The sequence below is a fragment of the Natator depressus genome, chromosome 5 (genome assembly GCF_965152275.1).
Source record: "Natator depressus isolate rNatDep1 chromosome 5, rNatDep2.hap1, whole genome shotgun sequence".
NCBI lineage: Eukaryota > Metazoa > Chordata > Testudines > Cheloniidae > Natator > Natator depressus.
The window spans coordinates 21,264,032-21,408,210 of NC_134238.1; the positions used below are offsets into that span (position 1 = coordinate 21,264,032).

A 144,179-nucleotide genomic window follows, 5' to 3' on the forward strand; every position below is an offset into this window, starting at 1 on the left:
CAATCTAAAGTTGTTCCTATCCATGTCACACAGCATGTCAGGCAACTGGGAGTCTTCTTCAGTTAGGAACTTTGTGATTAACTGCACTGCCATCCACAATGTCTTCATGACAGTTTTTTTTCATAGATATTTAGGTCAGAAAGGACCATTATGATCATCTAGTCTGACCTCCTGCACAATGCAGGCCACAGAATTTCACCCACCACTCCTGCAAAAAACCTCTCACCTATGTCTGTGCTATTGAAGTCCTCAAATCGTGATTTAAAGACTTCAAGGAGCAGAGAATCCTCCAGCAAGTGACCCAAGCCCCATGCTACAGAGGAAGGCGAAAAACCTCCAGGGCCTCTTCCAATCTGCCCTGGAGGAAAATTCCTTCCCGACCCCAAATATGGCGATCAACTAAACCCTGAGCATATGGGCAAGATTTATCAGCCAGATACTACAGAAAATTCTTTCCTGGGTAACTCAGATCCCACCCCATCTAATATCCCATAACAAGCCGTTGGGCCAATTTACCATGAATATTTAATTACCAAAACCATGTTATCCCATCATACCATCTCCTCCATAAACTAATCAAGTTTAATCTTAAAGCCAGATAGATCTTTTGCCCCCACAGCTTCCCTTGGAAGACTGTTCCAAAACTTCACTCCTCTGATGGTTAGAAACCTTCGTCTAATTTCTAGTCTAAATTTCCTGGTGGCCAGTTTATATCCATTTGTTCTTGTGTCCACATTGGTACTGAGCTTAAATAATTCCTCTCCCTCTCCAGTATTTATCCCTCTGATATATTTATAGAGAGCAATTATATCTCCCCTCAACCTTCTTTTAGTTAGGCTAAACAAGCCAAGCTCCTTGAGTCTCCTTTCATAAGACAAGTTTTCCATTCCTTGGATCATCCTAGTAGCCCTTCTCTGTACCTGTTCCAGTTTGAATTCATCCTTCTTAAACATGGGAGACCAGAACTGCACACAGTATTCCAGGTGAGGTCTCACCAGTGCCTTGTATAACGGTACTAAAACCTCCTTATCCCTACTGGAAATACCTCTCCTAATGCATCCCAAGACCGCATTAGCTTTTTTCACGGCCATATCACGTTGGCAGCTCATAGTCATCCTATGATCAACCAATACTCCAAGGTCCTTCTCCTCCTCCATTACTTCTAATTGATGCGGCCCCAGTTTATAACTAAAATTCTTGTTATTAATCCCTAAATGCATGACCTTACACTTCTCACTATTAAATTTCATCCTATTACTATTACTCCGTTTTACAAGGTCATCCAGATCCTCCTGTAGGATATCTCGGTCTCTCTCTAAATTGGCAATACCTCCCAGCTTTGTATCATCCGCAAACTTTATTAGCACACTCCCACTTTTTGTGCCGAGATCAGTAATAAAAAGATTAAATAAGATTGGTCCCAAAACCGATCCTTGAAGAACTCCACTGGTAACCTCCCTCCAGCCTGACAGTTCACCTTTCAGTAGGACCCATTGTAGTCTCCCCTTTAACCAATTCCTTATCCACCTTTCAATTTTCCTATTGATCCCCATCTTACCCAATTTAACTAATAATTCCCCATGTGGCACGGTATCAAACGCCTTACAGAAATCTAGGTAAATTAGATCCACTGCGTTTCCTTTGTCTAAAAAATCTGTTACTTTCTCAAAGAAGGAGATCAGGTTGGTTTGGCACGATCTATCATTTGTAAAACCATGTTGTATTTTGTCCCATTTACCATTGACTTCAATGTCGTTAACTACCTTCTCCTTCAAAATTTTTTCCAAGACCTTGCATACTACAGATGTCAAACTAACAGGCCTGTAGTTACCCAGATCACTTTTTTTGCCTTTCTTAAAAATAGGAACTATGTTAGCAATTCTCCAGTCATACGGTACAACCCCTGAGTTTACAGATTCATTAAAAATTCTTGCTAATGGGCTTGCAATTTCATGTGCCAATTCCTTTAATATTCTTGGATGAAGATTATCTGGGCCCCCCGATTTAGTCCCATTAAGCTGTTTGAGTTTCTCTTCTACCTCAGATATGGTAATATCTACCTCCATATCCTCATTCCCATTTGTGATGCTACCATTATCCCTAAGATCCTCTTTAGTCTTATTAAAGACTGAGGCAAAGTATTTGTTTAGATATTGGGCCATGCCTAGATTATCCTTGACCTCCACTCTATCCTCAGTGTTTAGCAGTCCCACTTCCTCTTTCTTTGTTTTCTTCTTATTTATATGGCTATAGAACCTTTTACTATTGGTTTTAATTCCCTTTGCAAGGTCCAACTCTACTTGACTTTTAGCCTGTTTCACTTTATCCCTACATGTTCTCACCTCAATAAGGTAGCTTTCCTTGCTGATCCCTCCCTTCTTCCACTCCCTGTATGCTTTCTGCTTTTTCTTAATCACCTCTCTGAGATGCTTGCTTATCCAGCTTGGTCTACAACTCCTGCCTATGAATTTTTTCCCCTTTCTTGGGATGCAGGCTTCCGATAGCTTCTGCAGCTCTGATTTAAAATAATCCGAGGCCTCCTCTTCCTTTAGATCCATAAATTCTTGAGTCCAATCCACTTCCCTAACTAATTTCCTTAATTTTTGAAAGTCAGCCCTTTTGAAGTCAAAAACCCTAGTTGCAGATTTATTTTTGTTAATCCTTCCGTTCAGTTTGAACTGAATTAGCTCATGATCACTTGAGCCAAGATTATCCCCTACAACCATTTCTTCTATGAGGTCCTCACTACTCACCAAAAGCAAATCTAAAATGGCATCCCCTCTAGTCGGTTCAGCAACGACTTGATGCAGGAATCCATCAGCTATCGCATCTAGGAAAATCTGAGCCCTATTATTATTACTAGCACTCGTCCTCCAGTCTATATCTGGGAAGTTAAAGTCTCCCATGATCACACAGTTTCCATTAGTATTTACTTTATTAAAAACATTAAAAAGGACTCTATCAATATCCAAATTAGATCCCGGCAGTCTATAGCACATCCCAAGCACTATCCCAGGGGAGGCTCTAATAGTTTTCTTCCCCAATGTAATTTTTGCCCAGACGGACCCCGTCTTATCCATTTCATCGCTTCTTATTTCTTTACATTCTACCTCATCATTGATATACAATGCTACTCCACCACCTTTACCTTTATTTCTGTCTTTCCTAAACAGCACATACCCTTCAATACCCATACTCCAGTCATGACTACTATTCCACCATGTTTCTGTTATCCCTATAATATCTGGTTTCGCTTCCTGCACCAGTAGCTCTAGTTCCTCCATTTTGTTACCTAGGCTCCTCACATTGGTGTACAAACATCTTAATTTTTGCTGTTTGGCCTCGCTCACATTCTGTACCCTATTAGGCACGGTCATTCTACAGCCAATATAACCTATTAGACTGGTATCCACACTGCCCTTCCTCCTACCCACGGCTGTATCCTCTACTTTGTTTTCTTTCCTCTCAATGCTAAAATCCGGCGTGGAGATTACCTGGACATCTCCCAACCATCTCCCCCAAATTCCTAGTTTAAAGCTCTCTTAATCAGTTGTGCCAGCCTCCATCCTAGAAGTCTATTTCCTTCCCTACTCAGATGAAGTCCATCCCAAGAGAACTGTCCTCTGTCCATGAATGCCTCCCAGTGGCCATACATCCCAAAGCCCTCCTTATAGCACCACTGCCTAAGCCATCTGTTGATACTCATAATCTTGTCACACCTTTGTTGCCCTTCTCTAGTTATCAGCGCATAGGAGAGCAGTGCAGAATCCATCCCTTCTCACAAAGATGCTGGGGTGCACAGCAAACAAGGACCATTGAAAAATGTCATGCAAGAAAGCCAGAAGCCCATGGAATGCTGGGACAGAAAGCAATGCATCATAGTACATTGAGCCCAGTCCAAAGATGCGCAGCGATCCGCTCTGCCTTCCTACAACACCTAGACGCAGAAGGCGTTGAGTTGGACTGTGGGATAGGTACCCACAGTGCATTGCTCACACGGTCAGTAATAGTGCTCCAACTGTGGACGCACTCTGCTGACAGAGGGAGTGAGTGTGAACATGACATGCCAATTATTATTATAGCAATTTTTGAGTGTCAACATCTGTAGTGTAAACAAGGCCTAAATCAGGCAGTTAGGTAGCTAAGTATATAGCTAGTCCTGTCTCAGGATGCCTAGGCTTTGTGTAAAACCTAGGCTGGAGTCTCTGATAACAATCTTTTTCTTGGTTGTTCCATAAGCATGGTCTAAAGGAAATGTTCACTGGAACTTACAACTACCATCAAGGGTGTCAATTAGTATCAACTGGAGCAGTTGTTTTTGTGATCAGGTCAATCATTGCTCAGTAGAAACTGGACTGAGACATATCAAACTCACTTCAAGGCCACGAAGGAGCTGTCAGGTAGTAAAGACTTACATACGCTGCCCCTCATTAACTATATTTTACAGCATGGTGTCTGAAGATTGACAATTTAGAAAAAATAACTTTTAGATGAAGTGCCTACTGTAGGGGTAACACAATAAACAACTTTGAAAGCAACTTACTACAAATATTAATCATACGGAATGTAAATAACCACAATGTATAATGAAGTCCTCCTCCTCCTAAGCAGATATTTGCATATGAATGTACCTTAATATCCTGGATGAAATCCAGGCTACATTAACTTTAATAGGGTCAAGATTTCATCCCATGGTGCCTTTACTAGAAGAGGGAAAAAAGGCTCTAAAAACTGGAGGTTCTGCTTAAGCTTCTTTTGCGGGGGAAGAATGCTGGGGGAACAGAGGGCACAGCTGGAAGCGATAAAACACTGAAACCAACAAAAACCTAACGTGCTAGCATTATATATCCTAGAACAGCCAGCCACAGGCATGAGCACACTGCCCCTGTTCATGAAAGGTGCTCTATTATAATGCTAACCCTTTCTCAGAGTGGTCATTGCTGCACATGCTACTGCCAAAGAGAACAGAAACACCGTCAAGTAGAAGAGGAATGCCAATATTCAGTAAAACAACATACAGGAAAAATTCCCACAATCTGACATAAATCTGGAGGTTAACAAAGGGGGTTTTAAAGGGTCAGTTTTAATTATTGATTAAGTGTCTGCAGTGATCTTGGCACTGTACAAGACACACAAATGGAGGCATTTGGATATCCAGATGATAGGGTTAGCTTGAAAATTAAAAAGAAAAATTTTAACTGAGGATACCTTATGCCAAAAATTCCCAGGGTTGGTGCCTGAAGTTTGAAAATCTCCCCTTAGAATGTCTAAGGAACAAATGGCAATTAGGGCCCGCTCTCCCATTGACAGTAATTGGGAGTTAGCTACTTAGTTGCCATTTGTGCCTTCGAAAATCTCTGTAAACATATATTTAGGCATCTAAGTAAAAGTTGCTTGGTTTTCAGGGGAGTAAAGGTGCTGGGTATACTCAGCTGTCTCTCTTGGTTACAGCACATCACTGGGAAGGCTCCTGTGCTCTATTCCTGGCTTTACCAGTAGATCATTACATGTCACCAGCAAGTCAAGCCACTTGTCATGTCTTTGCCTCAGTTTAACATGTCACATTGGTTTAAAAAGAGGTGCAATGAGGTTTATAAACCACATTGCGCTCCTGAGATAGAAAGTAATATTGAAGAACAAAGTATTGTTATTTAACAATTCAATTATCTTGCTTTCAGATTAGTAGTGTTTCAAGGAAAACAAAATGTGAACAAATGAGAATCAGAGTACATGGCGTTGGCTAAAATCATCCAATTTGAGTGCCTACAGTTAGCGACCTAACTACATATTTAGGCACCTCAATAGGTGGCCTAATTTTCATAGGTGCTGAATACCCATTGAAGTCAATGGGAGCTGCAGGTGCTGCCAGGGATCTTTGAAAATCAAGCCACTTATTTAGGTGACTAACTTTAGGCACCCAAGTTTGAAAACTTGGCGATTGATTAAAATAGATGGTAAAATACAGAGAATTTATTTTTAAGTGATTGAAACAAATCACTGGCAATCTATATAGATACGCATCCTCTGGGTAGCCTCTGACAGTGGGTCTCCCCTGGCATCCAGAATTCAACTTGAAGTGTGGCTAAACTCATGTTTAATTGTTAGTCGCCAGTCATAAAAGTGAGGCCCCAGGAGTGTAAATGGTTTATTTTCTGAAATATAAAGCTAATTTTGCCTATTTTAAAGACCAGGTTGACTCCCCCCTTTCTGTTTTTTTTTTCATAAGAAAGCTTTTCCCCATATCTAGGTACCTTCAACTTCATCATGACAAAGGGCAGAGCCAGTAGCTGCTTCTATTTGCAGCAGGCCTAAGCAGAGCAGGAATGGGGACACAGATGCATCTGAGCCTCCCACCCTCAAACTTTGCTTCTAGGCTTTTGTTGTTTCCTAATGAGCATAACAAAAACCTTGATGGTTTCATTATTTCCTTTTCACTTGTTAGAACAGTTTTCATTCACAGACTGAAATTACAGCTTAATATTTCTAGAAAAAAAAAACTTCCAAATTATAGAATCATAGAATATTAGGGTTGGAAGAGACCTCAGGAGGTCATCTAGTTCAATCCCCTGCTCAAAGCAGGACCAACACCAACTAAATCATCCCAGCCAGGGCTTTGTCAAGCTGGGCCTTAAAAACCTCTACGGATGGAGATTCCACCACCTCACTAGGTAACCCATTCCAGTGGTCCACCACCCTCCTAGTGAAATAGTGTTTCCTAAAATCCAACCTAGACCTCCCCCACTGCAACTTAAGACCATTGCTTCTTGTTCTGCCATCTGCCACCACTGAGAACAGCCAAGCTTCATCCTCTTTGGAACTCCCCTTCAGGTTCCAAAGAGGAACATATTTATGTATGTTTCACCCAGACATAGGCACTGTTGTTCCCTGTTGGTAGTGTATGGGCATTTCAAAGCTCTCCCTGGAGCTTAGCCTGAGGGGATGCCCGTCCTTCCAAACTATTAGCCTAATGATCCATACTCCATGCGGGGAGGGGGGAGGATAAGAGGAGGGTGTCTCTGACTACTAATTAGCTACTACAACAATTTAGCAACTTGGTGGCCTGGGTAGTACTGAGAGGAGTTGGGACATGGGGCGGTGAGCAGGCCCCATGGCAGGATCAGGCTGAGGTGAACTGGACTGGTACAGGGAGTGGGGAGCCATTCCAGGGTCTGGCTGAACTGAGGTGAGTGGTTGTGGGTGACCCATAGCAGAGTGATGCTTTAGCAAGGGACAGGCCAGGACAAATTGAAAGAGTGGGGCAGTCATGGCATGGTTAGACTGAGGGAAGGGCTGTGGGGAGCTGGGAGAGGATCTCCATAAGGGGCTCTGGGGGGCAGGCACAGAGACTAGGTAGTCATGCAGGGAAAGGGAGATGAGGGCTGGCATAGTGAGTGGAGAGAATAGCAGGGTCAAGCTGAGGTGAGATGAAGCGGGGGGAGGCACGGGGGGGAAAGCCCGGTAGGATCAGACTCTTGGAAGGGCTGGCACAGGCATGTCTGGGGGAACCAGAGGCTGGGGCACAGAGCCGAAGGGGCTGACAGAGTAAAGAGGAGCCTCAGCCCGGGCAGGTTGAAGTGAGGAGAGGGGCTGGCCCAGGAAACGGGGCGTCGCGGCGGTCGGGCGGGGCTGGCACCGCAGGGCGAGGGAGGGGGCGAGGACAGACGAGACCCAGCAGCTCCCTGCTCGCCCAGCGGGTGGTTGCTGGGGCGGGAATCCCCGGCTCGCTCCTTCCGGGTGCAGGCGCCGCCTCCGCCCCGTTCCCGGAGCCTGAGGCGCGGGGGAGGTTCAAAGCGCTCGCGGGGCCGCTCGCAGGGGTGTCTGCTCCCCGCGATGTCGGTCTCGCCCTTGGCCCCGCTGGGGTCGCTGCCCATTAACCTGCTCAGGGAGCCGCTGCTCCGGCGGCTCAGTGGCGTGCTGGACCGCGCAGCTCCGGGCAGGGGCTGGAGAGACTTGGCGCAGAGAGCCGGGAGCCACGGCAGGGTGAAGCTCAGGTGAGCGCAGCCCCCGGGGGGCGCCGAGGCAACGGCAGGCGGGGGGCAGGAGCGGTGGGGTGCCTGGCGCGCAGGAGCCCGGGCGAGTCGGGACAGAGGGTCTGGCGCCGGGCGGGGGAGAGGCACTGGGGCAGGCTCAGGTGAAACGAGCAGCCGGCGGGAGCCTGGCACAGGGCGCAAGTGAGGGTGGCTGGGGGTCCTGGCACAGGGAGGGGAGAGCCCTGGGAGGCAGGTGAGGGTGCGGCTGGGGGTCTGGCACAGGGAGGGGAGAGCCCTGGGGGGGCAGGTGAGGGTGCGGCTGGGGGTCCTGGCACAGGGAGGGGAGAGCCCTGGGGAAGGGGCAGGTGAGGGTGCGGCTGGGGGTCCTGGCACAGGGAGAGGAGAGCCCTGGGGAAGGGGCTGGTGAGGGTGCGGCTGGGGGTCCTGGCACAGGGAGAGGAGAGCCCTGGGGGGGGCAGGTGAGGGTGTGGCTGGGGGTCCTGGCAAAGGGAGGGGAGAGCCCTGGGGAAGGGGCAGGTGAGGGTGCGGCTGGGGAGCCTGGCACAGGGAGGGGAGAGCCCTGGGGAAGGGGCAGGTGAGGGTGCGGCTGGGGAGCCTGGCACAGGGAGGGGAGAGCCCTGGGGAAGGGGCAGGTGAGGGTGCGGCTGGGGAGCCTGGCACAGGGAGGGGAGAGCCCTGGGGAAGGGACAGGTGAGGGTGCGGCTGGGGAGCCTGGCACAGGGAGAGGAGAGCCCTGGGGAAGGGGCAGGTGAGGGTGCGGCTGGGGAGCCTGGCACAGGGAGAGGAGAGCCCTGGGGAAGGGGCAGGTGAGGGTGCGGCTGGGGAGCCTGGCACAGGGAGAGGAGAGCCCTGGCGGGGCAGGTGAGGGTGCGGCTGGGGAGCCTGGCACAGGGAGAGGAGAGCCCTGGGGGGGCAGGTGAGGGTGCGGCTGGGGAGCCTGGCACAGGGAGGGGAGAGCCCTGGGGTGGCAGGTGAGGGTGTGGCTGGGGGTCCTGGCACAGGGAGGGGAGAGCCCTGGGGGAGGGGCAAGTGAGGGTGCGGCTGAGGAGCCTGGCACAGGGAGGGGAGAGCCCTGGGGAAGGGGCAGGTGAGGGTGCGGCTGGGGGTCCTGGCACAGGGAGAGGAGAGCCCTGGGGGAGGGGCAGGTGAGGGTGCGGCTGGGGAGCCTGGCACAGGGAGAGGAGAGCCCTGGGGGAGGGGCAGGTGAGGGTGCGGCTGGGGAGCCTGGCACAGGGAGAGGAGAGCCCTGGGGGGGCAGGTGAGGGTGCGAGTGGGGAGCCTGGCACAGGGAGAAGAGAGCCCTGGGGGGGCAGGTGAGGGTGTGGCTGGGGGTCCTGGCACAGGGAATAGAGAACCCTGGGGGTTCAGGTGAGGGTGTGGTTGGGGGTCCTGACACAGGCAGTGGGAGAGCCCTGCAGGGGCAGGTGAGGGTGTGGATGGGGGCCCTAGCACAAACAGTGGGAGAGTTGCTGCTGGGGCAATGTCACCTCAGGGAAGAGACTTTGGAACATGTAGCGAGGAAGCCACAGCATGCTCTGGTGAATGCTTGGGCAAGGAGTGCCTGGCATGCACACTTGGGGTGCTTCAGCAGTGACAGGTGCAGATTCTCAGTAGGTTCCTAGCTGAGTGCAGGGGTGGGTAGCTACTACAGGGAACAACTTAAGGATCCATGCAAGGCTTGACACAGAGACATAAGCCACTTGGGGCAAGCGGACCACGTGAGTGACAGATTTGGTGTATGCAACGTGTGGTGATGATCTGTTGTGATGAGATGCACTGTCTTATTGGTTTCATTCTTGTGGCTAAAATGCCCACTGTTCTTATTCTGTAAGGTAGGTGAATTATTCTTTTGGCTGGCACCCTTTGTAGTTTGGTGAAGAAGTTTAGTGATGTAACTGCTGTGCAGACTAAGTAATCCTACAGTTTTAAGAGGCATATCCCATGTTCTTACAGAGCAAACAGGAAGACAAACATGAAAATTGTTGCAAGGGAGAAAATATACTGGTACAAATTGGTCTGCTTTGTAGTCTTCCTGCCAGGATGTCTTCACACTTGTCTGCTGCTGAAGTTTATTGGATCTTGGGTTATGTTAGTGTCCCTTTTTCTCAAGAGTCTAAAAACCCTTTCCCATCACCACCTTATCAATTAATCTGTAGCAAGTACATGGTAATTAAATAAAGGGGTTCTAAACAAATGTTTCTTGTGGTGACATATGACTTCATATATTTCCATAACTTTGATCCTCTCCTAATTCTTCACATTTTGAGACTATCCAGAAAAGGTTATTAGAAGTGGCTGTGAACGCTTAAGACTGAAGTTTTAATGCATGGATCTCTACGTCTGCAATTACAGATTGACAATGAAGTGTAAATACATTCATAGACTTTAAGGTCAGAAGGGACCATCTAGTCTGACCTCCTGCACATTGCAGGCCACAGAAGGCCCCTAACCTCTGGTTGAGTTACCGAAGTCCTCAAATCATGGTTTAAAGACTTAAAGTTACAGAGAATTCACCATTTGCACTAGTTTAAACTTGTAAGTAACCCATGCTGCAGAGGAAGGTGAAATCACAGAATATCAGGGTTGGAAGGGACCTCAGGAGATCATCTAGTCCAACCCCCTGCTCAAAGCAGGACCAATCCCCATTTTTTGCTCCAGATCAACTAAACGGCACCCTCAAGGATTGAACTCACAACCCTGGGTTTAGCAGGCCAATGCTCAAACCACAACTATCCCACCCCAGGGTCTCAGCCAATCTGACCCAAATGTAGTGATCAGTTAGACCTTGAGCATGTGGGCAAGACCCACTAGGCAAATGTCTAATATTTAATCTTTCTTAAACTATAGCAGTACATCAGTGATGAAAGCATCATATCTGAAATAGTGTCTTCCTGGAACCACAGTTTAAATCCTGCCATTGGTGACTCATTGTTTATTGCTTCTGAAGTCGGCACACCGTAAATGGAAAGGTTTTTGCACAGGTATTTGGTTTTTCAGAGGAGATCATGAAAAGTGAAGTCCTGCCTACAAGTGGAGGAGTCTGCCCACTGTATTGGCTAGAATTGTTCCACACACAAATACTCTTTGTGTGGCATGCAGTTCACCTTCATTCCAGGCAGCTTAATTAAAGTGGCTGTGTATGATTTGTATACAGTTGTCATGTATTTTGAAATCCTCTTGAGTTGAGATGCTGCATATGTGTAAGATACTTTAAATACTTCCAGGAAACAATAAAATATAGAACTGGGAACATACCTCACATTAGTGGAATAATCTCTGCTAGATTCATATATGAAAATCCACTGCTTAATGGGAGTCAGAAGTGTACAACAGGAAGATCTTGTATTTGTAGTAATGAACCAGATTCCTGTCAGTAATTTCCCCTGCAAAAATGAATATTTACTTTCACATATTCAGTTTTATCAATATTTCCGTACAAGGCAATCTCATCGGGGCAAAATTAGGTATGAGTATTGCACAGAGATCAGGTTTCTCTTTCTCGATTTTTAAATTGATCAGCTGGCATACACACAAATGCACTTAACATATTTCTTTTATTTTAATTTTTGCAGTTCTCTGGAGTTGGAACAATGTTCTCTCAAAGTACTGGAGCCAGACGGAAGCCCCAGTTGGAGTCTCCTGAGACTAATGGGTGAAAGGGGTTGCACTGTGGTGGAACTGATGGAATTCTTACAGGCCCTGGAACACACAGAGGCTCTTCAGTGTCTCAGTCCTCCAGGTTAATTTTCGTTCTTAAATTCACCATTTATATGCATTATGCTGGAAACTCACTGGGGGAAGGGTCCTGTAGTGGGTAGAAGAATTTATAGGTAAAAGCTAGCAATACTACACTTCCAATTTGGAAACTGAAAAAACTTCCATAATCAATGTCGTTTTTTTTTATTTATACAGAAGTATTGAGGTGTGTGGTGTGTTGTTTTTTTATTTATTTTATTTTATTTTTTTAAGAATCCAGAATAGATGAACTGTTAGGAACAGATGGGCAGAACAGAAGAGTCTGTTATGAAGACAATAGGTATATTTGGGAGGGAAGGTAGATGGTTTGCTTGCTTAATTATTTAAAAAGTAAGGTTTTTGTTTGTTTTGTTTTTCCTACTGTAAGCCCTGCAGCCAGGACCACACAGGAGTCTGGAAAAGTGGATTCTTTTCTGTCTTATGAATCAACAGAACTGTCATTGGTCTACGCTTAAAATTTGGATTGACCTAACTGGATTGCTCAGTAGTGTGAAAAATTCACACTCCTGAGTGCCTTAGTTAAGCCGACGTAACCCCACCATTGTGGACCTGGCTAGGTCAATGGAAAAATTCTTCAGTCAACCAAACTGCTGCTTGGGAAGGTGGATTACCCATATCAATGGAAAAACTTTTTTGTCGATGTAGGAAACGTCTATGCTATAGTGGCATAGTGCCCATACAGGCCTGCTGACAGTGGGGGAGCAAAGGGGGCAATTCCCCACAGACCCAGGCAATTTAAAAAGGCCCAGGGGCCCCCAGCTGCTGCTGCGGTAGCGGCAGCTGGGAGCCCTGGGCCCTTTTAAATTGCCAGAGTGGGCCTCAGGCAGAGGTGAAAGTAAGCCGGAAGGCCCGGTACGGTGTATCAGCAAGAGCCGGTGCGCCATACCGGGACCGGCTTTCCCAGATGGCAATTTAAAGCCCTGGGGTAGCAGTGGCGGGGCTCTGGCAAGGATTTAAAGAGTCCCAGGGCTCCAGCCCACGCTACCGCCTTGGGGCCCTTTAAATCCCTGCCTGAGCCCTGCTGCCCGAGCCCTGGGGTAGTGATGGCGGGACTCTGGCGGGGATTTAAAGGGCCGAGGCAATAGCGGCGGCTGGAGCCCCGAGCCCTTTAAATCCCTGACGGAGCCCAGCCGCCGCTACCCCAGGCTCGGGCAGCAGAGCTCAGGCAGGGATTTAAAGGGCTCGGGGCTCCGGCAGCCACTACCACAGCGGAGACCCAGGCCCTTTAAAGCTCTGCCAGAGTCCAGAGCCCCGGGAAAGCAGTGACAGCCAGGAGTCCCCAGAGCTCCTCGGTGACTTAAAGGGCCCGGGGCTCCATTGCCATAGCAGCAGCTGGAGCCCTGGGCCCTTTAAATCGCCCCCGACCCCCAGGGCTCCCAGCTGCCTCTGCAGCTGGTAGCTTGGGGGTGATTTAAAGGGCCTAGGGATTCAAAGCCGTGCCTCTTCCGGTTGAGAGCACGCCCCCTGCTCAGGACTCCGGCATACCGTTATGTCCTTTAACTTACTTTCACCCCTGGCCAGAGGGCTCCTAGGCGCTCCTGACCACACTGGGCCCTGCGCTTTGGGGGGTCCTGTGGGCTGGCATGATTGGCCAGCTCAGTCAGTCCCGGAAGTGACAGGCGGTCCCAGAAGTGATGGATTCCTCACTTCTGCCCTGGCCCTGGGGCCCAGAATTGCTATCGGCGGGCCTGTGCCCATAGTGTAGGCATGGCCTAAGACTCCTCTCAACCTAGCTATTGCCTTTCGGAGAGGTGGATTAACTGCACTGATGGAAAAACCCCTTCCGTTGATGTAGGAAGCATCTAAACTACGGCACTACAGCAGCATGGCTGCCATGCGGTAGCTGTGCTGCTGAAGTGTAGACATAACCTGAGCAAACTTATTACTGAGGTCGGAGCACTCATTGTTTGCAGCTGTCCTTTATTACATGAAACAAGGCTAACAAAATGGGGTGCTGATCCTTAATTTGGATTTCTAGATGCTATGCAAATTATACATTTCAACAGAATTCCTGTGTGTTAAAATAGTAAATCTATGAGAGAGACCACAACTGAGCAGTCATCTTGCTGAATCTAGTCCTACTGCGTTTTGATGCTATCTGGTTTTGAATTCTAGATAGTAATTAATGAGATTTCACAAACAGAAAAAGTTAATGTTATGTACAAGAGCAACAGTCAGAATCATAGGTGAGTTTTGTACTCCTTGTCCCTAATTTTTGAGAATAAATGTGTTTTCATTACTACCTATAATGTATTCCAAAAACACCAGGCCAAATTCTGTTTTGTTATATAAATTGGCCCCCTAACATTAGTTTTTATAGTTTGAGGCCTTAAATCTGGGAAGAATTCATATAGGAATTGTTGTTTTAGGAGAAATTAATCTAGATAATTAGTTATCCTGTTCTGTTTCTTAAATCAGCTATGTGGGAATAGCTGTGTGGTGTTTTAGACTCACTGTGCCTACTTTTTACAGTTGAATTATTGCTTTCGCCAAGATCGGTATTAGAACTGCAATGTGTTGCTTTGTGTAAAAGGAGGGTAATGTGAAGAATTCAAAGGTATAATGAACTTTTGTGACCGTCTAAATGAAAGTGTATCTGCGTGAACATATTAAGGCCAGGTCTACACTCAAGACTTTTGCAAGTATAGCAGTGTCAGGTATGGAAGTGATTTGGGGAGATGGGGCAACATTTCTATACTGAGAAAATCCCTAGTGTAAGTGGAGAAATGTGGGCTCGACAGAAATACCATTAAGTGAGTACATAATTGGTTAAACAACCACAGACAAAGAATAACTATTAATGGAATGATGTCAGATTGGAGGGAGGTCTCAAGTGGGGTTCCACAGGGATCTATTTTGGGCCCAGTGTTGTTTAACACCTTTATTAATTACCTGGATGGAGGTATAGAGAGCATACTGATCAAGTTTGCAGATGACACAAAGCTGGGGGGCGATTTGCCAATACTTTGGACAATAGAGCTAAAATTCAGAGGGATCTTAATAAATTGCAGAACTGGGCTATAGATGACAAAATGAAATCCAACAAAGACAAATGTAAGGTGCTATACTTAGGGAAGAAAAACCAAATGCACAAATACAGAATGGGGGAAAACTTGGGAGCAGAACTGTTGAGAAGGATCTGGGAGTTGTGGTGGATCACAACCTCAACATCAGTCAGCAACATAATGCTATTGCAAAAAAAGCAAATGCAATTTTAGGTTGCATTAACAGACGCATAGCATGGGAGGTGATAGTACAGCCCTACTCTGCACTGATTAGGCCTCAGCTGGAGTACGGTGTCCAATGTTGGTCACCAGTGTATAGAAAGGATTTAGAGAAACTGGAAAGGATCCAGGGGCCGGCGACAAAGATGATTAAAGGGATGAAATGCAAGCCATATAAGCAAAGGAGGAGATTAAGGGGGATATGATAGTGGTCTTCAGATACTTGAAAGGCTGCCATAAAAAAGATGGAGAAAAGTTGTTCTCTTTTGCCACAGAGAGCAGGACAAGAAGTAATGGGTTCAAACTACAGCATAGCAGATTTAGATAAAATCTCAGGAAAAACTTCCTAAGTGTAAGAACAGTAGGACAATGGAACAGACTGCCTCGGGAGGTTGTGGAAGCTTCTTCACTGGAGGTTTTCAAAAAGATGTCTTGGATGGTGTAGGTGCAATAAATCCTGCATCTTGGCAAGGGGCTGACTAGATGACTCTTGCAGCCCCTTCTAACCCTATGATTCTAAAGTGTAGTTATAGCAACATAAAGTGCTTTTGCCACTATAGCTATAGCAGCAAATGTAGACCTGGTCTTAGTGAAGTGTAAAGTAATGAAAAGGTGAAAACATGGGGGGTTTTGCTTTTGTTTTGGGTGCACAAGGAAGGAAGGAGTAGAAATCTCATCCCCTTGGTTATGATTGTGGGAACATAAACAATCTGGTCATGCTCAGCAATAACAGTACCTGGAGAAGTTGCAGAGTACCAGCCGTGTTAGTCTGTATCCACAAAAAGAAAAGGAGTACTTGTGGCACCTTAGAGACTAACCAATTTATTTGAGCATAAGCTTTCGTGAGCTACAGCTCACTTCATGCATCCGATAAAGTGAGCTGTAGCTCACGAAAGCTTATGCTCAAATAAATTGGTTAGTCTCTAAGGTGCCACAAGTACTCCTTTTTCTTTTTGCAGTACCTAGAGAAACAGTTCATTGTGTGTGTAAGGAATGAGAGTGCCTGCCTGAGGAGGAGGATGATAAAGAAAATAAGATGGTCCATACATTCCTTTCTCTAGATTACTTGCTGTAGGTCATAAAATGTGCAGTCATGTGCAGACAAGAATTGAAATCTTAATGTGCTCTATCTTGTTAGGGATATGCACTTAAGATAACAATCAGGCAATTTAGTAAGCTATTTGCTTGTTGGAATTAGACCTTCCTATGGTCTAGGACCAGTACTTCCTTTGATATTGTGCCTCCTTTGAGCAGGACGCAAAGAAGCTGGGTCTGTTTGTAATGTCCAGGAGATCTCTTTGGGATCTAATTAGACTTGAGGTACATTTGCAGTGCAATAAAAGACCCACAGCATGGCTGTGGCTGGCCTTGGTCAGCTGTCTCAGGCTGCAGGGCTAAAAATTGCAGTGTTGTAAATGTTTAGGCTTGGGTTGGAGCCTGGGCTCTGAAACCCCATGAAGGGGGGCAGGTCTCAGAGCCTGGGTTCCAGCTTGAGCCCAAACATCTGCATTGTATATTTTAGCCCCACAGCCTGGCCTCTGAGCCTTAGTGCCACAGGTTTTTTATTGCTGCGTAGATATTCTAAAAGCGTTCCTGGGAAGATAACTTCATTGATAGAAGAGCTTTATAATGGAACAGAAAGCTGCATTTGAATCAGTTGGGTTTCCTATCCCCATGGGAGCGTGGCAAGGCTTTGTTTTGTCATCATCACTGTTCAATATTAGTGTTGATCAATTGATGGATAAGTTTTGAGGAGGCAGTTTGCTTTGAGATCTTGAATACACCAATGACCTTGTCTTGTTGACTAAGTTTGGTAAATTGCCGCAGTTTACGGCCAGTCTGGTCAGGCAAGAAGCAGCATGCATTGGTTTGGTTATTAATCCAGATAAAACTAAGTACCTGGCCATTATCAGGCAGTCTCCTCCATATTACAACCAGCTCAATATTAACCTTTCTGGACAGAACATCGCGCAGGTGGCAGCTGTCAGATATTTGGGCGCAGTGTCATAGATAGTGCTGGAGGATGCTTGAAAGATATAGATGCTTGTATAGCAGCAGCTGCTGCTGTGTTTCAGGCCCTTCAGTGGCCTCTGAGACGTTGTGACGTCAAGCTTGCTGCAAAGCTTTGGGTCTGTAGAACCACAGTTACACCAACTCTGTTTTATGGCAGTGAAATATGGGTGATGAGGAAAGCTGGAAGAACATCTGATAGATGTTTTTGATTTATGTCTTTGTCCACTGCTTTATATTGAGTGGCAGGACAAGATTAGAAATGGGGATGTTCCAAGCCAAAGCTAGCAACCACGTCTGTCAGCACTGATTTGGTTTCAGTGGCTTTCTTGGTAGGGACATGTTATTTAAATGGAAGATCAACAAATTCCAAAGTGTGTGTGTTCCAAGGAATGCTGCTACGCAGGTGATGATCGTAGGTGTCAAAAGCTTAGTTGGCATGACAAGATTGCCAGTGGTGGACATGAACTGAATATACAACCACACCACTTTAAATGCTTTGCCAGAGATTAATTTGGGTGCTGCTCAGTTTGCAAGGGTACCATGTCCCTTTGGGATTTCCCCTGATGATGACTGAGATCCTTTTTTGTAGTGGACAAGATCAAGAGGCTATTCCTAGTATTGGGACTAATAAGCAATAAAGAAAAGTTGTCTTATCCTGTCCCAAAAGATGTCAGATATGGACAACTTGATAAATGACTAAGGGGGACTCTTTGGATAGGGTGACAACTGTTCATCAGCTTCCTTTATCACATAAAACCTTAATACAATTTATTTTAACAAAGCCATCATTAGTCTTTTGCAGCCATGTCATCTAGGTGATTCTGATATACTGTTCTCAGCCAGTCCTGCATTCGTCTCAGACAGGGTATGTCTTCACTAAAGTGAGAACTCAAGTTACGTACGTTAGAGTTACAGCTCTCGAGTTAACCTAGCTCAAGTGAGAGTGGCTGCTCTGCAAAATAACACTTGAGTTGCTGTGTCCTCAATAGCACTGCACTTACTTGTGGGTGGCACTAAGACTTCTGGGGACATATCCAATGGGTCTCAGCGCTGCAGTAATCTGAGCTGCACTATGAATTGTTCTGCAGTGTAATGTGTGAGAACATGTCTGTTCTTTCTGGGCCCGCAGGGGGAATCGTGGGAAGTCACAGGAGGACTAATGGCACTCAAGTGCTGCTAGCAAGTATCCACTCTTCAGAGTGGTCATGTGAGCAGCTCAGGAGCTGTGCTCACTTGAGCTTTCACCTGTCTCTCTTCTTGGGCCAGCCAAATCAGGTTAAACTCACCACCACATTCAGACCATTGGTTCTCAACTAGGGGTACACAGAGGCCTTCCAGGGGGTACATCAACTCATTTAGATATTTGCCTAGCTTTACAAAAGGCTACATAAAAAGTACTAGCAAAGTCAATACAAACTAAAATTTCATAGAGACCAAATGAGAAAGTAAGCAATTTTTCAGTAATAGTGTGCTGGCACACTTTATATGTCTGATTTTGTAAGCAAGTAGTTTTTAAGTGAGGTGAAACTTGGGGTATGAAAGACAAATCAGACTCCTGAAAGGGGTACAGTAGTCTGGAAAGGTTGAGAATCACTGGTTCACACTACAGATCCCTTGCTGGTATGACTATGCCAGCACAGCAGTTCCGGCAGACCCCGCTAGTGGAGATGTGGCATAAGCTGGAAGGACTTCATCTGCTGACATAGCTACACCTTCGCCCCAATGACATTAGCTGTGTTGTCAGAAGCACTGTTCTGTCAGCATAGTTGCATCTACACTGGGGTTTTGCTAGTGCAGCTGGCTGAAGTGTGTGGGTTGTTGTGTTCCCCCCGTTCCTAGCCCACATCTGTGCTGGCAAAACTGTGTAGACCAGGCCTTAAAGCAGGGATGTTGGGTGTGTACACAAGTCAAAATGGGGCAACACTGGAGCTAAGTATGCAGTGAAGACAAGCTCTCAGAGGCTGGGAAGAGCAGTTACAGCTTTAGCAACCTGATCCCTATTGCATCTCATGGCTGTAAATCACATCCTATCAGTGGTGGCGTTGGACCTGAGTCAGACAGGGGACATGAAGCCAGAGTGAATGCATCCCTATGTTGGTAACTCAGTAGGACACCCAAATTGGTATGACCTTCCAGGACCCACTCAGAGCTCTGCTGATAGGCCAGCCTACGACAATATGTAGGTTGTTCTAGAGTGAGGACACTACAATCCATCAAAAAGGTGTAACCTCATCTATCTTGTTTAACTATGGGTTATTTGGCTGGCTTAGAGTGACCCTGATAATTCAGACCCCAAGGTTTTGATAAAGACCAAGCATGTGTTAAGACTGAATCTAACTAACAGCTTTTATAAATGGTAGAATTTTCCTGGGTTGGGTTATTTTGTTGTGTTTTTAAAGAAAAATAACTCCTGATAATTATCCAGGTTTTTACTCTTAGAAACTCAGATTGGCCCTGAACTTTAGGTCAAAATGTACTGGTAATACCCTCAGTTTGATCTGATGATCCAAGCAAGATTGATTGCACAAATTTACTTGAATGTTGTGTATGCTTCTTTCTTTAAAATTGGTGGCTGGGTCATTTAATGTCACAATTGAGTAGCTGTCTTTATGTTAATTATTATGGGTATTGCTAGAGACTTTTCTTTCTAAGCTTAGTTTCATCCTAAGCAAATTTTTCCTGAACGTACACGTCGTCTGAATAACGTGTTCACTATTAATGCTATAGGGTAGTATCTTTGAGAGCGATGCAGCTGTGCAATGAAGGCAATGGAGTTACACAGGTATAACTGAAGGCAGACTTTTGCTGGCAGAATGTTCTTACTGGTGGTGATGCCCAAGAAGATAGACAGGTTTATCCATCATCTTCACATGTATAGAATATTGCTGCATGTACCTCCAACAATGGCTTACCTTCCTGCTGCCTCAGTTTCCCCCCAGCTAAACTAAACAAATATGAACCTTCCCCTTTTGGGATAACAAAAATCCAAACAATACCTTCCTTCCCTGTGTCATTCATTTGTCCATTCTGTCTCCTGGAGTTGTGTGGTAAAATCAACAGACCAAATCCAAAGAAGAAATTTCTTTCCCAATCTCCCCTTGGTTTACCGGCTCCCTATCCAGGAAGGACAAGGGCTCAACTGGCAGACTGCATGCAGTCATACTGCCCAGCCTTCCGTAACCTCAGTGAGTCACACTGGTCGAAACTCAGGCAGAGGAATTTGCTGCCTCGAGTTCTTTTCCCATGGCAACTTAGGCAAGTCCGTCTGAATTTGTACAATGTTGAGGTTGAGTTTATACAGAACTGGCGCTTAGGGTCAAATCGTCTTTTTACGTGTAAACTATGTAGAAATCAGTGAAGGATGACAAACAGAAATCATGACACAGCCGTTTTAGCCACTTTTCAGGGTAAAACCACACTTTGACTTCTGCATTTCATCTTTCAGAGGAAGTTCAAGAAGCAGTAAAACCCATTTGTAATCTCTTACAAAGTAGCGTGAAAATTTTACATGGTAAAAATGTTCATTATAAGAAGAGGGTAATTGTATTATGCTAAAATATTTACTTCAAGGTGAAATTGTAAACGTTTACAGGAAAACAAACTAAATTCTGAAGAATGTTTAAACCAGTTTTCTCAGAATTTGCTAGTGTTACTGTAATATCTCCACAGAATGGGAGATGCTATCTTTCAGAGAATTTGGTTTTCTTACATATTAAAATGTTAGTGATAACTGGAGCTGATTTAAAAGAAATATTTGAAAATTTAGAACACTTCTTTTCTTTTTTTTAATGCTTGAGTTTGTTCCAGTTTTTCTGTAGAAGTATTGACTTTTTAAAAAAAATTCTTTTTCAAAATTTACATTTGAAAATTAAATGATTTACTTAAGAAATTATAAGGTTCCCATCACTGCTGTATCTTAGTGTCTCACAAACCTTTAATGTGTCTACCTTGTAATCACCTAGAGCAGAGGTCGGCAACCTTTCAGAAGTGGTGTGCTGAATCTTCATTTATTCACTTTAAGGTTTCAGGTGCCAGTAATATATTTTAACCTTTTTTAGAAGGTTCCTCTCTATAAGTCTATATATTATATAACTAAATGATTGTCATATGTAAAGTAAACAAGGTTTTCAAAATGTTTAAGAATCTTCATTTAAAATTAAATTAAAATGCTGATCTTATGCCGCCAGCCCACTCAGCCCGCTGCTGGCCTGGGGTTCTGTTCACCTAGGCTGGCACCAGGCTAAGCGGGGCCTGCAGCCAAGACCCAGGCTGGCAAGGGGCCAGCAGCCAGAACCCCAGACCGGCAGCGGGCTGAGCAGGGCTGGTGGCCGGGACCCCAGACCGGCAGTGGGCTGAGCGGCTCAGCCCGCTGCCGGTCTGGGGTTCCGTCCGCCGGGTCCTGCCAGCCAGGGTCCCGGCTGCCGGCCCCGCTCAGCCCGCTGCCGGTCTGAGATCCCGGCCCTGCCCATATAGAGTGGGTACCCACCTTCTCCCTGGTTCTAGCCCATTCTCTTCCCCTCTCTTTGCACTGAGCTGAGGGTGGGAGTGCACTGAGCACAGGGCTGGGGGTGAAGGAGCAGGCTGGGGTTTGGGGTGTAGGGTTTGGCCAGGAGCTAGAATGAGGGAGGGGGCAAAGGGTTGGGGCAGGAGGTTTGGGGGTGGAGTGCTTACCTGGGCAGCTCCCATTTGGTGCGAAGGGTGCAGGTGGGAATGTGGGGGGTAGGTGCAGGACCTCCTGTTTGGTGCGAGGGGTGGGGGTGGGAATGTGGGGGGTGCAAGAGTCAGGACATGGGGTGTGGGGGGGTATGTGTGGGGGGTGCAGGAGTCAGGGCTGGGGGCATGTGAGGGGGTGCAGGAGTCAGGGCTGGGGGCTGGGGATGTGTGAGGAGGGTGCAGGGGTCAGGGCAGAGGGCTTGGGGTGTGGGCTGGGATGTGATTCCACCCCCCTTCCCCAAGGCCCCGTCCCCACCTCTTCTCCGCCTCCTCCACGGAGGGGTGAGCTTGCTGCAGCTCCGCTTCTCCCCCTCCCTCGCAAGAACCATCAGCTGATCGGCAGCAGGGAGGGAGAGGAGGAGGGGCAGGAACCCAGCACGCTGGGGGAAGAGGCTCGGGAGGGGGGAGCTTGCCTGCCCTGCAGCAGGAGCCAGCAGGACCAAGCTTCTTCATCCTGCCCCGATTGGGGTGGGGGCAGCGGAGAAGACGAGCGAGCCGGGGCAGGCAGGATTTTTAATGGCACGCTGCTGCCTGCCGGGGTCCTGGCCTGGGTTTGGCAGCGGGCTGAGCGGGGCCGGCGGACCCGGCAGGCAGCAGCATGCCATTAAAAATCGGCTCGCATGCCGTCTTTGGCACGCGTGCCATAGGTTGCTGACCCTAGAGGATAATAGAGTTATAAGGAATAGCCAGCATAGATTTGTCAAAAACAAATCATACCAAACAAATCCAAGTTCCTTTTTTGACAAGGTTACTGGTTTACTGAATGGGAGGAAGCAGTAAATGTGATTATATCTTGATTTTTAGTAAGGCTTTTGATACAGTCCCACATAACAGTCTCATAAGGGAACTAGGAAAATGTGGTCTAGATGAAATTACTATAAAGTGGATGTGCCACTGGTTGAAAGACCATGCTTAAAGAGTAGTTATTAAGTGTTTCCTGTCAAACTAAGATCCTGCAGGGGTCCATCTGGGGTCCGGTACTATTCAGCATTTTCATTAATGGCTTGGATAATGGAGTGAAGAGTGTGCTCAGAAAATTTGCTGATGACACCAAGTTGAGAGAGGTCACAAGCTCTTTAGAGGAAAGGATTAGAATTCAAAATGACCTTGACAAATTGGAGAATTGGTCTGAAATCAACAAGATTAAATTCAATAAAGACAAGTGCAAAGTATTTAACTTAGGAAGGACAAATCAAGTGCACAGCTACAAAACGGAGAATAACTGCTAGGTGGTAGTACTGCTGAAAAGGATCTGGGGTTATAGTGGATCACAGTGTGATGCAGTTGTGAAAAGGGTAACATAGTGCTGGGGTGTATTAACAAAAGTGGTGTAAGTAAAACATTGCAGTTAATAGTCCTGCTCTACTCAGCACTGGTGAGGCCTCATCTGGAGTCCTGTGACCAATTCTGGATGCCACACTTTAGGAAAGATGTGGACAAACTGGCGAGAGTCCAGAGGAGAGCAACCAAAATGATAAAAGGGTTAGAAAACCTAACCTATGAGGAAAAGATTAAAATAATGGATATACTTAGTCTTTAGAAAACACTGAGTGGGAACCTGATACGTTTTCAAATATGTTAAGGGCTGTTACAAAGAACAGAGGGCTCAATTGTTTTTTAGATCCACTGAAGCTAGATCAAGAAGTAATCTGCAGAAGGGAGATTTAGGTTAGATATTAGGAAAAAAACTTTCTAACTATAAGGTTAGTTAAGCTCTGGAGTAGGTTTCCAAGGGAAGTTGTGCAATACCCATCATTAGAGGTTTCTTAAAAACAGGTTAGACAACACTTGTCAAGGGTGATCTAGGTTTACTTGGTCCTGCCTCAATGCTGGGGCTGGAGTTGGTGACTTATGGAGATCCCTTCCAGCCTTACATTTCTGTGATTCACAAATACTCCTGTAAGGTAGGAAAGTGCTATTATCCCTATTTTTACAGATGGGAAACTGAGGGACAGAGACTGAGGGCTTGTTTACATGGGGAAGTTATTTTAGGATAAGTTAGTGTGAATTTAAAGTGTCATAGCTTTTCCACAATAACTCCCCACTGGACACTTATGTTGGAGTAAGAGTATCCAGATGGGAAGCTATTGCAGATTAGCTTATTCCATACTAACTGTTCTGGTCAATTTTCCCATACAGACAACCCCTGAGTGACTTGCCCAAGATCACAGTAAGTCTGTGGTAGAGCAGGAAACTGAACGCTGGTCTCCCAAATCTTAGGCTAGTGCCCTAAGCACTGGACCTTCCTTCAGGTCTACTTTCCTCATCTTGAAAAAATTCCCACTGTGTGACTAGACCGATCAATCAAAATAGGGGGAAAAGGCCCACACACACTGAAAAGCCAACAGGTGAATGAATATATGTACACTTAAAATTTTTGTCAAAAATGCAAAAACCATTTGGGGAGAAAAGGTCTTCATGAAAATTCAGTTTAGAAATGTCCCTTTTTGACTAAAATAATTTTTGTTGGATAAATTCAACCATCGATAAAATAAATGAGAGATCAGACAGTAACATATTAAGAACAGAACAAAACATTTAAAGGGCCTGATTCTCATTCATACTGAGTCCCCTGTACTGCACTGAGGCAGTGTATTGGGGCCTTAAAGTGGGTGTAAGTGTAATTTGTGAATTCCTTTGTATTTAATACACATTTTAAAAGAACTTGCCTAATGTACAAAAAGTTAAATCCTTTCTCTGGCAACAGACTCCCAACCACAAGTTTGTTAAAATTGTGGCAGTAAAAATGTTAAATAAGGTAACAATTTTTAATATTAAATAAATCTTATTTAATCATCAACGTGCCACTTACAACTAATCTTCATCACTTCAGACAATTGTAAAGTACATGCAGTAGGTAAACTGCAAAAATTCAGCAGCGCAGTACTAATCGTATAACAATATTTAACTTACAAAAGACAAATGGAAGCAAGTTCAATCTTGTTGCAATGTCTTAACTTCTCCTTTTTTTTTTTTTTTTTTAAGGTATAAAGATTGTTGTACAGCCAGACCCTAAGTCAGTATTATCTGGACAAACGGTCAAACTATGTTGTTGGGCAACTGGATATCCATTTCTGCATTATCAGTGGTTCAAACAGAAAAAAGAGGTAATAACCAAATATAGGAAATCTCAAGGACTCGATGGAAGTATTGGGTAAAGTCAGTCTACAGAATATAAATCCTTACAAAAAACTGGAGTTCATCTTCCCTATTCCCCAACTGGCTCACAGATATTTTTAAGAACATTTATGGTGAAACTTTCCAGATTGGCAACCCGAAAGAGCAGAACCCTCAGTACTCTTGTCACAGAAGTAGTACAGCACAGGTTATGTTCATTAAAGTTTTCCCACATCACCCTTCAGATGTCATGTGGTTCAACTGTCTGCGACAGTGTCTAGAGAATAGTCCAGTCTACAGGTCCAGCTTGACCAATGGATTCTGTGATCCTGCAAGAATGGCACCAACTGGAAATGTGAGAGGACATCTGCCCATTGAGAACTGGACTGAGACCACCAACTCATTTACCTCAGTCCATTCAATCTCTGTTGGAATGTAACAACTTCCAGTTGCTATAGCACTAGAGCATGTTGGAACTGGTCACCTAGAACTGAAGGGCTGAAGGCTTAAAGTGAGCATGTCACAAATAGGACCAATAAAATAGATTGTTGAAGTGGGTCTGAGTTGATATTCCCAAGCAGGGCCATCCTTACCTATATGCAAAGTACACAGCTGTGTAGGGCACCAGGAAACTTGGGGCACCAAATTTCCTGATGCCCTGCGCAGCTGCATGCTGGTCCAGCCCCAGCCCCGCCTCTTTCCCAGGCCCCCTGCCCCAGCCCTGCCCTGACTCCACCCCTTCCCCAAAGTCCCCGCCCTGCTCTGCCCCAGCCCCGCCTCTTCCCACCGCTGAGGAGTGTAGCAGGGCTGGGCCTGCACTCACCGGCAGCGGGAAGTGCAGGGACCCAGCCCCAGTCGTGCCACCAGTGACTGCTGGGGAGTGGTTCCCTCTGTGCCCCAAGACAGCCCCTCCCACCCCCGCAGAGGCCTGTCCCCCCCTGCAGGGGGGCTGCGTAGGGCCCCAGAATAGCTAGGGATGGCCCTATTCCCAGGGGCGTGCAAAATGGGGGAAAACAGGGGCACAGGCCCCTCCAATAATCAGCAGGGTCACAGAGTGAGTTCTTCTGGCCCCAGGACCACCGCGGCTGAAGGAGGTATTAGCTCCTGCTGGAAGAGCTCTGCTGTCCCTGCTGTGTCCGTCCTCTCTTTTGCTATAATGAACCTCTGGCTATAATGGTCAAATGGCTTGGATCCCCAGGGGTTTGTTATGGCGAGGGTGTGCTGTCTTTCCTCATAACATCATGTGCTTAACATGTCCCTCCAAAAGCGGTCAAATTTAAATTCCTGCACCCGCCCCATATTCCTATAGCCTGAGTAGCATTCCGCAGTTAAAAAGGAACACAACTTTTCTCCAATGCCCCCCACCCCACCCCTTATCCAGGTGTATCTTCCTGTAAGAGGAATGCCTATTGATGAACTCTTACACTAGCAATGATATTAAAGTCCATTTTTAAGATCTAGTGTTAGATCACTTTTAGGCCTTAAGCAACATGTTAAATTAGTTTGATCCAGATAGAGATTGTCTCCAAGTTACTGAAATGTGTATAATATTGCACTATTTACTATACAGTTTTGATTCTTATCTGCTAAAGGTAAATTTATTTTCATGTATAGTCTTTTGCTGCACTAGTAGTCAGGAGTACTGTCCTTGCTAGAAACAAATATTCTAATGTTTACTCCAAACCAGCACCAGTCAGTCTAAGTTAAGTTTTCTGTGGCTCATATGTAACACAGGTTCCACATGGGACTTCCCCAGAGTTGATTTTTAACCCAGTGAGTGTAAATGATTCTGGGTTTTACATCTGTCGAGTGAACAGCGATTCTTCCTTTGTGTTCAGTCAGTGGGCACAACTGGACGTTTGTGATCTCCAGGGAGTGTCTTATGGTGAGTTGCAAATGCCTTTCACAATGGGGCCCCTCTGTTTGGATCTGGGGGTGGGGAAGATGAACCAGATCATAATTCAGTAGGCTTAAAGTAAATACGCATCTGACAAATTCAGTCTGCTGTGAAAGTGTCTTTGACTTGCTGTAACGACTTAATTAGCTAAAGCCCAGATTATGGCCCTGCACTCATGATTACACAAGTTAGTGAAGTGGGTGTTTTATGCCTCACTGCCTTGTGCTGGCTACCCATATCATGGCATATAGAGACGGAGGGAAAATGGGTTCTGCAGAGCTTGCTATGTATTGTGTCCCCCCCCGCCCCCCCAAAGTAGGTGGGAATGGTAGAATAGGTGTAGCCTTGACTCCATCCCTCCCAATGTGCCTGCCAGGCTTCAGCATAGTGTGCTGGCACATCAGCAGACATGTGTTGCACCAAATATAGACCTAGAACAGTCTCTACACCCTCTCCAGAGCAGTAGAGAAATTGAGAGGGAGATTAACTTGTGAACTAGTCCTAACGCACAGCACTTAGGAGAATATAAACCGATGTGTGGAGTGGTAAGTTTAAAAAAAAAAAAAAGTGACAATGTAGACAAGTATTTTTTTGCATCCAGTGTTTGTCTATTTTATAAACTGAGTAAAATAAAGAGTTAGTGTTTTCTGTGTGACTAGAATTCTTGTAAGTTTACAACTAAACAGTTAGTTATACTAATGATAGATATTCAGGTAAGTCACAGATATGGTTCACATTTACCTGTGGTAGGAAAATCATGTATAAAGTATGTAATGTTAATGTGGAAAACAAGAATACAGGAAGAAAGGAATAAATAAAGGGGAAGAGAAAACTAAGATGCAAAGATTAAAATCTGCACACTTGTATCCATTTAGTTGCTACCAAAGTTGAGGAGAGTGTGCGGGCTTTCTTTTATTTGCAGTCCACTTCATAGGCCTTATTGTGCTAACACCATTCATTGCTTCCAGTTTCAGAGGCTGTGTGGTTTTGGTGGTTATTTTGGTAGGGTAATCCGTAGAACTTTTGTAATGAAAGTTGTTCATCTGTAACAAATAGCAACATTTTTACTGTTTGTTAACGACTTTGCTTGGAAGTTTTGGCATTTCACTGAGCCTACTGATGAGGTGAAATGTGCAAAGTTAAAAAAGCAAGCAAATCGTCTTCAATCTGTAAAGAGAGAATTTATTTTACTTTATTATGCAACTCATAGGCAGTACTTTGCTGTAGGCTTTTTGAACTACAGGAGTGTTCTGCTTATAATGTTACTCCAGACAGGAGAAGAGTGTAGGGAACACTGATCAAACTTTTACTAATGTTGCAAGGACTAATGCTAAAACAGAGACCTTTTTAACATCTGAAATTAAAGAATTACTCAATTTGATATTATCTGAACAATTGTCTTCTCCCACTTCACCAAAAGTGCAGCTATTTTTTAACAGTCTTAAATCATCCTGATTGTAACATTGGCTCCCATAAACCGTGGACTGGGTCATGGCTATTTAGTAAAACTGCAGAGAGAAACTAACTGCCCCCCATGCAAAAAAACCCAGAAAAAAACAACACAAGTGTTTCACCTAAGTAACACAAGTTCTGACGATTAAAGGGCAATGGATATATATATATATATATATATATATATATATATATATATATAGTCAAGGTTCCTTCCCCACTCTGAACTCTAGGGTACAGATGTGGGGACCTACCTGAAAAACCCCCTAAGCTTATTTTTACCAGCTTAGGTTAAAACTTCCCCAAGGTACAAACTATTTTACCTTTTGCCCCTGGACTTTATTGCTGCCGCCACCAAGAGCCTAACAAATATATAATAGGGAAAGAGCCCGCTTGGAAACGTCTTTCCCCCCCAAAATCCTCCCAAACCCTACACCCCCTTTCCTGGGAAAGGCTTGATAAAAATCCTCACCAATTTGCATAGGTGAACACAGACCCAAACCCTTGGATCTTAAGAACAATGCAAAAGCAATCAGGTTTTTAAAAGAAGAATTTTAATTGGAGAAAAAGTAAAAGAATCACCTCTGTAAAATCAGGATGGTAAATACCGTACAGGGTAATCAGATTCAAAACACAGAGAATCCCTCTAGGCAAAATCTTAAGTTACAAAAAGACACAAAAACAGGAATATACATTCCATTCAGCACAACTTATTTTATCAGCCATTTAAACAAAACAGAATCTAATGCATCTCTAACTAAATTGCTTATTAACTCTTTACAGGAGTTCTGACCTGCATTCCTGCTCTGGTCCTGACAAAAGCAACACACAGACAGAGAGAACACTTTGTTTCCTCCCCCGCAGCTTTGAAAGTCTCTTGTCTCCTCATTGGTCATTTTGGTCAGGTGCCAGCGAGGTTATCTTTAGCTTCTTAACCCTTTACAGGTGAAAGGGTTTTTTCCTCTGGCCAGGAGGGATTTAAAGGTGATTAGCCTTCCCTTTATATTTATGACATATATAATACAAGAGAGAGGCATGGAGAGATTAGATTATCGGTAAATGTCTGTAAGCATTGATTTCATTGTACACAAAAAAGTTAACAAATTTATAGAGGCAAAGTAAGAAGAATCCTACTTGAGAACTTAGAATTTGATTTAAGGATATTTACTTTGTATATTTTGACATGTGATGTTGAGAAATTGATGTTGACAAATTGGTTTTTAGTGGTTATAAAGCTTAAACTTTTTGAATCTCAATGTCTACTGTAATTAAATAATTATCTGACCTCCCCCAATTTCCTGGAACTATGGACATTTAAATTGATGAAAAAATGCTTAAAACCCCATAACTTTTGCAGAACTGTGAAAACTAAGATAGATAAAAATAAAAAAGCTTACAAATAAACATTGATATAGTCATTGAAATTATTAAAAGCCTGGATAGATACAAATAGAAAGCAATACACTGTATCGCATTGGCAAAAAAAATTAACATTCTCTTCTCCTCTTTCCCCCTCTCCGATGAAATTAAAGTCACAATGAAGTTTTATTTAACAGACGTATATGTGTCTAAAGCAAGAAGCCTGTGAGAGGAGGGGGATGGCTAGCTTTTAGCGCCTTTAGTGTTTTCCAGACATTGTAAGATATAATGAGGCAACAAACTGAGCCTACAGGGCTGGGAAGAAGTCTAGGCGCTGTGGTGCTGGAATCCAGTAGGATCTTTATTCAGCTTTCCTTATATAATACCATGTGCTTATATAGTGACTACTCAGTATGTATGTGGCCCTTATACTTGCCAGCTGGCATTTTCAAAGGCTAATAGGAGTTAGGGATGTAAAATGTTAACCAATTAACTGTCTTATTGGTAAGGTATTCTGGTTAAAATTTAAACTCCGGCTGCCCCCCATCCCCTGTGCCGTGGGTTCTGGCTGCCGCCTCCCCCCGTGCCACAGGTCCTGCCCGCCACCAGCCCCATGCCCGCCGCCAGCCCCAGGGTGGGAGCTGGGACTTTGGGCACGTGGGACGGCAGCCAGGACTTCAAGCATGGGCCCAGCAGTGAGTGGAGTCTCTAGGCACTGGGGTAGCAGCCAAGATCCCTGGCACCTGGGGAGGCAGCAGAGCCTAACAGTTAAATATTTAAATGGTACAATTTTAATACTTTAAATGTTTGCTTTTTTTAAATGTTATTTACATCCCTAATGGGAGTTGGACACCTGATTTCCTTAGGCCTTTTTGAAAACCTCCGCTTGCAACTTTACCTAAGAAATGTTTTCCATCCATCCCTCTAAACCTGCTCCACCGGAGGGTAGAAAGGTCAAACCTTGCACCATTTCTGTATCTTAAGTTAAGCAACTGAGGTGCCATCCATTGGGCTCTGATTAAATTTAAATAAGAAATAATGAACCCAAAGAAGGAGGCAGCAACTCTCAGTGGCCCTGGGTTGGCATGTTTGCTGCACTCCTACTACTTTTATTTGTTGAGCAGTCAGGACATAAACACCCAGGAAGGAGGCTTTGAACCCCTCTGTTTACAACTGATGCTAACCCTTACTAATTCTTTGACTAGTTAGAGAAGCAGTTTGACTTGGATTTTGTGGGACATTGGATAAATGATAATTTCTGAAGCTGCAGAATTGCAGCAAATGAATGCTGGTTATGACTCTAGAATTTGAAGCATGTGTGGTACAACTGTTTTGCCTCCCATCATCCACACACGGGGAGACATAGTTTAAATCTGTACCAAGCCAAAGAACTTGGAAACGTACAGATGTCTGTTAGGTCAAGAGGTGACAGAACTCTGCAATCAAAGTGTCTGAAACAACAAACCACTGCAAGCTGATATAAAGTACTAAATTTTCAGTGTGACTTCCTCACATAGGTGTATGTTTCTGCAGTTCAATAACACTAGTAATAGTGTGTTTCTGCAGTTCAATAACACTAGCAATAGGCTTAGCAAATTTTAAGTTGACCAGTGTTGAAAGTTGGATGTTAAGCCTGCCAGCCTTTACAGTAGCTCATTTCCTTCCCCAACAGTGAGCTTTGCATGGGGAGATCATAAAAAGTAATAGAATGTGCAGACTAAGGGGAAACCAGTCCTCCTCCACAGCCATTGAGAGTCCCTTGACAATGGTCCTGAATGTTATGGATGGTTTTGGGTTTTTTTTTTCCCCTATGCAAAGGGGAGACTGGCTGTGAGGGTCCATGTCGGGGTTGCTCACAACCTGTGTAATGGAGAACCCTCAGTGATAGTCGCTCTGGTCTTCAAAGGTAATCTGAAAAAGAGAAACCCTACTTTGTGTTTTATTTCCTTTTGGCATATATAAAGAAAGCCTGAAGGTCTATATGGCTTTTACAGGGGTAAAATGCTTTTTTGTTTTTTGTTTAATCGTGTTTCAAGAATAGCCAGTCCTACCTTCTCTTTTTACTGGAGTTCTAAGAGCACAAGGGGGAGCTTTCTAAACTGATTGTTTGTCAGGCATCTGAGGAGTTAATAAAAACAATTTGCCTAAAAATTCCTTCCCATCACAATTGTTCGAGTTTCACCTCCTTTCAGAGTTTCTGTCCTGCAGGAAATTCTGAGATTTTTAAACTTTGGTTTTGTCCCGAATCAGGACAAAGTCAATATTTGAAATTATTATGGAATTAAATATTACAAAAATATTTCATTTGCACTTTATGAAAAGGAAACCTGTTGATCTTTTGTTTATATTATCTCAGAAGAGTAAGTCAAAAGAAAATGTTTTGATAATTTCATCAAAATTTTCACAGGAAGTTAATACATTTCTGTGGAGGTTGGGGATTCCCTGAGTCCAGACCAGATCCCAACCCAAGTTATTTATGATGCTCTCCCCCTGTTTGTACCACATGAGGCGTTCTCCAAACAAAAGAAAGGTCCATTTCTCTCTCTTTCCCTTGCGTAAGAAAGAAAAATCACAGGAAAAGAAAGGCAAAGCTTGCCTGTCTCTAGTCAGGTAGTCTTTCTGGGGTCAGCCCTTTGGGGCTTGGCTTATCAGCTGGTCTACCTCCAGTACCTCCTCTTGGGGCATCTGGTTTATCAGCTGGTCCACACAGTTTCGGGGTGGCTAAGGCCTGCAAGTATCTCTCTTGGCTGATTTCTGTCTGTGGTCAGCAATCTCTGAGGTATAGCAGCCTTCTTGCAGCAGGTTTTCCCTTTTTAAGCTCTTCCCCCCACACCCACCCAATCCATGCAGGGGAAGCCTTACAGGATGCCTTGTTAAGGCTGAACTAGGCTCGTTAGACTCCTCTCCACCAAAGTGAGACTTCACAGTTCCCAGAAATGTTTCAATTTTGTCAAATTGATACTTTCTGATGGAAAACAGTTCTGTCAGTAAATTTTCAGCCAGCGCTACCTCCTTTGCACCCAGGAAGCCATAATTTTGTTTGCACTCTAGTTATTAATCAGCTTTCTGGAAAATCAGAGTAGATGAGATCTGACTTTCTAATGCAGAATACTAGGACTTGGGCCTTTCTTTCAATCTTTTTTCTGGGATGCCCATAAGAGATTTCAATGGAGTACTCAACTGCTATTCAAAGAGGGCAATTTTTGTTTTCCTTTGCAGATCACGTTAAGGAAGGAAATTGGAGGTTCTGACTTAATTCCTCCAAAAATGTGAAAATTAGTTGAAGCTTCTAGTTAGTCTTTAACTCTCTTATCTCTCACTTGAGCATATATGTTGTAGGATCTCTGAAATACAGCTTGCTATACACGCTGTGTTGCTCGGACATTGTAGAAGGGGACAAAGGGAGTCAATGCATACAATACATATTGTTATGAGCTCTTAATCCACAAGTGATTGTCAGGTTAGATGCCAACATGTGTCTGCATATTTTGGACCTTTAATCTAAACACATTGACATGACAGGTTTCAGAGTAGCAGCTGTGTTAGTCTGTATTCCGGGAGTACTTGTGGCACCTTAGAGACTAACAAATTTATTAGAGCATAAGCTTTCGTGGGCTACATCCCACTTCATTGGATGCATTGAAAGGAACATGTAGTAAGAAAATATATACACATACAGAGAAGGTGGAATCTGCCATACAAACTGTAAGAGGCTAATTAATTTAGATGAGCTATTATCAGCATGACATGAGTGACCACACAAGCTTCATGATGTATTCTTTCTGGGAAAGTCTGCACTTGCTACCGTGGGTTTTTTTGTTGTTGTTTTTTTTTAATTTTACCAGACATCCCATGCATATTTAAATTCCTCACAGTGAAGTTGCTTCTGTATATACAGTAGAAATGTATTTAATCTCAATATTTTATCAACTTCTATATTAATATATTTGTGAACACAGTTTTGTTTAGGAAGAAACTTTATCTAGGAGTTAGAACAAAGAGGTGAGTGGTGTTTATAAAGCACTTCTAGTACTTTAGAAGAGCCCATTAATTCTGTTGTTGTTAATAGATTCACTGTCAAACTTGACTATTTGAATTAAACAAATATTGACACGCTAAACTTGGTGACAATATTGCAGTTTCACTGTAACCCCCTAAAATGTTCACTTCCAGCCATCTGCAGCAACATAAACTGGTGGTAAGAGGAATTTAGTTCATGCATGCACATCCCTGCAGGCAGGTCAGGGGCTGCCATGGAACTCTTCACAATCACCATTCTTAGTAGCTACTGCTGTGTATTGGGTCCCTCTGCAGGAGTTGTGGACCACTTTGAATTTTGTTATCTGGTGTAAAGGAAGTGGGCTCCCTCTGTAATTCCAGTGTGGATACATGACTGATACACAGAGGGCCTTGAGTGTGCTCTCTTCCGGTTAACTTTGGTGTGTATATGCTTGTACACCTTAATTAAACAACTAGAAAAGGGTTGCTGCACATTTTTATGAGACACTAAGGCATTTAGTTTTCATTAAAAGCTGATGTTAGTGTAATCTGGCAATTCTGGTGAAGTGGTAAAATGATTACCTTGTAGCGTACCAACTGTTGGGTTGATTTTTGTTGCATGTGTGCAGAGCTCCCTGTAACTTGAATGGCAAGCCTACATTGAGAGAGTGAAGGGGGTATAAGTAAATAGTCCAAAAGTGTAACTTCCATTGCTTTATATTTAAACCACTAATCCTGAAATCTACAGAATGCATTTCTCGGATAGCCACACTGTTAACCATTTAATTTTTAAATCCCTCTCTCCAGTTTTAAATGTCTTTCAGATAATAGCTTTGTGCTAAGAAGCATCTAATATATAAATATATCAAATAAGTATTGAAGATGAAACAGGAAGACTCGGTTTTGGTTTTACAAAACCATGTCAGCTAGGTTTTGGGGTCTTGTAAAAATAAACCCAGAGTTGTTTGAATCTGGATTTAATTTTATCTGAACCACAACAATGTAGGCAAGCAGGCAAGTTGTGTCCTGGATTGGGGTTTTTTGTTTTTAACCGGCAAAAACAAAATCCTATGTTTGGTTTACCTGTAATCAAAATATTTTATGTTGGTAATGCTTACTCTTGTTTCATTGAAAGTCAAAACCAGCAAATAAAGCCAACAGTAGCATATCCTTAAAGCATAATATACTCCACTGCACTGAAAATATACTTTGGGGGCACCAAAAAGGGTCAGAATCTGAACTGCAGCTGGTTTCTGTGGCAAACAGTTGTAGTTCTGCTTCAGTAACAGCAGCTGCCAAATTTTCAGAGTTAAGATGCTGATCCCTGCATGCTGTGGTGGCAGTACATCATGATCATTCAATTCGTAACACTGGAGGAGCTTCCTACAGAAGAGCATTCAGCCTTGACTATTCCGTAGTTGAATTAATGTCCTATAAGAGATCACAAAGTGGTACTGGGGCTTATAACATTGTTGGGAGTTGTCAACTAATGCTATTAAATATAGTGTTATGTGTTCAGGTAAACAGAACTTATGGGAGACATTTCAGTGGTGGTACACTTCTTTTTAGATGCTGAGCATGTCCTCAGTGAAATCTTCTACCTAAATCTCACTCTAAGAATCCTTTAACAGGTATAGCTGCAGTTGATAAAATATATACATAAACGCATACAGAAAGTTATATGTTGGTAACATATACTACTGATCCCAATTGTGGGAGATGCAGAGCTGCATCTACAGTGTACTAAGTCCCTTAAACCTCCTAATGACTTCAACAGGAGCTAAGGGTGCTGAGAAGCTTGCAGAAAGTACTCAAAATCAGGTCCTTAACAGTATTATTTCCAATATGAATTGCAAAGAAAAATCTGGATAAAAGGAGGATTGGTTTTCCAATCCTCCAGCAGTGCATGCTGGTCCCTAGAGGAAAGAGTGATTATCTATTGTTTGCAATGTTAACTTTTCTGTCTATTCGCTGTATGTATTAACACAGAAAGAGAGAGTTCAGTTTGGACTGCTATGAATAATGGACCAGATCCTCAGCTGGTGTAAAGTGGTGCAGCTTTATTGACTTCGGTGGTGATACACCAAGTGAGAATCTGGCCCATAAATTGAATGAATCAATTTTGTTACATATGGAGCCAAAATAATACTTTCCTGCCTCACTTATGTAGGAATTGATAACTGACAAATATATATCAACCATTTTCCAGTATGAAGATCATGATCACAGTTGTATTAAATTAACTCTGTTATGTTACCCCTCTTTTCCCATCTGGATTGTGAGATAATGATTTTATTGCTTTTTGCTTATGTCAGTCTTAATCTTTGCTGGCAAAGGCGATTGGTCTTATGGTGTTGAGGATTGTTCCAACACGTTCATTTTTCTGGCAATGTCGCTAACCAGTTTGTGTAGTGATATTGTAATTTTGCCTACTGTTGTTTAGATGAGGGGTACATCAAAAAGTGAGTGAGACGGGAAATACAGTGAAGCTGGAAAATGTGTAATCACTAAGGGCCAAGATTTTAAAAACTGACTAGTAATTTTTGGGTGCCTCAATTTTTGGATGCTTACAACTTTAAATCCTTAAAGAGGCCTGGTTTTCAGAGGGTGGGGGCTTGGCACTTTGTGGAAATCAGACCCTGTCAACCAAATATAAAGGGACCCAAAATCACAAGTCATTTTTTAAAACATTGGTTTAAATTGGATAGTGTATAGACTGGTAACAGTCTTCATTGGTGCTATGTAGACAGAATAGCGGTAAACATACTGTAGTGTAATGGCTCAGTCTTTCGAGTCCTTTGTGCAAAACTCTCACTAAAATCAGTGGAATTTTATTCATGAAAGGCTTGTTGCATTTGACCCTGTGTGTGATGAACAGCGAGGTATTAAAACTGGCTTTACTATCTTATTGGTGACTAAATTTAGGAATGTAAAACATGAATGGGAAGAGGAATTAATTTTTTGAACCATGTCTTTTCAAAGAGGGAATGTTTTCAAATATGCCTTCCATGTTTACTCATTGTTGAAAATGAGGGGATCTCATTTCAGCTGAGGATGAAGTAATATATGTGGGATATAATATAGTTGGCCAGAAAGATTTTCAAGTTGCCTGAAGGATTGAAAGGTTAAGTCTCATTAAACCCCTATCTACTGTTACACAATCTTACCGGAGTAGTGTCCAGGATGGCTTTTCATCTTGGTCTGATCTAGAAATGGTGTCCCCTTCAGTAGGGTGCAGCTTTTATTATTGTTATCCCCACCCCGTCACTTAGATTAGATTACTGCAGCGTACGTGTATTACACTTTAAATCTATTTGGAAACAGAAGATGAAACAGAATACAGTGGTTCAGTGCTTTATCTTGCTGTGAGCACATGATATTGGTGTTCTGGAACCCGCACTGACTGCCTTTGAGTTTTGGGTGGATGTCCAAGTTTTGGTTTTGACTTGCCAAGCCCTAAATATCTTGAGTCCTCCATACCTGAAAGAGGCACTCTTCCCATGCCATACTACTGTAGTTGTGATCCACAGAGATATTAGAGTCCTTGGTTTTATTAGAGAGGCAGCTGCTCTCAGTTGTGAGGGTCCCTAATTTGCTCTTCCTCCTTTCTCCATTCCAAAATCGTCTGAATTTGCTGCTGTTTAGGGCATGCTGCAGAGCCCTTCTGTTTGAGCAGAAGTCTGGAACAGGCTGAGGTTCGGGGTCTGTGTGTGCAGTATTTTTGTTGTAGGTGGTTAGGATGATGTGGGAGCGGAGCTGGGGCAAGTCTGGTTGTTGATGATCTGATTTGTATGGAAAAGGCTAATGGTTTGTTTTTACTGTTTTTTTTAAGGTTCTTAGGCACTACTGTAATAAACATTATTAATAATAATAGTTTGTCACAGTCTAGAGACTAGGAGAGGTACCTCCTTATACGGTGAAATTGAAGAAAATAAAAGGCAAACTAATCATTCTCTACCTCTCTTTGTCTCAGACTCTCCCCTATTTAAGACAGAGCAGTAAAAAAGCTTGGGCTTGCTTCTCAGTGAATTCTTTTTGTATGTGTGTTTTCTTTCTTTCTTGTTTTTTTTAAATTTAAGGAAGCTTGGTTGGTTTGCCTGAAAACAAGATACATATCTGCATTCAGCCCCAATCACAAAACCTGATGGTAGGGGACACATTGGTTCTAGAGTGTGGTGCTGTTGGAAACCCAGTTCCTCATTACCAGTGGTTCAGAAATGGACTTCTGTTGACAAATGGGAACAGAAAGGTATATAAGGTAAGTTATTGAGGGGTTAAACTAATTTAACCACTTTTATCTTAGTTATTTGCCTCAGAGACTTTAAATTATAAGAATCATTTAGCCATGAGATAGCATAAAGAACACTTTCAGTTTTCTGGTGTCCCATTGCTGGTATTTCCATAGTAGTTTTGAGTCCCTTTGGAGAGCAGAGTTCTAAAATAAGTTTAATTAGGGGAACCGTGTCTCTGGTGGTATTAATTGGTTGGAGGCCATGGAAGATACTTTTGTATCCCAGGCTAGAGTGGCTTTAATTTAACAGAAGGCTACAAAGAGATGTAGGATGCATTTATTGATTATATTTTGGACTAAATGTTTGCAGCACCTTTTCTCTATGCCATACCTGAGAATGTTGTATGTGGCAAATATTTTTCTCAACTCACCTGAGCTGTAATAGTCCATGCTTAATTAATCTCAAATCAGCAAGATAAATTTGTAGTAGGGTTGTCAAGCGATTAAACAAATTAATCATGTGATTAAACAATAATAGAATACCATTTATTTAAATATTTGTGGATGTTTTCTAGATTTTCAAATATATTGATTTCAATTACAACACAGAATACAAAGTGTACAGTGCTCACTTTGTTTATTTTTTATTACAAATATTTGCACTGTAAAAACAAAAGAAACAGCATTTTTCAATTTACCTAATACAAGTACTGTAGTGCAATCTCTTTATCATGAAAGTTGAATTTACGAATGTATAATTGTGTACAAAAAATAACTGCATTCAAAAAGAAAACAGTGTAACATTTTAGACCCTGCAAGTCCACTCAGTCCTACTTCTTGTTCACTTAGATGTTCCTGTTAACTGCTGGCAATGGCCCACCTTGATTATCACTACAAAAGGTTCCCCCCCCACCCCGCTCTCCTGCTGGTAACACCCATTTTTTCATGTTCTGTGTTTATATAAATCTCCTCACTGTATTTTCCACTGAATGCATCCGATGAAGTGAGCTGTAGCTCACGAAAGCTTATGCTCAAATAAATTGGTTAGTCTCTAAGGTGCCACTAGTACTCCTTTTCTTTTTGTTTGTCTTAGCGATTGACTGAACAAGAATTAGGACTGAGTGGACTTTGTAGGCTTTGAAGTTTTACATTGTTTTGTTTTTGAGTGCAGTTATGTAACCAAAAAAAAAAATCTACATTTGTAAATTGCACTTTCACGACAGAGCATGCACTACAGTAGTTGTATGAGGTGAATTGAAAAATACTATTTCTTTTGTTTATCATTTTACAGTGCAAATATTTGTAATAAAAAATAATATACACTTTGATTTCAATTACAACACAGAATACAATATATATGAAAACGTAGAAAAACATCCAAAATATTTAATAAATTTCAATTGGTATTCTATTGTTTAACAATGCGATTAAAATGGTGATTAATCGCAATTAAGTTTTTTAATCACGATTAATTTTTTTGAGTTAATTGCGTGAGTTAACTGCGGTTAATCAACAGCCCTGATTTGTGGTACAGCTCTTTGTCTCCAATCCTGCAACAAGCTTCATGCAGACAGATCCCTATGCTGCAGGATCAGGGCTTTTGTATTTGAAATCTTGTGAAGAATGCTTAGTCTTAATTTTTATGAATTTTTCCTTTTTATTGGTTTAACTGAAAATGCATTCTATATATTTTGAGATGTGTGGTTCTGATGCTTTATATAGGTGTCTTATGTGGACATGGAACATCAGGGGACCTATTGGTGTCATGTGTTTAATGACCAAGACAATCAAGAAAGCAAGAAGATAGAAGTCATGATAGGTAATGGTTCTGTTCATTTGACACATAATAAAAGCTGGTAAATAAACCCTGATGACTTGGCATTAGAATTCCTATTTGAAGCTCCCATTGCATGGCCATGGACAAGTCACTTAATCTTTCTGTAACTCCAGTTTGTCCAGCACACAGGGATTTTTAGAAACTTAACATTTTTAAAGTGCTTAAAGATCCTCTACTAGTATCTCTGTGCAATTTATCAAGTTTCTGAACATGCTAGTATATAGTGAAAAGTCATTCAGTTCATCTGGTTTGTGAACAAAAGATAGGGCCAGTGCTTTGACAAGAGAATGACCGTTCTGACTATTGAGATTTCACCTGTAGAATTTTGGTGGTGGTGGTGACTGAGTTACAGTTGCTCACTTCCTTCATAAGCACAAATAGCACCAAGTGAAATTACCCACAGTGAGGGCAAATAAATGTATAATCCAGTTTGTGTGTGTGTGTGTGTATGTGTACATCTACAAAAGGAACCTAGAGAGGGGGAAAAATATATTCTAATAATTTATAGACTAGTCTTTATAGGCACTGGAATTGTAAATATGAATTTAGACTTATGATAACTATTCATTTTGTATTTTCACTCTAATATTGTATACACCTCAACTGTGGCAACCAAATTTTTTCAGTGCTAATACCAAGAGATGGAGCTGTTTAAAATATGAATATTTATCCATATTTAGCAGTACAGTTTGGCAGTAACTGCTGTCATCTTCTGGTAGTATACTAATTGAGAGCATGAATTATACTCAGATTTTTCTCTTAAAATACAAGGAAGAAAAGCTATGGAAGTGGAATGCACGGAAGGTAAAGTAAATCTTTGGTTGTGGGTGGCTTTAAAAATAATCCTGAATGCTAGGAATTATGGAGATTGCTGGATCTATCACTACAATAGCGTGTGAAGTTGAAGGCTTTAATGTGCTCTAGCATATTGATTTGCAACATAATTTGATACTTATGTATGTGCTTCCCATTTCTCCTTTGCATCTGGTTCTATCATTTTAAACAAAATTATGAGCTACTTTCTTCATCTGTGCATCAAAAATATTTTGGTTCTGCACTATCGCCATGTGCAAAGCTTGAAAAATTTACCAGATTCTTATGAAACATGAGGGTGCTGGATGTCTTCAGCTAGGCACAGGGGTAACATCCTTGGGAAAAGCGCAGCTCCCTAGGCACCAGTGGCTGCTGATTCAGACCTAGTGTAAGTTAGAGCAGCGGCAGTACTCTCATAACTTATGTTGGCTGGCAATGGCCTGTGCAAGCAGAGACTGCTGGAGTGTGTCCTCTGTGTTGGGGGTGGCATTGGGATGGTTCTGCCAGTTCTACACCAGCTTTATGCCTACACAAGGGGTTTCTCCAGCTGTTCTATTAGGGCAGCTTTACTTCCTCTTTGCATTGCTTCATGGTACAGAGGGGATGTACTGAGAGCCAAGGATCAGGCCCTTAATGTCCATATCATACCTTGACTACTTAAACTATACATTATTTACGGTATGCTTCTGTACAAAAGGAAATTTACTTAGAGATTTTAGGGAGACTTTATTTAACCTTTTCCAATCAAACCAGGCATAGCATAATTTTTAAAATATGCATATGTAGTAAGTAAGGCTGTCAGTTAATCACAGTTAACTCAAGCAATTACTGCTCAACAAATTAATTAGATTTAAAAAAAAGTCACAATCACAGTTATAATCACACTGTTAATAACAGAATACCAATTTAAATGTATTATAAATATTTTTGGATGTTTTCTTACATTTTCAAGTATATTGATTTCAATTACAACAAAGAATACCAAGTGTATAGTGCTCACTTTATATTATTTTTTATTACAAATATTTGCTCTGTAAAAAAAAGATAAACAAATGAAATAGTATTTTTAAATCCACCTCATACAAATAGTGTAGTGCAGTCTCTTTATTGTGAACATGCAACTTACAATTGTAGATTTTTTTTTTTTTACATAACTGCACTCAAAAACAAAAAATGTAAAACTTTAGAGGCTCCAAGTCCACTCAGTCCTACTTCTTGTTCAGCCAATTGCTAAGACAAACAAGTTTGTTTACATTTATGGGAGATAATGCTGCCCGTTTCTTCTTTACAATGTCACCTGAAAGTGAGAACAGCCATTCACACGGCACTTTTGTAGCTGGTGTTGCAAGGTATTTACGTGCTAGGTATGTGAAACATTTTTATGCCCCTTAATGCTTTGACCGCCATTCCAGAGGACATACTTCCATGCTGAATTTAAATTAGTATGCTATTATTGTTTAACTGCAATTAATTGTGACTATTTTTTTTTAAATCGTTTGACAGCCCTAATATTAACAGGTACATTGGAAGAAACAGGGAAGAGTGCAATGTTAAGCTATTATGAAGCATTTTTTCACCAATATACAGAGTTTGGATGAGGCCCTATGAACTAGTTCTGCCTATGTGAGGGGCCAAGTGCCAAAAGTAAATGGAACATGTAGGTGCTAAGTACCTTGCAGTATTGAGCCCTTTACGCAGAATACCTTCAACGTCAGATTGGTCTTGTGGGGGCCCTCTGCTTTGGTGTGAGTCTAGAAGACTGTCTAGATTTCTCTGTCTCCGGGCACTTGAAATAAATTTTCCCTTAGCTCCCACTGAAATCCCTGAAATGAAAAATCAGAGAGTCCTGTGAATGTTTGACATTTCTGAAAATCATCCCAGAAATGTTTTAATTTATCTTTTTTAAATAAATACATTCTTGTTTAGTATGTTGCCATTTTAGAATGTTCATAAAAACAAATATCTTCAAATGTGTGATTCCGTCTGTTTTCTCACTTGTCATTAAAGCTGCTTGAATGTCAGATTTTTTTTTAAATAATTTGTCCAGGTTTTAGAGCTTGATTTTCTAGCCTTCAGCTTCTGTTAAATACAGAATACAATAGTTGATCATTTTTATGACCAATGTTTATTTTCCTTCTTGTTTGTCAAAACTGTAATTTCATTATTTTTATGTATTTCTCTACAGAAGAGTTTAGTAGTCTTGGAAAGCCTGGTAAGTAGCACATGCTTTGAAATAAATAGCTTTAATTTCAGATTTGAAATGTATATTAAAAACTGAATAGATCAGCACTGCAAAATTTTAGTTATATTTGCATAGTCCAGGTGTATTAGACTGGGGTTTTGATTCAGTCACACTGTCAAGCTGTCCTGCAGTCACTCAAGAGCATGAGTACCAATCTCTGGGCAGACTGATAAGAAGCAGGGCACAAACCCCAAATTGGTTGTGAGTTCTATACTTAAATTTTGGCAATCCATTATCAAATATAAACTCCTCAAGCATGATAACAGACTTAACATGGCGTCACAGACAGTCCTCTTGTGGACTCTGATCTATCTTGCCACCTAGGTAAGCTTATCTTTGTGATAGATGATCCCTTACATCAAATATCACAATAATATTTAGATTTCAGAGTAGCAGCCATGTTAGTCTGTATTCGCAAAAAGAAAAGGAGTACTTGTGGCACCTTAGAGACTAACACATTTATTTGAGCATAAGCTTTCGTGAGCTACAGCATCCGATGAAGCGAGCTGTAGCTCATGAAAGCTTATGCTCAAATAAATTTGTTAGTCTCTAAGGTGCCACTAGTACTCCTTTTTCTTTTTAATAATATTTAGGTTACTCCCAGTCCCAAAGGACAAATCACTTATCCAGGTCATTTGCACTTTAGATATAACACCAAAGATAACACTTGTAGCCAATCCTATAATAAACTATCTAAAGATTTATTAACTGGGAAAAGGAAATGAGCATTATTTCCAAGTTTAAAGCAGGTAGATGTAGATACCCAAATGAGTTCCTATCTTAAGTTTCAAAAGGTAATAGAAGCTTTTATAATAAACATTATGTCCCTTAGGGCTAACCCGGGCTAAGCAGCTGGGGATGTCATGCTTATGTTTAGAAATCCTGCACCCCTAGAGTCCAAGCAGCAAAGAGATACAGTATCTCCTTGTTAGGGCTTTTTTTATTCTCCTCCCCCGGCCCCCTTCTTATTCGAGTTGCAAATTTAGCTGGTGAAAGGAATTCACTTGCACCTCTCCTTTTCATGGGGAAAGGGCCGGGAGCTGGGGAAGCAATCAACGAAGTATTTTGTCCTCTAATGTTCCACAATAGTTCGTATGCTGTTGATGGACCTTCTTTGTCAGGTGGGAAATAACATGTCCTATTGGAGACTAGTTTTTCACTCTAGTTAATATTTCTCTACTGTCTGATGACTTACATAGTTACAGAGGCTTACCATGCAAATGCTCAAATATTACCTTACAATATGGGATACAGATGATATTATAAGTAAGATTATTGCATGCAGCAATTTACAATTCAATGAAGCCTAAACACTATTCATATTTTTATAACTCTAATACCTATTTCATGAATACTAACACACAGGTGAACCAGACTGATTCCGGCTATATGTTTGTTAGTATCCAAGTGAGACATGGGGACCTTGGCATAAACTGGCACCTGATTTGCCAGCGTTACACATATATCTATTAAAAATGTTAACTGTCATGTTGAGGGCACTAAAATAAATTAGGATAATTTGAAGATAACCCAGCAAATCAGTTTATATAGTTGCAAAACTACAGCAAGCCACTTAATATTAAAAAATAAATCCGGTTTGTTTGTTTTTTTGGCTTCCTGTATGTGATCTTTGTATTTGAGATGTTTCAGTGTGATGCTGTTTTTAGCAGATTATCTGCTGCTAGAATGACAGGTTTCAGAGTAGCAGCCGTGTTAGTCTGTATTCGCAAAAAGAAAAGGAGTACTTGTGGCACCTTAGAGACTAACCAGTTTATTTGAGCATAAGCTTTCATGAGCTACAGCTCACTTCATTGGATGCATAAAGTGGAAAATGCAGTGAGGATGTTTTATACACACAGACCATGAAAAAATGGGTGTTTATCACTTCAAAAGGTTTTCTCTCCCCCCACCCCACTCTCCTGCTGGTAATAGCTTATCTAAAGTGATCACTCTCCTTACAATGTGTATGATAATCAAGGTGGGCCATTTCCTGCACAAATCCAGGGTTTAACAAGAACGTCTGAGGAACAGTGCGGGGAGAGGTTTTAGTTGGGGGCTGAAGGTGATGGCTAGTGGCGTTGTGGTCACTTCAGCCCCCAACTATAACCTCTCCAACGCATTATCAAGGATCTACAACCTATCCTGAAGGACGACCCATCACTCTCACAAATCTTGGCAGACAGGCCAGTCCTTGCCTACAGACGGCCCCCCAACCTGAAGCAAATACTCACCAGCAACTACATACCACACAACAGAACCACTAACCCAGGAACCTATCCTTGTAACAAAGCCCGTTGCCAACTGTGCCCACATATCTATTCAGGGGACACCATCACAGGGCCTAATAACATCAGCCACACTATCAGAGGCTCGTTCACCTGCACATCCACCAATGTGATATATGCCATCATGTGCAAGCAATGCCCCTCTGCCATGTACGTTGGTCAAACTGGACAGTCTCTACGTAAAAGAATAAATGGACACAAATCAGATGTCAAGAATTATAACATTCATAAACCAGTCGGAGAACACTTCAATCTCTCTGGTCATGCGATTACAGACATGAAAGTTGCGATTAATTAACAACAGAAAAACTTCAAAACCAGACTCCAGCGAGAGACTGTTGAATTGGAATTCATTTGCAAATTGGATACAATTAACTTAGGCTTGAATAGAGACTGGGAGTGGTTAAGTCATTATGCAAGGTAACCTATTTCCCCTTGTTTTTTCCTATACTCTCTCCCCCCCCCCCCCACTGTTCCTCAGGTGTTCTTGTTAAACCCTGGATTTGTGCTGGAAGTGGCCCAACTTGATTATCATACACATTGTAAGGAGAGTAATCACTTTAGATAAGCTATTACCAGCAGGAGAGTGGGGTGAGGGGAGAAAAAACCTTTTGAAATGATAAACACCCATTTTTTCATGGTCTGTGTGTATAAAACAGCCTCACTGCATTTTCCACTTTATGCATCCAATGAAGTGAGCTGTAGCTCACGAAAGCTTATGCTCAAATAAATTGGTTAGTCTCTAAGGTGCCACAAGTACTCCTTTTCTTTTTGCTGCTAGAATGAAGTCTTATTGAGTTAAGGTGACTGGCTGCCAAACATAAGCATGGTTTTGATGATATAGTGTCAATCAAAGTAGAGATCAAATAATGTAATTTGATACACATTTGTTTGTGTTGGTGATTCAAATATTACTCCATTAGGAATTATCCCAGACACTGGGTTCCCAAAAATGTCACATCATAAAGGCCATATAATTCCTGTGCTGGACACAGAAGACAGGTTTACTTTTGCCAAGAGTTAATTTACATTCCAAGAGAATCTATTGATGGGTTGTCATGATATATGCATGTTAACAAAAGGGGTAGGCATTTCACCCACCTGTTGTTCAGCACTGAATATCATTGTTAGCTCTTCCATACCACTGCAAGTGGTGAAATAAAAATTAAAGAACTTCTAGCAAAGCAAATTTCTAGCAAAGCAAAATTCTCAACCTTGCTAAATATAGAACATAACCCAACTCATGATCTGTTTGATTCCCTGCAATACATCTGATCAGAGAGGCTATACTGTACAGTATTTCAGATTTTATTGAAAATACTAACATGTAGTTTGTAAGATCAAAATCCACATTTCCTTGCCATCTCAGGTTCAGGGTATAAAATCCCCCCACCATACATATCCTACTAGAGCAAATATGCTGGAGGATGGGAAATTAGGATAACAGCAAATAACTCATATTGCCAGGCATTAAGAGTGAAAACTTGTGCTGCAAAGTTAGAAAGGAAATAAAGACCACACCAAGCTATAGAAAAGAACTAGCTGAGATAGGGAGCTGTCTTAAATTAAACAAATGCACAACTTGTTTCTCTAATGTACACAACTACATTTGAAACTACTGATCCATGTTTTTCCTCTCTTTTAAATAGACCTTCAAGAGCAATCAGCTGACAGGCCTTCTGGTGAGTAGTTTTATTTGTCATGGATATGATGTATATTCTGAACAAGAAATTGCTAGGGCAATATGTCTGCAGTATACTTAATGGCTATATTAAGAGGTATAAAAATCTCTGCAGCTTATTGGTTCTTTGGTTAGCAGACTTTAAGTATTTTAAATTAATTGGTATAGAATTGCCTTTCGGTTCTCATAATTTCTAGCTCCTTCTGTCTGTGGTCTCAACATGTATGTTGGTGCAGTATTTGAATGGTTTGACAATCTAAGATGGTAGAATTAGAATTGTTTCACACACAAGGTGGTTGTAATTTGTCCGATAAGTGAAAACCTTTGTTTCTTCCGCTATTTTTTCTTAGTATAGGACACCTGAGTTATAAATCTGTTTATGAGCACCAAATAGGTCACTGTATGAATCTCTCTGGTATTCCCTCATGCCTGCCTCTGTGTTACATGATCACCTATGCCTTCAGATTAAGGTGGAAAGAAAGGAGGTTTTTTTAATTAAATAAAAATAAACAACACAGTAATAATAGGTGTTCCTCAGTCAGTACACGAATACCTTGGCTGCAACAAATGCTTTCTGGTGGAAATGTGTGCACTGACTGCACACACACAAGGTTTGAGTGTCATGGTAAGTGTTTCAATACACTTATTAGATGAGTTTTGCCATACTTTACTAAAGATTAGGGTTGCCAACTTTCTAATTGCACAAAACCAAACATCCCTACCCCACTCCTACTCCTTCTCCAAGGCCCCACCCCTGCTCGCTCCATCCCCCTCCCTCCGTCAGTCGCTCTTCCCGGACCCTCACTCACTTTCACTGAGCTGGGGTAGGGGGTTGGGGTGTGGGAGGGGGGTGAGGGCTCCGGCTGGTGGTGCGGGCTCTGGGGTGGGCCCCCAGGTATGAGGGGTTTGGGGTGTGGGAGAGGGGGTGGGGCTGGGGCATGGGGTTGGAATGCAGCGGGGGTAAGGGCTCTGGATTGGCGGTGTGGGCTCCAGGCCCCTGCAGCCCTTAGGCACAGTGGACGGCCAGGGAGGTTCAGGGTGTGGGCTCCAGGCCTCTTGCGCCCATAGGCACCACCCCTGTAGCTCCCATTGGTCGTGGTTCCTGGCCAATGGGAGCTGCGGAGCCAGCACTGGAGCAGGGGCAGTCTGCAGAGCCTCCCTCCCTGCCTGCCCATGCGCCTAGGGGCTGTAAGGACCTTGCAGCCTCTTCTGGGAGCTGTGAGGAGCTAGGGCAGACATGGAGCCTGCCTTAGCCCGGGGCCCACGCTACACCATCGACTGGATGCCTGGCAACCCTACTAAAGGTATAATATGTTTCCTAACTTTATTGTGCGATTTTAATCTTGTAAGTAGAGATTGTTCTTCAAAGAAAAAAATAAGTGTGATGGGGAGAGAGAAGGTGAAAGGGGGTCTCTACACATTACAAGGGGCCTATCTAACTGGGACATGTCTTTTATTTATTTTATTTATTTATTATTAACTTGAAACCACCCTGTTAGCACATCTGAACTTCCATCTTCTTGTAAAATCTTTCTTGCTTGACCTTCTTGTGAAATATAACCATACCACTTGGCCTTATTCAGTACTCTATTTTGTGCGTGGGTTCGTTGCATTTGGGCTAGAAATCTCTGATCAGCCCCCCTCCCTGTCCCCCCCCCCCCCCAAAAAAGGCCAAATTACCTCTTCATTGCAAACATTCTAAGTTATGTATTTTTGACAGTCTGATTGCCTTAGTAGTCTATCTTTGATTGATTATTAGGTGTCCGGAATGGCAGATAGGCATATATTTTGTATGTTCAACCTGATTTGAGCATTTGATTTTCAGAAATCATAGTCTATAAATAGGCAATTAAAAGAACCTCATAGCTTACAGGCATAGACACATCATAGCACCTTTGGTGCCGTGTGTGTTATAGTCAAAGAATTCCTAATGTCTAAGTTAAGCAACAACTTTGATGCTCAGTTTCTTTTAGACAAGGGGAATTTCTTACTCCATTGTCCATTTTTTGGGATTTGGCCTTGAGGTAGCTTGAAAACGTCCACTGGAATTTGATTCTTTGGCTAAGAACCTTCCTTGTGAAAGGGAATAAACATAGACTGTAACAATAAAAGGTCAAAGCATTTTGTTGAAACAGCTAGATACAAGCTGTGTGCATAATGACAGGCGTCCATGCCATAATAAGTCACTACAGAGAGAAATTGATTGCTGTTTTTGCCTGAGCCAATTCAGTTGTGTTATACAGAAGAATCCACACAGTAGAAATAAAATGGATCTCGTACATCTTGACACCCAGTACAAGTTGAAACTCCGTACCTCATTACAAATTTTGTGGTTTTCCCTGTTACAAGTATCACAGTCAGATACTGGGCAGAAGTTATGTGTTGAATCATGCAATTCAATCTCTCTTATTAACAGTTTTGAATGATCGCTGGCTAGAGTTAATAAGCTTGCTACCAAAGTTTAGCGTGGTGTGATTTCAGATATTAAATTGTGTATAATAGGATCTAATTCTGGTAGCCAGTTTACTAGCAACTAATACACAAATTCCAGGTACAACCTCCTCTTCCCTTAAAATCATAGTTGAGAGTTAGTGCTTCCATGACCTTAACTAGAAGCTCTTTACATGGATTTATTTAAACATCCTTGCACTAAACCCTTTCTAGAAAAAGCATTGAGTTCATATCCAAGATATTCATAAACTCTACTGGCATAATAGACCAGTACCTTTCAATCTCTTACCATGAGAATAGCACATGGAAATTCAATTTGTGTATGTTTAAGCAATTTAATTAGACTTGATGGCATGTAAATTGTTTTGTTAATTTACGGCTCCTAATTTGTAGTGTTAAGTAAGAATAGTCCAAAAATGTAGTGTGGTCAGCATAAATAGGCAAGTGTTAATAACACAACATTGTACAAAACATCTAAATAGGTAGTTATTGAAGCCTTGAAAGTGTGTAATTTTTTAAGTGTCTCTCTAAAATGGCTTTCATTATACTGTAGCTTAGCTAGTTATAGCACTTCCTATAAATGACCTGTTTCTCTCTTTCACTCGAAAACTATGAACAGCCCAAACAGTAAATAGACTTGGAAGCAAATGGCGTAATTTTTTCTGCCATTTGAACAGGTATCCACGGAGCCTTGGTTGTTTCTTTTATTCACAAAAAGAAAAGGAGTACTTGTGGCACCTTAGAGACTAACCAATTTATTTGAGCATAAGCTTTCGTGAGCTACAGCTCACTTCATCGGATGCATACTGTGGAAAATACAGAAGATGTTCTTATACATACAAACCATGAAAAAATGGGTGTTTACCACTACAAAAGGTTTTCTCTCCCCCCACCCCACTCTCCTGCTGGTAATAGCTTATCTAAAGTGATCACTCTCCTTACAATGTGTATGATAATCAAGGTGGGCCATTTCCAGCACATTTCCAGGAGTTAACAAGAACGTCTGAGGAACAGTGGGGGCGGGGGGAATAAACAAGGGGAAATAGTTTCACTTAGTATAATGACTCAACCACTCCCAGTCTCTATTCAAGCCTAAGTTAATTGTACCCAGTTTGCAAATTAATTCCAATTCAGCAGTCTCTCGTTGGAGTCTGTTTTCGAAGTTTTTTTTGTTGAAGGATACTCACTTTGAGATCAGAAATCGAGTGACCAGAGAGATTGAAGTATTCGCCGACTGGTTTATGAATGTTATAATTCTTGACATCTGATTTGTGTCCATTTATTCTTTTACATAGAGACTGTCCAGTTTGACCAATGTACATGGCAGAGGGGCATTACTGGCACATGATGGTATATATCACATTGGTAGATGTGCAGGTGAATGAGCCTCTGATAGTGTGGCTGATGTTATTAGCCCCTGTTCCTCATCTGGACCCCGTTCCTCAGACATTGGAGCCTTGGAGGCTTTTCAGCTGCAAAAAAAGTTTTAAAGATAAAGATGCTGTGAATATTTTTTTGGGGAGGTGAAAAGGTATAATTTAATAGTCAAAAAAACCAGACAGTTGCTTCCGAAGCAGTTTTGAAGGTGTGCGCTTTCCCTCTTTCCCCTCCCCCAAATACACACATCGAAGTCAACTGGACTCCCCCTGCATGCATGAAAAGTCACTTGCGGGATCAGAGTCTAACTTCCTAACTTAAAGGCCAGTGATTCAGTGTGCATGCTTGTGCAGCTTAGGAATCTGTCATGCACTTCTCAGTGCAGGATCTGGGTTTTAATGAGAGAATCTGCTGTTCATGGTCAGCACAAAAATGCTTAAACTTTTGAAAATACATTAGTTTTGATATTAAATCAGATAAAGGCATCAGTCTTCAATAAGTACTGTCCACTTTTACACAAAACTCTCAAACCTCAGCTATTTTTAATGTCGTTCTGGTCTAAACAATATAGCAAGTTATTAATGGGGAGGAAGGGGTTCTCTTCTCACTTAGTCTCTCCAATGCTCTAAAAATGCTGTAGCAATTCTTGCTCAGACCTCCAAATTTCACATTTTGGGAGAGATCTATCATGGAAGATTTATGGTGGGAATGTTTTGGAAAGTTACCTGCCTATGAATATATGGTTGCATCAGAAACTTGGGTATAGTATTTGCATACTGGCACAAGCACTATAGTACTGATTCGTATACATTTCAGTACTGTTATGGAGGGTGAAATACTTTGTTGCACTTCAAGGGAGATGCTAACTCATTGGGGGAGGAAGGCAGAGAATCATAGGTATAGTAGTGACTGATGTATTGACAGAACAGCCAGTTAAGAAGCTTTGGATGCATCAGAACCTAGCTTTGTTCACCCTCAGGACACACTGCAAGACCTATTTGTTTTCCCATGCTTTTTCAGAGCAAGTGATTGGAAATGAATGAAATTTTAAACCAGGCACCAAGGGGAGTCATTTGTTGGCACAGAGCCAATTTTTGATATATATTTTTTAATATACTAAATATTGCACATGCACTTAGATTTGAGAATAGCTCTTCTTTTTTTAAAAAGAAAACACCTTATATTTGATTCAAAAATGTATAAAAATGTGTTCGTTTCTTTACAGCAATTGACAAGGTAGCTCTGTTAATAGGAAACATGAGCTATTGGAATCACCCTCAGCTGAAAGCTCCAATGGTGGATGTCTATGAATTGACCAACTTGCTGAGACAGCTGGATTTCAAAGTTGTTTCTCTGCTGGATCTTACTGAATCTGAGATGCGGAATGCAGTGGATGAATTTTTACTTCTTTTGGACAAAGGAGTGTATGGTAAGAAAGTCATGATCTGTCCAACTAATTTAGTAAAACATTTTTTGAGTCAAGAACACTCAGACATTAACTTTCACCTCTGCCAGATCACTAAGTCCTATTTGACAGTAAAGCAGACTTCACTGTAAGTAGCATGTATATGCGGGGAAGGAGGAAGTGAGTTAAACACCCACCAACACATCCTGTGGCTTTGAGTAAAAGGTATTGTTGCTTTTATTAGTGAACAGATAAAATCTTTGAGCCTCTTTTAACCACACCTAAATGTATAGTATTTTGCTAAATACTGCTATGTACTTTCATATTAAAAAGGTGTATTATTTGCTAAAGATTGCTGCATTTCATAGAATATCAGGGTTGGAAGGGACCTCAGGAGGTCATCTAGTCCATTTGTGTCGCTTGTTTTGGTAGTGGGACATGCATAATTGTGATCTAGGGAAAAAAACACTTAAGCAAGAGTCAGCGCTGTGTAGTGTTTCCCAGAATGCACCAATACAGTAAGGCAGTGTAGCAGATGTAAATGCACAAACCTACTTGCTGTGAGGAAACAATATTACTTGTAACCAGCTAGTTATCTGCCACTAACTGGTTACAAAATCATGAATGAGCCCTTTGAGTCATTGTGCTACATGCATTTGCAACTTTACACTCACTATATTTTGTTAACTTTCTACTCCTACAACTTAAAGATGATGTACAAATGAGGAAAAAGTTGTTTTGCTTCTTCAAGACATATAAATAAATTCCTTTTCTGCTTGCTTGTTTACCTTGGGACTGTCAGGTCCTGTCTTTCCTTTTTTTGCTGAAGGTCTCACTGGAAAACCAGGAAACTGGAGGGGGGAGCTTTCTCAGCCTTAAATTACATGGGTAGTAATAATAGTTTATTTGTATTACAGTAATGTCTAGAAGCCTAAACCCAACTTGAAACCCTATTAAGCCCGGCGCTGTATGTACGTAGACTAAGAAACAATCCCTGTCCTGAAGACCTTGCAATATAAATAAACAAGACTAAGACTGGGAGAAAATAAATGTTATCCATGTTTTTATAAATGGAGCAGGGTATTGAACATTTAACACAGATCTTTCCTCCCAACTTTTTGTCAAGCTTTTAGATTAAATAGATGCTAATAAAAATTTCCTCTCCCTCCCAAGTTGTGGTGGTTTTCACTTCCTTGGTACTTGTGATGTTGTCCTGCTAGTTCTGCAGTAGTTCTCTGTGAGGGGAAGGGTAGACAAACCTGAATTTCTAATGTTGAAAAACAAGCTGAGAAAGCTTTTAAAAAAAGCTAACACCACAATATTAGGCCTTCTTTATACATAATGAAGAAACAAAAAGGACTCGAACTAAATTTGTCTTTATAAGTCACCGTTAGATTGTAGAGAAGGAAGCTGGGAACTCTAGTGAAAGATATGCCATGAACTTCTGATGCAGTTGCTTGTCTGCAACTTCAAGTGGCCAAGGGTTCATCAAATAGTGTTAAATCCTAAGGTCCCTGTGACGTTGCACTCCATATGTTTTATGGAAACATGCTTAAGAGTGTGAATATGATGTAACTGGAATATCTTTATGCAAAAGGTCTCTTGTAAGATATCATAACAAAGATTATAACCTACTGAATATATTCCTCCTGTTTGTATGTATGAATCATTCTTGTATCTGAAGCTAGAAATATAAAGTATAACTCTGAGGTCCTATTTTAATTATGCAAAGTGTGGGCCATTAATGGTGGTTTAGAATCTTGATGGCTCCCATTGACTAGGACAATTGGTTGTGGATGGTTTATTTAGCTGCAAGCCTTCCTGTGTATGTGTGGGCCAGCCCATGGGTAATGAAGAACGAGGCTTGCCCAAGGGGCAATTTAAAGGGCCTGGGGCTCCCAGCAGTGGCTGGAGCCTCAGGCCCTTTAAATTGCTTCCAGAGCCCCGCTGCTGGAGCCCTGGGGTAGTGGCTGCGGGGCTCCAGCGGCTATTTAAAGGGCCCAGGGCTCCTCTGCTTCTACTGCCCCGGCCCTTTAAATAGCCACCAGAGCCCCACCGCCACTGCTGCGGGGGCTATTTAGAGGACCAGGGTGGTAGAAGCAGGGGAGCCGCAGGCCCTTCAAATAGCCCCCAGAGCCCTGGAGTAGCAGGGGCTCCAGGGGCTATTTAAGAGGCCAGGGCTCCAGCTGCCTCTGCTGCCCCAGTCCTTTAAATAGCCGCTGGAGCCCCGCCACTTCCCCAGGGCTCCGGCGGCTAATTAAAGGACCGGGGCACTAGAAGCAGGGGAACCCCAGGCCCTTTAAATAGCCCCTGGAGCCCCAGGCTGCTGCTGCTACCCTGGTGGGGGGGGGGGAGGAGGAGGAAAAGGAGAAGGAGGGGGGGCACTTACTTTATAGGGTGGGCTGGGGCTGGCTCTGACCCCCTCAGCCCTACCCCTTCCACCCTAGGCCCCGCCCCTTCCGGGGGCCAGAGCTGGCCCTGGCGTACTAGTAAATCACTCAACTTACTTTCACCCCTGTCTTACAGTGACATGTGACCATGTCACCTGGTAATGAAATCCATCTTAAATCTGGTACTTTTCCATTTAGAAGGAGGGGTGGGGACCCAGAGAGACAAAAGAACCTTGCCTTGTGCCAAAGCTATAAAATGGGCGGGGGGGAACAGAACAAAGGGGGCTGCCAGTCATGAGAACACCCCTGCTTTCCACCTAAGATGTCTGCTGGAACTAACAAGGACTGTACCGGGGAAAGGATTGGGCCCAGACTAGGAAGGAGTCTAGTCTGTGAAAGAAGCTTATTGGAAATCTCTGGGGGTGAGATTTTAAGTGTAATCAGTTTCTTAATGTATTAGCCTTAGACTTGCGTGTGTTTGCTTTATTTTGCTTGGTGACTTTCTTTGTTCTGTCTATTATTACTTGAAACCACTTAAATCCTACTTTTTATACTTAATAAAATCACTTCTGTTTATTAATGAACCCAGAGTAAGTGATTAATACCAGGGGGAGCAAACAGCTGTGCATATCTCTCTATCAGTGTTATAGAGGGCGGACAATTTATGAGTTTACCCTGTATAAGCTTTATACAGCGTAAAACGGATTTATTTGGGGTTTAGATCCCATTGGGAACTGGGCATCTGGGTGCAGGAGGCAAGTAACCTGTTGAGCAGTTTTTGGTTAAAGTCTGTAGCTTTGGGGGTGTGGACCAGACCTGGGTCTGTGATGCAGCAGCCTAGTGTGTCTGGCTTGACAAGGCAGAGTTCTGGAGTCCCAAGTTGGCAGGGAAAACGGGCTCAGAGTTAATTTCAGCACATCCAGTGACAGTCCCAAGAGAGTCTCTTTGACCGAACTCGTCACAGTCCCAATTCAGGCAGAACTCAAACAGAACTGTTAGTGAACACCTCTGGTGAATAAATACTGCAGGATTTGCCCCTTCATATATCTTCATGTATTGTGTAGGGAGCACAATATGTGGACAATGACAGGGAGAAATAAGTTAGAAAATGGCAACTATAAGCTATTTCAGGATTGAGATAAGTGTACTTTGCAACATAGGGCTAACTTTAATAAGTTTAAATTTAGAATGATATCCCCTAGATATTGACAAATTATGGATGTGCAAAGTAGTTTACAGGATGAATATTGCACATCTGGTGTCACATTGAGCTTAAATTTCCCCTTTCCTCCTGGACAGGTTTGTGATTTAAGTCACAAATTAACTGTATGCTAGTTTCTGGTGGAGGTTTTTTGTCATTAAAAACTTGCCTTACAAGCGAGTCATTGCCCCGTACTGTGATAATGGACAAGAGATGAAGATTGAGCTATACTGGTGAAATGTATCAACAATTTTCTCACGAGCATGTGGCATGGAAAATTGATCTGTCTTTCCTAAGTCTCATCTTGAAGGGGGAAGCTGAGTTACTGTCTCTGTTACCTTGAAAGTGGAATAGATCAATTCAGCCAAAACTTTACTTCTTTATTAGGGAGCAGGCCACCCTGAATTATCTGATGCAGCATGTGATGAGAGGTCTGCTGTTGACTAGCTAGATTTGATTTTTTTTTAAAGCTGTTTTTGTGTAAATTACTTTTAAAATAAGGATTTAGGACAGAGGCTAGAATGCTAAACTTAGGTGTCCTATACAAATGGCTCTAGAATTCCCTCCCCTACCTAAATTCAGCCAAGAAACTGCTTAATCTGGTATTTTACTGAAACGGGTCCAGGCCCACATGAAGTTATTTCTTTGCGTGGCTTTCACACTAGTGTGATACCTGATGCTTGATAGGGCTGGCCGACCTGACATTCAAAATATCTTTCACCATTTATATATCAGAGCAAAGACTCACAATCATATGGACGTTTATTATAGCTGTAAAGTTCACTCAGCTTTCTGATGGTATGACTTCCATTTGCCTTTCATGTAAAATACTTACGTTGTTTCTTGTGTGTTTGGGTGAGCTATGGACTCCTATTCTGTTTAAGGCTCTCTGTTTAAGTTAGCTGTTAACATGAATTAAAAAAATTAAGTGACCAGAGGCTTTGACGTAGTTCATACTGGCTCCATGTCAGAGCATTTGCAAAGTACATTTATACAGTTTAACCTTCTTTTTTCCATCTAGCTGATATCTGTGAAAGCCAAGCATGGCATCTCCCAGTGAAGTTTATCATTAAACCTTTATAAAACTACTTTATCATTTAAATGATCATTCTGGATAGTAACTATGAGTGTCTCAGAAGCAATACAAAATATGCTGTCAGGGTATAAATTGCTAGTGATTTATTGCGTTTTAGTGGGCACAGCTCCAAACATAAGAGGCACAGCTGCTACCCCCATTTAGACCTTGTTTCAGATATTCATGATATTTACCATGACACTGTGTAATTACTACTTGCTGCCAGGAATGTGGCATTTCAAACACTGTTCCCTAAAAGTAGAACTGATAAACAAATTGGTGATGGTGGTCTTGGTACTTTAGTTCCTCAATATATTTGTTATTAAATGCAATGCAGAATTATTGTGCTCATCATATATAAATGAGATGAGAGATGTAACAGCATACGTTTTAAAGATTGAAAGTAATCTGGCTATTTTCTTAGTAAAAACTCTGGAGATAACTGAAAATGTTGATTTCTGTGATCCTGATGTTAGTACAATAACTGTTTGTGACCATTGCATCTTAAATACTTTTGTTGGCTGCTCGTCAGATATCCTTAACCCAGTTACTTGCTCAATGACAGGAAAGAAATCCAGTTACCATTTTAAAATAAACCTGTCTGGGGCAGAAATGCTCTGATAAAAGGTGTTCCTGCCCACTTTATTTCATAACCCTATGAAAAACATAGTATGTGATCATGTAATTAAAGGCTACTATATGCATACATACAGGAGGCTGGATTAAAGTTGCATAGGCATTTCCTAGCTTCTGAGTGCTTTTACAGCAAATCCTTCCAACAAGTCGAAGTATCTGAGGCAATAAGTCAGCAGTTCCCAAACTGGGTCACTACCCAAATGGAGTAGCACCATCAGCAGGTGGTGGTGGTGGTTGTGGGGTTGTGGCAATCCCAAGTGTGTGGTGGAAGCACTCTTGCTCTACATAGCATGACCTCACATGTATCAGACGTCGGAGGTCACAGTGTGCAGAGGACGCCATTTTGCTCTTCAAATGGTGACCCCCATGAGGCATGACCTCTCACATGCCATGTGTGGAGAACACCATTTTGCTCTTCAAAATGGCATCCTCCATGCTGTCTTGGGTCCTGGAAGGAAGTATTTCATCAAAATGGAGTCATGATGGCAAAAAGTTTGGGAACCTCTGCAATAAGCCATGTTTCCAGATTACTGAAATATAAATGAGATGGATGTGATGTATTGTAAGTATGTTTTATGGAGTGTGAGGCTCATATTGGCTCACAGGTCCCACTTTGCTGCCTGGCAACTTTGGTAACATCTGCAATCATATAGATGGTGGTTTATAGCTCATAATAAGGAGATTAGAGCCAGGCTTCCCTGACAAGTACCCTAATTTACTGTTTCTGTATACTTACCCTGGGGAAAAAAGGCTCCATAAACTCCCATAGCTTAGCTGTCATGTTTCTAGCTATTAATGTACAGCAGACTGACTTTTTTTCTCCATCTTATTTATTTGTCCAGGGTTGTTGTAACATTTTTGTTTTTTGAAACCTAGCATGCTTAATAAAGGCACAATGAGAATGGAACCATTGTCAGTTCTTGAATGGTTTGTGGCACTCTACAACAAGAGGAAGGTTTGGATATTTATTATCAATAATATTCAGAGCTGTCATCATTAGTGACAAGTTTTGAAAGGGATATTAAACCTTCTCCTTCAGAGTTTAAGCCAATCTAACATTAGAAACAAGGATGAGACCTATTTGGGGGACAGATTATCCCACATCTGCCTATGGCAGTGTTCTTACACCTTCCTGGTATCTGGTGCTGGCCAGTGTCGGAGAAAGTATATTGAACTAGATGGACCTATGGTCTGATCTAGAGTGGCTATTTCTATGTTCTGAAGGGGAGAGAAGGAGGAATTATGACAAAAAGTGGACAACCTAATGAGGATAAAATATGCCACCCATCTTTACTCTGTTTTTTAAAAAAAGCATTGGGGGAGAGAGGAATCTTCTTCCCCCAGCTCATCCCTGCAGCTCATCTCAACTCATATAAAGAACATTCTTCCTGAGAGAATGGCTGGCTGGCCTTGCTCTTGTTTAAGGAACTTGTTTTCATTTGTGAGGATTGTGTGACATGATAAAATAATGACATCCAGTCCTCACAGGTGTAAACATACAAGTCCAAGGCCAGCCGGCTTTCCTCTGAGGAAGGAAGTCCTTTAGATGAATCAAGATGAGATGCTGTTCTGGCAGATTGGGGGATGAGCAGGCGGAAGAAGATTCCTTCCCAATCACCCTCCACCCTCCAAAAAAGTATTAGAAACAAAAGTAGCAGAAGTGGGAGGCACATTTTATCCTCATCATTTTGTCCACCAATTAGGCCTAATATCCAACACTCCAATTTTGTTTCATTACATTCTGGCTCCATATCATCTATTTTTAAACAAGCATAATTTCAACAGTCCTTGGATTATGTCAATGTGGCCTTTTTGGTTTAGACTAATCCAGTTTCTCTGTCTAGTTCTCTTGCACCAGTTTATAACATTCAGTGTCATAAACAACTTGACCTATTTTCATGGTTATTGTAACATCGTGAACTTTTACTTACTTTTTACAATTGATTTTAGGGTAATTTTGTCCAATAATCACAACAAGGCCTGGCGTGAGTAGACATCATATTTTAGTGCAGATGCTGCTTGATCCTGTCACCCTTCCTTTGGTACTGATCGATCCAGTTCTTGGCAGGATTAATCTACATAAAAAGCTCTGTCTGGTTCTGTGTCAGGGTTAGAATACAAGCCTATGCTAATGATGATTTGTACAATATTAATAAATGGCTGACTGCCTTTAAACAGAATAGGACCTAAATTTGGTCCAGAACTACCAAGGACCAAGATGTTAATACTGTCTTATCAGTGGCTGTTGTAAGCACTGACTTCACTGGGATTATTTACGTGCTGAAAATTTGGGTAAACATATTTTAATACCATACGGCATCCAGGCCATGGCTAAGTAGTACAAATTAAATTGCTAACTCTTCAGTTATTCAAATCTTTCTACCATGACTGGTAGTGGATACCAGCTCTCAACGTGAAGAAACTTCATAAATCTGGGGACTCATTCTGATCTCACTCACTCACTTCATTGACATCAGTGAAGATACTCTTTATGTACTCTGATGCAAATAAGAGCAGAATTTGTCCCCTAATCTTTTTACATTGACCCTGTGATCCTGAAAGCAGGAATATAATTGGACACACAGATGCTGCAACAAGTATCCAGGTGTTCACCTTCATTGTAAAAGCAATGTCAAGCATTCAATTTCCAACATTTCAACTAGCGTATCCGTAATAGTGATTTGTTAAAATAGGACCATCCAAAATAAACTGGCAAAGTCTATTGAGCAAACGAACACAATCAAGTTTAAATTCTGCCTTAGAAGCCAGTTTGTAGATAATGCCTATGATTGGTGATCAGTTACTAAACTAGATAGTTTAGCCATAGGGTACCAGCCATATACAGGGAGAGCATTTGCAGAATGATATAACTAGCTAAAACAAGGAAGGCATTAATTTAGACACAAGTTTATTCATATGCCACTCTTACCTGAGTAAAATGCATCTGTATATTTAAAATAAACACAAAGAGAATTAATTTTATTTAAAAATACACCTATGCAACAGTTGCTTTCATGTGGTTTCGATATGTATGCATGCACAGCCACAACTGAATTATTCACTCTAGTATGTTAATTTGCATAGTTTAAAAAAATCTTTTAAATACATAAGTTAGTGTGTTGCAGCAGAGATCATTTCACAGTACTGCTCTGTTAGTTCAAGTGGAAGATCAAAGGTTGAATGCCAGATGTGGTCTTATACTCTCTAAGACTGATGTGGTCCATTACTCTTCAAGCTAATGAAGGCTGAGACCTCCTGTGTCTTCTATTCCCACCTTCCATATCAGGCTCTGAATTTCTTGTGGGTGTGGTGGGGGAGGTGGTACATTTTCAGTTCAGAGAATGTGAAGTAGGCAAGTGCTCACATCTGTAGGGATTGATGCTTGTAATCTAGCTGGTGTCCAGAAAGATCTATTAAAGAATTTTTTCTGTTGAATTGAACCTGGATGAGTAGGTGACAAGAATTGTGTTTTATATTGTGCAATAGCTACTTCCATGAGTTGTTCTACAAGGAAATTTTTTCAGCTTTCCATTTGGTCTAGGGTAGGAATGGGTTTAGTGTGAAAGGGTGCTTATAAACCGCTGGTAACATTGGCTAGACAAAGGAGTATAATCATCAGTTCAGGTGGTTAAACAATGTAAGGCCATGATTCAGGAAAACGTCCCGATTCAGGAAAACGTCCCAATTCAGGAAAGCATCTTAGCATGTGCTTCAGTCCCAGTGAAGTCAATAGGCTAATGAATGGGGGTAAGTAAAATTTGAAGGCATCCTGAATTTGTATCTGATTAGGAAGTTGATAGGTTCAGGAGCATGTCTGTATGACATTAGTACTATTTTCAATATTGAAGTAAAATATGTGTTGACCCCTGGAGGCTATTTAGAGTTGAGGAATGAAATGCTGTGTTGTTTCCCTAGTTACATATGATATGCTCTTAGTGTTGTTGGGTGACTACCAAAGGTCATTACTAAAGCTGTTTTCTCCTGCTTACAGGCATGGGTTGTGTAAGCTGTGGAATGGTTTGGATGATGCCACTATAACAGTGGTACTAGGCTGACACAATAGGGCAGAAAAATCTGGGGCAACATTCTTTTTAAAGGGTTTGACTCTGTTCATTAGACACATGGGCTGTTTTAACTAATACTTCAGTGGTGGTTATTTCCTGGTCTGTAGTGAGTGGTTATCTAGGTACATTATTGCATATTTAGACCTGTATAAAAAAAAAAGTTTTACTAATTTAGGGTTAGATCCAAAGCATTTTAAAGGATCCCTTTGAATACAGTAAGCTTTGAATGAAGTCCTTTAGGATCATGCGCAAAGTGCCTATTAAGCAGATGCTTGGCACTCAAGTTGTTTTCTAACTTCTCAAAACTCACCAGTCAGCTATAACCACAGGAATCTTATAATTGTCTTACTGTTAGTTTAGTTTATACTGCAGATTGTTTTAACTAGATGTTATGTCAACTGTAAACCCTTTAGAATTGTACCTTTTTAATCAAGTGATGCTATTATAAGTCTCTGAGCTTCTGCCAGGTTTGAATGGCATCAAAATTCAAGTGGCGTTTAAACAATTTTTAGGCTCTCACTTGCCTTGTATTTGCTTTCTGTGCACTTATCCTTACTCTGAATCTAGGTTTACAGTTTTCCATTGGGTTGTGAGCTGTGCTCATTGCATGTAGCAACTTTAAAGGTCTCTATGTGACTTGGAAGCGTATAAATAATTGAAATTGTTGGTTTAGCTTAGAAGTGCCATGTCAGTCTCATGGTATTTCTGAAACACAAACGACTGTAATTGAGTTGAAGTTGCTTTTCTTTTATTGCAATAACTAAAATGTAAATCTAGCTTTCTAAATATAAAAGCTGACTTTGATATAGGTGATTTCAGTGTTTTAAATGCACCTACTCTATTTTGAGCACTCAGAACGTGAAATTTTATGATGATGGGTGGTTCATAATTCCATTCATTTATTTTATTTGTATAGAGCCCCAGTCATACAGCCTATGAGGAAGATCCATAGCTGGCATATATTGTCATAACTCCACTGACCTCAATTGACTTATAATAACTTTCACCAACTCAGGATCTGGCTTGGCAACTAGAGTGTACTGCTGACTAAAGTTTCTTTTAAAACCAGATCCTGCAATAGATAAGTTAAGGAAATACCAGGAAGAGGCAGTGGGAAAATATATAAGCCTGTGACCAAGAGTTTATATAAAGAACAACTAATATACCATAAAAATTTACAAGAGGCAGAAATCATATTCACTGTCATAATTTTTGTTTTTGTTACTGAGATTAAATAGTTTTATTTGATTTAACTGGTTTTCTTATCAAGGCAAGATATCAAGTATTTCTATTCATAATAGGCTAAATCTAAGGTTTAGACTAACGTTAACCTTTTGCAGTAAGAAAATACTTAACTGTAGTAAAATTTTCTCTGTAAAATGTTTATAGAATGTTTTGAAGACTTAAAGTACTATAAGTGAATATTTATTACAGATTTGATTCAAAAATTATTTTAAAGTGTTATCCTAATCAGTCTAGTAAGAATTTAACTTGAAAAAACATTTTTTTTAATTATCCAGCAGACACACACACACATCACAGTCATGAATTCTGAACTTGTAAACAGACTTAGAGACCAGACCTATTTTAAAAAGAGTTAAAGTAGTTTAATAACAGATACCTGGTCCTGTGTCCTCCCAGTTTTTATGATGTAACAATTGCATTTTTCTAAATTTCAAAACATTTCTCTCTCCTATTGCTGTAAAAAAGCCTCACAAATACAAATGGAGAAGCTGGCTATATGGGGGAAACAATGAAACTGACGATACACAAAGTAATGCCAAATATAAAGAGTAAGCAAGCTGGAAAAATAGGAATATATTTTCTCTAATCGTTTAGTTATAGTAATTTTGGTTACTCATGATAGTAGTGGGGGAGTTTTCAGACAAGTGTGTCTTTTTAAGTTGACAGTATCCCTTTAACGTTAAATATGTTTGTAACTTTTAGCTATGTAATTCAGTATTATTCTTTTCAGTCTAATATGAAATCTGAACTTACAGATATGCAGGTGTGCATGTGCAGGAGCTGATTATACAAGTTAGTACGGCTGCTAACTCATCTATGCACAATTTAACTCTTTGTATAGATCAGTGGTTCTCAAACTGTGGTTCGGGACCCCAAAGTGGGTCACGACCCTGTTTTAATGGGGTTGTCAGGGCTGGTGTTAGACTTGCTGGGGTCTGGGGCTGAAGCCTGAGCCCCACCACCTGGGGCCTAAGCTGAAGGCTGAGGGCTCCAGCCCTGGGTGGCGGGGCTCAGGTTAAAGGGCCCCTGCCAGGGGCTGCAGCCCTTGAGCTTCAGCTTACACGCACGCATGCACGCGCACACACACACACATCCCGCCGCCGCCAGCTCCAGTGGGTTCAGGCTTTGGTCCCTTGAGGTAATTTTTTTTGTCAGCAGGGGGTTGTGGTGCAATGAAGTTTGAGAACCCCTGGTATAGATTATGCGCTATACTCCCATAACTGGCCATAATTCTAGTTGCTAAATGGATTTTTACAAATATTTATATTCAGACTTCAAGGTCATCTTGTTTATACGACAGAATCATAGAAATATAGGGCTGGAAGGGACCTTTAGAGGTCATCAAGTCCAGCCTTCTGCGCTGAGGCAGGACCAAGTAAACCTAGATCATCCCTGAGAGGTATTTGTCCAACCTGTTCTCAAAATCCTTGAATAAAGGTCCTTCCGCAGCCTCCTTTGGAAGCCTATTCCAGACCTTATAGTTAGAAAGCTTTTCCTGATATATAACCTAAATTTCTCTTGCTGCATATTAAGCCAAGTGCTTCTCCTCCAATCTTTCAAGGACATGGAGAACGATAGATCACAGTCCTCTTTAAACAAGCCCTTGAAATATTTGAAGGCTATCAGATCCCCACTTAGTTGTCTTTTCTCAAGACTTAACATGCTCTGTTTTTAATCTTTTCTCATAGATCGGGTTTTCTAAACCTTTTACCATTTCTGTTGCTCTCCTCTAGACTCAATTCAGTTTGTCCACGTCTTTCCTAAAGTGTGGCACACACAATTGGATGCTGTACTCCAGCTGAGGCACCAGTGCCGAGTGGAGCGGGACACTTACCTCCCAGATCTTATATACAACACATCTGTTAATATTCACACCAGAATGATATGAAGCTTTTTCACAGCTGAATCATATATTGTTCATGCATATTCAATTTGTGAACCATGACAACCCCTAGATCTTTTTCACCAGTACTGTGAACTAGCCAGTTATTCCCCATTTTGTAGTTGTGTATTTGATTTTTTTTTCCTTTCTACTTGTAGTAATTTACACTTGTCTTTACTGAATTTCATTTTGTTGATTTCAGAGCAGTTCTCTAATTTGTCAAGGTCATTTTGAATTCTAATCCTGTCCTCCAAAATGCTTATGACCCCTCCCAGTTTGGTGTCTGCATATTTTCTAAATATATTCTCCACTCCGTTGCCCAAATAATTAATGAAAATATTGAATAGTATCTGACACAGGACTGACCCCCTTGGTACCTCACTAGATATACCTTCCCAGGTGGACAGTGAATCATTGAGAACCATAGTAGAACCTCAGTTACAAACTGACCAATCAACCACAAGCCTCATTTGGAACTGGAAGTACATGATCAGGCAGCAGAGACTTTATTTGCTGCTTTTTTTTTTTTAAATACTGTATGGTACAGTGCTGTGTTAAACATAAACTATTAAAAAATGGGAAAGTTTAAAAAAAAAAAGACTTGATAAGGTAAGGAAACTGTTTCTGTTCTTGTTTCATTTAAATTAAGATGATTAAAAGCAGCATTTTTCTTCCGCAGTGAAGTTTCAAAGCTGTATTAAGCCAATGTTCTGTTGTAAACTTTTGAAAGAACAACCATAATGTTTTGTTCAGAGTTACAAACATTTCAGAGTTAAGAACAACCTTCGTTCCCTAGGTGTTTGTACCTCTGAGGTTCTACTGTACTCTTAGAGTATTGTTTTTAAACCAAACGTACATCCACCTTATAATAATTTCATCTAGACCATATTTCCCTAGTACATTGTTAATCTAAAGCGATGTTATTTCATAAGTACCTACTGTCTTGTGTTAAAGCAATTTTACTTACCCAAACTCTTCATGTTATGTTTGCACATAGTAGGGTCAATAATTGCCTATTTTTATTTTGACTTTCTGCCCAGTCATTGATGATATTAATTGAAAACTCTACCTGAATTAGCAAAAAAGTTTAATTTCTCCCAAACAACGTAGATGTAATGGGTAAAATGCTGGCCCCAGTGCAGTCAGTGGTGGCTTTCCAGTGTGTGCGTATACCATATAATCATTTCTGCTTTTTCCTTTCAGGTTTATTATATTATGCTGGCCATGGCTATGAAAACTATGGGAACAGTTTCATGGTTCCGATTGATGCCCCAAATCCCTATCGGTCTGCAAACTGTTTGTGCGTGCAGAATATACTCAAACTGATGCAGGAAAAAGAGACTGGGCTCAATGTGTTTTTACTGGATATGTGTAGAAAAAGGTAGGATTTCTAGTCATGAAATGCTTACTGTAAATTGTAACTGTGGATTAATCAGTTTCCTTTTCATGGGAGGGTGAGGAAGGCTAGGGTGACCACATATCTCATTACTTTCCGACACAAAGTGTGAAACTCTTATTTTCTTTAGCTTTCACACAGCAACAGCAAATTACAACTGGAGAAGGGGGAGCATACTTTAAAAAACAAACAAAAACCAGCTAATCAAAAAAACAACAAACCAAATAATCAGCTGCTTCCAGGGAATAGGGAGGAAGCTAGAACCACATGTGGAACTTCATGCTATAAATGTTTTTGTAAGTACTTAGGTGGATGGAGGTTGGAGAGAATTTCTAGCTCCAGTGGGTTCTGAGAGATCTTAGAGACTGCTCCAAAAATGTGAAAACATGAAGATGGTAATTCAGCTTATTATGTATTTTTGCATACAAATACAACCTATCCGCTCAACAGGTTAAAGAGAAATGTACTAAAGCATCAAACTAGCTAGATAAAACTGATAAGAGTTTTAAGTCAGCAGAGATTGCTGCTGTCTACTGCGTCATAAGACTGCTGTGGCTGGAAGATTTTGTGTTAAGAGCCACTTCAATTAATATGTAGAAACCTTTGATGATATGGAACTGTTGCAAAGTCCTTCATTTGTGACATTTTTGAAGACAAATAGATTTTTGTTGACTTCTTGAATACCAGTGATTCTGGATGATGCTTTCTCCTGCCTCCTGAAAAACAGTTTATATATACAAGTTTAAAAAATTGAAAGGTTTAGCAGATTTATTTTAATTTAAAAAAACTTAGTTGACTTTCTCCACATTTAAAATAATAATAAACCCTGTACCTAATTCAGCTTCCATTTGAAGTCCTCTCTTCAGTCAGCCACCAGAGAACTCTTATTAAGGACATAAGAATGGCTGTACAGGGTTAGGCCAGTGGTCCATATAGCCCAGTATCCTGTCTTCCAACAGTGGCCAGTGCCAGATGCTTCAGAAAGAATGAACAGAATAGGGCAAATTTTCAATGACGCATTGCCTGTTGTCCAGTCCCAGCTTCTGGCAGTCAAAGGTTTAGGGACACCCAGAGCACGGGATTGTATCCGTGACCATCTTGGCTAGTAGCTAGAATAGCTAGAACCTATCCTCCATGAACTTATCTAATATTTTTTTCAACCCAGTTATACTTTTGTCCTTCACAACATCCCCTGGCAATGACTAGGATGGCTGCCTCTGCATTGCATGAAGGAGTACTTCATTATGTTGGATTTAAACCTGTTGCCTATTAGTGTCATTGAGTAACCGCTGGTTCTTGTGTTACATGAAGGGGTAAATAACACTTCCTTATTCAGTTTCTCCATATCATTCATGATTTTATAGACCTCTAACATATTCCATCCCTTAGTCATCTCTTTTCTACTCTGAACAGTCCAATTCTTTTTAATATCTCCTCATATGGAAGCTGTTTCATACCCCGATAATTTTTGTTGCCTTACTCTGTACCTCTTTCAATTCTACTATGTCTTTGTTGAGATGGGATGACCAGAAGCGCACACGGTATTCAAGGTGTGGGTGTACCATGTATTTACACAGTGGCAAGATATTTTCTGTCTCATCGATCCCTTTCCTAATTGTTCCTAACATTCTGTTAGCTTTTTTTTTTTTTTTGGATTGACAATGCACATTGAGCTGACATTTTCAGAGACCTATCCATGATGACTTGGCGATCTTTTTTGAGTGGTAACAGTTCATTTAAATCGCATCATTTCATATGTATAGTTGGGATTATGTTTTCCAATATGCATTACTATTTATCAACATTGAATTTCATCTGCCTCTTTGCTGCCCAGTCACCCAGTTTTGTGAAACAGTGAGGTGGCAAAGTTTGCTTTGGACTTAACTGTCTTGAGTAATTTTGTATCATCTGCAAACTTTTCCACCTCACTATTTACCCCCGTTTCCAGTTCATTTATGAATATGGTGAACAGCAATAGTCCCAGTATGTATCCTGGGGGGACCTGGCCATTTACCTTTCTCCATGGTGAAAAGTGACTCTTTATTTTCACCGTGGGTTAAAAGATAGGAAACAGGTTACCTTTTATCCCATGACTGCACAGTTTGCTTAAGAGCCTTTGATGAGGAACCTTGTCAAAGGCTTTGAGAAAAAGTCGTACACCACAGCCACTGGATCACCCTCGTCCACACTTTTGATGACACCCTCAAAGAATTCTAATAGATTGGTAAGGCATGATTTCTCTTTACAAAGGCTGTGTTGATTCTTCCCCAACATATTGGATTTATCTGTGTGTTTGATGATTCTGTTCTTTACTATAGTTTCAACCAATTTGTCGGGTACTAAAGTTAGGTTTACTGGCCTGTAACTGCCAGGATCACCTCCAGCCTTTTTCAAAAATTGGTGTTACCTTAGCTGTCCTCTAGTCACCTGGTTACATACCATGGTTAGTAGATCTGCAATTTCACATTTGAATGCCTTCAGAACTCTTGAGTGAACAATATCATCTAGTCCTGGTGACTTATTACCAGAGAGATTATTCCTCATGACCACTACAGTGTTTCCAGAGCCTGTGAACTTCATTGCTAATGCAACATTAATAACCCAATTAAACGTCACATGCTACTGGCCGAAACAAAAATGTCTAAGAAATATGGCAGATTTTCACATTTCAGCCTTGCTCATGTTGCATTTTGAAAGGAAAACCCATCAAGTTTCCATTAGCCTAAAATGACTGGCAGATTTCAGTGGTTTCAAAGACTTCTGGCTAGGACCGTGGCCAAATTCAACAGCAGTTAATATGAGGTGCCCTCATCTAGTCAATGCATAATATTTGGCTGTCTGTCTATTGTTTTCATGAAAATGTTGATGCAGCTAATTCTGTTTACCATCAGTGGATTCATTCTTGATTTAAGAAAGAAAGAAAAATTATCTGTTTTCTATGACATACACTGTAACACTTGCATGATTGGGTTGTCAGATTCACATTCTAAACTTTTGTTTCCGTTTATTATAGAAATGAGTATGATGATACCATTCTGATCTTGGATGCCCTGAAGGTTACAGCTAATATCGTTTTTGGATATGCAACGTAAGGAAACTTCCTCCAACCCCATCAGATTTCAAGGCCAGAAGGGACCACTGTGGTCATTTAGTTGACTTTTTAAAAAAATAGTCCATTCAGTAGTGTAAGAGCACCAGTAACTCATCTCTAATGTATGTTCCTACGCTATCCCTGGGCTATTTACATGAATGATTAAAATTGCCCTTAATTCTGTCTTGATATTTTAGAGATGTACTGGCTATGGTCAGGTCTACACTAAAAAGTTAGATTGACCCAAGTGCATCGCTCAGGGGTGTGAAAAATCCACACCCCTCGAGTGACTGTTGTTAAGCCAACCTAACCCACGGTTGGACGTTGATAGGTCAAAGGACAAATTCTTCTGTCAACCTAGCTATTGTCTCTTTGGGAGGTGGAATAACTACAGAAATGGGAGAACCCCTCCTGTTGCTATAGTGTGTATCTACATTGAAGTGCTATAGCAGCTCAGGTGCAGCTATAGCATTTTAAGTGTAGACATATCAGATGTACATTTTAATAGGTTTATTTGCTGTTCCCCATTCAAATGTGAGCTACTGCCCTCAAAAGCAGTAGATGCTACAGCTTATCTCCCTAACCTGCTGAATGACTCACCTGCAATTATTTTAATAGTCAACTTCAGGGATGCTCCAGCTCATTTCGAATAAACATTAGTTTGGTATTAAAAACTATGGAGAAATAGAAAATTTTACTCCATATGCCCATAATGATTGAAATATGTTTTTGTGACAGATAGCAGTTTCCTACAGTATCCTGAATATGAATTTTATTTAATTAGGTTTAATGCCTGTGGAGTCATTGTATTAAAAATGCAGTTGTTTGAGTTGTAGGATTTTATATAATTTTTCTAGGGACATGACCCATGTAAATGCTAGGAACTTCAAAGAACTGTTTGGGACAACACATGAGAAGTGGGTTTTTTAGGAAGTACAGGGTGACCTTTTGGAACCACGCCCTAGGGGAAAAAACCCACTGTCTACTGTTTGCCTGTTCCTGGAAACTCCAGCTCAAAGACACCCTCAACTATATGAGGGAAGGAATAAACTTTTAATGAGGGTGGTAGTTTTGAGCTAAGGCTGTTATGAACTTGTAACCACAAAAAGAAGAGGAGTACTTGTGGCACCTTAGAGACTAACCAATTTATTTGAGCATAAGCTTTCGTGAGCTACAGCTCACTTCATCGGATGCATAAAGTGGAAAGTACAGTGAGGAGATTTTATATATACACACAGACCATGAAAAAATATACATTGTAAGGAGAGTGATCACTTAAGATGAGCTATTACCAGCAGGAGAGTGGGCACCCTGACAGCAGAATTGTCTGGCTATGTAGACTCCCTCCTCAGGCCCTACGCTACCAGCACTCCTAGCTATCTTCGAGACACCACTGACTTCCTGAGGAAACTACAGTCCATCGATGATCTTCCTGAAAACACCATCCTGGCCACTATGGATGTAGAAGCCCTCTACACCAACATTCCACACAAAGATGGACTACAAGCGATCAGGAACACTATCCCCGATAATGTCACGGCAAACCTGGTGGCTGAACTTTGTGACTTTGTCCTCACCCATAGCTATTTCACATTTGGGGACAATGTATACCTTCAAATCAGCGGCACTGCTATGGGTACCCGCATGGCCTCACAGTATGCCAACATTTTTATGGCTGATTTAGAACAATGCTTCCTCAGCTCTCGTTCCCAATGCCCCTACTCTACTTGCGCTATATTGATGACATCGTCATCATCTAGACCCATGGAAAAGAAGTCCTTGAGGAAATCCACCATGATTTCAACAATTTCCATCCCACCATCAACCTCAGCCTGGACCAGTCCACACAAGAGATCCATTTCCTGGACACTACAGTGCTAATAAGCGATGGTCACATAAATGCCACCCTATACCGGAAACCTACTGACCGCTATTCCTACCTACATGCCTCCAGCTTTCATCCAGATCACACCACACGATCCATTGTCTACAGCCAAGCTCTACGGTACAACCACATTTGCTCCAACCCCTCAGACAGAGACAAACACCTACAAGATCTCTATCAAGTATTCTTACAACTACAATATCCACCTGCTGAAGTGAAGAAACAAATTGACAGAGCGAGAAGAGTACCCAGAAGTCACCTACTACAGGACAGGCCCAACAAAGATAATAACAGAACGCCATTAGCCATCACCTTCAGCCCCCAACTAAAACATTATCAAGGATCTACAACCTATCCTGAAGGATGACCCATCACTCTCACAAATCTTGGGAGACAGGCCAGTACTTGCCTACAGACAGCCCCCCAACCTGAAGCAAATACTCACCAGCAACCACACAACAGAACCACTAACCCAGGAACCTATCCTTGCAACAAAGCCCGTTGCCAACTGTGCCCACATATCTATTCAGGGGACACCATCATAGGGCCTAATCACATCAGCCACACTATCAGAGGCTCGTTCACCTGCACATCTACCAATGTGATATATGCCATCATGTGCCAGCAATGCCCCTCTGCCATGTACATTGGTCAAACTGGACAGTCTCTATGTAAAAGAATAAATGGACACAAATCAGATGTCAAAAATTATAACATTCATAAACCAGTCGGAGAATACTTCAATCTCTCTGGTCACTCGATTTCTGATCTCAAAGTGAGTATCCTTCAACAAAAAAACTTCGAAAACAGACTCCAACGAGAGACTGCTGAATTGGAATTAATTTGCAAACTGGGTACAATTAACTTAGGCTTGAATAGAGACTGGGAGTGGTTGAGTCATTATACTAAGTGAAACTATTTCCCCTTGTTTATTCCCCCCGCCCCCGCCCCCACTGTTCCTCAGACGTTCTTGTTAACTCCTGGAAATGTGCTGGAAATGGCCCACCTTGATTATCACTTCAAAAGGTTTTCTCTCCCCCCACCCCACTATCCTGCTGGTAATAGCTCATCTTAAGTGATCACTCTCCTTACAATGTATATTTTTTTCATGGTCTGTGTGTATATATAAAATCTCCTCGCTGTACTTTCCACTTTATGCATCCGATGAAGTGAGCTGTAGCTCACGAAAGCTTATGCTCAAATAAATTGGTTAGTCTCTAAGGTACCACAAGTACTCCTTTTCTTTTTGCGAATACAGACTAACACGGCTGCTACTCTGAAACCTGTAACCACAAAAGAGACCCTTTGGCAAGGTATGGGGGGCTTCAAAGACTCACCTTTCAGAGCCCATATTGGAGACAGCTGGGTGATATCCAGTAAGTTTATTAGCATGCATGTGGGTTCTTTTCTTGTATTGAATGTTTTCTCTAATGATTATACTGAAGAATAAAATAGGCTTGCATAGGAAGTGCTGTGTGGTAACTCGTAACTGTGGCAATTGCACTGTTCACCGTCTCTGAGGAGAAAGACAAAGCAGATATGCTTAGGCAGTCTGACTTTTCTGGGGAATTCACAGTATAATCCGAGAGCTATGCAATCTGGAAATAGCTTGGTCAGGAGGAGGTGAGATGCATGTCTCCACCCAAGAGAGGAGACAGCCAAGGGAGCCTGAAGCTGAGAGTGAGGGCCCTTGCTGGACTATAGAGGGGGAATATAGAGGTAGTTGCCCTGAACTATGACATATGTGTCATTTCTTACTGTAGCCATTTTGGTACCAGGACATACCAGAGACACGGTGGGCGAGATAATATCTTTTATTGGACCAACTTCTGCTGAGCTCTGTAGAGCTCAAAAGCTTGTTTCAGTTAGAGATATTACTAGGGCTCTACCAAATTAATGGTCCATTTTGGTCAATTTCACAGTCATAAGATTTTTAAAATTGTAAATTTCATTATTTCCGGTAATTAAATCTGAAATTTCACTGTGTTGTAATTTTAGGGGTCATGACCCATAAAGAAGTTGTGGGGGTCACAAGATCATTGTGGGGGGGTGTTGCAGTACTGCTACCCTTACTTTTGCACTGCTGCTGGCGGCAGCACTGTCTTCAGAGCTGGGCAGCTGGAGAGCGGTGGCTGCTGGCTAGGAGCCCAGCTCTGAAGGCAGAGCCACTGCCAGCAGCAGCACAGAAGTAAGGATGGCATTGCATGGTATTGCCACCCTTACTTCTGCACTGCTGCTGGTGGGGCACTGCCTTCAGAGCTGGCTTGCCTGTTTAACAGCCACCACTCTCCAGCTGCCCGGATCTGAAGGCAGCGCAGAAGTAAGGGTGGCAATACTGCTACCGCCCCCTAAAATAACCTTGGTGTCTCCTGTGAAATCTGTGTAGTATAGGGTAAAAGCACACAAAAGACGAGATTTCACGGGGGTGTAGGCGAGGCCAGATTTCACAGTCTGTGATGCCTTCTTCTTGGCTGTGAGTTGGTAGGGCCCGAGATATTACATTTCTGAATCCATGTGAGGAACAGATTGGGTACTTTTTTGTGTTGTATAAACTTACTTTATGAAGATGTACTTTTCAAGGTAGGTTTCAGAGTAGCAGCCGTGTTAGTCTGTATCCGTAAAAAGAAAAGGAGTACTTGTGGCACCTTAGAGACTAACAAATTTATTAGAGCATAAGCTTTCGTAAGCTACAGCTCACTTCATAAAGCTTATGCTCTAATAAATTTGTTAGTCTCTAAGGTGCCACAAGTACTCCTTTTCTTATTTCAAGGTAGTGGAGCAACAGAAACCCAAAGGAATTGGTGGCTTTACCCATATCACTGCCATCTTAACACAAAGACTACAACTCCAGTGTCTGAGGGGACAAAAAAGTACAAACTGTGCAGTTTAACTTTTACTGAGTGTCAGAACAAATTTAAATTTACATATATGTTTTACAATAAAATAAATGGGTTTCGTTATCTGAGCTACAGCACTTAGACTGGTCGCAAGCTCTTCTTCCTGTGGCTTGCAAAGAACAAAGTTAATTCTGTAATTGCAGTATTTTGAAGTGGTTGTATAAAGTTTAGATTAGCAGTTTCAGGATAGCACCCTACTATTGTGGATTTAATATGGCAAATGCAAAAGCATTCAGCTGGTAAGTGGTCAAGAGTTTTACCAAACTAGGCGGCATTAATGGAATTTGTACTGGCACATTTTTCGGGCACTGCTTTGGGACTGTCCTCCAAGATAATTTGTTCAAGGAGCAATAATACTTTAGGTTGATCTTGCCTCATTTCTGTGATTTGGTAGTAAATATGAACGCTTCACAAATGAATTGTTTGTAAAGGTATATTGCATTTCTGTGAAGACCAGATTGACTAGGTTCTAAATACAACTTAGTGTTCATACAGCAGTTCCTTATTTCATGCAGCATTCCTCTCACATACATACGTCTTGTAAAATATTACTAATTATCATTGTCTCTCTCTTTTTTGCTCTTATATTTATTATTTATTATACTTTAAAGATGCCAAGGAGCAGAAGCTTTTGAAATTCAGCACTCTGGGTTAGCCAATGGGATTTTCATGAAGTTCTTGAAGGAACGCATGTTAGAGGACAAGAAGATTACTGTGCTACTTGATGAAGTTGCAGAAGGTGAAAGCAACCTACATTTTAACTTCCCTTAGCTCCCAGTTTACAAAAAAAAATCCTTTTTTTCTTATCTAAAACTCCTCTTTTACACAGAGTGTTCTTCACTTCCTTCTCTAAATTCTTATTACTGCACTGTGTAAACCCACCATCAAAATGCAGCTACCTCTTGTGTAAAAACTGAAACATAAAGACCCCTTTCTATAAGCTGATATTAGCTCCTGTAGGATGCAGGGTGCTATACATTCAAATGTACTTTGTTGTATGATGGAATTTGTATTTCATTTGTTGCTTCAAAAGCTTGGTATTGAAGCATGTTTAAGGCTTTCCATACAGGAAAATCTTCAAGTGCATGAAGGAAAAAGCATGTTTAATATCTAATATTTCTGAACATGGCTAGGGTTTAATATGCAAGAAAAAGTGCTTTCATTTTCACTTACTATTTCAAGTGAGACAGAATTGGCATATATATATATGTTTATATTGGAAGCATTTCAGAAGCACCCCTTACCATAATAGCCCTGCTATTGATGAGCCACTATAATATGGCATTCATACTGCTTATTTGAAATTTTTGTGAGTATGCAACTCTCATGAGAGTTTACAGATGATTATATGGTCACGAAAATCACTCTCCTTTGTCCTGTCATCTCTGGATGTGACTGCTAGCCCAATTGACTTGTCTGGAGACAAACTAATTAGGCTTGAATTCTGTGGGTCATATACAGTATTAATACCACATCTGTTGGCATAACCATTATTTACTGACTAGACTACAATGGAGGACCCTATTCATCATTTGTCACTCAGGCAGAACTCCCTGTGTTGTTGATGGGAGTATTGCCTGGATGAACAGTGCTGAAGAAAATGTCTTAGTTGAGAGTGAGCATTCTCTCAAAGCATAGAAGGGTAGACAAGAGCATTTACATGATGGATTATATGCACTGATATCTTTTTTTTTGTACATAAATTCACTGGCTTTCCATTAAAAATATTGTCCAGGTCTCCCAACAGCTGGAGACTTAAAATCTGTATAATGGGCCACATTCTGCTGTCAATTACACCTGTGTATTCCACTCAGTCAGGGTACAGGGTTGTAAGTGAAGACAGAATTTGGCTCGGTGTGCATATCTGACAAGGATTCATAAATCAGAAAAGTCCAAACCAGATATCAAATATGCAACCAAATTGGTTTGCTGTTGACAAAACAGACTGTAGAAAATGTGTTACAAAAGTTAAAACAATTCAGTTTTAACGTGCCAGCGCTATAGGGAGAAAAAGGAAATTATGATGACTGTGTGACTAGCTGCAGCATAAACACATACAGTGCACATGTACTGCATGATTAACAATTTTGCCACCACCAATTGAGGTATGACTTACCCATTTGACTAGAGTGTGGATCCATAGATGATAGTTACTTTTCAGTTACTACTTCCTTGCCTCTCTTGCATTTTTCCCCCCACCTGGCTTATCTTCTGTTTAACTAGATATGAAAATATGGAATGATAGGTCATTGTTTTAATATTTTTATTAAGTTTCATGACCAGCTTTGTACATGTACAGGACTATTATAAGAAAATCTTGACTACTATTCAAGACAAATAAGAGTTTTAGCTATTAAATCTTAAAATGATCACAAACTTCAGGATTTCAGCTGTGTGTGTTTGTGTGAGGGAATATGTAGGAGTCTTTTCTTAATGTACAGCATTTCACAACTGACTAGGCGCTATCATAAAGTGTCTTTCCCTGACATCAGAAATTTTATTACTACAGCTTACTATTTTAACACTTACATAGCTACAAATGTGGACACAGTGCACAGAATGAAGATACAGGGTCTGTTTCATCTCTCATGCTGGTTGCAATTTTAAAATAACTATACTGAAGTTAATGGGTTCACACCCATGTAAGTGAGAAGAGAATGAGGCACATCTTTTCTCCTTGAGGATATTAAAGTCCAGGTTATGTATGGGTCACGACCCTGTGAAGGATGGGATCAGGTAACGTGATAGAGCTATTAATTATTGTCGGAAACAGCATATTGGACTAGATCAATGGTTCTCAAATTATTATACTGGTGACCCCTTTTATGTAGCAAGCCTCTGATCAGGTATGGCAAATGTTACATTCCAAAGGAGAATACATTGACCACTGTTCAGTAATGTATATATAATGTTTAATCCCAAACTTGAATAGTCCAGATATATGAATTCATGATTTATAAACCTTGATTTTAATTCAAATCACTCTTTAGCTATTGGTCTTAATCTTGTGCATAGCAAAAACCATCTGGAGAAAAAAAAGTGAGCTTAGAGTTGTTTCATTTAAATGTATAGGCCTCCATTCAGCAAAGCACTGAAGAATGTGACTGAATAAGCTTAATGTTAGTTGTGTTCTTCAGTACCTTGCTGCATCAGGGCCATACTGAAGATTTTTTTTTTAAATGTGGAGGCATGTAGAAAATAGACGCAGAAAAAATTGCTCTCCTGAGACATCTTGCATGCTGCATTTCAGCTTTGAGTGAATTTGAATAGCCAATCACTAAACCTCCCTGAAAGTGAGTTCATCATTGGAATGCGGTCACAACCATAACCATAATGCCAATGATGTAGCTGCTTTAATTATAATTTCAGCAGCTTTGATTCCTGCAAAACTATTTGCATCTTATCTTTAGATATGGGTAAGTGTCACCTTACCAAAGGCAAGCAGGCTTTGGAGATTCGCAGCAGTTTATCTGAGAAGAGAGCATTAACTGATCCCATTCAGCAAACAGGATCATCTGCAGAGTCCCTGGCACGGAACTTACAGTGGGCCAAAGCTCATGGTACAGTAAACTCTCTTCCAAAAGATCACCCTTTCAAGATGTTAATTTCATTATTAATTCTTTCTCACTTGATATGCATAAATAATTCAATTGAAAATATATGTGGGCGTAGTGTCTAGTCCTTACTGTTGCTTTTTTCACTGGCTATAATATACCGAGTAGAAATGTACCCAAGGAACAGAATTCAGAGGACTGTTCAGATCTTGGAGGTTTTCGCTTGGGTTTATCTCTGGATGAAATTGTTATGGAAAAATATGGGATGCTAAATTCACTTCATAGGAAGTAACTTCCAGAGCAACATACCAGACATTATCCCTGACTTATTTTTTTTAAGCAAGAATATTCTTATTTTTTTTCCTGATAGGTTTGAATGTGGTACTGAATTGTCTGTAATGTATTTGAGCAGAAGATTAGTAGTCTGATAAGTTTTTCTTTCCTCTCTAATCCCTTTGCCACTTTTACAAATTTACAGATTGAATAGGTGCTCAAATAAAACTGGGCACCTAACTCCTATTTGTGTCTTTACAGTTTTCTCCCTTATATATCATCCCTGGGTCTTTTTTTTAAATCACTGCACAGGATAGAGAAATGTGCTGGTTCTAATATCAGAACCAGAGATTTCAGGTTTTTTCATAGTCACTATGCAGATTCCTAGTCAGTCCACTGCATTTTTTCCTTTTTATTTTTGGCCTTGTTCCATGCATAGGAAAATATCCACAAAGCCTTTTGGGCCGCCAAAGACTTAGGCCTGGTCTAAACAGGCTTCCCCCCACTTCCCTCCCCTCCCCCCGGTACTGACATTACTATTTCAGTTAGGGTTGTTCATTTGTTTGTTTGTTTTTAACTGATATATAAATAAAGTTTATTCCCCTTCCTGTGTGCTAAGGATGCCAGTATAACCATGTAAATACTAAGGGGATTGTATTGCTTTAACTATAATGGTGTAGTTGAAGTGATATGACGTTACTGTGTAGACAAGCTAACTTGTCTGGGTCAAGCACTTTCAGTATAGAGGCTAAATCGGCATCACTGTGTCACTCAGGTGTGTGACTGATGTAGCTATGCCAACAGCCCCTCCAGTGTAGACACAGTTATAACAATAGAAGACGCTTTCATCAACATGATTTGGGGAGGTAGCATTCCTACACTGACAGAAAAAACCCTTCTGTCAGCATAAGCTGTATCTGTACTACAAGGCTCTGCCAATCTAGCTCCACCAGTATTGTGTAATCATATCCTTACTCATGTAAAATGTTCTAGTTGCACCCCATTTGGAAAGGAGCCTGTAAGGTGTGGTTGAAGAGGTAGCTCATTGGCACAGGGTCTGCCATTCACTGTTTTCTTCCTACAGCACCTAGCAAATGAGGTCCCTGCCAGATTGTCTTCTAGTCACTACCACAATATAAATGTTTAATGATAGTAATAGGAAGGGAGGAGAATGTCCTTTTAGATCGCTAAAACAATGGCAGACGCATGTTAGGCTTTCATGAAAATATTTTAAACCTGTTTATCCAAAATATTTATTTGCAGAACTTCCAGAAAGTATGTATCTTGACTTTAAGTGTGGTGTTCAGATTCAGCTGGGGTTCGCAGCCGAATTTTCCAACGTCATGATCATCTACACAAGGATAGTAAAGAAACCTCCTGAAATACTAGTTTGCAAAGCGTATGTTACAGACTTCCCACTTGTAAGTGTTTCCTATTTGTGTTTCATGATTGCTCTGTATTTAAATTAATGGTTGTCTGCTTCTGCTCTTGTGCCAGACTACACCTTTTGGGAAAAAAATTCAAATTTGAATTCTGAACCAAGCAGGATGCATATATAAAACAAATCTTATGATCTTGTTGAAACTCTCTTCTTTCCCTTCCCTTCACATCCTGATTTCTATTACTTGTTACATCTAAATTAGGCCTGATCCTGCAAGGTGCTAAATGCCTGCATTTCTTATTGAAAGGATCAGTGACTTAGGCCACGGTCCTACGAGTCACCTCATACAGGTGCACTACTACTCTCATGGATCCCCACTGAAGTCTCCATAGCTAGAGAGCAGTGAATTGCAGGATTGGAACCTTAAATTATAAACTCCTTAGGGAAGGAGCCTTGTTTTCTTATTCCTTCCAAGTGCCTAGCATGGTGCTTTCTAAATAGTGATTGAAAAGAGAATTACGTATTTGTGAATTAACATATTAAATAAGTGTCCTTCTCTCCTACAGTGCTGTTATTATAATAGTATATGGTATATTGTGAAGTGTTCAGCCCACCTGGTATGACAAGAGTATGAAGACAATACACTCTAAGGCCTTGATCTTGCAATAAGAAGTGCATGATCAGAGCCCCATTGAGATCAATGGCTCTGCATGGGCATCGGGTATCTGCCTGTATAGATCCAAAGACCCAATCAGGGCCGTAGCAGGCAAAGTACAGAAGAAAGTGAGGGAGTGGGATGCAGTTGAAAGCCAAGATTCTAAGTAATAAAGTTTAGTGTGCGTCTTATTGGGTTCCACATTTTTTGTTTTGACTCGTTTATTTCATTATTTTTACTTCCCTGAGAGGGGCACAAGGGCACCCTGGCATCTTGGAAGAAATAGTGTTTTAATTTGAATTTATCAAAACGTACTAATTGTATAGCAGCTTTAGAACAATTGTACTCTGAAAATGACACATTTAAGGGAAACTAATCAATTGTTCTAATGCTACCTTAGTATACTCAAATCTAGAAGAGGAAAGCTCTATTTTTATATACTATTAGCTGTGGTAATGGATAGCAGTCCTGCTGCTTGTGACAGCACCCTGAGTTTTGACCTCTTGGTTTGGAGTGGAACAATTATGACTAGGGAGAGGAGGAGATGAAAAGGGAGGGAAACAAAATTTGCACGTTGTTTTTAGTTGTAAGAAATGGGGAAGGAGTCTGCCTGGAGTTGCATTTTAGGAAGACAAGAGATGAAACACAAACAACTACTCCAACTTGTGACTGATGATGAATTAGGCAGCCTAGGTGACTCTCTCTAATATTCATTGAATCTTGTATGCAGAATCTTTTCGTTAAGAAAAGGAAAAACACTATTTTTTTTTGTTTTAAATTTTAATAAATTGTGTAGAAACAAGTTGTACATTGAACTCAAATCTTAAGCTACTTCACGTAAAATCCAAATGTTCCTTTTTATTTTCCTTTTTACATTGTTCTACTCGTTTTTTATACCTACAACTTAATTCTCACTCTTTTTTTTTTTTTTTTTTTGCAACAGGACTTGGATATAGATCCTAAAGAGGCAAATAAAGGGACTCCTGAGGAAACTGGCAGCTATTTAGTATCCAAGGATCTTCCCAAACACTGTCTCTACACTAGACTAAGTTCACTGCAGAAACTAAAGGTGGTTAATACATTTGTTTATACAGTACAGGTTAATCATGCTGCTTCACAACTCCAGTAAAAGAGCTGGATTCTATATGTATATGTATATTTTCAGTAATTGCCCAAGGCATGCTCGCTCATTTAAACATTTATTCTAGGTGCTTATAAAGCAAATGGCTAAGCACACTTCAGTGACTTGGCTCTGTAGCTGGCAGACTGAAAATATGTTCCAAAGAGACAGCCAAAGAATATGAAATCATATTATTCCACAAGTCCCTTTTAAACACAGCTCTGGAAAATGTGCCCTATAGGTTGAGAAGATTGATTGACTTCTCTGGAGGAATCACAGCACCTTGTACATATCATGTTTCCATGTCTATTTGCTCACTAAGCGTGATGCCTTAAAGCAGAGCCATAAGTTGAGGTCATTAGTAAAAAGTGGAAATGTTATAAATAATCTCTTTACAATCCAGCCTGTGCCCTTGAACCCATCGTGTTTTAAAGCACGCTCACTTTGCATAGTTAAATGTTGCTGTTAAAGGATCAGAAGTGGACTATAGCATTTTCAGGACTTTAGCATCTCTGCTGTATATGATCTACTGTATCTACTTTCCAATACATTGTGCCAGAGGGTACCACGAACACTTCTAGAAATTGCAAAAAATTGGAGTGTTTGTGGAGGTGGGTGGGATGAAGAGTGCCATACTGATGAGTGCCTTCTTATCCTGCTGCTAGCAGGTTTATAAATCAGGATCACCCATGAGTTAGTGTTACCCTAAAACCCTATATTCATTCAAGCAAGGTGCAAATGGCACCTTCATACTCTTATTTCTTTTGTGGCAGAAAGATGTTGCTGAATTGGGTTACTTAAAATTCAAATGAAATTTGGAGGGGAAGAGAGAAATCATCCCATGACTATACCTGCAGTACTCCTCCCAGTGCTTTTGTAGTTGTTTCATTAACAGAATTTCACCCACAGAGTGACAGGGGAAAGTGTTTCCTGATAAGGAAACAGCTAGTGCTCTGATACATGGTTGAGGGGAAAGGATTTGGGGACAAGAGGTCTCTGGATGTTAAGCTTAGCTATATTTAAACATAGTATGAAGTTAGTGTGCAAAATTTTGCAATGAGTTTACATCTTGCAGCCTCTTTGATTTCAGTGAGAGTGTACTGAATGTAAATCAGTGCAGAATTTGGCCCTGTGTGTGTAGTATACATTTAACTGCAAGGCTTATAGCACTTCAGCAATTATGCTTATTATATGTCTATTTGTTACTGTACTTAAAATGTGTTAATTGCTACCACAGACAAATAATCACCTTTTAATATTTTTATTTTACTCTGTTTTTGAGGGGAGAAGTAATTTTATTGTCTGTCGTTCACAGGAGCACTTGATCTTCACAGTTTGTCTGCATTATGAATATCCAGGAATAGATGATTCCTTGGATGAAAGGAAGGAAGTTAATGTTGGGAAGCCTCTTATTGCTAAATTAGGCATTCATCATGGATTTAAGAAAAATTGTTGCATGTCTAACAGACCTTTCCATACCCCAGCATCCACTCCTGTGGCAGCTGAATACTACCTCTCTCCTAATCACTGTCAACCAAATTCCTACCCAGGTGTTCACCATCCAAACTCTGCTCATTCAGATCATTTCAGGCAGCCAGAAGCATGCCATTGCAATGGGACTTTGAATGTGCTAACTTCAAGACAAGAAGCATGGACTTACTCATCCCACATAAGAAAGAATAATATACCAGTAGAGACGACTGATGACACTGTTGACCTGGGATTCAGCTTCTCCAACAGCCTCAGATTATCTAAAAAGCAGTAACTACCATCTCTGCAGAATGTGCAGGGGCATCAATCCTGGGCTAAAGCACTCCAGCGCTGATTGTACATTCTCTGCAGTGTGTTCATGTTTTGAGAGAAGGTGTACTGGGAATTGTGGGTTGGGTATGGGTTAGTACATTTTCTCCTTGGAAACTTCTCAGATCCAAAGAGACAAGAATGGAATATAAACTAATTTTTCACTCCTGAATTTTTTTCAGCAGTGAAGACAGGTGTGGGGTAATCATGGGGAGCTGGTGGCAGGAGAGGTGGGGTGGAGAGAAGCGTGAGCTGGGTACGTGGGAACCCCACAGGAGCTAACCAGCAGGCACGCTGTTATTGTCTGCAACTGTGCCAGCCAGAAAAAGAACAGAGCAGCAAGCGTGTAGCATTGAGAGGAAGTTGCATGTTTGTGGTGGGGAGGAGATGCACAGCAGAGGCCTTGTTCTCGTATCACAGGCTCTCTAGGAATACTGAAGCCTTGATCTCCTCAGCTGTTCCTGACATGTCTCTATAATGACACATCCATCTTAAAAGGCTTGCATAATGGACCTGTTTCTAATCTTGATTTTTAGTTTACGAAGGGATCAGTTTTCCTGTGCAAAAACAAAATGGAAAAAATAGCAGTTGGAGAAGAGAGGGAGAGGGAAAGCAGTAAAAGGAATGTCCACATTAATGAAACTAAGCTATATGTGTACTTCATAAATGTAATTAAAATAGCATAGTAATCACTAAATGATAAATAGATTTTTAGACTTTCCTGTTCTAACCTGCACCATCAGTTGAGTTTAACATTCTGATTTTCTATTTATTTAAAAAATGGGAACTTCCATTTCTTTAAAATGTTTGTGTGCAAGCAGGGCACGTAATACCATTCATAAATTCCAAGAGTAGTAGGTACCATTGTGATCATCTCGTCTGACTTCCTTTATAATACAGGACATAGAACTTCCCCAAAATAACTCCTGTTTGAACTAGAATATGTCTTAAAAAAAAATCCATTTGTGATCTTAAATTTGTCTGTGATGGAGAATCTACCTTAGCCTTTGATAAATTGTTTCAGTGGTTAATTGCCATCACTGTTTAAAATTTTGCACCTTATTTCCAGTCTGAATTTGTCTAGCTTTAACTTCCAAATGTTAGATCTTGTTAAAACTGCTAGACTGAAGAGCCCATTATCAAATATCTGTTCCCCAGGTAGATACTTATAGACTGTGATGAAGTAATCCCTTAACCTTCTCTTTGTTAAACAAAACAGATTGAGCTCCTTGAGTCTATCACTGTAAGGCTTGTTTTGTAATGCTTTAATCATTCTCATGTTCTTTTGTGAGCCCTCTCCAATTTATCAACATCCTTCTGTGGAACCTTGATGTCCAGTGCTTAGAAGAAATCAACAGATGACTGAAGAGCAGTAGGCTCAAGCTCAATGCAGGAAAGACAAAAGCAATGGCGGTAGGAAAGGGGAAAATGTTTTCAAGAATGGGGAAATAAAGTAATATCACCAATTATTAAGGACACTGTACCACAAATCATTGAGGTGGAATGAAGCTACAGAATCATGATGGATGCCTCACTACAGATTGTTAGTGGTGAGAAACTCCTTCTTGTACCTTTTGGATCAAATATTTGGAAGCTCTTCCAAAGTGTTACTGCTTTATTGCTAACTGACTTCTGAAGAGATGACAATTTTTAAAATAAGCGTTACCCCATTTGTTGTTTTGGAGTAGAGATATGAGGCTAAATTTAAGTCCTAAGTTTGTTTAGCATTAATATAAGCGCACATATAACATAGAAGCCTATATTCAGCCTGGCAAGACCTGGTAAAAGCAGGAGTAATTTGTGCCTGATGTATGATGGCTGGGTGAGGATTTGAGCTAAAATATGTGAATGATGCTCCTGGACACCAGGCTGTGCTCTGGAATCATACACACGCCTGCTATGTTGTTACAAAAATAGCCCTGCACATTCGCCTCCAGGCCAAAATTAGTTCCTTTCTTATTTTCTAAATAAAAACCTTACCCACAAATGTGAAATCCCCAGCTACCTAATGCAAATTCATCCAAGTGATATGAAGGATAAGAATCTCATCCAAGTCAGGTTGCAAAAGGTGTGAGATACATATGCAGAGTCACTGTTAGGCACCAATCTTGAAATTTACAGTGCACCAGCGTACCCATATGTAGCTTTGTTGATAGAAACAAGATTCTGTCCTGCTTCAGTGAATTGAAGGATCAGGGCCATAGGTTTCATGCTCATTACTAGAACTAAAGCTGCAGGGATTTACTCTTAATTTGATGTGTGGCTGGAAACTAGTTTCAAAGCAATAGGAGATAGGTTTCTAAAGATGTCACAAAATATCTTGGTGCTCTGAAAGTATATTAAAGTATGATATCGCAGTTCAATTGGGTTCTTATCTATGGTCATAAATTAGCCTCATTCCTCTCTAGTAACGTTACTAACGGGTTGAGTTGCTGTGCATTTCATTTTTTCCTTTCCACAGTAGATGCAATTATGAAATTTCTGCGTTAGTAAAATTTTTGCAGAACTTCACAATAAATGAAAAGGCAGGAAAAAATAAAGGATGATCCATTGCTTAAGAATAAATGCTTATTGGTCTTGAGAAGCTACATTAAAGATTCAATTTAAAATGCTGCACAAGTTTAGGTGGAACACATCCAAGCTTTTCAGATAGGTGGTCATTGAACAAAGATATAGTTTAGAGGGGAGAAGTTAGTCTTGTAATTCTATGGTCCTATTATAAAACATTCTGTAATCTGATATTTTGGCTGGAATATTGAGTAGACTACATATGGTAATTCTACATGGTGATGGAAATAATGAATGTCTCTAATCCCACTTGGAAATGGTTAATAGCATTATTGTGTGTAGGTGTTTAATGAAAATCTATAAATTCATCTGTGTTGAAAGATGGCTATTCCCTAGTGTCAGTTATCTCTGTTAATGTATTATTTATTTACTAAATGACAGACAACTTTAACATAAACACAAATGGACTGTAGCTTTTAGTCTTCTCTGGAAGAGTATAAAATAGTGAAACATTTTCTGATTTTTCAAATATACCTGTGCATTTATTATTGTATAAACAGATTTTTACATGAAAATTATAGCTTGAGATACAATCTAGTACAATAGGATACTTAGCGAAAAGTTTGTCAGTTTTATTATTATTACAGTTTTTAATTGTTTTCTACTGTTGCAATAAAATAATTCACAAAAAGATTTATACAGTAGCTTGTGTCCCTTTTCTCTTCCTTTCAAACTTCAGTTAAAGACAATGCAAATCATAGAAATAGAGACTGAAAAAGGGAATTTAAGGTCAAGAATGGCACCTATATCTTCTGGTGACTGTCACAGAAATAGGAAGAGTTCTATTCCTGCATGGCCCAGCTCATTGCATGGCCAATTCTGCAAAATTGGCAAGATGTTTTTGGATGTCTGGTTTTGGCCAACTTTAGAGACAAGTTGAGCCTGACTCTCTGAATGAAATTCCCCTTCGCTTCAGCTGGAGTTGTATGTGATCAGTACCTCCTGAAAATCAGGCCCCTGTAGGTATCTCAAGTTGGACACCCAAAACTGGAGGCCCTGTTTGCACACTTAGACTTTATCATCTTTGTACCTCAGTTTCCCCATCTACAATGAGGATGGATAGTTCTTGACCACCTTTCAGGGGTGTCCAGGCTTGCTTCATTGATATATGTAAAGCTTTTTGACATATTTGAATAAAAGGTGTTAGAGAAGTTCAAATGATTACTTAATAAGACTTATGAAATTGGCGAGAGCCAGACAAGACCCGTGTGTGTGTGTGTGTGTGTGTGTGCGCGTGCGCGCATGCTCGCTCACACACATTTACAGGGTATGACAGTTCATTGAACAGGAAGGGTTTCCAGAGGCAGATCTATCTGAGTGAGCTGGAACTGACCCTGGACAAGCAGCCACAAGTGGAAGATGGAGAGTGGAAGGTTGTGATTTTAAATTTGTCTGTGATGGAATATCTACCATAACCTTTGATAAATTATTTCATTAGTTAATTACCCTCACTGTTTAAAAATGTACACCTTTTTCCAGTCTGACTTTGTCTAGCTTTAACTTCTAAATGTTGGACCTTGTTATACCTTATGTGAATTTTGGATTTGCTGCTTGCACTTTAGAGGGTGTACCAGTTAGTGGTTAAAAGGTAGTGTGACATTATTGACTATGTAACAATTACAACTGTGTACACACTTGAGGAACGCCCACCAGACACTATGCAATCAGACTGGATGGGCCATTAGGAAGGACATTAAAACTTTGAAGATACTAATCTCCCTCCTTCCTGAGAAGTTTCCTGAGATGCTATTTTGACACTGCAGGTCAGGTGATCAGCTGGTACTACACCCTATCTTGGACTTCATGTTTTTCCGTTAAGAGGGAGTGGGGGTCAAACTGGGAAACAAAGGATTCCCACTATATGCAAAGGCTATTTAAGGCTGGGCAGTGAGTTAATCTTGGTTATTCTCCATTGGCTCCCTCCCCAAGAAGGTAGACTGCTGAAAACAGCTGGAGAAACAAAGGAACTAAGCTGGGGGAGGGCAGGGGCTGAACCCAGGAGAGAAAGATCTATCCTGTAAAAGGAATACCTGAAGATTTAAGCTGCAATCAGTGCAATCTACCTTCCAGAAATTCTACAACCTGCATAAAACAACATTTAGAATGAGAATTTACTAATATTAACCAGTTAATTTAGTGTAATAAGCTTAGTTTGTGTGTTTTGTTTTAGTTGCTCAGTGATCTGCTTTGTTCTATTTGCTGTCCCTTATAGTCACTTAATCTACCTTTTGTAGTTAATAAACTTGTTTTTTCTTTATTCTAAAACCCAGTTTGTGCAATTCATAACTGGGGAGGGGGCAAAAAGCTGTGCATATCTTCCTCCACAGTGAGGGAGGGAGCAAATTTCATGAGCTTACGCAGTATAGATCTCTATACAGTGCAAGACAATATAATTTTGGGTTTACACTCCAGAGGCTGTGTGCACTTGAATGATGAGCAATCCCTGAGCAGAGTTTTCTGACAGAGTTGATTGCAGACTGTGTGTGATTCTACAGATGGGTGCACCCCTACCTGTGTGTGTGCATGCCTGGCACAGCAGGACAGGGTGAGGGAGCCCAGGCTGGTGGAATGGGTGGGACCCCAGTATATCAGGTGGCACCCCAGAAGTTGGTCCAACCCATCTCAGGTAGAACTAGTAGTCAAGTTCTGGGTTCTATTCCCAGCTCTCTCTGGGCATTGTATGACTTTGAACACGTGAGTTAACCACCCTGAGCTTCAGTTTCCACATCTGTAAAACAAGGGTCAAAACTAGGGGAGGTGAACAGAAACCTGGAATTTTGACTCAATGAAAACGTTGGCAGAAAATGTCAGCTTTCCATGGAAATTTGATTTTTTTCATTCAAAAAACCTGAAAGGTTGTTTTTCAGGTTTTCAACAAAAAGTCTAAATTCTCCACAGGAAATGCCTCATTTTCTAACACTTAAGTACATCACAGAAATGTGGTGAGGAAAAGCTGTATATTAGAGCTGGCTGGGAAACTGAATTTTACTTCTGTTTAAAAAAAAAACGCTGTGATGTTTTGGAAAGCATTTTGTCCTAAATCAGGACAAAGAGAAAAAGCCTCAGGGGGGAGGGGAGTGATATTTCAGAAGTGAAATTCTACAGTATTTTGTTTTAAATATTGAAATGCTCCTGCAGGGGGGATGCTGTTTGTTGTGTCTGAAATAAAATATGCTGGCCCAAGCACCCTGGACCCCGCCCAAGCTCCCCCACCAGAAGAGCTGCAATGGGTGTTGGGGAGGGCAGCGGGCAGGTGGGTGAGCTCGATGGAAACCTGCCAGGAATTCTTCAGAAGGTTTAATTTAATTTGACATGTTCCCACAGAATGATTTGACTTCAAATGGGCATTATCCAAAGGAAAAATGTTCCATTAGGAAACCTCCGACTAGGTCAAGTGTATATTACCATTTATTACATGAGTGCACGTTCAGGGACTCTGTTCAGCCCTTGTTCCTCAGGCAAAACTCCTGTTGGCTTAAATCAGCATTTTGCCTGAATGAAACATGCTATATGTGTCCTTTAATGACACTAAATTACTAGCAGTAGAATATATATTTTTTCAACTTAAGACTGAAACCCATCTACTAGGATTTCTGTAAGTATGTATTTTATCTGTGGAAAGAAGGCAAACTTTTTTTTAAAAAAATATGGTGATGTTTTCTGTTTAGGATAATCAGCGAAAGAACAAATGAGTTTCTTCTATTAAGGCAGTGGTGCAATGGGACTGTAGAATGTTACGTAACGAGATGGCGGAAACGTTATGAACACGAACTAAAAATACAGCCTGTAAAGAAGGAACGTTGCTCTAGTGCTGCTTGGACTCAGTGGTGAGGAAAGGCAGTTCCATTGTTTGAATTTCCTCTCCAGCCCTCCCATGCTGGAGTGGACTGAGACTACAGGTAACATTGTGGCCCTATTGACACCATTGGCAAACCTCCCATTGATTTCAATTGGGCCAGGATTTCACCCTGTGTATTTTAAGTGGCATGGCCTAGAGAAATGATCATGCAACAGGGTGTGACATTATCTGATTAAACTGTGACTATATAGATCATGGTTTCAACCATGATGCTATATTTGCCGCAAACCTTGTACAAAGGTTGTCAAGTGAGGTGTTTACGAAAAGGTTGTGATTTGCTGGTTATGATTGTGCTATCTGTGTGCATGTATCATTTTTGTATGTGAATTTATAAATATTGGCTCTGTACCTGGATTTCAAATGTTTGCTCCTGGGGTACTGCCCGCAAGCACATCTTTGAGGGACTATTCAAATTGAGTGGCCCATCAAAAGACCATTAAACTGACAATGGACCATGGGAGATGCCCATCTGCACTTGATGGAATTTCCTGCTGTAACTAGGTGAAATGTATGGACATGGAAATTGCCCATGTGACTCCAAACACCATCTTGTTGCTGTAATTTTCCACAGTAAGAAAAATGGGTTGCCCTCCACATGACAAAAACTATAAAAGGCCCTAGAAACCCCTCCAACTTGTATTCAGTCCTGCTTCTTACCTCTGGAGAGACTTTGCTACTAACTGAAGCCGTGAACAAAGGACTGAATGACCCATCTCAGCTGCGGATGTATTCCAGAGACTTGACTTAAACCAGCCGTTTATTCCATCATTGCTACAAGCCTAAACTAAGAACTTTGCAATTACTGTATGTATTTGATTCTTTTAACCAATTTAAACTCACCTACCTTTCTTTCTTTCTTTCTTTCTTTGTATATACTAGGGCTGTCAAGCAATTAAAAACATTAATCATGATTAATCGCGCTTCTTGTTTACAGTGTCACCTGACGGTGAGAACAGGTGTTCTCCTGACGCTGTTGTAGCTGGAATCAAAAGATATTTATGTGCCAGATGTACTAAATATTCAGATGTACCTTCATGCTTCAACCTCCATTCCAGGGGACATACGTCCATGCTGATAACGGGTTCTGCTTGATAAGAATCCAAAACAGCGTGGACTGACACATGTTCATTTTCATTATCTGAGTCAGATACCAGCACGAGGTTGATTTTCTTTTTTGGTGGTTTGGGTTCTGTAGTTTCCACATTGGAGCATTGCTCTTTTAAGACTTCTGAAAGCATGCGCTGCACCTCGTCCCGCTCAGATTTTGGAAGGCCCTTCAGATTCTTAAGCCTTGGGTCGAGTGCTGTAGCTATCTTTAGAAATCTCACATTGGTACCTTCTTTGCGTTTTGTCAAATCTGCAGTGAAAGTGTTCTTAAAATGAACAACATGTGCTGGGTCATCATCCAAGACTTCTATAACATGAAATCTATGACAGAATGTGGGTAAAACAGCAGGGGACATACAATTCTCCCCCAAGGAGTTCAGCCACAAATTTAATGAGCGCATTATTTTTTTAATGAGCATCATCAGCATGGAAGCGTGTCCTCTGAAATGGTGGCCGAAGCATGAAGGGACATGTGAATGTTTAGCATCTCTGGCACGTAAATATATCTTGCAATGCTGATCACAAAAGTGCCATGCAAATGCCTGTTTTCACTTTCTGGTGACATTGTAAATAAGAAGAGGGCAGCATTATCTCCTTTAAAGGTAAACAAACTTTTTTGTCTTAGCAATTGGCTGAACAAGAAGTAGAACTGAGTGGACTTCTTGGCTCTGAAGTTTTACATTGTTTTGTTTTTGAGTGCAGTTACGTAACACATCTACATTTGTAAGTTGCACTTTCATGACAAAGAGAGTGCACTACAGTACTTATGAGGTGAATTGAAAAATACTATTTCTTTTATCATTTTTACAGTGCAAATATTTGAAATAAAAAATATACACTTTGATTTCAATTACAACACAATACAATATATATAAAAATGTAGAAAAACATCCAAAATATTTAATAAATTTTAATTAGTATTCTATTGTTTAACAGTGCAATTAAAACTGCAATTAATCGTGATTAATTTTTTTTTAGTTAATCGCCTGAGTTAACTGCTATTAATCAACAGCCCTAGTATAAACTTTTAGATTTTAGATACTAAAGAATTGGCATCAGCGTGATTTTTGGCTAAGATCTAAGTTATACATTGACCTGGGTGTGTGGCTGGTCCTTTGGGATTAAAAGAACCTTTCATTTGATGAGACTGGTTGTAAAGAACCACTCCTCTCTGAATCCAGTGTTTTTGGTGGTGATATAAGAACTGGAATGCCCAAGGAAACTGCTTTTATGACATCGTGTTAGCCAGTGTGGTGAAACAGGAGTTAATTTTTGTAGCTGATTTGGAATATCTTCTAAAAGAATAACCACTGGTTTTGGGTTGTTTGCCCTAGTTCTCAGCAGTTCGTCTTGAATTTGGCATCCTCAGTTCTGACCCACTGTAAAGCAGAGAATCTTGTTTGTTTCACAGGCTGTTCTAAAGGCTGCTGAAGGTCTGTTCAGGTGTAGAGCACGATATGGATACTAAGAAATATAACAGCATAAAGCCATCTATAAATCCATGGTACACCCACACACCGAATATTGTGCGCAATTCTGGTCATTTCATCTCAAAAGAGTCATAGAAGATTAGGATTGGAAGAGACCTCACAAGATCATCTAGTCCAACCCCCTGGTCAAAGCAGGACCAACACCAACTAAATCATCCCAGCCAGGGTTTTGTCAAGCCGGCCTTAAAAACCTCTAAGGATGGAGATTCCACCACCTCCCTAGGTAACCCATTCCAATGCTTCACCACCTGTGAAATAGTTTTTCCTAATATCCAACCTAGATTAGACCTCCCACACTGCAACTTGAGACCATTGCTCCTTGTTCTGTCATCTGACACCACTGAAAACCATCGAGCTCCATCCTCTTTGGAACCCCCCGTCAGGTAGTTCAAGTCTATCAAATCCTGCCTCACTCTTCTCTTCTGCAGCCTAAATAAGCCCAATTCCCTTAGCTTCTCCTCATAAGTCATGTGCCCCAGCCCCCTGATCATTTTCATTGCCCTCCGCTGCACTCTCTCCAATATGTCCACATCCTTTCTGTAGCGGTGGGGTGGGGGGCAAAACTGGATACAATACTCCAGATGTGGCCTCACCAGTGCCAAATAGAGAGGAATAATCACTTCCTTCACTCTGCTGGCAATGCTCCTAATGCAGCCCAATATGACATTAGCCTTCTTGGCAACAAGGGCACACTGCTGACTCATATCCAGCTTTTCATCCACTGTAAGCCCCAGGTCCTTTTCTACAGAACTGCCACTTAGCCAGTCAGTCCCCAGCCTGTAGCAGTGCATGGGATTCTTCCATCCTAAGTGCAGGACTCTGCACTTGTCCTTGTTGAACCTCATCACATTTCTTTTAGCTCAATCCTCCAATTTGTCTAGATCACTTTGGACCCTATCCTTACCCTCCAGCATATCTACCTCTCTCCCCAGTTTAGTGTCATCTGCGAACTTGCTGAGGGTGCAATCCATCCCCCCATACAGATCATTAATGAAGATGTTGAACAAACCCAGCCACAGGACAGAGCCCTGGGGCACTCCGCTTGATACTGGCTGCCAACTAGATATTGAGCCATTGATCACTACCCGTTGAGCCTGATGATCTAGCCAGCTTTCTATCTACCTTATAATCCATTCATCCAATCCATACTTTTTTAACTTGCTGGCAAGAATACTGTGGGAGACCATATCAAAAGCTTTGCTAAAGGCAAGATATATCACGTCCACCGCTTTCCCTATATCTATAGAGCCAGTTATCTCCTCATAGAAGGCAATCAGGTTGGTCAGGCCGGACTTGCCCTTGGTGAATCCATGTTGACTATTCCTGATCAACTTCCTCTCCTCCAAGTGCTTCAAAGTGGATTCCTTGAGGATCTGCTTAATGATTTTTCCAGCAAATGAGGTGAGGCTGACCAGTCTGTAGTTCCCCAGATTCTCCTTCTTCCCTTTTTTAATGATGGGCACTATATTTGCCTTTTTACAATTGTCTGGGACCTCCCCCGATCACCATGAGTTTTCAAAGATAATGGCCAATGGCTCTGCAATCACATCAGCCAACTCCCTCAACACCTTCGGATGCATTAGATCCGGCCCCATGGACTTGTGCAGATATAGTAGATTGGAAAAAGTACAGAGCCAGGCAACAAAAATTAGGGATATGGAACAGCTTCTATATGAAGAAAGATTAAAAAGCTGGACTGTTAAGATTAGAAAAGATGACAAAGAGCAGATATGATAGAGGTCTGTAAAATCATGAATGGTGTGCAGAAAGGGAATAGGAAGTGTTATTTAACCCTTCACATAACAAATTAAGGTCAGGCTTGACAAAGCCCTGGCTGGGATGATTTAGTTGGGAATTAAGTCCTGCTTAGAGCAGGGGCTTGGACTAGATGACCTCCTGAGGTCCCTTCCAACCCTGATCTTCTATGATTCTATGAACAAAAGAAATTAATAGGCATCAGGTTTAAATCCAACATAAGGAAGTACTTCTTCACACACTGTAGTCAGCCTGTGGAAATGATAAACCTCTGACTGGCTAGAAGCTGGGCCTGGATGACAGGGGATGGATCATTCGATAAGTCCCCTGTTCTGTTTGTTTCCTCTGAAGCATCTGGTGCTGGCCACTGTCAGAAGACCGGATACTGCGTTAGATGGACCATTGGTCTGCCCATTCTTATGAAAGATAGTGGGCACGGGAAGTGCCCATACTTACAGTCCTGTATTCCATTCTCCCTTTATTCAGTTGCTCAAGCTAATTCATTTTGAGCTGAAATTGTCAAATCTTTTGGCCTAAAGGTACAGTTTGGTATGTGGGTATTTTTGTCTCTGAGTGTGTGGAAAGCAAATCAGTTTGGTTACTTTTGAGTTATGTGGAAAATAGAGAAGCAGGGAAGACAACCCTTTCCCCATGTTTTCTGATGAGAAATATTACATATTGGATGAATTGTCCTCAATTAGCACTGCTTAGTAGAGCTCACTGACCCTTAAATCAAGTCAAGTTACAGAAAGTCAGTTCATTAGTCCTAGTTATGAACATTTAAAGTTGACAAATTTAAGCGGAGAGGGAGGGGCTTTGAAGCACAAGTTTAAAAACACCCAAATCCCCTAGACTTCCAATAGAACGTGAGCTCCCAAGTCACTTATGCCAGATTTTAAAGGTATTTATCCATTGCTGTATTCAGTGTTGCAAAGCCCAACTGATTTAGGAACCCAAATACAATTTCCAAAAGGGATTTAGGCACTTAGGAGCCACAATCCCATTGGAAGTTGATGGAATTGTGGCCCAACTACCTAAATCCCTTTAGAAAATGATATTTGGGTATCATTTAGGCACTGCAGTGCTGAGCACAACAATGACTAAATACCTTTAAAAAACTGGTCCTTAGCACTTTCCAAAATGTCACCCATTAGTTTGGAGTCCATCTAAACTGGAGCTGCTGCTAACTCACTCTAGTGCCCAAGAAGTGTAAAAACCTCTAATTGTGGCACTTCACTGAAACTCCACTGGGTTATGGAGACTGGGGTTAGGGTCAGCTGGGTTCAATATGCATCAAGGCAAATGCCTCCAGATCAAAGAACTTACAAGCCCTAGCTGGTTTAGGACCTCCTACCTGGTAGACCACCACTTCCCCCATGTGATGTGCTGCAGTTAGGATCAATAGGGGTATTCTGTCCTCCTCACCCTGAGTTGAGAGAGGTGGCTTGTGGCAGGGCATTTTCTCAGTGGGTCCTTCATTCTGAGACTCTCTCTAACTCTTCACTGACTTATTTGGTCCCACAGAGCCAGAATATTTGACTTGCAAGGGGCATTTTGCAAGTCAAAATAAGTAGTTCAACTGAAGAGGAATGGTTAAAAAAATATAGGAGGTGGTAGTTATGGAAAAATTCATTAATTACATATCCAGCAAAACAGACAGAAGACTCCTAGATATATAGTTTAGCCTATTAGTTTAGTCATTTAGTCATATTATGACTGGAGTTAAACAAGGGTGCGTGTTATCACCAATCTTCTTGTGCATTAGCAATAGACAGGGTGATGAAGCAGGCAACAAAAAGCACTGTGGTGGTGTAAAATGGGTTAACGGCAACAAGTTACTCGATTTTGACTTTGCCAAGGACATTGCTTTACTACAACATGGATCAGAATGATTGCCCTTGCTTCCTATTCTACTTCTGGTGTAACAAAAATTGGATTGAAGGTAAATGCAGAGAAAACCAAGATTATGAAGGTCAGAAACGGGACAACAGATGACAAGATGTATGTGGGTAGATGACAACTTGAACAGACAGAAGAGTTCTGCTGTCTGAGGAATGTGATGACATTTGAAGATGGTTCTGATAAAGATTCCTAGACTAGATTAGGAAAAACAAAACACCACAGTTGGAAGGATGAACAACATCTGGTCAAGCAGAGGTCTCCATCTCAAACTAAAGGTCAGATTATACCATGTGATTGTACAGTAGAATGCTCAGTACAGAATAGAGACTTGCCCGATGACTGTGACTAACAAAAGAGATTGAAGACTGTCCATCACAGATGGCCGATGAAGACATTACACAGTTCATGGAAAGACAAAACAACAAATGAGAGAGTAGGGGGGCTGACAGAGCAGGACATGTTAGAAAATATCCCAGAAAGAAGTCTCAAGTGGTTGGGACATGTACACTACATGAAAGATGGAAGACATGCAAGGAAGAACTGGCCGATGACAGTGATAGAGATGCTGGCACTACCTGGGACGTACCGCAATGAACAAGTGACTAATCACTGAAGGAACTGGAGTTTTCTATGTGTCAGCAGCACAGGAGGAACTAAAGTCTAAGGTAAGGTTATTCAATACTCTAAGCACATTCACCTGAAAGAGGTAAAAAAAGAAAAAAATCACATCTGTTGGATTTAATATTTGAAATTATTCTTATTAACATGGGAAATCACCGAACACCAATTTAACCATAAATTCTTTTATTAACTCCAAAGGCCAAATGGTATGTTATGCAGTTGCTCTAAACATTCCTAAAAAGCCTCAATAATAAGCAATTTACTATATCCAAACAATAACAAAACATTTATAAGCATTTGATCAAGATACCTACAAATGGGCTAAACCCCAGGGTGCTTAGATGCATATTGGTTGGCTCCAACATGGTCAGGCAGGTATTAGCAATGATCCCTTTAAGAACTGACTTTTTATACCTTTTAACAAATAAGTGATGTCATTGCCAATTACTGACTTCAGCTAAAAACCAATTGGAGACAGTTCATCCTTATTTCCAGTCTTAATCCAGATAAGATTTACAACAGCCTTTCTTCCCAAGGCCTTTCCTCCTCTCCTTCTTGCTGTCCAACGGTTTTCCCATTGCACCTAGGCTCACATAGGCTTTAACACTGGTGTGTGGGCTGGGGAAGGGCCATGTTGGCTCATTTAAGGAGAGATTCTCTTTGTTTGATTTAAAGTCACCCCTCTTGGTCAGAGGCCTTCTTTTTAGAAACTTCCCCTTCTTTCATTAGTTATTCTTTGAACCGGACATCCTCCCTCCTTTTTTCTTCTGGCCTTATCACTTATTATTTTCAAGACCTTCCTCTATTTACTAGTCAGGGCCTTTCTTTACAACACACATATATTTCCTTAACCAATAAGCTAACTTTAATTTTATACTTCTCCTACAACATCTAATTTTTTCCAATATATTAACATTTGATACACATGCCTTGTGTGTTAAATGTGTGTAATCAAGTTTCATTAAGAAAATTACTTGAAGCAACTTATCATAGGTGTTGTAATGACACTCACGCTGTAATATGGTAACACCCTGTTAAAGAGAGATCTGTTGACTGTATAGTGTCTTTAAATCACTGTTGCAATGATTGTTTTGTATCTCATATTTACATACGAAAGATTTGTAAACCTGCTAATACTTCCTAAATAAATAGTTTAAAAAAAAAAACAAACAACAACAACAACAAGCATGTAAATCCATGCTTAAGTCCCATTGACTTAATTGGGAGTGAAGTATACATGTATAAATTAAGAATGTGCTTAAGTCCCCTTCCTGAATAGGAATGTTTTCCTGAATCAGGGTTTCTGGTTTTTGGGTGGTTTTTTTGTTTTTTTTCTTTCTGAAATGAGAGGAGAGGAGAGTTATTTTTGGCTTGAAGTATTTGTTAGTTGGAGCTGATTCGTATGGGTGCTTTGCCATAGTATTTGCTTTTTTATTTTAAAAAAGTATCTTTGTGAAAGCACTTAGAGTTTTAGAATATGGGCTTCAATAAATCAATCCAAGCAAAGCTGACAGAGTTCGTAAACTCCGATATCTCAGAGTATTGTTTTCCTTCCTTTCCTTTCCGGAAGTGGATGGCTAAGGGCTCATGGAGTTTGGGCTTTTATCTTTAGGTACCCTCAGCCTTTGCTCATGCTGGCCATCTCCCTGTCTAATTCACAGATGGCGATGCTGGTGCTTAGTCCTGCCTCTGCTTTTATAGGTAAGTGTTCTCCTGTATATCTTAGGGTTACCATATGTCCATATTTTCCTGGACATGTCCGGCTTTTGGGTTCTTAAATCACTGTCCAGGAGGAATTTTTAAATATCTAAAAATGTCCAGGATTTTGCCATTATTATTTTTCCCCAAAGAAGAGTTGATCATTCAAGAAAGAGTGAATGTTGATCACTTGAGAGAGTGCCTGCTTTTTCCCCCTAGCTCCCACCGCTTGCGCCGCAAAACAGCTGTTTCGCGTGGCTGGGAGGGAGGTGCGAGGAGGGGGAACGCGGCGCACTCAGGGGAGGAGGCTGGTCCGGGGCGGGGATTCAGGGAAGGGGTCCAATGGGGCAGGGATGGGGAGGAATTGGGGCGGGGACTTTGGGGAAGGGGTTGGAATGGGAGCGGGGAAGGGGTTGAGTTGGGCCGAGGGCGGGAGCAAATTACCCACCCCCCATGGAGTGTCCTCTTTTTTCAATGTTCAAATATGGTAACCCTAGTATATCTTAATATGGGGCCCATAACTTAGAACACAAGCAATGAATTAGCCAGTCAGCTAGTCCTGTTTACGTTGCTTTCTCAGTCACTCTGTCACTCAATGCTCTCTGTTCCTCTAATTTAGACAAGTGTTCTGGGAGAGGGGTAGGGGATGTGTCTCTTTGAAACCTCCATAGAGTGGCATTTAAGGTTATGGTGCTACGGGAAGATTTAACAGGAAGGATTCTTTCTGCCCTTCACAAATCTCTCGTGCCATGCTTTTAACCATTTAACATGTGCAGTAGAGATGGCAAAACAATTGTCACACAGCAAATCCATCGAATGTCCAGAATGTTTGATTGGAACTCAAAACAAGATGAGTCTGGTTGCAGGGACTGATTAAGGAACTGCTTTAATCTCACCTTTGACCTAGTTCAGACCAGGAAGCTTCTTACATAAGACTTTCAGCCTCAGGCACCACTTAGTGCTGGAGTGTAGGACACAGCCACAGAGCCATTAAGTATTAATTAATTTTAGAGTTACTGGAATACAGAAAAGAGCAACATATATTGGGCCAAATTCCTTTCTCAGTTAAGCCCGTGTAACTCATTGACCTTGTGAGTTTTTAATGGCTTCAGGTGATCAGATGCCAATTTTAGGTCTCATTCAAAAGATGACCGTTCCAGCAGCGTGGGGCACTGGTCCTCTGACTCAGTGCAGTACCACCTTCTGAATCATCGGTACGATTTCCTGCAGCACCCAGGTGTTACCGCGCAATCCAAGTGTTCTCTCTACTTAACCTGAGATGCATCTGCATCTCTGCAAAAAGTGGTTCAGCTTCCTGTACATTTCATATTTACTCTATGCGTATTTCTGCAAGTGACACTGCTATTAATCAACTGACTTCCTTTAGAGACTGCCCCAAAATATCCTCAGACATGAGCACAATATTGTCTTACCTTTTAGTAGGCTGTCTCCATTAAGCGATCCCTCAGTGGTTGCTTGAGCCAAGTTCCACTGTATTGCTGATGCTGTTTTTGTTCATCTTGTGGCAGCCAATTAACAGTTGTAGTAATTTCCGTGCATTAAGCATCAGAACTACTTTTATATCATCATTACTTACTGAACACTATGGGCATATTGTCTTTCAGTGTAAACCCCCCAGTTTTAAACAGTACAAAGTAAAATCTATCCAGTTCCTAGAATACATTACGAAGATGTCCCAGATTGAGGTGTCATTAGAGGTGGTTTTGGAACAAATTGATAAACTAAAAAGTAATAAGTCACCGGGACCAGATGGTATTCACCCAAGAGTTCTGAAGGAACTCAAATGTGAAACTGCAGAACTAACTGTAGTGTGTAACCTAACATTTAAATCAGCGTCTGTACCAAATGACTGGAGGATAGCTAATGTGACGCCAATTTTTAGAAAGGGCTCCAGAGGTGATCCCAGCAACTACAGGCCAGTAAGCCTGACTTCAGTACCAGGCAAAATGGTTGAAAGTATAGTAAAGAACAAAATTGTCAGACACAGAGATGAACGTGATTTGTTGGGGAAGAGTCAACGTGGTTTTTGTAAAGGGAAATTATGCCTCACCGGTGGTACAGTGAGCTGAGGCTGCGGGGGAGGGGGAACAGTAGGGGAGGGGCTTCCCGGGCCAGGAGCTCAGGGGCCGGGCAGGAGGGTCCTGCGGGCCATAGTTTGCCCACCTCTGGTTTGGGGTATGATCATGTTTAGCACAATACTTGATTATTTTTACATCCTTTAAAGACTATAATTGGTTGTATATGGGAACAACAAAATACATTGAAGCAGGCAAGTGTTGCTTCTGACTTTCCACCTTTAATTGGCCCTTATGGTGCCAGCACATTGCAGCTTCATTTTATCCCAGCAACAAATTCTTGAATTGTAGGACCAGTAATAATCAACAATGGATAAAAAAAGTTACCCAGAGAAAAAGAAGAAAAGGGTTATTCATCAAGTGACAGCCTGAGTTCGACACCCAGCTTTCAAACTGAAAGTTATAGAAGAGAAAGATGTGGCAAATCTACAAGATAAGAAAAGGAGTTTTCAGCAATCTTGGCTATCAAGATTTATGTGGTTGAAGTACAATAGTGAATTAGACAGAGCTTTTTGCTCACTCTGCAAAAACTGTTCTGAAAAGACCTTAAGATTTTCTACGAAGGTCGAACCAATGTTTATTTCGTTTGGATTTCAAGATTGGAGACACGCATTGCGTGGTTTTACATCACACGAAAAATCCTCCTGTCACAAGGAAGCGGTAATGAAGTATGGTGCTCTGCCATCGCAGGTCCGGGGTTCTGCACTAATGTCAGCCAGTTACAGAAAAGAATCACCATCAGCTAGGAGTGCATGGCATAACATTTTTAACAGTGTTCAGTACCTAGGTCAACAAGGAATAGCATTACATGGACATAATGAGAGTGATTCAAATTTGATGCAGCTCTTGTTGCTACCCAGTACAGATTCAGAGGAACTGAGACAGTGGCTTAGTTGCACAAAATACAAGTGGCTGTCACGTGAGGTTATTAGCGAGATGATTGAAAGGATGGCAATGATGGCGCTAAGACCAATAGTGCAAAAGATAAAGGCTTCAAAGTTTTACGCCATTGTAATGGATGAGACTACCGATTTGTCAAAAGAACAAGTAAGTTTTTCTTTAAGGTTCTTTTCTAGCAAAGACTGGGATATTTATGAGGCGTTTATTCAGTTTTACCAAACTGACGCAATGGATGCTGCTTCTCTTTTCAAAATTGTGAAAGACACACTTCTCAGATGTGATATGCCCTTTTCTGATTGCCGGGGACAGTGTTACGATGGAGCCAGTAATGTGTCTGGTAAATTTACTGGGGTCTAAGCCAGAGTGAAGGATCGAGAGTCGAGAGCAGAATTTGTGCACTGTGCTGCACATTTCCCTTAACCTTGCCACACAGGATGCCCTGCATAATATTCCAGAATGTCATGATATGCTTTCAATGGTGAAAGATCTCATCAATGCCTTCAGGGAGTCACCAAAGCATATGGCAGCATTAAGAGAGTTTCAGAGTGAAGGGGAGCCTTCTTTATGACCATTGTGCCCAACAAGATGGACACTAAGGATCAGTAGCAGTAAATCACTGCTCCATAACTACAAGGCCATGATGAACTGCCTAGATGAATTTAGTTACTCTTCCAATGAATTTGACTCAAAATGTAGTGGATTCTCGAAGCAACTTCAATCTTTTTCAACATACTTTACATTAACAGTTCTTGTGAAAGCCATGGAAGCTAATGCAAAAATTCCAAGCTCAAACGTGTCACTGGCAAGCGTTAAGAAGAAAGTTGGCCTGTCACAAGAGGTGTTGAGCAGGATGTGCACGGACTCGTCATACAATCACTTCTGGGAAACAATAGTAGAGAAGGCAAGAAATCTTTATTTAGATGATCCTACACTCCCAAGAAAATGCAAGCCACCGAGATGGCTCGACCATGGAAGCCTTCCTCACACCATCAGTGACCCCAAAGAGTATTTTCAATCAAATATATGTCGGGATCACTGATGCTTGCAAAGTTGCCATTGAACAGAGGTTTTCAACAGAAAGCTTTTACATTCACAGTAAAATTGGAGAAGCATATAACGGATGCAGCAAATGGCTCAAAACAGGATGTTGTCCCAAGAAGTGAAGCTTTTCATGTTGATCTTAACATGGAGAGGCTCTCTCTTCATTAAGAAATGTTGAGTCATATTTGCAGAACAAGAAATTGCCAGCTTAATTCGGTGAGCGAAGTGAAACAATTTCTGAAACAAAACGAAGACTTGAGTGACATGTCAGAAGTTACACTTCTCCTGAAATTATTCTACACGATTCCGACTACAACCTGCACTGCTGAGCGATCATTCAGTTGCCTGCACAGACTCAAAAATTATTTGCGAACAACAATGGCCCAAGAACGTCTAAATTACTTGGTATTTCTGCACATTCATAAGAACTCTACCTCTGAATTGGACATTGCAAGTCTCCTGGATGACTTCATTTCAAGAACTGACAGAAAGTGTTTGCTGCCTCCTGAAGAACGTCGCAAACGAAGGGGCTATATTTGTTTTAATTTTAGAAAGTACTTGCTTTTCAGGGTTATTGATCCAAGAGTGCTTGGTTGTCTCCATATTCAGAGTATTAATAAAGTTGATATTCTTAGTTAAATAGGTTTTTCTTAAGATAGTGATATTGTGCAATATAGGGACACTGTTAAATGCTTACTGTTTCCAGTCCATTTTTACATTATTTTAAAATATATATATTGGCTTACAAGGTGGGCGGAGGCAGGACTTAGACCCATTCTGGGCACCACCAAAAATTATACAAACCTGCCGCCCCTGTCAACAAGCATGTGAACAAGGGGGATCCAGTGAATATAGTGTACTTAGATTTTCAGAAAGCCTTTGACAAGGTCCCTCACCAAAGGCTCTTAAGCAAAGTAAGCTGTCATGGGATAAGAGGGAAGGTCCTCTCATGGATTGGTACCTGGTTAAAAGATAGAAAACAAAGGGTAGGAATAAATGGTCAGTTTTCAGAATGAAGAGAGGTAAATAGTGGTGTCCCCCAGGGGTCTGTACTGGGGACAGTCCTATTCAACATATTCATAAATGATTTGGAAAAAGGGATAAACAGTGAGGTGGCAAAATTTGCAGATGATAAAAAACTACTCAAGATAGTTAAGTCCCAGGCAGACTGCGAAGAACTACAAAAGGATCTTGCAAAACTGGGTGACTGGGCAACAATTGCAGATGAAATTCAATGTGGATAAATGCAACGTAATGCACATTGGAAAACATAATCCCAACTATACATATAAAATGATGGGGTCTGAATTAGCTGTTACCACTCAAGAAAGAGATCTTGGATAGTTCTCTGAAAATATCCACTCAATGTGCAGGCGCAGTAAAAAAAAAAAAGTGAACAGAATGTTGGGCATCATTAAGAAAGGGATAGATAATAAGACAGAAAATATCATGATGCCTCTATATAAATCCATGGCATGCCCACATCTTGACTACTGCGTGCAGATGTGGCCGCCCCATCTCGAAAAAGATATATTGGACTTGGAAAAGGTTCAGAAAAGGGCAACAAAAATGATTAGGGGTATGGAATGGCTTCTGTATGAGGAAAGATTAATAAGACTGGGACTATTCAGCTAGGAAAAGAGACAACTAAGGGGGGATATGATTGAGGTCTATAAAATCATGACTGGTGTGGGGAAAGTAAATAAGGAAGTGTTATTTACTCCTTATAATACAAGAACTAGGGATCCCCAAATGAAATTAATAGGCAGCAGGTTTAAAACAAACAAAAGGAAGTAGTTCTTCACAGAATGCGCAGTCAACCTGTGGAACTCCTTGCCAGAGGATGTTGTGAAGGCCAAGACTATAACGGGGTTTAAAAAAGAACTAGATAAATTCATGGAGGATAGGTCCATCAATGGCTATTAGCCAGCATGGGTAGGGATGGTGTCCCTAGCCTCTATTTGCCAGAGGCTGGGAATGGGCAACAGAGGATGGATCACTGATGATTATCTGTTCTGTTCATTCCCTCTAAGGCACCTGGCATTGCCCACTGTTGGAAGACAGGATACTGGGCTAGATGAACTTTGGTCAGGCCCAGTATGGCTGTTCTTATGTTCTTAATGGTGGTAGGTTTATTTATTTATTTTTGGTGTTCTGTTTTTTATTTAATTTACTAGCTATTTTAGTTTAAGTGCTGTTGACTATGGATACAGTAAGCATGTTTCTATATTAGTTGTATTAAATGGCTTTTATTTATATTGTATCGCTGTCGCAGTTTATCTGTACCAGGTTTATTTTAAAAGCCATTTAAAAAAAACAAACCCACAACCCTTCCCCTCATTTCTGTTTTCATGCACAGCCAACACAAGAGACCGCAATTACTCCGAGGATTGTGTTACCACAGCAACCAACCATTCTCCATACATACTTTTGTCGCTCGGAGGAGTTACAACGCGGGAGGAAATGACTATGACTTCCTCCTCTGATCTTACTTAGAAATAATTTTAGTCACCATGTTCGCAACTTTGTGATTTTTCTCATCAATTGAAACAAGTATGACAAGTCACAAATCCAGTATGTAATGTACTATACTGTACATACCACATGATATTAAGCTGGCTTATAAAATGTGCCTCCAGACGCTAAGTATTTAAATACTCTAAATGTACCATTACTATTTAATATATGTATTAATGAAGCACCAACAATAGTGATATAGTTTTGAGATCCAGTGTCAAAACCCCTTTTGACTTGACTGTGAAAGTCACCATTGTATCTTAACTGCACATGGTTTGTGGAAGAAGAATCATGTTATGATCCAGTGATCATTTCTGGTACAGCGTGTGTCAGAATTACTGGGTTCTGTCCCCAGCTATGGCACTGATTTCATTCTCAGGGGCAAGTCACTTACTCCCTCTCCCACAGAGTATCTGTAAATATTTCTCTCCCCCACAGGATTGTGTGAAGTGCCTGAGATGCTCCGATGAAAGATGCTGTAATAGATCAAATTATCTTATTGTTTTGCAGAATTATAACAGAGCTACGCCCACTGCACTGAGGGGGAGATCCTCAGCTGGTAAAAATGATCATTGTTCAAATGAACAGATTTTGCTCTAGTCAGTCCACTCTCGAATGGACTGATTTTGTACTTCTATTCTTGATGCTGGGAAATGGGCCAGAACATAAGTGTAGATGGGAAAGACATGCATGAAATGCAAAGCCAGGTGGTTTCCTGTAAGCTCTATGCTGATCCCTGATGAGAAGTGGCACCCTTTACACAAGATTGCCCTCATCCTTGTCCCTTTCTTCAAGGTCCCGAATCACAGTGCACCTTACTCTAGCCAAGCAGCACCTATATTCACGTTGAGGCCAGAAACATTTGCCAGCACAGTTATGTTGGTTGGGGTGTGATTTTTTGGAGATGTTTCTATACTGCCTAAAGCCCCAATGTAGATGCAGTTATACCAGCATAAGTCTTGTTGCTGGTACAGCTTATTTTGCTTGGGGAACAGGTATAAGCTATACTCACCTAAGCACCTTATTGCTAGGGGTGAAAGTAACTTAAGGGACTTACCGGTACACAGGGCTGGGGTCCTGAGCAGGGTTGGGCTCGGGTGGAAGGGGCAGAGCCTTGGGCGGAAAGGGCAGGACCTTTAAATTCTCAGGCCCTTTAAATCACTGCGGCTACCCCAGGGCTCTGGCAGCGATTTAAAAGGCCAGGGGCTCCGGGCGCTGCTGGGAGCCCAGGGCCCTTTTAAATTTCCTGGGGAAGCTGCCCCCTGCCGGTATGGTCGGCTGTGTAGTGGCTCATACCGTACTGGCTTACTCTCACCTCTGCTCTTCTCTAGCTTTTCCCCATCACAGTACAAGCATGCTTCAGTGACTCCCATCTCACAAAACCCACCCTCGACCCTACTTGCCTCCCCAACTACCATCCCATATGTTTTCTCTTGTCCATGTCTAAGATCATTGAACGCTGTCTAGTGTGCCTCTCCTCCAGTTAATTTTAGACTCTCTCCAATACAGCTTCTGCCCCTTGCTTTCCACTGAAACCATTCTCAGCAAAGTCTCTAATAACCTTTCCTAGACAAATCTCAGAACCAATGTTCCATCCTCATCCTCCTTCAGCTAGCCGCCACCTTTGACACCATCAGCTATGCAGTTAATCTTATTCTCCATTGGCTTCCAGGACTCTGGCCCCTTCTAGTACTCCTCCTGCCCATCTAGCTGATCCTTCAGCGTGTCCCTCAGAGGATCCTCTTCATTCCCCCTCCCTCCAGCTTTTTGTGAGGGTTCTATAGGGCACTGTCCTTTGTTCCCTTCACTTCTCCCTCTATAAATTAGCTCTTGATAATCTCATTCATAAACACAAATTTAATAGCCATCTGTCGGTCCGTCATGAATATTGGCCAAGGTGGTCAGAGATGCAACCCTAGGCTCTGGATGTCCCTAAGCCTCTCATTGCCAGATGCTGGGACTGGACAACAAGGGATGAATCACTTGATAATTGCTCTGTTCTGTTCATTCCCTCTGAAGCATCAGGTACTGGCCACTGTCAGAAGACAGGATATTGGGCCAGATGGACCATTGGTCTGACCAAGTATGGCCATTTTTATGTTCTATGCTGATTCTTCAATCTTGCGGTGTGTTTACACTGGAAATGCTAGAGTGACACAGCTGCAGCACTGCAGTGTGGCTGGAAGGGGTTCTTCCATCACAGTAGTAAATCTACCCCTCAGAGGCAGTAGCTAGCATTCTTCCATTGACCTAGCACTGTCTACACTGGGGCATAACTACAGCTCTCAAGGTTGTGAATTTTTCACACCCGAGTGACATAGGTAAGTTGATCTAACTTTCTGGTGTAGACCAGCCCTTAGTCAAATCACTTAATCTCTCTGTGCCTGGGCTACCTATCTGTAAAATAGGGATAATAGCATTTGCCCACCTCAAAGGTTTAATTATTAAATAAACCTGAGAGTTTAATTATTAAATTAAAGATTGTGAGGGGCTCAAATACTAGGGTGACAGGGACCATATAAGTACCTAAGATACCTAGAGAGACTGTGCCTTGGAGATGTAAAACTGAACATCTCCATGGAGAAATTTCTGTAGGGAATGTATTCCCAAATTGCAAAGCAGACTTTCTAAGGGCTGGTCTACACTTTAAAATTAGATCAGCCAAGCTATGTTGCTCCGGAGTGTAAAAAATCCACACCCCTGAGCAATGTTGTTATGGCAACCTAAGTCCTCAGGTAGACAGCACTAGGTTGACAGAAAAATTCTTCCATCAAACTAGCTACTGTTTCTTGGGGAGGTGGATTAACTACATTGACAAGAGAACCCCTCCTGTCGGCATAGGTAGTGTCTCCATCTGAGAGCTACGCTGGCACGACTGCAGTATTTCAGGTTTAAACAAGCCCTAAGATACAAAGCAAGATCATCATCAGGCAGAATAGGCTGAAGGGAAAATAATTACTTTAAAAATAAAGAACAATTAAAAAAAAAAGAACATTTATCTTCAAGACATTTAACTCCAGCAGAGTTCAAGATGAGGCATCTGAATGATACAATCTTCTTTCACTTTTTTCCTTATCTATATTTGATGATTATATTGGTGTTTGAACCTAACTGCTTTGAACTGTTTTCTTAGCTGAGTTTTGATGAACTGCATATTATCTGCATTCACCATGAGGATTTGCTAATGTTTCAGTAGAGTATTATTCTTGAAACAACAAATCGTTCAATAGGTGGAAGGACTGCATTACTTCAGTGGAGTTACCCCATCATAAAATGGGGTAACAGAAGTGAATTAGGCCCAGTATCTCATGGTGTTGACCATGTCTTGCCCAGCTATATTTCCCAGAATCCTAATTCCTGTTTGCGGGTTGTGTGTGTAACTATGTCACTATGTCACAGTTGCTTTTCTGTGCACTGCCCCTTCTAATTTCCACTAGACTGCTGTCTGCAAGTCTGCACTTTGTGGGCGGTTTGGACGCAGCCTCATACAGAGGAGATGTGCATAAAGGACTCCCTCACGAGACTCTGAATTTCTCGTTTGTTATTGTTTTCCCTTAGTATAAAATAATTTGTTTAGACTTAAACTATATGGCTGCTATTTGAGTGTGTAAAACGTAACACTGAGCCGATTGGGAACAGGTCCCTGGTTAACCAATGAAAGTGCTATCTGAAGTTATGGCGTCTTTCAAGATTGCCCTGAGATACAGTGTTTGCTTTTGAGCCCAAAGGGAAGGGAAGCCTGCCAGCAGGAGGAAGAGTCTCTTAAGCAGTATGCACTTCTACTTGGTTTCACTGAGTAATCCAAGGAGTTCTGCACTTATTCCAGGTATGTGGTCGGTCTGTATTTAACTGGGTGCAGGGAACATCCAATAGAGTTGATTGAGTTTCAACAGACATTCTTCCCTTCCCCCTATGTAGTTAATAATGTTCTTAGATTATGTATTATTGTTTTATTAAAATGGAACAATATATATAGCTAGGCTGCATGGCAGAACCCACATTGCGAGCAGGGCCGGATTTAGGGGCAGGTGACCCGTGCGACTGCCTGAGGTGCCAGGCGTGGTGGGCGCAAGGTGATGTTTTTGTTGTTCGCGACAAAAGGGGAAACGGAATGTCTGAAGTAAAATGTTTCCAGTGCTCTGTATATGGATTCCTTTTATCAACTGAAAATGCCATTGGCCAGTGTTTGGATCTCTCGGATGCTGTGCTTCAGTTCGCGAGGGCAAAGGTGAGAAAAGTGAGCTGTTGAACTAAAGGACTAGGCGTAACATTCTAAGGCTGTCACCTACTGTAATAAGAAAAGGAGGACTTGTGGCACCTTAGAGACTAACAGATTTATTTGAGCATAAGCTTTCGTGAGCTACAGCTACAGCTCACGAAAGCTTATGCTCAAATAAATTGGTTAGTCTCTAAGGTGCCACAAGTACTCCTTTCCTTTTTGCGAATACAGACTAACATGGCTGCTACTCTGAAACCTACTGTAATGTTATTTAATACTGGTCCACCCAATGCTGGCGCACAGTTCAATTCCTTGATGTTAGTACATTTCAGTTATTCTTAAAAATTAAAACGTTTCTATAAGCTTAAAAGAAATGAATTTTTTTATCTGCTTCTATATGGCATGAATAAATACAGATGTACAGATCCTAGCATACACATTTATCATCCTATATGACAGGGATAAATCGTGCATCAAAGTTGTGAAATGGGCTACAAATTCAATAAAAAATAAGGTATTCAAAAGCTTAACAAATGCGGGGGGGGGGCACTGAAGACGCTCCTTGCCTGGGGTGCCATTTGGTCTAGGGCCAGCCCTGATTGCAAGAGCAGTTTAAGTATTCTATAGTACTTTTTAGTGCTTCTTTTCAAACATTAATGCTTCTGTTTCTGGAACACATTCTGCATGGACTTGAACTTCATGCAGCCCCACTGAGTTACCCAGGGTGTCACTAAGTGAAATTGGGTGCAGAATTTGACGACATCTTGGCATGGGTAATTTTTTAGCCTCACTCAAGTGACTGTGCCTTTACATGAGCTAAGTGTTGGAAGGTACTGTCCAGGCTCCTCTCAATGATCCAGATTAATCTCTGTTGGAAAACTCCTGACTTCAGCTGTGATACATCAGGAATGAGTTTGGACCCAGTAACTTCAGGGCCCAGGCCCACTACAAGTATGGCAGAAGAAATTAAGAAAGAATTATGGATTCCTGATGACACACTATTGGAGTCTGCCAGACACTCTATCTTGTTGTTTTAGCAACAGTTCTGAATAAAAAATCAACATGATCTGTCTGGAGTATGGACTCACTCGTCAATTAAGGAACTCTCAAATTCCGTATTTGCACCATTTGTAATAATGATAATGCTAGTTGTCATTTGGCTTATGTTCTTACACGATGTGTTATGTTTCTAAGGTGCTAGAAGCCTCTGCTTATTAGAGGTACAATGTCTCGGAGAAACATCTTGGGAATAGGAGCTAGGAGCTTTGTTATTAAGTTAATGTATGACCTTGGGCATGTCACTTAGGGCAAAATCTTCAAAAGTGGCCACAGTTTTTGGATGCTCAACTTGAGACATCCAGGGATGGATTTTCAGAAGTGCTGAACCACCTCTATTCCCAGCTGAAGTCAGTGGCAGCTGTGAGTTCTTCGCACCTCTGAAAATCAGCCCTCCAAAGTCTAAAGTTGGCATCAAGACATGCAAAATCAGAGGCCGCTTGGGAAAACGTTGACCTTCGTTTCTCATGCTTTGGTTTCCTCTCTGTAAAATGTGAGAAACACCCACAATAGCTACCTCACAGGGCTTAGTCCGGTAATGTTTGGAGAGTGCTTTGAGATGATCAGCAAGTGCTAAATCTGTTTTAGAAGGACTGTTAATTACAGCCCTTTCAACAGTACACTATAGCCTATTAAATATGGACTTGCTGACCCTCAGAGCCTGGTGGATTTTGCTTTATACCTATCTGTGAGATATATGGAGGACCATTGTACGCTCTGCTTCAACACTGCATCTACAAAGAAAACATTTTGCTTGAAAGAGCTCTTTGATTATCAGACTGGTCTGAGTGGAAATAATGGGATTGTTTTGATTAGAAAATAGCAGTGCTTCATGCCAAGCCATTTGTCTGTGCCAGCAGGTAGAGTACAGCAGGTGACTGATCCACTGAGTTGTAATCATAGCAGAGGTTTTGTTGCTTAAGGGGGTGAGGGGCAGGGGAAAGAGACTTTTGTAACACACAAAAATCAATTATAGGGCTTCTATTGTACATTAGAGAGAAATCCTTCTGCTGTGCTCAAAGGGCTGCCTTCACCACTGTGTCCTGGTTACAACATGGCGCTCTGACATGTTAACACAGTCTGGTCCGATGGTGTAAACAGGTGCAAACCACATGGTAACTATGTTTCTGAATCGTTAACATTGGCTTTTAGCAAGTCTATAGCATGATTTAGGAACATAATTAAAACACTATTTGATCCTCCTCTATGCCCCAAGATGGGACTGTCTGAAATATTGTGGGGTGACAGCGAGGTAAATGTGTCCCTAAGGACAGTGTTCGTTTCAGCATAATTATGTCCAGAGATACTGCTGTGATTGCTGCCATAGAATCCTAAGTGCAGATGGGATCTTAGTTATTAAAGCATATGGGGTGGGGTAAGGGGAGGAATATAACCTATCATAAGACACCCATCATGTATTCAGTGACTCTCAACCAAAATACAGTGAGTGCTCCCTAGTGCATGCTGTGGAATGGGAAACCTTTAAGTTGAGTTGTGTTATAGCACCCCTATTGGTCTAAGAGCAAATTGTTGTACATGCTACACTTTCTATTGTCAAAGTGTACACATTCTTCCTCTGCTTTACAAGAGAAAGCCCAAGAGATAGCAATGTTGGCCTCTTATTTTCAAGGATACCGTGCTGCCCTAATGAGTGTGACATTGGCTTTGCCAGTGGACTGAGGCGATAGAGAGTTGTCAGAACTTCCAAGGGTGCAAATCTAAAAAACCTTAATTTGAAAGATCTATTTGCTGTTCTCTGAGCTATTGCTTGCCCTGACATTCCAACTTTTGAAGTTGCATCAAAAATATATGTTGGAGTGTCAAATAAAAGCCATCCCAAGATTTCACCTTCAAATCTTCTGAAAATGTGTTGCTTAACTTTCTATATTGGAATGAGCTAGGCAGTGTGTATGGATGGAATCGGCCCTGCTAATCTGTGTCTCATAGTTCCCACGCTGCTAATGGGAGATTCTCCTTTAGCTTGTCGCAAGGGCCTGTGTTCTTGGAACAGGAGGACGGGAGTTCCAGCCTCACTGCTGCTGTGAGTTACCTGGTGTGCAGCAAGATGGCAAGTCCGAGGTGAGCCCCACGTTTATCACAATATGATATTGCTATTGCTTAGGATCTTTGGAAGCTTGTGAGTTTTCATTTAGATGTGAATATAAATGATCCACCTGGAAGGGTTTTAAAAAATTAAGATGTGATGCTTTTATGAGGCTGACAAAAATTAGTAAGAGGAAAAGCTGCAGCAGTAATGTGCAGAGTGTATGTACCCAGCAACTTGCTCTCTCAAAGGATGCGTCATAGTCTGAGGTTCACACTATGTGTTTAAAATTATATTTCAAACTCAACAGGAACAACTGCCAGCTAACTAGTCTTGATCCAGGATCACAACTGCTGAAGGATGTCAACAACATGGTATTCAATTACATGGGCAGGACATTTTAACCTTTTATATCCTGGCTACAATCTTATGTTTGCAATGAATACATCCTTTAACATCCATAACTTCTGTGTTTGTTCTTAGTGTGCTTCATTTCTGAACTGCCAGGAGGGGAATTGTTTCTTATCTCCAAGGGATCTGCTGTAGATTAAATTCATCCCTTTGTTCTCTATGTAACAGAGATGTTGGCAGTCCATTTTCTTTCCGCAGTGGATGATAATGGAAGGGAACTTAAATCCTTAACAACATGAGGTATCTATAATCCCCCTCTGCTCTATTAAATTTCTTGACTAATTTATACAATTATATATGCTGTTTGCCCTTTATTTGATGAGCAGTTTCTTCTTGTGTGTTCAGGTAAGTTACAGGTGATATTCACCTCTTACTGCTGCATGCAGTTCTGCAGGCTTCTTCCAGCTGCTGGCACCCCCTTTAAGTTGTCAGCCTTGCTTGGCAGGCCTTCAGTGATTCAGCCCTCCAGCCAGGTCACACAATCAAAAAGAACTCCTTCTGGGGTAGCAAAGAGTCCAGCAAAACTGTCTGTCTGGCCTCACCAGGGTCTACACCTCCAGTTCTGGGCCTTTAAATTCAGCCCTTGACTTTGGCTTCCAAACTAGCCTTGTCCCCATCTTGAGTTTTACACCACTTTGCTGAGGGGGGCAGGGACACAGGCCTGCCCACTTGTCCAGGTTCCAACCCAGGAACCCTATACACAGCAGCCATGTACCGCTCGCTCAAATTCATTACTACTTCCATGGACCTCTTCGCACCTTGCCCCTTTATCTTCATCCCTTACCTTAGGGTTAAAGTTCTCAGGTACTCTATCTCCCAGCTTCAGCAAATGCAGCCAGAACCAATCTCTGGTTGTCCCTCAAGCCCCTTTGGCCAGACAGGCACACCATTCCTCATTCTTCTGGTCTCAGACAGAAACTGACCTGTTATAGCCCTGCAGCTCCTTTTATCTGAGCCTACTGGGCTCTGATTGGCTGCTTCTGTGCAGCCTCTCTGGGCAGGCCTGGAGGACTCATCTTCGCTGTGCCTTTCTTGGAGCAGAGTGTAGTTTGACTGTGGGTCCTCCAGCAGGGGGCCACAAAGGGCCTCGTACATCCTGTTACAAGGTAGCTCAGTGGTGAGGTCAACATAGGTATTTTTTAAATGCCATTGAAATGTTTATTAAAATTCACTATGAATATTCAACATAATCCATTGTAATAGAGGGATTTATATCCTCCATTGTATAAGAGAGAGAGAGAGAGAGAGGGAGAGGAATCTACTACATCTCTGTAGTGCTCCAGAAGTAATGGAAATGAATGGGATGGGAAGGAGAGAGCTCAGAGTATAAAACCCTGATAAATTCTAAGCATAAAGCTGATGGCCATTGAGCGGACTTAAGAAAACCCAGTGGTGCTTATCAAAGCTCTCCCCACATGAACTGCACTGGATTGGACACACAGAAGATTATGCAGATGTCAAAAATAGGATCACACTGGTTCTGTTGGGCTCTTTGGGATTGGCTTCCACTCAGTGGGACTTAGATAGGCACCCTAGGCTCCAGTAGTCAACTGGGACTCTACTCCCCCATGGTGAGGCTGGAATGCTTCCCTGACTTGGCTGGGCTCTTTGAGCTCGACTATCCTGTAGTGTAGTCAGTTTAGATGGCCTCCAGGAGCTCTATTCCTCTCCTCTGACTTGCTGCCTCTACTGGTCAGTTTGGGGGGTGAGAGGGCAAGAGGTTGTGGTGCTCTCACAAGGGCTCTATTCATAACACAAGCTCTACCCACTTGTGGCACCAAAGTGAGATACAGTGCTCAGTAAATCAGGCAGATCTTCATAATATGATCTTGTTTCCTCTTGTTTCTTGCGCTCTAGTCAGCACTGAAATAGTTAACAATGTTCCGGTTTAAATGACCGTTATTGGCCTTTACTGGGACCCTAATGAGATGATGCTACAAGTTGTTACTGCATCAGTTACACACAGAGTAGGTCTGTTTGCAACTCTATGGGCTAAAGGCTTAGGGCTGGATTTTCCAGTCTGCTACGGGCGCTTGCGTAGTACGGATGGTGCTAAGTAGTTCTATTGTGGCTAGCAGAGAATTCTCCTTGCGGAGGAAACTCTCAGCTGGAGTAAAATCGGCAGAGGACCCACCATCCCCTTCCTGCACCAGCTGCATTTCCCCTATGTCTGGCATAGGGGAACTCTACTGTGTCTGTCTTCCAATGACTGCTCTGACTTACCGCTGGGCCAGCCAGTGCAGGATTGGTGAGCCACAACTAGCTCCTTGCAGTCCCCTTGTGCTCTAACAGAGCTTGGGCATGGTGGAGAACCGAGTACTTAACATTTGCCCCCCTCCCCAATGAATGCTGAGATTCTGGAGAACAAGTTGGCAGCTTCCCAAAAAAGTACTGGCTCCCCAAGTTACTGAGAGGTAGCCTGTGGTTGCTGAAGAAAAACACATGTAATGATTCTATCAATCTGAAATACAAAGGTGCGTAGGTAATATAGCAACTTGGGTAAAACATACACTGTCAGAGTGCACTAAGCTATTTAGGTTGTAAACGCTACAGGGCAAGGATCAGGTCTTCCTGAGTGTCTGTGCAGCCTAATGCATAATGAGGCATTGATGCTGATGGGGGCCTGTGAGCATAGTGCACTGTAAGGAATAGAAAGAACTTGAGAACTACCATGCCTGAATCCTCTAAATTTTCTGAGGTGCATATACACAGAGGTTTTCGCCTCTGGTTCATGTTGTTAGCCATCAGAAGTTATCATCTGACAGCTCTAATGGTGGGTTGTTTGAAATGTTAGTGACCTCTCTTCAGTTCCTAATTGACTGGCTTCTGCATCACAGAATCCACAATTGGCACTCCGGAAAAGAGGAAAAGAATTGAATGGAAGTGGAGACCAGGTCTATCCAGGTCTATCCAGGTCAGAGTTCAGGGCAAATCAGCACGGGGGAGCTCATGCTGCTCTCTAGCTCACGAAAGCTCATGCTCAAATAAATTGGTTAGTCTCTAAGGTGCCACAAGTACTCCTTTTCTTTTAGAGTTTACACGGAGCACCTTCTTTTCCTTCTGCCAATCTGAGACACTTCACAAGCACTAAAAAACTCCCTAGGAAGGATTTGTTTTGTTCCAGCTAATGTATAATTTGTAATTATACATTAGATGGAACAATTATAATGTATAATTTAACAGCCCACCCTTTTCTTTGGCATCTGTCGTCTAAAAAAAACCTAATTTTCACTTACTGCTATTGCTTTTAATGTCAGTGAAAGCGGCATATTTTATATGCATATATGCAAATTACAAGGAAATTAGATGCAAAGAGTGTAGATATTATACACAGCAAATTTAGATACATATTAACTTTAGATTTCACTATTCCGCCTCATTGTGTTGCAAGCCACCAAAGCATAATTTTGGCGCAACACTGCCTCCCTTTGTCATTTGCCCAGTTATTCCAACATCAAAATTATATATTAAAAGCTAGGCTTTTCTAGCCTCATTGTTTGAGGCAGATCTTCAGCAAAAGAGCTCTATTAAGTCCAATGTTAAATTTGAGAATTTAAACACCCAGACCAAGACTAGGAAAAGAATAATCATGCAAAAAGAAAAGGAGGACTTGTGGCACCTTAGAGACTAACAAATTTATAAGTAAAACTATTTCCCCATGTTTATTCCCCTCCCACCCCTCACTGGTCCTCAGACATTCTTGTCAACTGCTGGAAATGGCCCACCTTGATTATCACTACAAAAGGTGCCCCCCTCCCCCCCCCCCGCTGGTAATAGCTCACCTTAAGTGAAAAGAAAAGGAGGACTTGTGGCACCTTAGAGACTAACAAATTTATTTGAGCATAAGCTTTCGTGAGCTACAGCTCACTTCATCGGATGCATCCACTGAATGCATCCGATGAAGTGAGCTGTAGCTCACGAAAGGTTATGTTCAAATAAATTGGTTAGTCTCTAAGGTGCCACAAGTCCTCCTTTTCTTTTTGCAAATACAGACTAACATGGCTGCTACTCTGAAAATAATCATGCAGTTAAAACACAGCTGGGAGTCAAGTGGCCGGAAGACTGTTCTTATTTCTAACACAGATTTCCTGTGTAACTTTGGACAAATCTGTAAACACCCTGTAAAATAATAGCCGCTTTTGGTTTGTGTGTGTAGGACAGAGACTAAAACAGTTTTGTGCATTCATGCTCCCTCTAGTGGCTAAACAGGAGCAGTTTTACTAACAAAGGGCTTGATCCTGTAAGGTGCCCCTACAAAGATGTCAACTCTGGTTGATGAGGGCATTCAGCATCTCACAAGAGGTGCTTGGAACTTTTCAGGGTTGGGCTATGACCCAGACTGGACTATTGTCATCACTGATGATTTCAAGCTTCCAAGGAGGAGGGGGAAGTACTGATAGAAAATACCTGAATGGAAACCAGGAAAAGGACAAAAGTGATAGACTATGAACAGTAGAAATGCTGAATCTGAGTATGCCTTCATCTGCCCCATAGAACTCAGGAGTTACATCGGTGTGAGCACACAGCTGGGTTCTCTACCTGAAAAACAATGGCGAGAAAACAGCAGTATTGAAAGCTGTCTAAAAAGCACAGTAGGTGGCTATTCACTCCAGCAGCATTTTGACACCACAGGCTGAGTTGGCAACTTGCCAGAAGCTTGAGGGTTGTGTCTAATTTCCATATAAATTTACATATACTTTGGGACCAACTTAGCTGCATATAAACATAACACTGGTTTGTGCCTGACTCTTCCTTGACAGATGAATGAAAATTACTTGGTACAGGAGTTCACTGCCTCAAAATCCCTGCAGTTCATGAGTTTTCTTCTTTCTTTGATAGTTAAAGGCATGAGAACCAAAGGCTAAAAAGTGGGAGCAGCCCAGGCTTCTAGGTTGACCCTCTGAGATCCACAGAGGTCCTCAAAGGTCCCTTACCCACCATTAATTATTGAAAGAAATGTGCCTCACTATCTGTTTTACAAGCTCTAATAAACAACCAAAGATAAAATCAAGAAAAGCACATCACCAAAGCCAAGCTGCTGTTAATAGTATTAAATTAAACTAAGAATAAAGCAATACAACTATCAAATCAGAATCAAATCAATAAATCAGCAAGTTTGTTTCAGCACGGGATTGGAATTAAATAATCAAATTTGTTAAATCTTCAGATTAATTTAAAAAACAAACAAACAATCCTTAGAATTTAAAAGAAGGAATCTAAGGAAGTGGTTGTCCATTTGGCTATAAACCCCTATTAAAGAATTTTAGTAAAGTCAATCAAGTCTATAAAATGGAAGTGGTTAAAATACTGAAGCCAAATTATTGTCTAATGTCTGACTCATACCCTCAGAGCCAATTATAAGCTTCCTCTTTTATTTCAATTTTTGTGGGGTAGGTAACCTTTTCCCCTCCTCTCAGAACAGAGATGTTAAAATCCAGACTTCAACAAAATGCATTTAATAAGCAGAAGTTTGACAACTTTTGTGAATTTTAAACATAGGATGCTGAACATACCTTAATGAATATCTTGATGAGGCAATGTTTGGGGCTAATTAAACATGGGAAACTTTCCTTCTGGAACCTTCCCTGTGTGGACTTTATGGGTGCTCCTACACACATGGATAGACACAGCCACAATTTCACACCCTAAAGTTAAAGAATACAAAAAGTCTGGGACATCTCTTAGCTAATGAAGACAAAAATGGGGGGGGGGGGGGGAGGAAAGAGAAAATAAGATACTTAAGATGATGGGGTGGGGTTTGCAAACTCTTCAGCTCTCACAGTCTTCTGGACTTGTAGAGCAGGAGCAGGGACCGTGGTCACGAAGCCAGATGATCTGCTGGCACAGCTCTTCTCACTAGTGGACCTCCTTCAGGTGCAGGGAGACTGGTCAAGGGAAGGTGTAGGCTGTTTCTTGATGTCTTGACTTTCCCTCCTCAAGGCCCAGCTGGCCTTGGAGATTCTGGAACATCATTCTTCCCTCAAGTAACTTGTTTACCCACAAGGTGAGACCTTCAGACAAATGAGGTGTAAGGCCTAGCTTGCAGCCCTGCAATTTGGTCCAGTCAGGTTTGAATGGGATCATCCGTAGCTCACTAATCTTTAATTCCTGGGAACTCCAGGACAATCCTGGAGGGTTGGCAACCCTACCTCTTATCCCTCCCCCATACTAACTAACTAACCAACTAAATAAATAAAAAAATCTAGTGCCAGAGATAATTTCTGAGGAAGCTGTCACAGCCCTATCTGGGTGTAAAGTTCGTGAGATGACATTATGTCACCAGTTTCTGGAGAGTTTCACACACAAATCCTATAAAAATAGCTGATTGCTATGGTTCTTTTCAACAACTAGTAACTCAACACTCATCAGTCAGGAGCATTAAAAATCATTTGGATAATTTATGACGAGTGTTCTTATTTTCACAAACAAGACAATTTACAATAATCTTTCTAATTTGAAACTGGGGTGTAAATCAAACATCCTATCTTTGGTAATCTTCACCTTGATAGAGAAAAGTTACTCTTAAGATTAAACCCATTTAAGAAAAAAAATTAAAAGTTTATATAAGGTCTGTATTCTTATATATACTATTTTCTCATGCAGGGCTGCTGAGGAAAGGTTTGAGCTAAGATTTTAAAAGCTGGATACCTAAAGTTAGGCTCCTAAATAAGTGGTCTGATTTTACAAAAGTGCTGACTATTCAAAGAACATTTGAAAATCAGACCAGCTTGCTGAATGTAGACTAAGGAACCTAACTTTAGATATTCATTGGTGCAACCAGTCTTAGTGGTTAGAATAATGAATTTCCTTTTCTCAAAACCAAAGAGACAAAATAACAACCCATGTCGACAGTGTGGTCTAATGTTTAGAGCAGGGGACTGGGAGATTTGGGTTCTATTTCTTGGCTCTGACACTGAGTAGCTGCATGTTCTCAATCAGCGTGTGATCCATGCCTCGTTATCAAAGGACTATTGTAGAGAAAGCTAAAACCCACTTTGAGTATTAAAGGGAATCTAATGTTGTCAAGGTTCCTCCCCCACTCTGAACTCTAGGGTACAGATGTGGGGACCTGCATGAAAAACCTCCTAAGCTTATCTTTACCAGCTTAGGTCAAAACTTCCCCAAGGTACAAAATATTCCACCCTTTTGTCCTTGGATTGGCCGCTACCACCACCAAACAAATACTGGTTACTGGGGAAGAGCTGTTTGGACACGTCTTTCCCCCCAAAATACTTCCCAAAACCTTGCACCCCACTTCCTGGACAAGGTTTGGTAAAAAGCCTCACCAATTTGCCTAGGTGACTACAGACCCAGACCCTTGGATCTTAAGAACAATGAACAATCCTCCCAACACTTGCACCCTCCCTTTCCTGGGAAATGTTGGATAAAAAGCCTCACCAATTTGCATAGGTGACCACAGACCCAAACCCCTGGATCTGAGAACAATGAAAAAGCATTCAGTTTTCTTACAAGAAGACTTTTAATAAAAATAGAAGTAATTAGAAATAAGAAATCCCCCCTGTAAAATCAGGATGGTAAATACCTTACAGGGTAATTAGATTCAAAACATAGAGAACCCCTCTAGGCAAAAACCTTAAGTTACAAAAAAGATACACAGACAGAAATAGTTATTCTATTCAGCACAATTCTTTTCTCAGCCATTTAAAGAAATCATAATCTAACACATACCTAGCTAGATTACTTACTAAAAGTTCTAAGGCTTCATTCCTGGTCTATCTCCGGCAAAGACAAAATGTAGACAGACACACAAACCCTTTGTTTCTCTCCCTCCTCCCAGCTTTTGAAAGTATCTTGTCTCCTCATTGGTCATTTTGGTCAGGTGCCAGCGAGGTTACCTTTAGCTTCTTAACCCTTTACAGGTGAGAGGAGATTTCCTCTGGCCAGGAGGGATTTTAAAGGGGTTTACCCTTCCCTTTCTATTTATGACAAATGTTCTTTCAAAACTTTTTGCTAAAACTTAGAATTTTAAACTTGTAACTTCTTTGAAGTATTCGATATATGTTGTCACCCCACATACCTGAGGGAAGACTGGTGTTCCAGAATCTTCAAGGCCAGCTGGGCCTGGAAGAGAGAAAGTCAAGCAAATATCCAGTAGTTTATTTAATGCTGCAGACTATTTTGGGATACAGCATGTATGGAAGATGCTGCACAAAACATAATTGTTGAACTGTGTTTCCTAGTTGCTCACAAGAGGGCAGTGCACTCATATAATTTGCTTAGCTGGGCTGAGAACCTCTTTCAGTGTGTCTCTGTAAAGTCTGTATGTCCTCTGAAAACCACAGCTATCATGCAAGTGTTATATTTTTGCATGCCACTTGGCTGCTTGCAATTAAGTGTTACAGCTGTAGTTAGTGTCTAATATTAAGCAGCTTCCCCCTGAAACGTGTTGAAGATGATTATTGTTAACTAAGAGGATTCCTGAGAAAGGAAATTGCTCTAAACTCGTAAGCCCCAGTTCTCTACTACATCTGCGCTGTGCTCAGCTGGATGGAGTGGAGAGTGGTGACCCCAGAGAGCCAGTGGCAGCTCATTGATCCTCAGACACCTGGCCTTGGGGGATGTTACAGCAGCAGGGGGGCCTGCTCTAACTTCCACCACTGGTGGCATTTACACCCATGGATAGGGTGACCAGATATCCTGTTCTTAAAGGGACAGTCCTGGTTTTTGGGACTTTTTCTTATATAGGTGCCTATTACCCACCACCCGCTGTCCCTTTTTTTCACAGTTGCTATCCACCCATCAGATCAGGCAGGATCAGGCATAATAGCACTTTGCTCTACCATGTCCTGTGTTGCTCCCAGCAGGCCCTCTATTCCTTCCATCCAAGGGTGAAGCGGGTGGTGGACGGGCATGTGAGGTAGCTATGCCAGTGGACATTTCTCCTGCACAGGATTTTGTGACAGAACAGACTCCAGCTGCTATGAAGGGGAAGCAGTGAAGTGTGCGTGTGCAAGTGTACGTACTGCATAAAGAGTCAATTCCTGAGGCCTGGGGAGGGGGAAGAAGGGATAGCTTTTTAGAAAATTAATTATGTGTTTGGACCCTGAAACAAAGGATCAGTGCAACTTGATCCCGAGAGCATGGTGTGGGGTGAGAGCCTAATATATTCAATTTATATTTTTAAACAAAAGAAACCTTGATAGATTTTGGCTTGGCTTGTTTATTTAATGCAGTGAATCTTGTTTTTCCCTTTGAACCATATATTTCCCCCCAGCTGGAGAGTGGTAGCTTGATGGTCTAAGCCTCAGGTTTGAAATACCTAAGTCCCACCACTCATTGCAGGGTCAGCCCAACTCCTCTTCTTTCTAAGTCCAGTATAAAACTAAGTTCCAAGCTGTTTAATGTGTGGTGTGAATGATAATCCTCTGACTGAGGTTCTCTGCAGTGTGTGGCCTTAACGATCCCATGGTACTTTTCTGATAGGTCTTTCGCCCTGTGTCCTTGGTCATAGTTTCCATTCCCTCCACCCCCACCCCCCGAGTAGCGTGCTGGGCACCAGTTCTTGGATCTCTTCTATCTGGATTTTAGTGGTGCTGTTATCCTGATTGTAAGCCAGTTTACAGGAAAATTAAAAGTCCCCACTATGGATCACTCCCCATCCCTTTCTTCAAGGCTTGTTTTATTTCCAAAAACAAAGCCCTGAATCACTACAAATCAACTTGAACTATGGAGTAAGACCCACCTGAGGCCTTTCCAGCTTCAGCCAGCTGCAAGGAGAGCCCTTCCCCTAAGGTAACCTCCTTTCCTTTTCTAACCATACTTGAGATCAGCCATAGGATAAACAGGAACTTGGTAACCTTTGAAATGCCAGAGCGCCTTTACCCCTTCCCCTGTGACTTTATCATTTTATTGATATAGTGCCATAACTGTGCATAGCACTTTCCAAACCTACAGGGACAAGGTCAGTGGCCTGATGACCTTATGTTTTGTGACCCAAATCTTGAAGTCCTGACTCAGATTTTAAGCAGTCCTTCCTCCACCAATCTCCCATTGAAAGTTGATTGTTTTTTTCTGGGGCTGTGCAGTAGCATCACTTGAGAGACCTGGGTTCTATTCCCCGCTAAACCACAGACTTCCTGGTTCAAGTCCCTGAATTACCCACATCCCAGGTGAATGCCCTAACCACTGGGCCATGGAGTCAGTTTCTCTCTCTCACCCACTGGATATTTAATTACTCACACAAGTGGAACAGTGACAACAGGAAAGACGGGGCGGGGGGGGGGGTATGTCTGTACAGCCCATGGCAGTGAGCCTTGCAGCCCGGGTTGACAGACTCAGGCTAGCGGGGCTCACTAGTGCTGTAAGAATAGCGGTGTGGGCAGTGCCTGGACATTTGGCTCAGGCTCTGAAGCCTGGGACTTCAAAGCCTGAGCCCCAGCCCAAGCTGTGATGTCAGAGCACAGTCTACACATTTTTAGAGTGCTAGTGCAAGCCCCGCTACCCCGAGTCTGTTGACTTGGCTCATTTCTGTGGGCTGCGTAGATATGCCCTGAGAGAGAGACACACACCCCCACCCACTTCCACCCTAGAATAGCCAATAGCCTCCAGGTTAGGACAGTCACTTGGTCTGTGGGGAGACCCAGGTTCGAGTTCTTGGTCCAAATCAGGGGTCTCCCACATCCACCAGGTTATTCTAGGTGTGGGTCTCCCTCCCTCTCTTTCAGTTTTAGCCAATTGGCATTTTCTGGTGGAAAAATTCCTGACCAGCTCTAACTCCACACAACTTGCACCATTTCTTTTTCAGGCCACAATCTCTTCTTTAAAAACTAAAATGCTCTTTTCTTGCACCACAGTTAGTGTGGAAAGCAACAAGGCTGACTTCTGAGATTGGGGAAAATGCATTTTGAATCTGAATGGCAAGTGTGTGCCCTGCAGAGTTTGATAGTGTTAGTCCCTGGAAATGTCATTTCATAGAATCATAGAATATCAGGGTTGGAAGGGACCTCAGGAGGTCATCTAGTTCAACCCCCTGCTCAAAGCAGGACCAATCCCCAATTAAATCATCCCAGCCAGAGCTTTGTCAACCCTGACCTTAAAAACTTCTAAGGAAGGAGATTCTACCACCTCCCTAGGTAACGCATTCCAGTGTTTCACCACCCTCCTAGTGAAAAAGTTTTTCCTAATATCCAACCTAAACCTCCCCCACTGCAACTTGAGACCATTACTCCTTGTCCTGTCCTCTTCTACCACTGAGAATAGTCTAGAACCATCCTCTCTGGAACCACCTCTCAGGTAGTTGAAAGCAGCTATCAAATCCCCCCTCATTCTTCTCTTCTGTAGACTAAACATTCCCAGTTCCCTCAGCCTCTCCTCATAAGTCATGTGTTCCAGACCCCTAATCATTTTTGTTGCCCTTCGCTGGACTCTCTCCAATTTATCCACATCCTTCTTGTAGTGTGGGGCCCAAAACTGGACACAGTACTCCAGATGAGGCCTCACCAATGTCGAATAGAGGGGAACGATCACGTCCCTCGATCTGCTCTCTATTCCCCTACTTATACATCCCAAAATGCCATTGGCCTTCTTGGCAACAAGGGCACACTGCTGACTCATATCCAGCTTCTCGTCCACTGTAACCCCTAGGTCCTTTTCCGCAGAACTGCTGCCTAGCCATTCGGGCCCTAGTCTGTAGCGGTGCATTGGGTTCTTCCGTCTTAAGTGCAGGACCCTGCACTTATCCTTATTGAACCTCATCAGGTTTCTTTTGACCCAATCCTCCAATTTGTCTAGGTCCCTCTGTATCCTATCCCTGCCCTCCAGCGTATCTACCACTCCTCCCAGTTTAGTATCATCCGCAAATTTGCTGAGAGTGCAATCCACACCATCCTCCAGATCATTTATGAAGATATTGAACAAAACCGGCCCCAGGACCGACCCCTGGGGCACTCCACTTGACACCGGCTGCCAACTAGACATGGAGCCATTGATCACTACCCGTTGAGCCCGACAATCTAGCCAACTTTCTACCCACCTTATAGTGCATTCATCCAGCCCATACTTCTTTAACTTGCTGACAAGAATACTGTGGGAGACCGTGTCGAAAGCTTTGCTAAAATCAAGAAACAATACATCCACTGCTTTCCCTTCATCCACAGAACCAGTAATCTCATTATAGAAGGCGATTAGATTAGTCAGATTAATTTGTGTTCGATTAACTTCTCTGGTGCATTGCCCCAGGGACAGTTCACTTTTGCATGGGATATGGCACTCACTCTGTTGTTTTTCACCGAGCTGGAGATTTATCAGCCCATGCTCACAGGAAATAAACAGCCATTAGTTCTGTTCAATGACAGCCCTCTTCATTTGCTGTATGTATCATCACTCTATGACTGCCATAGAATATGGAACCCACAGTTGCAGTTTCTGGCTATTGATTCACTTCACTGCTTTTTAATGTGCCCTCTATCATTTCTTATATTGTTTGTTTCTTCTCATAATATAAATGTTGTGCAAATACTTTTTAATGAGCTTGATCATTTGCACAGGGACAAGCAATTTAAATTCACAGATTAAAACGTTGACTTTTAAACTCACTATTCCAGTGGGTACAGATCTAACATACAGCACTCTGACTCATGTCCAGACAAATAGCAGAATGCAAGAACCTGTCACTACCAGGGTTAGTGAATCTGTCCATGGCTTTCAATAATTAAAAGGCACATTTATCATTATGGGGACAGAAACTAAACTGGCATTAGCTGACACCATCTACATTTTCTAGCCAGGTTTTCCAATGAACTGCTTATCTTTCCTGCTTTTTAATGATTTGCAGGTGTACCCACAAAGAGATAAAATGGAGGAGTAATGGTGACAGACCAACAAATATTTGAAGGAGTAACCTTCAAGAGTGAAGATTATACTATTCGAGGTGGTAGAACTAGGAGTAATGGGATGAAATTTAGAAAAGAGGAGTCAGAATCTGAGCTGCTTTACCCTCAGTTTGTAGTTTGTGGCCATGTTAGCCCTAAACATCTGCAAAGTCATGTCTTTTGAGCTTCTCAGTTGGTCCTGGTTCTGTTGCAGGTCTTCTGTCATGTCTCACTGCCTGTGTTGTACCTTTACTGCCATTAGTCTTTTCCTAGAGCTTTGTTCTTCTGCTTACAGGTGTGTTTTCTGCACTGTTGACACACCAAGTCCTTACACTAACATGCAGCTTCTGAATGACCCATTGTGCCATATCAAACGTATCCTCAACTACCTGATGTTTTTCTTGCAAGTCTCATTGTTAGGAGGGTAGATATAGGCAGTCTTTAACTAGGAATCAAGTCCTGGAGTGTCACCTAGAAGCACATACAAAGCCAGGGCAGTCTGTGAAAACTTCCAAGAGTCCTGGGATTGGGATGGAATTTGGGGAATGTGATCCCTGCTGGAATCTACTTGCCAGTTGGGTGTCGCTCGCTTTGTTGCTTCTGTAGGCCAAGCTTACTGCACACACCAGGGGCTCTATGTGCATTCCTCCATACCCACCCCCCGGTGTGTCAGCCTCTCAGCCCACTTTATCTCAGGGACTCACTGCAATGCCCCCATTCTATCCCTCATGCCAGAGGTTCTGGGCATCCCCCATTCCCTCTCCCATGCCAGGGCTTCCCCATTCCCCCTCAAACCAGGGTCTCACATTCTCCCTCCATTCCACCCTTCCCCTCAAGTCTTCCCATTCTGCTCCCCTGCCATTCTTTCTTTTTCAGGGTGCCAACATTTTGAACTCAAGAGGGACATGGACAGAGCTAAAATGAAGACTCTTCCCTCATGGAATGTGCTGATTTGTGCATTGTGCAGGAGGTCAGACTAGATGATCGTAATGGTCCCTTCTGATCTTAATATCTATGAATCTATGATTTCTGCTGTCAACCATTTCTTCGCTCTTTTGCGAATTACAGAGATGGTTGAAGCTGCTGGTTCTGCTAACCAGACGCCATGGCTCCATTTCCCCTTTTTGGTTTTTCCAGCATTCACAAAAATCAGCTGGGTTTTGCCCATTGAGGCCTAGAAGATTCCCTGAAATTTTGGAATTGACAGATGCAGTGTTCAAAACTTATCATGTTACATCCAACCAGAGAAATGCCATCAAGATGAGTATAGGGGCCTCACAAGCCTGACCCATTACAGTAAAATTATTATTTACTGAGCTGTGACTATTATCCTACCGACACAGGAGAAGGCCCAGTGTGAAATCCTGTCCCCACTGAAGTCCATGGGAGTTTTGCCATTGATTTCAGTGGAGCCAGGATTTCACCCCAGTCTTGGTCCCAATTTTTGGTTTGAAACACTGGTGTCCACCATAATATTTTAGGAACTTCTAGTGGATTTTACAAAACTAGAAAATTGAGATTATTCACCTATCGTTTTAATCTGCTGATAATTGAAAATGAAATTTTTTAAAAAATAAATTATGCAAATAAACATATATAACTTATAGACGATAAACAGAACTGGTTGAAACTTTTTCATTAAAACTTTTTGGGCGGGGAGCAAAAAATGGCTTTTCAACTAAAACCAAATTTTTTATTTGGTCCAGATTATTTTTTAATTAAAAAACCAAACAAACTGAAAATGAAACATTTGGAGGAGCGAGGGAATTTTCAGTGGAAAAATTTTGTTTTCAAGAACTGAAAACACAAATTTCTAAATCAAAAACCAAATTTTTTGTTTGTTTTCAAGAACCAATTTTTGGTGAAAATTTTGAAACAATTTTTGTAACTGGCTCTGGTTGAAACATAGCAATTATTTTTCAGGGAAATTTTGAAAAACCCATGGAAAATAATTGCTATTTTTCAACCAGAGCCAGTTACAATCAGCGATAGTTAAAATGTGTTTTATTTTAAAAACTGTTAGATGCAAATGTTTTAAACATTTCCTATCTTCTTGATGATCATTCGATTCCAGTATTTATACAAAGATATATTAAGAATATTTGTCAATAGTATTTTTACCTATCTAAATGATACTGAGGCATCAATGAGTTATTCCTCACATTAGCAGATAGTGGCTCAGTAAAAACATCTGTTTTCATGCCCTCACAATTTATTCCCAGGCTAAACAAAGCCACTTAGGTAATAGGGCTAATTTATTTTAATCTATGTTAATATATTTCTTATCAAACTCCATCAGCCTACTACATCTGAAGATGTCTAGACTCTGGATAAGAGTCTGCTTTATGATATATGAAAAGCATCATTAGAATTTCAATACAACACATAGCAATGTTTGTGTTAATTAGGTAAAACCATTTAGAGTGCTAAAGTAATATTAAGCAGTTGTTGCAAGAAGCACCATAAAAATATGGTGATCAGAAATGTGGCATGGGGCAATTATAAAGACACACAATTGTTTTGTTTTGTTATAGACATTATTGCTTGCACACAGGTGAGATAAGAGGGGCTGTAAAATTTGCATCATCTGAAACCAAGCTCTTTCTTGTATTCTACGTCTTTGTCATAATTTTTATTGCCTGTTTTGAAAGGTGTTAGAGGAAGATGATTTTATAAGGGGTCAATCCAATTTTTCTGCCAGTAAACGCTTATATTATGGCATTTAAATGTGTTTCTGCAGGTATGATAAGCTAAAGAGGATTTAGGTCAGTCCTCTGCATTTTACCATTTTATTGTTTATAGCTGAATAACTCACTAATTCAATAATTCACCTATGTTTAATGGACAAAAATGCCAAAATTAAGGTTTTTTAAAATAAATAAATAAAAGGTTTCTAAACTTAGATTCATGCTTTTTAAATGTAATTGACATTTTTAAATGTTGGCAAACAAATGCTATCTGTACCAAATGACAAGGTAATCACTCTCCCATTACACAGTGCCAGTTCTAGACAGCTCCTTCCAGATTTTTTTTATACGACTTTCCTATGAATCCTTAAATGTTACATGTCAATAAGCAATTTGACTTTTAGAGGTGAACTTGACCGCTCATTTTATATTATATATTTATATATTCAAAGGAAACTGATTAATATGAATTTAGAGAGACCAGGGTTAGGTAATATCTTTTATTGGAGGTAATAATGGAGGCTTCAACCAAGGGTGCTGGAACAATTTGTATCGTGGGGGTGCTGAGAGCCATTGAACCAAACTGTAAACCCTGTTTATGATGGAAACCACTTCAAGCCAGGGGGTGCGGCAGTACCCCCAGCATCCCTAGTTCCAGCACCTATGGCTTCAACATTTCCTAATGGAATCAAACTCTTGAAGGGTTAATTTGTGCTTAACAGTGTGGGAACATAGAGAGAGAGAGTGGCATTTGCCTGTCTGTTTCCTCGTTGCCTCAGCCAGGTAATAAAACTGTAGCGGGGCCTGCAAGCGAAAAAGAAGGAGCAAGAGGGAAAGTAATGGGATTTTTTAGGATCCAATGAAAACCAGGGAACTGAGCAGTGAAGTCTACAGAGGAGGTTGGGTAGTCAGGAAGCAATGGCTGAGAAGGGGAAAGAGCTTCTGATACAGAGGTTCTTGGGAGCAGAAAGGGGCAAGGAGACAAGGGACCTGTTGTGAGGAACAGGGGACGAGCTACCAACATGAAGTGCGTACACGTGCTGGAAGAACCAATCTCCACAGTATGCCAATAGTTTCCCCAAGGCAGCCTGACATTACACACAATCTAATCACTAACACAGCAGACCTTCAGCTACAAGCTTTGTCTTCACTGACAATAACGGTGTGCTTTTACCGCAGGATAACTAATGCACGTTAGCTATCCCTTTGTAAAAACACAGTGGAGGTAAGACACGGTAGTTTTACTGTGAGATAAACTAGTGAGATCAATCAAGGGTGGGGTGTATAGTACTGACCTTGCCTAGCTACCTCATGGTAAATGCTACCGGTGCCTTGTCTCCACTAGGATTTTACAGCAAGGTAACTAGCCCATATTTGTTATCTCCTTGTTTAAAAAAAAAAAACCAACACCTTTGTGTCAGTGAAGACAAAAAACCCCCAGAGTTCTAACACTGGGCTAATAAAGGACTAAAAGAACTGTAAGAAATGTGTTGTCTCTGGAAATTTTAAATTGTTCTAGGCTTGATTCTCCACTGGGCCCCAGCATGCGCTCTTATTCACATTCCCTGCCCTTTCTTGTTTGTTCCCCACATCCTGACACACCTTCTCCCTCCTCTCATGCTGACTGGGAGGGAAGAGGTACCAGTGCAAGAGACAGAGTAGCTGGGGTAAGAGGTGGAGTAGCTACCTCACACCTATGGAAAGTCCCACTACAGACGAGGAATTCTCAAATGCAAATCTTCAGCTGCTTTAGGCTCTCATTGTGCGACATAAGCAGCATAAAGTGAACGTGGTGAACTGGGGAATCCAAACTACTGCGTTGTGTATGTAGAACAGACCTCACTATAGTGACGGCATAAAGAGAGAGTAGGTGGTGGAAATGGCCAGTATACATTTTCTTCATATGTATTCATGTGGGATTGGAAAATTTAGGCACATTTTTGGTACAGAGTGATTCCCTTCCTTCCCAACACACCAATATTGGCAAAGTTATTGACATCACTTAGAACACGATTAAGCTCTTAGTCACAGTAGCTCACTTTAAACTCCTTTCCAGACAAGGGAAGGCTTGTATCAAAAGCAGTAACGGTAGGGCTAACCAGTAACATTTATTGAAATAAATATCTGAGAAGGGAACAGGCAGAGGGACTTAATAACCAATGCTCTGTAATGAGAGGGGCTCATTGGGGAGGAGAGTAGATGCAGTTGAAATTAATGGGCCATTTATAGAAGCCAGTTGAAACTTTGTCTTTAAGATAGAGGCTCAGTGATATATTAATTCAATGAGGCTTCCTTTGCTTTCCTCTACTAAATAGCCAAGCTGTGTAGATAGCTGAGTTACACCTTCAGGTGCTTGCTCTTATCCAAAGCTTTTATGGTGAGATATTCAAAAGCATGTAAAATTAGGTGCCCGGCTCCCATTTATGTTCAGTGGCTTTTGGGCATCAAACTCCCATAAGCACTTTTGAAACTCCCATTTTGAATGTGTTTTGGATGGAACATAGGAATTTAGTTAGGGAAGTGGATTGGACTGAAGAACTTATGGATCTAAAGGTAGAAGAGGCCTGGGATTATTTTAAATCAAAGCTGCAGAAGCTATCGGAAGTCTGCATCCCAAGAAAGGGGAAAAAATTCATAGGCAGGAGTGGTAGACCAAGCTGGATGAGCAAGCATCTCAGAGAGGTGATTAAGAAAAAGCAGAAAGCATACAGGGAGTGGAAGAAGCAGGGGATCATCAAGGAAAGCTACTTTATTGAGGTCAGAACATATAGGGATAAAGTGAGACAGGATAAAAGTCAAGTAGAGTTGGACCTTGCAAAGGGAATTAAAGCCAATAGTAAAAGGTTCTATAGCCATATAAATAAGAAGAAAACAAAGAAGGAAGAAGTGGGATCGCTAAACACTGAGGATGGAGTGGAGGTTAAGGATAATCTAGGCATGGCCCAGTATCTAAACAAATACTTTGCGTCAGTCTTTAATAAGACTAAAGAGGATCTTAGGGATAATGGTAGCATGACAAATGGGAATGAGGATATGGAGGTAGATATTACCATATCGGAGGTAGAAGCGAAACTCAAACAGCTTAATGGGACTAAATCGGGGGGCCCAGATAATCTTCATCCAAGAATATTAAAGGAATTGGCACATGAAATTGCAAGCCCATTAGCAAGAATTTTTAATGAATCTGTAAACTCAGGGGTTGTACCGTATGATTGGAGAATTGCTAACATAGTTACTATTTTTAAGAAAGGCAAAAAAAGTGATCCGGGTAACTAAAGGCCTCTTAGTTTGACATCTGTAGTATGCAAGGTCTTGGAAAAAATTTTGAAGGAGAAGGTGGTTAAGGACATTGAAGTCAATGGTAAATGGGACAAAATACAACATGGTTTTACAAAAGGTAGATCGTGCCAAACCAACCTGATCTCCTTCTTTGAGAAAGTAACAGATTTTTTAGACAAAGGAAACGCAGTGGATCTAATTTACCTAGATTTCAGTAAGGCCACATGGGGAATTATTAGTTAAATTGGATAAGATGAGGATCAATATGAAAATTGAAAGGTGGATAAGAAATTGGTTAAAGGGGAGATGACAATGGGTCCTACTGAAAGGTGAACTGTCAGGCTGGAGGGAGGTTACCAGTGGAGTTCCTCAAGGATCAGTTTTGGGACCAATCTTATTTAATCTTTTTATTACTGACCTCGGCACAAAAAGTGGGAGTGTGCTAATAAAGTTTGCGGATGATACAAAGCTGGGAGGTATTGCCAATTTAGAGAAGGACAGAGATATCCTACAGGAGGATCTGGATGACCTTGTAAACTGGAGTAATAGTAATAGGACGAAATTTAATAGTGAGAAGTGTAAGGTCATGCATTTAGGGATTAATAACAAGAATTTTAGTTATAAGCTGGGGCCGCATCAATTAGAAGTAACGGAGGAGGAGAAGGACCTTGGAGTATTGGTTGATCATAGGATGACTATGAGCCGCCAATGTGATATGGCTATGAAAAAAGCTAATGCGGTCTTGGGATGCATCAGGAGAGGTATTTCCAGTAGGGATAAGGAGGTTTTAGTACCATTATACAAGGTACTGGTGAGACCTCACCTGGAGTACTGTGTGCAGTTCTGGTCTCCCATGTTTAAGAAGGATGAATTCAAACTGGAACAGGTACAGAGAAGGGCTACTAGGATGATCCGAGGAATGGAACACTTGTCTTATGAAAGGAGACTCAAGGAGCCTGGCTTGTTTAGCCTAACTAAAAGAAGGTTGAGGGGAGATATGATTGCTCTCTATAAATATATCAGAGGGATAAATACCGGAGAGGGAGAGGAACTATTTAAGCTCAGTACCAATGTGGACACAAGAACAAATGGATATAAACTGGCCACCAGGAAGTTTAGACTTGAAATTAGACGAAGGTTTCTAACCATCAGAAGAGTGAAGTTTTGGAATAGCCTTCCAAGGGAAGCAGTGGGGGCAAAAGATCTATCTGGCTTTAATATTAAACTCGATAAGTTTATGGAGGAGATGGTATAATGGGATAACATGGTTTTGGTAATTAAATATTCATGGTAAATAGGCCCAATGGCCTGTGATGGGATATTAGATGGGGTGGGATCTGAGTTACCCACGAAAGGATTTTCTGTAGTATCTGGCTGGTGAATCTTGCCCATATACTCAGGGTTTAGTTGATCGCCATATTTGGGGTTGGGAAGGAATTTTCCTCTAGGGCAGATTGGAAGAGGCCCTGGAGGTTTTTCGCCTTCCTCTGTAGCATGGGGCACAGGTCACTTGCTGGAGGATTCTCTGCTCCTTGAAGTCTTTAAACCACGATTTGAGGACTTCAATAGCTCGGACATAGGTGAGAGGTTTATCGCAGGAGTGGGTAGGTGAGATTCTGTGGCCTGCGTTGTGCAGGAGGTCAGACTAGATGATCATAATGGTCCCTTCTGACCTAAATATCTATAAGCTACTCCAGTGTCCTGTCTCCAATGGTGATCAACACCAGATGCTTCAGAGGAAGGGATAAAAACTCCACAGCAGACAGATGTGGGATAATCTTATCCTCTCCCCCAAAAGAGTTAGAGATTGGTTTAAAACATGAGGTTTTATTTCCCTTTCAAAAAATTTTATTTGGCATTTACCCTTATAAATCTGGCAATTTTTGTTATCCATATAAAAGTCCAGTCCCTCTTTGAATCTTGCTAAGAATGAAATTACAGCTGGAAGAGTATTTCTGATACTGCACTAAAAATCTGATGGGGACCTTGAACGCAGCTGCTTTCTGGAGTGCAGCCAGTGTTGTGCTAAATCTAACATCTCTGCACCATATTGGGTCCCTCTTGCACTTTTGAACAACTGTCAATCCTGCTTCCAAAGGCATAGTGGCTTCTTAAGCTAGTGACTCCCTACGTGATATTTGAACATTCTCAGAAAAGTTGGAAAACTGACTATCTTCTTTGTAATTTGTGCAGTGGCTTTGTGGATGATGTTGGCACAGCTGTGGCGCTAAACCACCAGTTTGGTGGGCAGTCTGATCAAGATGAATGTCAGCTGTATATACCCCTAACTGTTAAATTGCTCATCACTTTCAGAGCCCTGGCAACACACCAAATATTAATGGAGTGATTATGCATCCACATGGGAAATTCAAAAAGACCCTAATCAGTTTGAAAAAAATTGGATTAGTTTGGTCAGGGAAAATAACCCACTTCCTCCCCTGACACACCCCACCCATGTACCTATTTGCTACAACAACTCTGATTCTAAATACATTCTCTGGCTGGCGTACCTGAGATCACTTATTCACTGATGCTTTAAAAACTCCCGCACCCCAGTCTGGGTCTATGCTGGTTATGTGCTATGTATGTATCTTGTGAATCTTGTAACCAGTACTTATAACTTCTCATAACTCAAGCCTGACCCCAGATGTACAGTACCAGCTCTCTTAACTTGTGTAAATTTGATTTTAAACATTAACTTTAATAAAAAATTTAAATTTGCTTTAGAGATATTTTGTTTTGTTTTGCTTAGTTCTCCTTTGAAATGTAATGATGTACGTTGGTGTGGCACCAGCAGAGGGAGTACAACCCATTGCATGCTGGATTCTGCCCCTGGCTTCAGCCACTATACACTGCTCTGGTGGTATATAGGGGCTGTAAGGGAACCTCAGTAAGAGAATTCCCCTATCAGAGGAAACAGCATAGGGCCCATGTAACCAGTCCAATCCTGCTCATCCTCACAGGACCTGTTGAGCTGGGAGGCATGGCCAGGTGGAGGTGGGTGAATCAGGGGTAAAAGGGAGTGTGCATGTAGCACTCATTGTTATAGGGAGACAGGGCTGCCCATCAGCCTAGGTACCATAAACTGAGTGTAAAATTCATCTCCTTTGGCCACCTGATATAAGACATTGTCCTTGAGCTCAAAATGGGGTATCTGCCCAACCAAGTTGAATCACTTCACTCTCTATGAGGGATATTCCTTCTTTGTACACCCTACAGAGGAAGGCCTCGCTTTGTTGCTCCTCGCTCAGATTAGAGCAATTTCCCTACATCTATGGGATCCTGTTCCCCACCTATCAATACAGCCTGAATGTCCGGGTGGGGTCAGGCCAGGTTGTCTTCCATCTATGTTGGACTAGCACTTTCTCCTACCCAAGAGCCACTGTTTGCCCACTGCTGGTCCCTGTCTTAATGCCTGGTGACTCTTCTTTCCCACTTGGCTTTATGGGATTTTGTCTGAGATATGAACAAGTCTTCATTTGTAAATGTAGAATGTTCTCCCAAGGTCTCCTCCACCTTGGAGGGAGTTTCCCTGATTTCTTTCATCAGTATTTGTACCAGGTGTCAGAAATCCAGCCAGTCTCGACCTGTCAGACCCAAGTATGGTCCTTCTTGGCTAGAGAACATAAGAACACAAGAATGTCCATACTGGGCCACACCAATGGTCCATCTAGCCCAGTATCCTGTCTTCCAACAGTGGCAAATGCCAGATGCTTCCAAGGGAGTGAACAGAACAGGGCAATCATCGAGTTATCCATCCCCAGTCATCCAGTCCCAGCATCTAGCAGACCATAGGGTTGTATCCCTGACCACCTTGGCTAATAGCCATTGATGGACTTATCCTACATGAACTTATCTAATTCTTTTTTTAACCCAATTGTGTTTTTGACCTTCACAACATCCCATGGCAATTAGTTCCACAGGTTGACTGTGCATTGTGTGAAGAAGTACTTCCTTTTGTTTATTTTAAATCTGCTGCCTATTAATTTCATTGGATGACCCCTGTTTTTTGTGTTGTGTGAAGGGTAACTAACACTTCCTTATTCACTATCTCCACACCATTCATGATTTTATAGACCTCTATCATATCGCCCCTCACTCATCTCTTTTCTAAGATGAACAGTCCCAGTCTTTTTAATCTCTCATCATATGGAAGCTGTTCCATACCTTTTAATTCTTTTTGTTGCCCTTCTCTGTACCTTTTCCAAATCTAATACATCTTTTTTGAGATGGGGAGACCAGAACTGCATGCAATATTCAAGGTGTGGGCAAACCCTGCATTTATTTAGTGGCATTATGATATTTACTGTCTTATTATCCACCCCTTTCCTAATGGCTCATGACATTCTGTTAGCTTTTTTGACTGCTGCTGCACATTGAGTGGATGTTTTCAGAGAACTATTCATGATGACTCCAAGATTTCTTTCTTGAGTGGTCACAGGTAATTTAGACTCCATATTTTTGTATGTATACTTGGGATTACGTTTTCCAATATGCATGACTGTTGTAATAACATCACTATTGTGATGGTGACAGGATTAATTTGTCCTCCTGCTACTAACTGGACTTCCATGCATGTGTCAAGGTTCCTTCCCCACTCTGAAATCTAGGTTACAGATGTGGGGACCTGCATGAAGGACCCCCTAAGCTTATTCTTACCAGCTTAGGTTAAACACTTCCTCAACGTACAAACTTTGCCTTGTCCTTGAACCCTATGCTGCCACCACCAAATGTGTTAAACAAAGAACAGGGAAAGAGCCCGCTTGGAAACGTCTTTCCCCCCAAAATATCCCCCCAAACCCCACACCCCCTTTTCTGGGGAAGGCTTGATAAAAATCCTCACCAATTTGCATAGGTGAACACAGACCCAAACCTTGGATCTTAAGAACAATGAAAAATCAATCAGGTTCTTAAAAGAAGAATTTTAATCAAAGAAAAGGTAAAAGAATCACCTCTGTAAAATCAGGATGGTAAATACCTTACAGGGTAATCAGATTCAAAACATAGAGAATCCCTCTAGGCAAAACCTTAAGTTACAAAAAGACACAAAAACAGGAATATACATTCCATTCAGCACAGCTTATTTACAAGCCATTTAAACAAAAGGAAATCTAATGCATTTCTAGCTAGATTACTTACTAACTTAACAGAAGTTCTGAAGAGCATTCCTGACCTGGTCCCGGCAAAAGCATCACACAGACAGACAGACCCTTTGTTTCATAGAATCATAGAATTTCAGGGTTGGAAGGAACCTCAGGAGGCCCCTGCTCAAAGCAGGACCAATCCCCAACTAAATCATCCCAGCCAGGGCTTTGTCAAGCCTGACCTTAAAAATATCTAAGGAAGGAGATATTCCCCCCCGTCCCTCCTCCAGCTTTGAAAGTAAATTGTCGACTCATTGGTCATTTTGGTCAGGTGCCTGCGAGGTTATCCTAGCTTCTTAACCCTTTACAGGTGAAAGGGTTTTGCCTCTGGCCAGGAGGGATTTTATAGTTCTGTATACAGAAAGGTGGTTACCCTTCCCTTTATATTTATGACACATGGGTATTCCACTACGTCCCTGTGGAGACGGGCCAGTGACAGTACATCAACTGGGTGAATGTTGCTGGGTGCTAGGATCCCATCACATATCATTATCTGTTCACAACTGGCATCCACTGGGACCTGGACTGGGGTCCTATTGAGGTTCCTGGTCATCTTCATTTTGGGGAGCCTGCGTGGATGGATTACATCAGTCCTAACTTAGTGAGTGGCATAATCTGGGAAGTCTTGCCTGATATGGGCTCCTTGCCACCGTGAAAGCAGACTACCTTTTCTGAGTCTGTCCTAGTTGACAAGGTGGTTTGTGTCTCAGCTCTGGGGATTATCCAGGGTTTGTGGGGTGAGGGATGGTTTGTACTGTTTAAAGATGACTGCACTGAACGTTGGTTCCCTTTGGGGAAGGATGGCGACCGATGGCCAGTCATAAACTTCCTATGTGGGTTCCTTCGATAGGGTTTGGGGTGAGAGTCTCCCCTTGTCAGTGTCAGAGTTGTATCATTTCCACATTTTTGGGGGCTTCCAGCCTCTCCAGAAGCTGCCCTACTTTCTCTGGGTTGCAGCTTTTGATTCCAGCTGTTGCTAACCAGCCATTCAGCCACAGCTGCAGGAGTGATTGCTCGCTTCATTAACCCTTTAGCTCCTGCTGCTGTGTGGGGTCCATACGCCCCATCACGAGACCCTATGGTACATAATCCTGTGGTATCAGCGATTCTCATGACGAGTACAGATGTTACTGAAACAGTTGAGTCTCAATTAATTCCCAGTTTGAAGCTTACACTTGTCCAGTCCTACCTTCTCAGTGAATGCAAATCCTGAGATCACTTCAGAAGTCAGTTTTAAATTCTGAAAAGATCAAGAAAAGAAACGCCAATGACAAAGGTAGTGTTTGGATTTTTTTAAAAAGAAATGTAAATGTTGATTTGCTGAAATATTAGTATTAGCCTTTGCTAGGGAGAGAGAGATCAGGTTTTACGCCTAGTAGAGCATGCGATGGGTTAGATGGAGCTCTCGTTAGTTATTACAGCATTGAAACAATTTTAGATGTCTTTAGATCCCACTTTAAAAATTACATTTGTTTTTAAAACAAATCGTTAGGAAAAACTTGGTGCTCGCAATATCAAAGCTTTTAAGTTTTTCAGCTGATTTACATAAAAGTGAATTTATAAGTATTTAAAATATTTTGGATTAATCTTGTTTTAAATCAATGTACATTGAGTAATATATAAATAATACATATAAATTTAACACTTTATCTTATGAAATTTATCACTGCCTTTATTTGGCTGAATCATAGAACTTTATTGGAAAGGTCTATTATGTCTCTTAGCTCAGAAGTTCTCTAAGTTTTCTGCAGTGTGGACCACATGCTTAGATTCAGTGGTGATAGGCACTATGCAAAAATCTTAGATACATTTTAATAGAGAGAGTGTCTATGGACCACTTCATCTCACACTCATAATCTCATTGTAACACTTCTGTGGCAGCTGGAGCAACTGCTTGTGTAGTGACATCCCTGGAAGGTGTCGTCACTGAACCAGGCACTAGAGCTCTTTGAAAATTTTTGAAAACTTTTCATAAAAAAAGGGACAAACGTTGCACTAAAATTTTCAGGAACAAATTTCCTAGTGTGTTGTTTAAACCACCTCTACCTGGGTCCTCTGAATCTAAAGATCTGTGCCGCTATTGTTTGAGCTAAAGAGGAGGGGTGAGAGCCTCACGCCTGCTCTGGCCCCTTTATTCTGGATGAAAGAGCCAGGGTGGCTTAAGAGGGCTCTAAAAGCCCCGGATCTAGTTTATGGAGGATAGCCCTGGCACAGGAACTGAGGAACACAGCCACAAGGTGTCTTCCAAGCCCTCCCCCACCCCCGTCACAAGTCTGATGTTAGGGGTATCTAGAGGTGTGTGTCGGGGTGGTGCCGCAGCATGTACCCCTGTCGCTTGTAGCAACACCCTGCCACAGTGCTAGGTGGGGCAATGACTCTAGCCCCAACACCTGGGCACCTGAATGAGTGGCACAGGCCCAGTTCTTGAGCTTGAGTTGAAAGGGAGAAGGGGAGTCAAAGCTCTGCTAGTGACACCAGACTCTCCAAAAGCCACAGGCAGGGATGAGGGAGGCTCCCTCCTTTGGCACTGGCTTTCAGAATAAACTCTGTCTTTGTGAGGAAGCACACACTGCACTTCCATAGAGGCAGCCTATCAGCCATTCCAAGCATGATCCTGGAGGCCTTTTGCCTGCCTCAGCACTGAATCAGCAGCCAAAATGCAGATGGAATCTGTCTCTGATGCGCGGCCTCTTCTGTCCCCATAACGCAGCGAAGCTATGGTTTTGAAAGCTACCAGAGTCCAAATTTTATAAGGCACTTGAGATCCTCTGGGGCGAAAGGCTTTGTTTGAGACATGTAAGGGACCATAATTATTAGCACTTTGGAATTATTTCCATTGCTTTACGTGACATAATGGATGCTTTTGGAAGAACAGTATTGCATATGTTCTACCACACAAAAAGATTACATATTTCAAGGTTTCAGGTACTATACAGAACAGAACACAAGTGCCATCAATATACTTTGCACTTCACTTATCCAAACTATGGAATTCTATCTTTGAGAGGAAGAGAAGTTCAGACTAACAGAGAAGAGAATTCAGAGAAATGCATCTCCTAATGTTTGTGCCAGAAGAATCATCACAAAGTGATGATATACAAAGTGGTGGAGGCTTGACGGTGAGTAGACAGGTGACACAATGGCCCCAGGACTTTCTAAATTATGCTAGGGTCTATAGAATAACCCAGGATTGGGAAAATGCAAAGGAGACTTAACCCCCCACCCCTTCCTCTTGGGCTGTTAGTTCTGTGCTGTGTCTCCAAGTGGTGCAGTACAGAACCTCACCCCATGTGTGTTGGCTCAGAAGCAGTAGCAGACTTCGAAACCTCTATATGTGGTCTAGATGGTGACAAAGAGCCATATGGTGTTGGAATGGGTTACACTCGCATGGAAGAGTAATATTTATGGATTTTGACAAAAGGAGGACAAGCCAGCATCATTTGACCAACAAGCTTTCTGTGGATCAGTAGTGGTCCACACACTTCAAGTTGAGAACTTCTGATCTAATCCTTCCCTTTCCCTCCCCGCACCCCTCCCAGAGAAGGACTGTACCAGGCAGCATCTTGATTCCCCAGTGCTTTGTTCCATCTGGCTTAAACTGTTACAAGTGCAAGGGTGTCTACTACTTCCCTCAGAAGGCACTTCTGCATCCTAATAGATTTCACTGCCAGGAAGTCTTTCCTGACATTCCGATTACATTTTCCGTTCCTTAATATCATTCTTTTTTTTTCTAGCTGCATCCCCCCCCCTTTTCCACCCTTTCTTGGTGTTTAAACCCTTCAGATGCTTATCACTTTCTTCCTACCCCTTTTTGGGTATTTAGCCAAACTATGTAATTAGGTTTTGGTTCAGTAGAGGAACAGGCAGTGTCCTTTTGGCATCAGAAAAGAAAGTCCTCAAATACAGAACTCATGTATTTCTACACAAATCCCATTAAGCTTAGATGACTCATCCTTTATAACCTTTGGTGGCGATGAATCAGGTGACCTTCCTCTAGCAGCATACACTAGATAATGCTGGTTAAAGAAAGTTTCTGATCGCTCAGAAGTTCTGTCTGTAAATCAATGCCCCTGTTTTTTCAAATCCATTTAAATGTAGAAAGAACATAACATGCAGCCTTAAATTAGCGACCGCAGACTGCTAATGGCAACTTCATCTGTGAGGAAAGCATTTCCTGAGGCAAACGCAATAGAAAGGAGGTTAAAGTAATGTCACTCTTTGAATGACCTATCGAAAAGGATGTTGAGAATGAATGAGCTGGGTCTTTCCCAGGCTTTAAGGGAAACCAAGATCACCTTTACTTCAAGATTATAAATTTAGCTTTCTTTCTGCAGGGTAAGCTCATGTTCGTCATGGCTATACTCGATGCTCCCCTACTGACAAAGGGTATCTGTAACCTACATGACCTCTGTGTATCGAGTTGTCATCTTATTCTGACAATTTCTGTGCCAGGCAGCAGAGGCACCAACTTCCCGAGTGGTGCTCGACCCCCCAGGCCCTGTCCCCACCTTGCCTCTTTCCTGCCCCACCCCTTCCCACACCCTGCCCCCTGCTTCTTCCTGCCCCCGCCCTTTCCCTTCCCTCTCCCCTTCCAGCACCTCCTGTACGCCGCTGAACAGCTGATCGCGGCGGGCAGGAGGCACTGGAAGGGAAGGGGAGGAGCTGATCCGCAGGGCTGCAAGTGGGTCCTGAGCATCCACTATTTTTTTCCCGTGGGTGCCCCAGGGCTGGAGTCGGCATCTATGCCAGGCTGCCTTTCTGGCTGGCTCTGAAGGAATCTCTAATGGAATTGTGCAAGCAGGCTAACAAGCTGCCTGCCTATATTCAGTTCAATGAGGCTTTATTGGCACCACAAGCTTTGCAAATATTGCAAAGGTGAAAAAAAAGACTCCAAGTATTTGTCAGAGGAGGTTATGCTCTGCTCAGGATAAGAGTACATACCGTAATTGGAGTTAAGCCTCTGTGTCTGTTTGTCAATGGTGTCCATTCGTGAAATAGTGGTAGGTTGTTATCTCACTCAGCTGGTCAAAAATGCCCCAAAATTTTGGGGGGCATCAAAACTATTCAAGAATTCAGGTCAAATTCAGCAAATAGTTTCAGATGAAAAAATTTTAATTTCTTTTGAAAAAGTTGAAACAGTTCGTTTTGACCATTTTGAAACAAAAACATTTAGACTTTTTGTTTTGAAATAATGTTGCATGTAAAAATTTAGCTATAATTCATTTTTTTGAAAAAAGGATGAAAACCAAAATGACACCCTTCTCCTCCTCTCCCCCCATGTTTTTTTTCATGTATTTCCATTTCATTTCAATCATTTCTCAATTTTAGAAAAACATATATATTTTTGATTCAGCCTTGTGATAGGTGGCTTGGAGGACCAGGCAGCCTAGTGGTTAGTACACCGGACCTCCAACCCCTTGTCTCTCTGTCAGTGAGGAGGTAGCGGTACCTGGTTCCTGACCTCAGGTTGGGAGTGTTTGGGCCTCCCCCCTCCATCGGGGCCTTTGCCCTTAAGTAGGGTGTGATAGGTGAACTCTGGCCCTCCCTCTCCACTGGGTGGCAAACCCAGGGCCTTGTGGGAAGTAACATTAGCAAGGTCCTCCCTGCAGTGAGTCTAAGTCTGCTGTCTTGAGCTACTTCCTATCTATGTGCTCCTTCAGTCTGGGGCATTGACCCTATATTCCAAACAGTCAATAGCGTCAAAGTCTAAATGAGCAGGCCCTGCAAGACCTGCTGGTTCTTGAAGTGGTGGTTGGAGAAGGCTGCCTGTGGTTCCCTCTCAGGGTCCACCTTCTGACTGGCTTCCTGGAGAAGAATTCCTCTCTCCTGCAGCTTGTCCACCACCCTTTGCTTTGGCTTCTGAGCTCCTTTTAACCCACTCCTCCAGCTGGAGCCTGCTTGGTGGGGCTACCTGGACCCAGCTAGAGTGACCAGATAGCAAGGGTGAAAAATCAGGACAGGGCGTGGAGGGTAATAGGCACCTATATAAGACAAAGCCCCAAATATCGGGACTGTCCTTATAAAATTGGGACATCTAGTCACCCTAGTTGCCCAGCATTGCCTTGTAACCCCTTCTGGCCAAGTGTGGGGTTTGTATATGCCATCACAGGCCCCCAAACCAAAAATAATCAATTATTAGCTCAGCTCTACACCTATTATAAGGCCTTCTCTTCCTTCTCTCTCCTTTTTCCCAGGGCAAGAAACTAAGAAAGTACTGAGCTCTGGATAATCAGTGCCCACTCTGTCCATGTCCCCAGGACTCAGGCCATCACATATTCCACACTGATCAGCAGGTTCGGGGAAATGGGGGAGAATTTGGATTTGAGAACTAATTGCACCATTTCTTATTCAAAAGATAAGGCAGGTGCAATTAGACCAAATTGTTGGTCTATTTTGCTTGTTTGCCAGTTCCTAATTGGATTATTTCCTGACTTTGAGACTTTTGCCATAAAAAGCACTTGGGAAATACAAGTGTATTCCTTGTGTCTGTTGGTGGCTGATGTTATCAGGAGCTGTATGTTGGTAGTGCACACTGAGGATTAGAGTGTGTGAAGCCCCTGCGTGGCATCAAGGGGCAAGAGAAGCTTTCCCCTGCCCCATTGCTCACTGGCCACTTCTTGCTGGGAGAAGCTAGACTCCAATAAATGGTGGGAAGAAAATGGGGTCATGGCTTCAACCTTCTTTTTTCCACTCACTCACAGAAGCAAAGGGAGCAGGTCTGGCATGCAGGAGAGAACAATCTGCAACATCCTAATAGCTCTGTGCTGCTTCCTATGCAAGTCTTAAAAGCCGGGGGCCAGCCCTACGTTTGATGAATCTCCAGTTTGCTGCACATTTGCTTGAAAGAGTCTCCTAGCAAAAATGTTATTCATTCTGATTAAGGGCAGCTCTCTACATGGCCAGAAGATTTTGGTTTGCTTGGTTTCATTTCTAGGATTAATTTTACTTTGACACCAGGCCATGCTGTACTCTTGTTCCATTTCTGGCTCTGCCTCAGAGGAAGTGTTCATCACTTTGTTGCAATAAACAGCAGTACAGCAGGCTGGCTTCCATGATGCAACAGATTAATTTGACGCTTTTGTTCAGCACACTGGTCTGATTATTGCCAAATTAGCTTTAAGGCAGCTATAGAATTGACTCTGGCACTTCAAGTTTTCATGTAGGCTGGTAGAGGGACTGCTGGAATTTGTTTTTAGGATGAGATATCCTGATCATGTGTAGCTGTTTAAGATTCCAAGGAATGTTTTGCAAGAACAGGAGGAGTTAACCATGGATTCCTGGCCAAATACAATTAGGATGATAATAGTTGTGAAATCTAAACTACACCTGCAGTTTCAATTAATTGCAGCACTGCCACACCTGCCTAAAGTAGGCAACTGAAAAGCCTGAGGTTTTCATCTTGACCGTTCCTGCACACCTGTCCCGAAGGTTTTTCTTTGCCCGTAGATATACACACAGAAATATTGGCATAAAAGAAATGGATTTTTTCTAATCAGGAAAGTAAATATATATAATGTACCTTGAGTGACTCAGGACAACAGCATGTTTCGTGAGCTCAAATGGTGTCTTCTTTGCAGCCTGTTTCAATAAGACCTATTTCCATACCCCACAGCTACAGCTCTGAAAGTCCTCAGATTATGGAGGAAATCCTACAGACCCCGACGGTTGGCAAGTATGAGCATTTTTCACTCCCTATCATTGAGGACTGATTTTCAAAAATGCTCAGCCCCCGTGATTCCCACTGAAGTCTACAGAAGCCACAGGTGCTCAGCACCTAAAAAAGTTACTCCATTAGCGTGCAGTGCTACTAGAGACACCAAATTACACTGCAAAGGGGGCTGCCCTTTTCCAGTTGTGAGTGAAGCGACCTGGACAAGTGCCAGGCCCAATTGCAGTCCTTGAACTTGAGCTGAAGGGAAGGGGAGTCATAGCTCTGCCAGTGATATCAGACTCTCCAAAAGCTGCAGGAAGGGGCGAGGGAGGCAGTGGCTTTCAGAATAAACCATGTATTTGTGGGAAAGCACACATTGCACTTCCAAAGAAGCACTCTAGGAGCCATTCCAAGCATGTTTCTGGAGGCATTTTGCCTGCCTTAGCACTACAGCAGCAGCCGCCAAAATGCAAGTGGAATCTGCGTCTGATGTGGGGGCTCTTCTGTCCCCATCATGCAGCTAAGCTAGGGCTTTGGAAGCCACAAACGAAACCAAATTTTAGTGAGACACTTTAGGTCCTTTGGGATGAAAGGTTTTGTATGATACTTGAAAGGGACCATAATAATTAGCACTTTTGATCTATTTTATTGCTTGAGGTGAAGTATCAGATGCTTTGAAGAACAGTATTGCACATGTTCTACCACACAAAATGATTGCATATTTCAGTGAAAAGGTATCGGGTACTGAATAAAACAGAAAACAAGTGCCATCGATATAGTGCAAACTGTGGAATTCTACCTTTGAGAGGAAAAGAAGTTCAGACTAGCAGAGGAGAGGGATTCAGAGAAATTTATCTCCTCGTGTTCGTGGCCAGGAGAATCACCACACACACAATGCAGTGGAGGCTTGACAGTG

General features: G+C 41.6%; 1 protein-coding gene across 2 annotated transcripts; it reads left to right on the plus strand.

Moving 5' to 3' along the window:
• Positions 1-7,765: 7,765 nt before the first annotated feature.
• Positions 7,766-82,977, plus strand: MALT1 (MALT1 paracaspase). 2 transcript variants are annotated; one of them, XM_074952408.1, is made up of 17 exons: positions 7,766-7,991; positions 11,564-11,730; positions 24,683-24,804; positions 26,549-26,699; positions 37,601-37,779; positions 39,475-39,571; positions 40,361-40,393; positions 42,588-42,614; positions 46,579-46,611; positions 51,664-51,867; positions 65,540-65,717; positions 68,746-68,820; positions 74,217-74,344; positions 77,016-77,165; positions 78,696-78,853; positions 80,412-80,537; positions 81,904-82,977. In XM_074952408.1, exons 1-17 carry the CDS (start codon positions 7,831-7,833, stop codon positions 82,351-82,353), a joined length of 2,439 nt encoding a protein of 812 aa, XP_074808509.1. In that variant the 5' UTR covers positions 7,766-7,830; the 3' UTR covers positions 82,354-82,977. The 2 variants fall into 2 exon arrangements, with proteins under 2 accessions (XP_074808509.1, XP_074808508.1); XM_074952407.1 differs by lacking the exon at positions 40,361-40,393.
• Positions 82,978-144,179: the final 61,202 nt, after the last annotated feature.

Bases quoted from the DNA above. Each gene is read 5' to 3' on its own strand.
- MALT1 (XM_074952408.1), top strand. From the start codon at position 7,831: ATGTCGGTCTCGCCCTTGGCCCCGCTGGGGTCGCTGCCCATTAACCTG. The intron at 7,992-11,563 runs GTGAGCGCAGCC...TAATTTTTGCAG, and splicing joins CACGGCAGGGTGAAGCTCAG to TTCTCTGGAGTTGGAACAAT. The intron at 37,780-39,474 runs GTAAGTTATTGA...TGCTTTATATAG, and splicing joins GGAACAGAAAGGTATATAAG to GTGTCTTATGTGGACATGGA.